The sequence below is a fragment of the Dendrobates tinctorius genome, unplaced genomic scaffold (assembly GCF_039654945.1).
Source record: "Dendrobates tinctorius isolate UK_male_01 unplaced genomic scaffold, ASM3965494v1 ptg000257l, whole genome shotgun sequence".
Taxonomy (NCBI): Eukaryota; Metazoa; Chordata; class Amphibia; order Anura; family Dendrobatidae; genus Dendrobates; species Dendrobates tinctorius.
In genome coordinates this window covers 2,754,639-2,898,817 of record NW_027361924.1, presented here as the reverse complement: position 1 = coordinate 2,898,817, position 144,179 = coordinate 2,754,639, and the positions used below count along the sequence as shown (strand labels likewise).

The 144,179-nt window shown below is 47.5% G+C and overlaps 1 protein-coding gene across 4 annotated transcripts; it reads left to right on the top strand.

Annotated features, from left to right (window-relative positions):
* The first annotated feature begins 41,804 nt into the window (after positions 1-41,804).
* TEKT4 (tektin 4) lies at positions 41,805-114,800 on the top strand. 4 transcript variants are annotated; one of them, XR_012226518.1, is made up of 8 exons: positions 41,805-42,435; positions 65,581-65,651; positions 69,770-69,913; positions 87,165-87,387; positions 88,871-89,025; positions 94,494-94,733; positions 106,285-106,464; positions 114,049-114,800. XR_012226518.1 is itself a non-coding variant. In XM_073558448.1 (7 exons), the coding sequence occupies exons 1-6, from the start codon at positions 41,902-41,904 to the stop codon at positions 94,708-94,710; spliced, it is 1,344 nt and encodes a 447-aa protein (XP_073414549.1). In that variant the 5' UTR covers positions 41,805-41,901; the 3' UTR covers positions 94,711-94,733; positions 114,049-114,800. The 4 variants fall into 4 exon arrangements, 3 of the variants coding, with proteins under 3 accessions (XP_073414549.1, XP_073414550.1, XP_073414548.1); XM_073558448.1 differs by lacking the exon at positions 106,285-106,464; XM_073558449.1 differs by lacking the exon at positions 114,049-114,800 and having other exon boundaries at positions 106,285-106,873.
* The last annotated feature ends 29,379 nt before the right edge of the window (positions 114,801-144,179 follow it).

The following is a 144,179-nucleotide window of genomic DNA, read 5'->3' as shown; positions in this document are numbered from 1 at the left end:
CGGGGACATTATTACAGGATGAGGCCAGGATAGTGGACATTATTGATGGATGGGGTCAGGGCAGGGGACATCATCACAGGATGAGGCCAGGATAGGACATTATTGAGCGATGGGGTCAGGGCAGGGGATATTATTACAGAATGGGGCCAGGATTGGGGACATTATTGAAAAATTGGGCCTGGACAGAGGACATTACTACAGGTGCGGTCCCTTTAATAGTCGGCTTCATTTCAGTAACTGTGGACTTCTCTTAATGAGAATATTCTGCTGCGGCTATTAGATGCATAGAAATCTCCTAATCACAGTGAAAGCTTCCGCGTCTACTTCTATCCACATTAAGATCACAATCTGTGCCCCTTTTTCTAACCACATCCCCAGCCCCTAATAGCTTGCATCATACATCCCATCCCGAGTGGATCAGGTTTCTTGTCTGCGGCGCCACTTAGGAAGATGGTAAACAAATGAGAGGAATCGGGACAATGAACCCAGAGCGTGACATCACCACAACCTCTCCACATCGTGGATCAAACATCTTGAATCCCTATCTCTTATCTTGGTAGCAATGCCACAACTCTCCATTGACTATATAGGTATGGTCGCACTCATAGACTAGTCCTCACTCACCAAAAATGTCAACATTTTGAGTAAAGGGTTTTAGAATGGCTTTCCAGCAGGAACCTGTTTATTCGGTGTCCTACTGCTTTGATCACCAGCAATTTGCTATGATTTACAAGTATTTGATTTTCCTGCAGTGCCCCCACAGGAGACATGAAGAATTACACTTTTTTGGTCCTCCACAGCTCTGTACTGTACTTGATGCAAAAGGGTCTTAAATTGAGAACCCCTTTCTGCAACCTTGCAATTACTTAATATGATATTCCAGATTTTTTTTTAAAAAATAGATCAAATCCTTAAATATTTTGTATCGGTATCAACTGGTCGTTCCATTCAACCCCTAATGGCCTTTGCGAAACCGGGTGAAAATGGGGGAAACAAATTCTTCATTCCCGTTCTAGCTTCCTATGGTGGTCCTAAAAGTGTGAGTCAAATGGTAAGCTTCTAACAAGGACATTTAAAGTGTGCGGTACTTGGGTGGGAGGCATTGTTTTGGGCGACCATTGGACCTACTGAAAGCCCCTGTTGCTGCCATCTGCCAACTATACGCTGTGATTAATAGGAGATCATCATTTTCACTGTACACTTCCATACTGCTGCCTCGGGGTACATAGAATAAGCCATTATATGATCACAGGTTCAAGTCCCCTAAGGGGACTATAAAAAAAAGTTATAAAAAAATAACAAAATTAAAAAAAAGAAAAAATTAACATATTTGGTATCAACACATCCATAAATGTCCGATCTACATCAAACGATCATAGGTTCAAGTCCCCTAAGGGGACTATAAAAAAAATTAAAAATATAACCAAAAAAATAAAGAAATTAAAAATATGAACATATTTGGGATCGCCACATCTATTAATATTCAATTTATCAAAATATAATGGGTTTTTTAACCTCTACGGTAAATTCTGTAACGAGGAAAGAGATTGAAATGCCAAAATTGCTATTTTTCAGATACCAAAAAATGCAATAAAAACAGATCAAACTATCATACGTACCCCAAAATGGTATCAATAAAAAGTGCAGCTCGCCACGCAGCCAAAGAAGCCTTCACCCAGCTTCATCATTCAAAAAAAAAAATTACAGATCTCAGAAAATGTCACAAACGGAATTTTTTTTTTTAATTCTAAATATTTTTTTAGGCAATAAAATCTGAAAATAAAGTACACAAGTCTGGTATTGTCTTATTTGAATCAACCCGGGAAACAATATTTTACTTCACCTGGAATTATTTTTTAATTTTTTTTTCAGAACATTATATGATAAAATGAATGACGTCATTTAACACAACAACTCGTACTGAGCGGCTCGTCCAGGACCTTCCCCCTAGCGTTCTTGGGTGGAAGAACTTCAGGGGGCGTCTCCCGACAGAGGAACTGGATCGTCAGCAAGACTTGGGACATGAGTCAAAACATCATGGAGAACATTATATGATAAAATGAATGACGTCATTTAACACAACAACCCGTTCTGAGCGGCTTGTCCAGGACCTTCCCCCTAGCGTTCTTGGGTGGAAGAACTTCAGGGGGCGTCTCCCGACAGAGGAACTGGATCGTCAGCAAGACTTGGGACATGGGTCAAAACATCATGGAGAACATTATATGATAAAATGAATGACGTCATTTAACACAACAACTCGTACTGAGTGGCTCGTCCAGGACCTTCCCCCTAGCGTTCTTGGGTGGAAGAGCTTCAGGGGGCGTCTCCCGACAGAGGAACTGGATCGTCAGCAAGACTTGGGACATGAGTCAAAACATCATGGAGAACATTATATGATAAAATGAATGACGTCATTTAACACAACAACCCGTTCTGAGCGGCTTGTCCAGGACCTTCCCCCTAGTGTTCTTGGGTGGAAGAACTTCAGGGGGCGTCTCCCGACAGAGGAACTGGATCGTCAGCAAGACTTGGGACATGGGTCAAAACATCATGGAGAACATTATATGATAAAATGAATGACGTCATTTAACACAACAACTCGTACTGAGTGGCTCGTCCAGGACCTTCCCCCTAGCGTTCTTGGGTGGAAGATCTTCAGGGGGCGTCTCCCGACAGAGGAACTGGATCATCAGCAAGACTTGGGACATGAGTCAAAACATCATGGAGAACATTATATGATAAAATGAATGACGTCATTTAACACAACAACCCGTTCTGAGCGGCTCGTCCAGGACCTTTCCCCTAGCGTTCTTGGGTGGAAGATCTTCAGGGGACGTCTCCCGACAGAGGAACTGGATCGTCAGCAAGACTTGGGACATGAGTCAAAACATCATGGAGAACATTATATGATAAAATGAATAACGTCATTTAACACAACAACCCGTTCTGAGCGGCTCGTCCAGGACCTTCCCCCTAGCGTTCTTGGGTGGAAGAACTTCAGGGGACGTCTCCCGACAGAGGAACTGGATCGTCAGCAAGACTTGGGACATGGGTCAAAACATCATGGAGAACATTATATGATAAAATGAATAACGTCATTTAACACAACAACCCGTTCTGAGCGGCTCGTCCAGGACCTTCCCCCTAGCGTTCTTGGGTGGAAGATCTTCAGGGGGCGTCTCCCGACAGAGGAACTGGATCATCAGCAAGACTTGGGACATGAGTCAAAACATCATGGAGAACATTATATGATAAAATGAATGACGTCATTTAACACAACAACCCGTTCTGAGCGGCTCGTCCAGGACCTTTCCCCTAGCGTTCTTGGGTGGAAGATCTTCAGGGGACGTCTCCCGACAGAGGAACTGGATCGTCAGCAAGACTTGGGACATGAGTCAAAACACCATGGAGAACATTATATGATAAAATGAATAACGTCATTTAACACAACAACCCGTTCTGAGCGGCTCGTCCAGGACCTTCCCCCTAGCGTTCTTGGGTGGAAGAACTTCAGGGGACGTCTCCCGACAGAGGAACTGGATCGTCAGCAAGACTTGGGACATGGGTCAAAACATCATGGAGAACATTATATGATAAAATGAATAACGTCATTTAACACAACAACCCGTTCTGAGCGGCTCGTCCAGGACCTTCCCCCTAGCGTTCTTGGGCGGAAGAACTTCGGGGGACGTCTCCCGACAGAGAAAATGGATCGTCAGTAAGACTTGGGACATGGGTCAAAACATCATGGAGAACATTATATGATAAAATGAATGACGTCATTTAACACAACAACCCGTTCTGAGCGGCTCGTCCAGGACCTTCCCCCTAGCGTTCTTGAGTGGAAGAACTTCAGGGGACGTCTCCCGACAGAGAAACTGGATCGTCAGTAAGACTTGGGACATGGGTCAAAATATCATGGAGAACATTATATGATAAAATGAATGACGTCATTTAACACAACAACCCGTTCTGAGCGGCTCGTCCAGGACCTTCCCCCTAGCGTTCTTGAGTGGAAGAACTTCAGAGGACGTCTCCCGACAGAGAAACTGGATCGTCAGTAAGACTTGGGACATGGGTCAAAATATCATGGAGAACATTATATGATAAAATGAATGACGTCATTTAACACAACAACCCGTTCTGAGCGGCTCGTCCAGGACCTTCCCCCTAGCGTTCTTGAGTGGAAGAACTTCAGGGGACGTCTTCCGACAGAGGAACTGGATCGTCAGTAAGATTTGGGACATGGGTCAAAACATCATGGAGAACATTATATGATAAAATGTATGACGTCATTTAACACAACAACCCGTTCTGAGCGGCTCGTCCAGAACCTTCCCCCTAGCGTTCTTGGGTGGAAGAACTTCAGGGGACGTCTCCCGACAGAGGAACTGGATCGTCAGCAAGACTTGGGACATGGGTCAAAACATCATGGAGAACATTATATGATAAAATGAATAACGTCATTTAACACAACAACCCGTTCTGAGCGGCTCGTCCAGGACCTTCCCCCTAGCGTTCTTGAGTGGAAGAACTTCAGGGGACGTCTCCCGACAGAGAAACTGGATCGTCAGTAAGACTTGGGACATGGGTCAAAATATCATGGAGAACATTATATGATAAAATGAATGACGTCATTTAACACAACAACCCGTTCTGAGCGGCTCGTCCAGGACCTTCCCCCTAGCGTTCTTGAGTGGAAGAACTTCAGGGGACGTCTCCCGACAGAGAAACTGGATCGTCAGTAAGACTTGGGACATGGGTCAAAATATCATGGAGAACATTATATGATAAAATGAATGACGTCATTTAACACAACAACCCGTTCTGAGCGGCTCGTCCAGGACCTTCCCCCTAGCGTTCTTGAGTGGAAGAACTTCAGGGGACGTCTTCCGACAGAGGAACTGGATCGTCAGTAAGATTTGGGACATGGGTCGAAACATCATGGAGAACATTATATGTTAAAATCAATGACGTCATTTAACACAACAACCCGTTCTGAGCGGCTCGTCCAAGACCTTCCCCCTAGCGTTCTTGGGTGGAAGAACTTCAGGGGACGTCTTCCGACAGAGGAACTGGATCGTCAGCAAGACTTGGGATATGGGTCAAAACATCATGGAGAACATTATATGATAAAATGAATGACGTCATTTAACACAACAACCCGTTCTGAGCGGCTCGTCCAGGACCTTCCCCTTAGCGTTCTTGGGTGGAAGAACTCCAGGGGACGTCTCCCGACACAGGAACTGGATCATCAGCAAGTAAGACTTGGGACATGGGTCAAAACGTCATGGAAAAAAAAGACCATAAAAGCGGAATACTCAGAGGAGCAGCGGGAATAAAATTAGAGCAAACACCGGCCATTTTGAAATGATCCCTTTAAGAAATGAATTTCTCCTGGATATTGGGACCTTTTTTAGTGCTCCATGTTGGAGACTCCTTACCATTCTCTGCATGGAGTAGATAATGGGCAGCACCTCCCACGTGTTCAGTTCGCTCCCAGCATGGCTGCCAGGGACATTGTGTCCTGCACAGTCCGTCCCCAGGATTCATAAAATGGTTTTCGGGTCGGAAGCAGCGACATCACCGGTTTGTACTTGGGAAGACGTGAAGGTCTTGGCGTTTGTCATTTTCTCGTCCCTTCCCCCCGCCGCTTCCACTAAAAGCCGTGCGATCAAAATAAATAAAGCATAATATTAATATTCTTAAAAGCTTTCCGGGCCACCATGTCTGACACGTCCGAATTAGTTGACGAGTCTTCTGCATATACGGTGCCTGGCCATTTTAATAAATAAGGTGGTTGTTTTTGTGTCTTTTTTTTGTGTTTTTCCAAAACAAACTAATTTGCATTTTTTTATTTTATAATTTAAGATTTAGGACGGTGGAAGGAGAAGCGGATCTGGGCGGAATTGTAATTGTGATCCAAATTCATTTATTACCACTAAGTACGAGTCCAAGAATACGTTCCGCACCCGTCATCACCGCCGCCGCCCGCCGCACCATGTGCTGTTAATAACTTTCCTTATGTTGCTCTTTGCCCTCTTTGGGAGATACGCTGCGGCAAGTTCCATGGATTAAAGTGGCGGTAATAGATTAGGTAAGAATGGCTGCTTTTTTTCTGTACTTTTCGATGAGTTCGGTCTGATGTTCAAGCTCAAAACCATTGAAATAAATGGAGCTTGGCTGCAATACCAGCCGCAACCTGTGCACAGCTGTGGCACTGTTTCCCTATGAAATAAAGAGTGATCTGGAAATATAATTGTGTTTTTCTTTATTAGTCTCTTCATCTGTTTCTGGGTGAACTTTTTCACGACCCGGTGATTATTTTTTGGGAGAAATTTGCCAATTTTTCTGGAAAGTCTCTATTTCTAGGAAGGATGGAAAGTATGATCTTTGATATATTAACAACTTCTTTTTGAGTAGTGATCTCCAGTCCGTTTATAAAGAAGGAAGGGAAATCCATCTTGTCTTAGGCAACCAGAGGGACGGCTTCTATGGTGCACAAGATATATAAACTATTTGGAATAGTGCGTCATTGAATTCTAGCTTATCTTTCAGCCCCACTCCCCCCAGTGTATAATATCCGGCCCCTCCCTCCCTCAGTGTATAACATCCGGCCCCTCACTCCCCCATTGTATAACATCCGGCCCCTCGCTCCCCCAGTGTATAACATCCGACCCCTCGCACCCCCAGTGTATAACATCCGACCCCTCGCTCCCCCAGTAAATAACATCCGACCCCTCGCTCCCCCAGTGGATAACATCCGGCCCCTCGCTCCCTCAGTGGATAACATCCGGTCCCTCGCTCCTCCGGTGTATAACATCCGTCCCTCTCACCCCAGGGTATAACATCCGCCCCCTCACTCCCCCAGTATATAACATCTGGCCCCTCGCTCCCGCAGTGTATAACATCCGGCCTGTCGCTCCCCCAGTGTATAACATCCGGCCCCTCGCTCCTCCAGTGTATAACATCCGGCCCCTCGCTCCCTCAGTGTATAACATCCGTCCCTCCCCCCGATGTATAACATCCGGCTCCTTGCTGGTGTATAACATCCGGCCCCTCGCTCCCTTGGTGTATAACATCTGGCCCCTCGCTCCCTTGGTGTATAACATCTGGCCCCTCACTCCCTTGGGGTATAACATCTGGCCCCTCGCTCCCCCGGTGATAACAAGTCCGTCCATTACATTTCTCCTCCTGAATCTTCTTCCATCACCTGTGAGTGATATTATTGAGAAGTGGAAGGAACCGCAGCAACTCAGCCACAAAGTGGAGACCCCGTAACGTTACAGAGCAGGGGGCTGCTTGCTGAGGAGCAGAGGGCAGGAAAGTATCCACCGTTGTGCTCACTCCATAACTGCAGGGTCCAGACCTCCTCTGGTATTAACATCAGCACAAACACTGCGCCCGCGCTGGGAGCTTCATGGCCGAGCAGCTGCATGCAGCCGTACATCACCAAGCACAATGCCGAGCGTCGGATGGAGTGGTGTAAAGCTGCCACCACTGGTCTCTGGAGGAGACGTGTTCTGTGCAGTGATGGATCACACTTCTCTATCTGACGTCTGATGGAGGAGTCTGGGTTTGGTGATTCCAGGAGGATGTTACCCCCCGACTGCATTGTGCCCCTGTACAGATGGTGGAGGAGTATAATACTATGCGATGTTATCAGGGGGCGGCCTCGGCCCCAGCACAAGACATTGTGGACAATTGTAGCTTCAACTTTGCGTGAACAGTTTGGGGAAGACCCTTTTCTATTCCTCAGGACGGTGTCCAGTGCACAAGCTCCATACAGATATGGAGGGGGTTTGGTGACCGGACACACAGAGCATAGACCTCAGCCCCGTCCTAAATGGAGATTATGACCCTGACCGTTCCCAAACATCAGGGTCTGACCTCACAAATACTCTTCTGGATGAAGGGGTGAAAATTCCCACAGACGCCTCCGAAATCTTGCAGAAATCCTTTCCAGAAGAGAAGGAGCCGTTATATTTGCAGAGTGACGACTCCATATTACTGTCTATGAAAGCTCCAGCAGGCACACATGGAGGGGGCACATACTATTCTCCGCCATCCCTGTACAGCACTGCAGATTATGTTGCCGCCATATAGTAATATCTCGTAATATGACGATAATGCCGATTACTGAGTGACGGAGCAGGAAGTCTACCATTCTCAGTAATCAGATTATCCGGATTGAATCTGAGTATTGTAGTGCCGGCATCTTCTGTGTTTGTGAACAATGGCAGCGCAATTACCTTAATATTAATCACCAGGTTCCCCGGTGGGAGAACGCAGAAGCGGATGAATCGTCTCTACTCGATAGTCATTGAGTAGACGGCCTGGAGCTCCCGGAGGGGCCGCACTTACACAGTGTACAGCTTAACAAACCTCCATTCTTGCAAAGTAGTTAACTCACGTCATCCTTCCATCGTACGCACATGGGAATCCGATTAAGGAAGTCATTGCTGTTGGCCAGTGAGACCAGAGAGGCCATTACTTCCTGCCTGTGCCATCATGCTTGGTGCATCTGCTGGGTAAAATAGAATTAGACTAGGGATAGTTATTCAGGTCACAGATTTCGGCAGGAGGGGCCGACCATCTCCTGACTCCTGCCCTGAAGTTTGGAAAAAGAAGGCTTGACCATGTTGAACTTCGATTTCAGATCCTTTTGTTCCAAGGGTTGGCTTTCTCCCCATTTCTTGCTGAGAACAGAAGCACACAAAGGTGCATGGAATGTGCAAAAGATTCAGAAAGGGGTTAAAAAAATAGTACCGTACTCAACTTTTCCTGGCCCTCACCTGTCCCTCTTGTAGGTGCCTCTGGTCTTCTTCTTTCTTCACTGGTCTTTGGTGCCTACATCGATGACTAGATCTTGTGATGTCTTGATGTTGCGAGGCAGAGTCAATGCTGGAGGTGCTGAAGACCACAGTGAAGACAGAGAGGACCAAAGGCACCTAGAAGAGGACAAAAAGCACTTAGAGAAGGACAAAAAGCGCCTAGAGGAGGACTAAATAAAGGCACCTAAAAGAGGACTCAATGCACCCAGAAGATTACTGAAGGCACTTAGAAGATGACCAAAGTTACCCAGAAGATGACTGACGGCACTTAGATGAAGACCAAAGTCAACCAGAAGAGGACTATAGGTATCTAAAAGAGGACAAAAGGTATTCAGGCAATTATCAAAGGCATCTAGAAGAGGACCAAAGGCATCTAGAAGAGCACCCAATAAACCCAGAAGATGACTGAAGGCACCTAGAAATTTTCCAGAGGTACCTAGAAGAAGACACCCAGATGATGACTCAAGACCACCTATAATAGGACCAGCAACACTTGAAAGAGGACGAAAAGCACCCAGAAGAGGGCCAAAAACACCCAGAAGATACCTAAAGCATGTAAAAGAGCATCAGAATGACCTAGAAGAGGACCAAATACACCCTCAAAATTACTAAAGGTACATAGAAAAGGACCAGAGGCACTTAGAAGAGGACCAAAGGCACCCAGAAGGTCACTGAATCAACCTAGAAATTGACTGCAGACACCTTGAAGAGGACTGGAGGCACCCAGAAGATGACCAAAGAAACTGAGAAGACTGAAGGCTCTCAGAAGAGTACAGAATGCATCTAGAAGTAGACTTGAAGATACCCACAATAGGACCAAAGGACTAGGTAGGTGGCTGGGTCAGCAGGAGGATGAGGGCCTGAGAAAAGTGAAGAGTAAACTGATATTCCACAAATTCCTCAGGAAGAGATGAAGGCGGGCTATAGCCTGTCCACCCATATCCCACCCTTAAGAGAATAGTCACCCTATGCTTCCTTTTTTGGTGGTCATTAGTGAAAGTCATGGACAGGTTCATCAGATGGGACCAACTGGAGCAACGATCAACCATAGACATGAGATTGGAAATAAAAAATATTTAGGTCAAATTATTTGTTGGTTGGGGCAGAGTGAACACAGATACACTTTAATGTATGGGGATATATATTGTCTACAAGGAGCTCCCCCTAGTGGTGGCAGAAGGCAACCAGAATTTTATCACTTGTCTCCTTAGCTGTATGTAGAAGATTTGGCGCTATGTATCAGAAAATTAAAGTTCCGAAAACTATAAAGAAATATGATGAAATAAAATAGACGGAATGGTTAATCAATTTATATTTATATTTATTTTAATCACATTTTTCCAAGAAAGTCCGCCTCCTCCTGGTGCTGTTTTCATCTCAGGCGTTACTCTTGTGCCAGTACCACCCTCTTCTAATTGGCACCATTGTGTCAGGTAGGTTAATCACCATGGGAATCTGGCATGTAATCTGTTTTCCTGATTGAGCGCCATACCGGAACATCATCATCTGTGTCTATTCCTGCAATTACCCGCGCGGGTTATTGCTATATTGGGCTTATAGGAGGACCAGATCTTGATTAAAAAGTATGGCTTCTTACTGCTCGTCCCTCCCCCTACCATAGCGTCTAACTTTTTCCAACTTCGCTTTTAACCCTTTAATTGACTTTTCCTTGACTTGGAGACCTTCAGGAGGATGCCTGTTGTTCCCCATTTTTTTTTCCATGTTCCAGGCAAAAAAAAAAAAAAAAAGATAAGTCTGGTGGAAATGAAATATAATCCTTAGTAATCACATAATCTAACAAGTCGGGGGGTTTAATAGCCCGGTATGGTATCCTTATAGCCTCGGGAGTCCATAATTTAATTGTGCAGACAGACGCAGGAAGACAAATTCACTCCACCGACTCCGAAAGCCGAAAATCCTCCGCTATTCATAGACTGTACGGGAGCCGAGAAATATGATGAGAATGTCATTTTAATCTGCATAAATTAATATTTGATTTGCATAAATTATGCGTGAAATGGAGGATGCTTAAAAAGTCTCGCTTCTTTTTTTTTTCTTTTGCGGGTGATATAATTACAACCATCGATCGTCTTCATTATTTAAGAATTATTTGTATTTGGTGTTTTTTTTTTTACAAAAATTTCCTTTAATTTTTTTTTATTCCCATCCCCCGCCATCACTTTTTTTTTCTTGATAGCGCTAATTCCCCACCGTATCGCAGCTCGGGAATAAAGTAGTGTAACCCCATTACAATGGAGTTGGGCAGGAATCCGAGAAGACGTTCGAGTTCCTTGTCTTCTCTCGGAATATATAACACTAATGTGTTGGCTGCGAGGGAGGAGGCGGAGGTGGCGGAGGAGGCGGAGGTGGCGGAGCATCGGGGTATATATTTGTATTAGACCATGAAGGGATTTAGTGTTACAGCTGTTCAGCTTGTTAGACAAAAGCCTGGAACTTCTCAGCGAGGAGGTGAATCTTTTTATCGGGCTGCATTCAATTCAAGATTTTCGTGTTTTCAGCTCCTCGGCACACGACTGTGTCGTGCGAAAATCATCCCCGCACCGCCACGCCAGATTTAGGACTTGCACACCACTCCTGGATCAAGGACCTCAACTATATCACGTGAGAAGAAAAAAAAATGATCACATGAGAATATTTTTTTCCCGACCAGTAGACTGGCCCGGTTACGTAAAAATACAAAAAGAGCAAATGTATGCCCCGACAAGGTCAAAATGGGATATGGCACCCGTATCTGATTGGTGGTATGCAGTTATCGGCAAAAGAACTCACCTAATAGACTACAAGTAGAAAGGGGAGCGTTGTAGGTCCTCATAGAGAGAGATGTGGTGTGGGGAAAAAATGCTTCTACTTGTTCTAACCCTAGACCAAATCCCTATGCCAGTACGAAACCTAGACCCTACCCTAACGACAGCACCATTCCAACTACTATCCCTAACCCTAGACCCAACCCAAACACACGACCCAGTCCTACTAATAGCCCTAACCCTAGACCCAACCCAAACACACGGCCCAGTCCTACTAATAGCCTTAACCCTAGATCCAACCCTAACACCAGCCCCAGTCCTACTACTAATCCATATCATAGATCAAATCCTAATGACAGACCAAGTCCTGCTATCAATCCTAAACCTGGATCGAGTCTTGAAATCAACGCTAGTTCTTCTACTAGTCCTAGCCCTAGACCCAACTGTAACACCAGTGCCATTCCTACTATTAGTCCTAACCCTAGACCCAATACTAACATCAGCCCAATTCCTACTACTAGTCCTAATCCTACCCCCAATCCTAATACCAGCCCCAGTTCTACTACTAGTCCTAATCCTAGACCCAACCCTAAAGTCAACCCCAGTCATACTACTAGTCCATACCATAGATCCAGTCCTTATACCAGCCCCAGGCCTACTGCTAGCCCTTACGATAAATCCAGCCCTAACATCAGCCCCAGTCCTACTACTAATCCTAACCCTAAATCTAGCCTTGACATCAACACTAACTCTTCCACTAGTTCTAATCCTATACCCATCTTTAACACCAGTGACAGTCCTACTATTAGTCCTAACCCTAGACCCAACTGTGACGAAAGCGCACCCAGTGCCACCAATATGTCACGATCCCACCGCTGACACCGCTATGTCAGCGGACGGAGGGACGCGACACACTGCTGGCACACGGCTATCACAGGCACAGGGGGGCTTATCTTAGTTATCCCGCCACTGGTACCATGAGACAAAACCACAGCAAGCTAATCTTTCTCTAACAATTTACCGCAGGGGGGTATTTTGGATGCCCCACCACTGCTAACAACCTTCCAAGAACTCCGGGGATTTATGGATATCCCACTTTCTCAGTTCCACTTTGGAACTCGCAGCTCTCCGCCGCCCCCTTACCCTCAGGTCAGTCAGGGAAGTGCACCTAGGATAATTAGTCGCCGGATGGGCTGCTTGCTGTGCATGCGCAATTAGACTACTGCAGTAAAGGAATTATCAATGCTTCGGCCTCAGCCTGACACTCATTCAGCATATGAGACCCTTCCGTACTGCCAACTAGCCCAACCAACCGAACACACCATGCTGCCACCAACCACGATTCACTTAATAAAAGAGTTAATTAAAAGGGTCCGTGGCAAACCCCCAAATTAGTAGTGATTATCTAAAAAAGGCGCTTAGTTCGTTTCTTAGAGCATGAAGACAGACTGATAATTTTATCATTTATTCCCAAAAGGTGGGCAGTGATTACATAGATAAAAGTTGTTACAAAGTTGAGACATTAAATATGTACAAGGCAAGTATAAAACAACAAGGATTAAAAAACAGTAACACATGTGCTTAGTTGGTATTAGGCAGACCATGTGCTAGGGGGAGGGGCAGCCAGCCACACATACCCGGACATCTGCAGGTCTTTCCAGCATGGAATCTGCAGCTTCCACTGAAGAATTGTAAGGGAGGGGTATCTTATAGCCTAGGGTCGGTTACATCACGAAAGGGGCAGTCTGCAGAAGTTCATCCCCCCTTTCTCCAAGTTGCAATTTCACTGTAAAACTTATAATAACTATATCTAAACGAGGGAAGCTCGTATAAACACACCGATGGCCTCATTTTTCTCAATTTATCGAATCCAATAAGACAACACCAAGCAAGCCATAATTAAGACACTCTATTTGGGAGAAATCCATATCTCAGTTTCTGGAGGGTTTAGAACCGTTAAAATTAGGGGTTAGAAAGCTGGCTTCGTTGCCTACGCAGAGATGTGATTATTATATCTCTGCGGTGTATGGTTCTTGCGATATGACTTGTTTTAATACTTCCCATAGCTGAATTCAAGCCCCTGGTTTTAAACAATGACATGCTCTCCACTCAGCTTAATTAACATTCCTAGCTTCACAGGAAATGGCCGGTGTCTGGTTTCAGATGCAGGCAGACCAGCACACACACACAGCTGCTAAGAAGGGAGAAACAAAAGGAGGGGGCTGCAGCTGTATGGCAAGCAGCTTTCCCATAAAATGGAAAATTCTGGAAGGTTCCAGCAGAATCATGCCTTACAGTACATTACACCAACCCAACATGAACCTCAGTCCTGCTACTAGTCCTACCTATAACCCATCAGTTAACATCAGCTCTAACACCAGCCCCAGTCCTAATAGCCTCCCGTCATAACCCTAGACTCAGTCCTAACAGCATCCTCAGTTCTCCACTAGTTAACACCAGTTCCAACACCATCTCCAGTCATAATACTTGTTCTAACCCTAGACCCAGCCCTAACACTAGCCTTAGCCCTACTAGTAGTCCTAACCTTAGATCCAGCCTTAACACTAGCCCCGGTAATACTACTAGTCTGAACCCTAGACCCAGCTCTAACACCAGCCTCAGTCCTACTAGTAGTCCTAACCTTAGATCAAGCCTTGGCACTAGCCCCGGTAATACTACTCGTCTGAATGCTAGACCCAGCCCTAACACTAGCCTCAGTCCTACTAGTAGTCCTAACCTTAGATCCTGCCTTAACACTAGCACCAGTAATACTACTAGTCTGAACCCTAGACCAGGCCTAACACTAGCCTCAGTCCTACTAGTAATCCTAACCTGAGATCCTGCCTTAACACTAGCCCTGGTAACACTACTAATCTGAACCCTAGACCCAGCCCTAACACCAGCCTCAGTCCTACTAGTAGTCCTAACCTTAGACCCAGCATTAACACTAGCCCCGGTAATACTACTTGTCTAACCCTAGAACCAGCACTAACACCAGCCCCTGACTGACTACAAGTCCTAACCCTAGCCCCAGTTGTAGACTCAACTCTAGCCTTAAACCTAACGCAAGCCCCAAAGCATAGCCTTAATCCCAAACTTAGCCATAACCTCATCCCTAACCTGAAACATAGCCTGTACCCCAACCATAGCCCTAGGTATAGCCTCATCTCTAGACCCAACCCTAAACCTAGCATCAACTTTAGCCTAAACTTAAACCCCACCCTAACCGCAGCCTGAAACGTAGCCCCATACCCAACCATAGACTCGGACATAATTGTAGCCCCAGCCTTAACCTAAAGTCTTACCCCATCCCAAGTCTACAATATAAACCCCTTTCTGGTCTTTATTTCATCTGAACCTCCAAAATACCAAAGAACAGTCATCACTCGTTTGCACATAGAAGACTCCGAGATTTTCCAGTGAAGTTCTCTCCTCTGACATTTATCAGAACCGCAGGCATTTCATCATTCATGCAAAAATAATAACAGCACATCCACTGTGATATGAGGCAATTAACAGCAATAAATATTAGAGGATCCATAATCAGCGCCGGCGCATTGTACAAGCACGGCTTGTAATGTTGTATTTTATTGACTTTCATGCCGGTGATGTAATCTGCCAGTCTATTACAGAGCGCTGGATGAAGGGATTGATTGGAGCAGGCGGCAGGAGATAAAAGCCTGTGTCAATCATTAGTTCTGCTAATTTACAGACAGGACCCGAAACACAAAACAAATTATTCCGCTCTAGAAGAAATCAAGGAACGTGATAATGGAAAGAGGAACAAATGGATACGTTCGGTTAAGTAACGTGGTCTAGTTCATATTTCATGGTCATCCATTAGCGAATATTATTTTCCCGTATGTGTCATCTTCTCTGTTTACTTAGCAACTGGATCTAATCTGTTGCTCCCAGTTGTCAGCCCATTTCAGGTTTAATGGCCAACACCGAGCATGGAGGTGAGGAGTATATGTGTCACAATAGTTTTGGTGGCGGGTGGCAAGACTATGGGCTAAAACTAAGTCTTTCCACCATCTACAATCAGGCTCATCTTCCAGTCCAACACCTACAACGGTGCTTCCACGCTGTGCCAGTCATCGAGCCAGATGCCAATCTGCTATAGAATTCTATGTAAACTTATCACTTTCACTCATAAAGTTCTCCAAAGTGCTGCGCCACCCTGTTTCACCTCCCTCACCTAATTTTCTGTCTCAGTGCCTGCGTTCTGACAATAATCTGTGTGCAGCCACCACTAGGGGGAGCGCCCTGTATACAGAGATATATGATAAGATCCTGTATGCAGCCACCACTAGGGGAGCTCCCTGTATACAGAGATACATGATAAGATTCTGTCTGCAGCCACCACTAGAGGGAGCTCCCTGTATACAGAGATACATGATAAGATCCTGTCTGCAGCCACCACTAGGGGGAGCTCCCTGTATACAGAGATACATGATAAGATCCTGTCTGTAGCCACCACTAGGGGGAGCTCCCTGTATACAGAGATACATGATAAGATTCTGTCTGCAGCCACCACTAGGGGGAACTCCCTGTATACAGAAATACATGATAAGATTCTGTCTGCAGCCACCACTAGAGGGAACTCCCTGTTTACAGAGATACATGATAAGATCCTGTCTGCAGCCACCACTAGGGGGAGCTCCCTGTTTACAGAGATACATGATAAGATCCTGTCTGCAGCCACCATTAGGGGGAGCTCCCTATATACTGAGATACATGATAAGATCCTGTCTGCAACCACCACTAGGGGGAGCTCCCTGTATGCAGAGATACATGATAAGATCCTGTCTGCAGCCACCACTAGGGGGAACTCCCTGTATACAGAGATACATAAGATCCTGGTGATTGCCAGGGGGTCAAGTTGATCCCAAAATGCACAGAATCTTTACTTTAATCAGTAACTGTAGGGTTAATATTACTTTGTGGATCATAATCTAATGTGTTAATCAGACTAAAACTTTTTTGTCTAGGTGCTGTAAAAAATAACAAGTCATGGCGCAGCTGGACTGCAAAATATAATTAAATGTGTTGCAAATGACAGGTTAAGCAATCAAAGGCTTCTCTGGGAAGGAAGCGGCTCTGAAAGCTAAAAAGAATGAAATAAAGAATAGCGAGTTTTCTCCCATGTTGCTATGAAGCCAATGAGTCACAACAAAGAACTTATTAATTATATGGAGAAGGGGAAATATTTACTGTGCTAATAGTTTTACTGTGGACGATGAATGAAAACAAGTGCGAAACATCGGGGAGCCGGCGAGGTGGAAGCCTGCGCCTTAATTGAATTTCTATAACAAAAATTTGGGAAAGGAACAAAATACTGAGTACAAATATCATATTACACCACCATTAGTGCCCCCTATAACAGCAGTCTGGATGAGTAGTCTGGAGCTCCCCTATATCAGCAGTCTGGAGCTCCCCTATATCAGCAGTCTGGAGCTCCCCTATATCAGCAGTCTGGCTGTGTGGTCTGGAGCCCCCTTATATCAGCAGTCTGGAGCTCCCCTATATCAGCAGTCTGGCTGTGTGGTCTGGAGCCCCCTTATATCAGCAGTCTGGAGCTCCCCTATATCAGCAATCTGGCTGTGTGGTCTGGAGCCCCCTTATATCAGCAGTCTGGAGCTCCCCTATATCAGCAGTCTGGCTGTGTGGTCTGGAGCCCCCTTATATCAGCAGTCTGGAGCTCCCCTATATCAGCAGTCTGGCTGTGTGGTCTGGAGCCCCCTTATATCAGCAGTCTGGAGCTCCCCTATATCAGCAATCTGGCTGTGTGGTCTGGAGCCCCCTTATATCAGCAGTCTGGAGCTCCCCTATATCAGCAGTCTGGCTGTGTGGTCTGGAGCCCCCTTATATCAGCAGTCTGGAGCTCCCCTATATCAGCAGTCTGGCTGTGTGGTCTGGAGCCCCCTTATATCAGCAGTCTGGAGCTCCCCTATATCAGCAGTCTGGCTGTGTGGTCTGGAGCCCCCTCAGTTATTCAAAACTTTTAGCTCCCTCCTCAGCCCACCACTGTCCCCTCCAACCTCCCTCATCTCTGCTGAGGACTGTGCCACACACTTCAAAAATAAGATCGACCAAACAAGGCAAGTCTTCATCACTCAACCACCACAACCCCTTTGAATACCAGACCAATGCCCAAACCCCATAACCTCACTCTCCAACATGAAGGGGAGCTTAATTGTCTCCCCTCCAAATCGCACCTCACCACCTGTGCATTCGACCCCATCCCACCTCCTCCCCAACCTCACCACCACACTTATCCCACCCACCTCTTCAACCTATCACTAACTTCCAGTACCTTCCCTGCTTTCAAACATGCCACAATCACGCCTATCCTTAAAAAGCCAACCCTCGACCCAACCGCTATGTCCAGCTATCGCCCAATATCGCTGCTCCCATTTGCTTCCAAACTCCTGGAGCAGCACGTCCACACTGAACTTTCCTCCCACCTCTCTTCTAACTTGCTCTTTGACAATCTACAATCTGGTTTCCGCCCCCATCACTCCACTGAGACAGCCCTGACCAAAATTACCAACGACCTACTTACAGCCAAAGCAAACGGACAATACTCTATACTCCTCCTGCTTCTAGACCTGTCCTCTGCATTCGACACAGTTGACCACTGCCTCCTACTACAGATTCTCTCTTCCTTTGGCATCAAAGACCTTGCCATTTCCTAGATCTCCTCATACCTTTCCAACCGCACATTCAGCGTCTCCCACTCCCACACCACCTCCTCTTCCCACCCTCTCTCTGTTGGAGTCCCCCAAGGCTCTGTTCTAGGACCCCTACTCTTCTCAATTTATACACTTGGCCTGGGGTGACTCATAAAGTCCCATAGATTCCAATACCACCTTTATGCTGACGACACTAAGATCTACCTCTCTCGCCCAGACATCACCTCTCTGTTGTCCAGAATCCCAGAGTGTCTATCAGCCATATCCTCCTTCTTCTCCTCTCGCTTCCTCAAACTCAATGTGGAAAAATCTGAACTCATCATTTTTCCTCCATCTCACAGATCTTCCTTACCCGACCTATCTATAACAATTGACGACATCATGCTTTCCCCCGTAAAGGAAGTTCACTGCCTCGGAGTAACCTTTGACTCGCCCTGTTCTTCAAACCGCACATCCAAGCTCTTGCTACCTCCTGTCGCCTCCAGCTCAAAAATATCTCCAGAATCCGTCCTTTCCTCAACCCTCAATCTACTAAAATGCTTGTGCATGCCCTCATCATCTCCCGCCTCGACTACTGCAACATCCTTTTCTGTGGTCTCCCTGCTAACACCCTCGCACCTCTCCAGTCCATCCTTAACTCTGCTGCCCGACTAATTCATCTCTCTCCTCGCTACTCCTCCACTTCTCCCCTCTGCAAATCTCTTCACTGGCTCCCATTCCCTCAGCGTTTCCAGTTCAAATTACTAATACTGACCTACAAGGCCATCTACAACCTGTCTCCCCCATATGTCTCTGAACTAATCTCCCAATATCTTCCCTCACGTAATCTCCGGTCCTCCCAAGACCTCCTTCTTTACACCACACTTATTCGCTCCTCACCCAACCGTCTCCAAGACTTCTCCCGAATAGCCCCCATCCTCTGGAATTCTTTGCCCCAACACGTCCGACTATCAACCACATTTGGATCCTTCAGACAGAACCTGAAAACCCATCTCTTCAGGAAAGCCTACAGCCTGTAATGACCCCGTTACCTCCTCACCACTACCAAGGCTACCACCTCATTATCACCAGAGCTGCCGCAACCCCCCAACCTACTGTCTCCTTCCCCACCATCCTGTAGAATGTAAGCCCTAAAGGGCAGGGTCCTCTCCCCTCTATATCAGTCTGTGATTGTTAGTTTGTTTACTGTAAGTGATACCTGTAATTTGTATGTAACCCCTTCTCATGTACAGCACCATGGAACCAATGGTGCTATATAAATAAATAATAATATATCAGCAGTCTGGCTGTGTGGCCTGGAGCCGCCTATATCAGCAGTCTGGATATGTGGTCTGGAGCCCTCATATCAGCAGTCTGGAGCCCCCTATATCAGCAGTCTGGCTGTGTGGTCTGGAGCCCCCCTATATCAGCAGTCTGGCTGTGTGGTCTGGAGCCCCCTATATCAGCAGTCTGAATGTGTGGTCTGGAGCCCCCTATATCAGCAGTCTGGATGTGTGGTCTGGAGCCCCCTATATCAGCAGTCTGGAGCCCCCCTATATCAGCAGTCTGGCTGTGTGGTCTGGAGCCCCCTATATCAGCAGTCTGGCTGTGTGGTCTGGAGCCCCTATATCAGCAGTCTGGAGCCCCTCTATATCAGCAGTCTGGCTGTGTGGTATGGAGCCCCCTATATCAGCAGTCTGGATATGTGGTCTGGAGCCCCTATATCAGCAGTCTGGAGCCCCTCTATATCAGCAGTCTGGCTGTGTGGCCTGGAGCCGCCTATATCAGCAGTCTGGATATGTGGTCTGGAGCCCTCATATCAGCAGTCTGGAGCCCCCTATATCAGCAGTCTGGCTGTGTGGTCTGGAGCCCCCCTATATCAGCAGTCTGGCTGTGTGGTCTGGAGCCCCCTATATCAGCAGTCTGAATGTGTGGTCTGGAGCCCCCTATATCAGCAGTCTGGATGTGTGGTCTGGAGCCCCCTATATCAGCAGTCTGGAGCCCCCCTATATCAGCAGTCTGGCTGTGTGGTCTGGAGCCCCCTATATCAGCAGTCTGGCTGTGTGGTCTGGAGCCCCTATATCAGCAGTCTGGAGCCCCTCTATATCAGCAGTCTGGCTGTGTGGTATGGAGCCCCCTATATCAGCAGTGTGGAGCCCCTCTATATCAGCAGTCTGGCTGTGTGGTCTGGAGCCCCCCTATATCAGCAGTCTGGCTGTGTGGTCTGGAGCCCCCTTATATCAGCAGTCTGGAGCCCCCCCATATCAGCAGTCTGGCTGTGTGGTCTAGAGCCTCCCAATATCAGCAGTCTGGCTGTGTGGTCTGGAGCCCCCTTATATCAGCAGTCTGGCTGTGTGGTCTGGAGCCCCCTTATATCAGCAGTCTGGATCCCCTCTATATCAGCAGTCTGGCTGTGTGGTCTAGAGCCTCCCTATATCAGCAGTCTGGCTGTGTGGTCTGGAGCCCCCTTATATCAGCAGTCTGGAGCCCCTCTATATCAGCAGTCTGGCTGTGTGGTCTTGAGTCCCCTATATCAGCAGTCTGGCTGTGTGGTCTGGAGCCCCCTATATCAGCAGTCTGACTGTGTGGTCTGGAGCCCCCCATATCAGCAGTCTGGCTGTGTGGTCTGGAGCCTCCCTATATCAGGAGTCTGGCTGTGTGGTCTGGATCCCCCCTATATCAGCAGTCTGGCTGTGTGGTCTTGAGACCCCTATATCAGTAGTCTCGCTGTGTGTTCTGGAGCCCACCTATATCAGCAATCTGGCTGTGTGGTCTGGAGCCCCCTATATCAGCAGTCTGGCTGTGTGGTCTGGAGCCCCCTATATCAGCAGTCTCGCTGTGTGGTCTGGAGCACCCCTATATCAGCAGTCTGGCTGTGTGGTCTGGAGCCCCCCTATATCAGCAGTCTGGCTGTGTGGTCTGGAGCCTCCTATATCAGCAGTCTGGCTGTGTGGTCTTGACCCCCTTATATAAGCAGTCTGGCTGTGTGGTCTGGAGCCCCCTATATCAGCAGTCTGGCTGTGTGGTCTGGAGCCCCCTATATCAGCAGTCTGGCTGTGTGGTCTGAAGCCCCCCTATATCAACAGTCTGGCTGTGTGGTCTGGAGCCCCCTATATCAGCAGTCTGGAGCCCCTCTATATCAGCAGTCTGGCTGTGTGGTCTGGTGCCCCCTATATCAGCAGTCTGGCTGTGTGGTCTGGAGCCACCCTGTATCATCAGTCTGGCAGTGTGGTCTGGAGCCCCCCTATATCAGCAGTCTGGCTGTGTGGTCTTGAGCCCCCTATATCAGCAGTCTGGCTGTGTGGTCTGGAGCCCCCTATATCAGCAGTCTGGATGTGTGGTCTGGAGCCCCCTATATCAGCAGTCTGGCTGTGTGGTCTGGAGCCCCCCTATATCAGCAGTCTGGCTGTGTGGTCTGGAGCCCCCCTATATCAGCAGTCTGGATGTGTGGTCTGGAGCCCCCTATATCAGCAGTCTGGCTGTGTGGTCTGGAGCCCCCCTATATCAGCAGTCTGGAGCCCCTCTATATCAGCAGTCTGACTGTGTGGTCTTGAGCCCCCTATATCAGCAGTCTGGAGCCCCCTATATCAGCAGTCTGGCTGTGTGGTCTGGAGCCCCCCTATAACAGCAGTCTGACTGTGTGGTCTTGAGCCCCCTATATCAGCAGTCTGGAGCCCCTCTATATCAGTAGTCTGGCTGTGTGGTCTGGAGCCCCCCTATATCAGCAGTCTGGCTGTGTGGTCTGGAGCCCCCTATATCAGCAGTCTGAAGCCCCTCTATATCAGCAGTCTGGCTGTGTGGTCTGGAGCCCCTCCTTTATCAGCAGTCTGGCTGTGTGGTCTGGAGCCCCCTATATCAGCAGTCTGAAGCCCCTCTATATCAGCAGTCTGGCTGTGTGGTCTGGAGCCCCCTATATCAGCAGTCTGGCTGTGTGGTCTGGAGCCCCCTATATCAGCAGTCTGAAGCCCCTCTATATCAGCAGTCTGGCTGTGTGGTCTGGAGCCCCCCTATATCAGCAGTCTGGCTGTGTGGTCTGGAGCCCCCCTATAACAGCAGTCTGGCTGTGTGGTCTTGAGCCCCCTATATCAGCAGTCTGGAGCCCCTCTATATCAGCAGTCTGGCTGTGTGGTCTGGAGCCCCCATATATCAGCAGTCTGGCTGTGTGGCCTGGAGCCCCCTATATCAGCAGTCTGAAGCCCCTCTATATCAGCAGTCTGGCTGTGTGGTCTGGAGCCCCCCTATATCAGCAGTCTGGCTGTGTTGTCTGGAGCCCCCTATATCAGCAGTCTGAAGCCCCTCTATATCAGCAGTCTGACTTTGTGGTCTGGAGCCCCCATATATCAGCAGTCTGGCTGTGTGGTCTGGAGCCCCCATATATCAGCAGTCTGGCTGTGTTGTCTGGAGCCCCCTATATCAGCAGTCTGAAGCCCCTCTATATCAGCAGTCTGACTTTGTGGTCTGGAGCCCCCATATATCAGCAGTCTGGCTGTGTGGTCTGGAGCCCCCTATATCAGCAGTCTGAAGCCCCTCTATATCAGCAGACTGACTTTGTGGTCTGGAGCCCCCATATATCAGCAGTCTGGCTGTGTGGTCTGGAGCCCCCTATATCAGCAGTCTGAAGCCCCTCTATATCAGCAGTCTGGCTGTGTGGTCTGGAGCCCCCTATATCAGCAGTCTGAAGCCCCTCTATATCAGCAGTCTGGCTGTGTGGTCTGGAGCCCCCCTATATCAGCAGTCTGGCTGTGTGGTCTGGAGCCCCCCTATATCAGCAGTCTGGCTGTGTGGTCTGGAGCCCCCCTATATCAGCAGTCTGGCTGTGTGGTCTGGAGCCCCCCTATATCAGCAGTCTGGCTGTGTGGTCTGGCGGCTGCTGATGTACGGACGTTACATCATTATCTTAGACTCACAGGTATTTAGGAATTAATGATGGGAGTGAGATATTTCCCAGATGAGGACACTGAATAATCCTCTCATTGTGCAGATTGGGAATTAATGAGTGAATTATGGATGTGTCCAACAATAATTATATCTAAAGGTTACTCCCCCTCCCCTTGACCTTTCATTCTCGCTCTTCTCTATGTATTGGATTTTCTATTAATATGGCAAAAGAAGGAAGGATTCCCCAGAACATTTTCTGAACCATTGCGCAGTTGAATACTGTGAAAACAAATCAGATTGGCGCAATCAGAATCTGACAAAATTTCAACCTGGCAGTACCATGAATAGAGGTAGCTGTCTATATTGTGAGCGGACCACCTCCAGCCTATAGCCTGCATCCTGAATGGGCCCTAAATTAAGAGAGCAGAGGTGGTGACCGAGCCAACAACCTAAGCACTGAAACTCTTTGAATTAGGTTCTGGACTACGCCAAGAGAATGCTCCTGATATTAATGGTGACCCCCAAGTGATTTGCCTCAACTCTGATCAGTAACCATAAAGCTCATTGCCTCAGCTCTGATGTGTAACCACCAAGCTCTGAGCTTTTACTCGATGTGTTATCATCACAGTCTGGGCCTTAACTCTTATGTGTAACCACCAAGCTCTGAGCTTTTACTCGATGTATTACCATCACAATCTGGGCCTTAACTCTGATGTGTAACCAACAAGTTCTGAGCTTTTACTCGATGTGTTATCATCACAGTCTGGGCCTTAACTCTGATGTGTAACCAACAAGTTCTGAGCTTTTACTCGATGTGTTATCATCACAGTCTGGGCCTTAACTCTGATGTGTAACCAACAAGTTCTGAGCTTTTACTCGATGTGTTATCATCACAGTCTGGGCCTTAACTCTGATGTGTAACCACCAAGCTCTGAGCTTTTACTCGATGTGTTATCATCACAGTCTGGGCCTTAACTCTGATGTGTAACCACCAAGCTCTGAGCTTTTACTCAATGACTTACCATCACAGTCTGGGCCTTAACTCTCTCTGATGTGTAACCACCAAGCTTTGAGCCTAAACGGTGAAAAGTAACGATCACGCTCTGCATCTCAGTTCTATTTTGTTTCTGCCATGCTCTGTGCCTCAATTCTGACACGTAACCACCAAGTTAAAGAGAACAGAGATAGTGACTGACCCAGTAACCTACATACGGAGAATCTTTCAGTGAGATTCTGAACAATGCCAAAAGATTACCCCTGTCATTAATAATGAGCTTCAACTCTGATCAGTAACTGTCAAGCTCATTGCCTCAGTTCTGTACATTTATTTTAATGTGTTACCGCCACTGCCTGGGTCTTAACTTGGTCAGTGTAACCACCAAGCTTAACGCCTCAAATGATGGGCAAATTGATGCCATAGGAGCCCTGACCAAGTACTGAGTGCATTTACTGAACATACATTTCAGTAGGTCAACATTTTGGATTTTACAATAATTTTTCAAGCTGGTGTTATAAAGTATTCTAATTTACTGAAATAATGACTTTTGGGTTTTCATTGGTTGTATGTCATAATCATCAGGTTACTCACAAATCGTCACTTGGATTCAGGACTGGGTTCGGGCAGGGTCATTATAAAACTGGGATCTTCTTCTGTAGAAGCCATTCTTTTGCTGATTTGGAGGTATGCTTAGGGTTGCTGTCATACTGAGAGGTGAAAGTCATCTTCAGGTTTATAGCAGAGGCCTGAAGATATTGTTGCAAAATTGACTAATATTTGGAACTGTTCATAATTCCTTCTACCTTGACTAAAGCACCAGTTCCAGCTGCCAAAAAGCATAACCAAAACACAATGCTGCCTCCACCATGCCTCACTGTGGGCATGGTGATCTTCGTGGTATTTGTTTTGGAATTATGGCCAAAAAGTTCACCCTTTGTCTCATATAACACATTCACCACATGTTTTTTACAGACTTTTGGCAAAACATAGAATGGCTTGGACTTTTTTTTGTAAAAGGCTTCCGTCTGGCCTTTCTAGCCCACAGGTTGGACATATGAAGAATATGGGAGGTTGTTGTCACATGCAGGACACAACCAATACTAGGCAACAATTCCTGCAGCTCCTTTAATGTTGCTGTCGGTCTTCAGGACTAATTTTCTTTTTGTCTTTTCAATTTTTGAGGGACGTCCAGTTTTAGGTCATATCACTGTTGTATGAAATTTAAGTCACTTCTTGATGACGTCTTCGCAGTGATCCATAGTAGATCTAATGCCTTGGACATTTTTTGTACCTTTCCCTGACTGATAACTTTCCACATTGAAATCCCTTTGTTGTGTTGTCAGCTGTTTAAGGACCATGGATTTTGCTGGAAAATCCAACTAAGAAAATGTCAGGAAAATGTATGTTTCTCAATGGATTTGTGCAGATTATGGGAACATTAAAAGTGGAAAGAAATCTGAAATGATCCTTTTTGGTAGAATTAATTTTACTCAGGGTAATAGAATATAAAAAATATTTCCTAAAATAATTAAATGCTGTGGTGTCACTGAAGTAGCACCAATGAAAGGAAGGGGACTTGGCTCTTATGCCAGAACCTCAAGTGTCTCTGTCTGCACAAAAGGCGGGAACAGAAGGATCCTCTCCTGTAAATGTCACATGCACCATAAAAGTACCGACCCCATAAGTAACAGCACTGACATGAGCGCATCTCCAAAGGATACAATTCACTTCATCTACATTTCTTCTTGATTTAAACTCATTTTTCTAATCCTTGTGTTTTAATTTAAAGGGATCTGTCACCCTTTTTATCCCCTATTAGCTGCTGGCATAGACATCGGGGGCTTATCTACAGCATTCTGTGGCGACACCCATCGGACCGGACCGCCCACCTCGGTGGGTATAATATAACGTGTTTTTCTTCTCTTTCAGGTTACATCGGGGGCTTATCTACAGCATTACAGAATGCTGTAGATAAGCCCCAGATGTCTATGCCGGCAGCTGCAAAGCCAAAAAAAGGGTGACAGATTCCCTTTAATCTCCTGAAATAAATTATGCTAATTCTGTTTACTGAACAAAACATACAAGAAAAACAAAGAGGGAGAGCGGCAAATCTGACATAAAGGAAAGACTGCAAACAAGCTGACTCACAAAAAAGAGGAGATGTATGCAGTGATTAGAATGTGAGATGGAACAGAATCATGTCTGCAGCAGACAGCAAACGGTGGTTATATTCCTGTGCATAGGGGCAGTATTATAAAAGTTATATTCTTGTATATAGGGGGCAGTATTATAGTAGTTATATTCTTGTATATAGGGGGCAGTATTATAGTAGTTATATTCTTGTATATAGGGGGCAGTAATATAGTAGTTACATTCTTGTATATAGGAGCAGTATTATAGTAGTTATATTCCTGTGCATAGGGGCAGTAATATAGTAGTTATATTCTTGTATATAGGGGGCAGTATTATAGTAGTTATATTCTTGTACATAGGGGCAGTATTATAGTAGTTATATTCTTGTACATAGGGGCAGTATTATAGTAGTTATATTCTTGTACATAGGGGGCAGTATTATAGTAGTTATATTCCTGTGCATAGGGGCAGTAATATAGTAGTTATATTCTTGTATATAGGGGGCAGTATTATAGTAGTTATATTCTTGTACATAGGAGCAGTATTATAGTAGTTATATTCTTGTATATAGGGGGCAGTATTATAGTAGTTATATTCTTGTACATAGGGGCAGTATTATAGTAGTTATATTCTTGTACATAGGGGCAGTATTATAGTAGTTATATTCTTGTACATAGGGGGCAGTATTATAGTAGTTATATTCCTGTGCATAGGGGCAGTATTATAGTAGTTATATTCTTGTATATAGGGGGCAGTATTATAGTAGTTATATTCTTGTATATAGGGGGCAGTATTATAGTAGTTATATTCTTGTATATAGGGGGCAGTAATATAGTAGTTACATTCTTGTATATAGGAGCAGTATTATAGTAGTTATATTCCTGTGCATAGGGGCAGTAATATAGTAGTTATATTCTTGTATATAGGGGGCAGTATTATAGTAGTTATATTCTTGTACATAGGGGCAGTATTATAGTAGTTATATTCTTGTACATAGGGGCAGTATTATAGTAGTTATATTCTTGTACATAGGGGGCAGTATTATAGTACTTATATTCCTGTGCATAGGGGCAGTAATATAGTAGTTATATTCTTGTATATAGGGGGCAGTATTATAGTAGTTATATTCTTGTACATAGGAGCAGTATTATAGTAGTTATATTCTTGTATATAGGGGGCAGTATTATAGTAGTTATATTCTTGTACATAGGGGCAGTATTATAGTAGTTATATTCTTGTACATAGGGGCAGTATTATAGTAGTTATATTCTTGTACATAGGGGGCAGTATTATAGTAGTTATATTCCTGTGCATAGGGGCAGTAATATAGTAGTTATATTCTTGTATATAGGGGGCAGTATTATAGTAGTTATATTCTTGTACATAGGAGCAGTATTATAGTAGTTATATTCTTGTATATAGGGGGCAGTATTATTGTAGTTATATTCTTCTACATAGGGGCAGTATTATAGTAGTTATATTCTTGTACATAGGGGGCAGTATTATAGTAGTTATATTCCTGTGCATAGGGGCAGTAATATAGTAGTTATATTCTTGTATATAGGGGGCAGTATTATAGTAGTTATATTCTTGTACATAGGAGCAGTATTATAGTAGTTATATTCTTCTACATAGGGGGCAGTATTATAGTAGTTATATTCCTGTGCATAGGGGCAGTAATATAGTAGTTATATTCTTGTATATAGGGGGCAGTATTATAGTAGTTATATTCTTGTATATAGGGGCAGTATTATAGTAGTTATATTCTTGTTCCTAGGGGCAGTATTATAGTAGTTATATTCTTGTACATAGGGGCAGTATTATAGTAGATATATTCTTGTACATAGGGGGCAGTATTATAGTAGTTATATTCTTGTACATAGGGGGCAGTATTATAGTAGTTATATTCCTGTGCATAGGGGCAGTAATATAGTAGTTATATTCTTGTATATAGGGGCAGTATTATAGTAGTTATATTCTTGTACATAGGGGCAGTATTATAGTAGTTATATTCTTGTACATAGGGGGCAGTATTATAGTAGTTATATTCCTGTGCATAGGGGCAGTATTATAGTAGTTATATTCTTGTACATAGGGGAAGTAATATAGTAGTTATATTCTTGTATATAGGGGGCAGTATTATAGTAGTTATATTCCTGTGCATAGGGGCAGTAATATAGTAGTTATATTCTTGTATATAGGGGGCAGTATTATAGTAGTTATATTCTTGTACATAGGGGCAGTATTATAGTAGTTATATTCTTGTACATAGGGGGCAGTATTATAGTAGTTATATTCCTGTGCATACGGGCAGTATTATAGTAGTTATATTCTTGTACATAGGGGCAGTAATATAGTAGTTATATTCTTGTATATAGGGGGCAGTATTATAGTAGTTATATTCCTGTGCATAGGGGCAGTAATATAGTAGTTATATTCTTGTATATAGGGGGCAGTATTATAGTAGTTATATTCTTGTACATAGGAGCAGTATTATAGTAGTTATATTCTTGTATATAGGGGGCAGTATTATAGTAGTTATATTCTTGTACATAGGGGCAGTATTATAGTAGTTATATTCTTGTACATAGGGGGCAGTATTATAGTATTTATATTCCTGTGCATAGGGGCAGTAATATAGTAGTTATATTCTTGTATATAGGGGGCAGTATTATAGTAGTTATATTCTTGTACATAGGGGCAGTATTATAGTAGTTATATTCTTGTACATAGGGGCAGTATTATAGTAGTTATATTCTTGTACATAGGGGGCAGTATTATAGTAGTTATATTCCTGTGCATAGGGGCAGTAATATAGTACTTATATTCTTGTATATAGGGGGCAGTATTATAGTAGTTATATTCTTGTACATAGGAGCAGTATTATAGTAATTATATTCTTGTATATAGGGGGCAGTATTATAGTAGTTATATTCTTGTACATAGGGGCAGTATTATAGTAGTTATATTCTTGTACATAGGGGGCAGTATTATAGTAGTTATATTCCTGTGCATAGGGGCAGTAATATAGTAGTTATATTCTTGTATATAGGGGGCAGTATTATAGTAGTTATATTCTTGTACATAGGAGCAGTATTATAGTAGTTATATTCTTGTACATAGGGGGCAGTATTATAGTAGTTATATTCCTGTGCATAGGGGCAGTAATATAGTAGTTATATTCTTGTATATAGGGGCAGTATTATAGTAGTTATATTCTTGTACATAGAGGCAGTATTATAGTAGTTATATTCTTGTACATAGGGGCAGTATTATAGTAGTTATATTCTTGTACATAGGGGGCAGTATTATAGTAGTTATATTCTTGTACATAGGGGGCAGTATTATAGTAGTTATATTCCTGTGCATAGAGGCAGTAATATAGTAGTTATATTCTTGTATATAGGGGCAGTATTTTAGTAATATTCTTGTACATAGGGGGCAGTATTATAGTAGTTATATTCCTGTGCATAGAGGCAGTAATATAGTAGTTATATTCTTGTATATAGGGGCAGTATTTTAGTAGTTATATTCTTGTACATAGGGGCAGTATTATAGTAGTTATATTCTTGTACATAGGGGGCAGTATTATAGTAGTTATATTACTGTGCATAGGGGCAGTATTATAGTAGTTATATTCTTGTACATAGGGGCAGTATTATAGTAATATTCTTGTACATAGGGGGCAGTATTATAGTAGTTATATTCCTGTGCATAGGGGCAGTAATATAGTAGTTATATTCTTGTATATAGGGGGCAGTATTATAGTAGTTATATTCTTGTACATAGGAGCAGTATTATAGTAGTTATATTCTTGTACATAGGGGGCAGTATTATAGTAGCTATATTCCTGTGCATAGGGGCAGTAATATAGTAGTTATATTCTTGTATATAGGGGGCAGTATTATAGTAGTTATATTCTTGTATATAGGGGCAGTATTATAGTAGTTATATTCTTGTACATAGGGGCAGTATTATAGTAGTTATATTCTTGTACATAGGGGCAGTATTATAGTAGATATATTCTTGTACATAGGGGGCAGTATTATAGTAGTTATATTCTTGTACATAGGGGGCAGTATTATAGTAGTTATATTCCTGTGCATAGAGGCAGTAATATAGTAGTTATATTCTTGTATATAGGGGCAGTATTTTAGTAGTTATATTCTTGTACATAGGGGCAGTATTATAGTAGTTATATTCTTGTACATAGGGGGCAGTATTATAGTAGTTATATTCTTGTACATAGGGGCAGTAATATAGTAGTTATATTCTTGTATATAGGGGGCAGTATTATAGTAGTTATATTCTTGTACATAGGGGCAGTATTATAGTAGTTATATTCTTGTACATAGGGGCAGTATTATAGTAGTTATATTCTTGTACATAGGGGCAGTATTATACTAGTTATATTCTTGTACATAGAGGGCAGTATTATAGCAGTTATATTCTTGTACATAGGGGCAGTATTATAGTAGATATATTCTTGTACATAGGGGGCAGTATTATAGTAGTTATATTCTTGTACATAGGGGCAGTATTATAGTAGATATATTCTTGTACATAGGGGGCAGTATTATAGTAGTTATATTCTTGTACATAGGAGCAGTATTATAGTAGTTATATTCTTGTACATAGGGGGCAGTATTATAGTAGTTATATTCTTGTACATAGGAGCAGTATTATAGTAGTTATATTCTTGTACATAGGGGGCAGTATTATAGTAGTTATATTCTTGTACATAGGAGCAGTATTATAGTAGTTATATTCTTGTACATAGGGGCAGTATTATAGTAGTTATATTCTTGTACATAGGAGCAGTATTATAGTAGTTATATTCTTGTACATAGGAGCAGTATTATAGTAGTTATATTCTTGTACATTGGGGCAGTATTATAGTAGTTATATTCTTGTACATAGGAGCAGTATTATAGTAGTTATATTCTTGTACATAGGAGCAGTATTATAGTAGTTATATTCTTGTACATAGGAGCAGTATTATAGTAGTTATATTCTTGTACATAGGGGCAGTATTATAGTAGTTATATTCTTGTACATAGCAGTATTATAGTAGTTATATTCTTGTACATAGGGGCAGTATTATAGTAGTTATATTCTTGTACATAGGGGCAGTATTATAGTAGTTATATTCTTGTACATAGGGAGCAGTATTATAGTAGTTATATTCTTGTACATAGGGGCAGTATTGTAGTAGTTATATTCTTGTACATAGGAGCAGTATTATAGTAGTTATATTCTTGTACATAGGGGCAGTATTATAGTAGTTATATTCTTGCACATAGCAGTATTATAGTAGTTATATTCTTGTACATAGGAGCAGTATTATAGTAGTTATATTCTTGTACATAGGGGCAGTATTATAGTAGTTATATTCTTGTACATAGGGGCAGTATTATAGTAGTTATATTCTTGTACATAGGGGGCAGTATTATAGTAGTTATATTCTTGTACATAGGGGCAGTATTATAGTAGTTATATTCTTGTACATAGGGGAAGTATTATAGTAGATATAATATTGTATGTAGAAACAGTATTATAGCAGTAGTTATACATGGGGGCCAGTATTACAGTAGTATTTTTTCTGTATAGCTATACCATCCTGATTTATTTTGTAGTCTTGATTTGCAGTAATTTCAGTTTTCAGCCTCTTTAGCGTCTTCTTTTTAATCTCCACTAGCAACTGACAAGGTCTTTTGGGGATAAACACTAAAAGGTGATGTTTGTTGTGGAAATATGGAAAACCCCTTTAAGTCAGTATTTTCCTGCGTTCTGAGCGTGTCTTTAGACTTGATCACTGTGACTAAAATGAAGTCACTGAGAGAAGATCCAGCCGCCGAGTCTGAGCTCCTTTCCCCCTGTTCCATTAGGTGCCTTTGATGCTTCTCTTACAGGGGGATTCTGCATTTCGCCGCCGCCCGCAGTGAAGTGCGCACCTAATTGCAATCACGCAACGCCTGGAGAAGAAAACCATTAATAATTCATTGGTGAAATCACACAGACTCGGCTTTTTGAACATGACTTCTCTTTGTTGTCGGTTTGTTTTAGATCGAGGGGTTTGAGGGATATGGAACTATATGGCGGATTTCAGTCTTTCGGGGTTTTTTTGGCAAAGGGGGACACTGATGAAATTTGGCCAACCAATCACAAGTGTTTGCTGAGACGCCGCATACTGCGCATACATAAAGGCGGATCCCCTTCAGCATAGCCTTGTGTGATTGGACGAGATCCAACCCTTGTGATTCCGGCGATCATCAGAAGACTGATCTTTAAAGCTTCAGCAATGTCATTTTTTGTCATAGCACCAACTATGTATCTGAATGTGGGTGAATGGTCGCCTACTTTTCACAAAATTCCCTTTTTTGAGGGGTTAGAATTGAAAAAAAAAATCTGTCTACCATTAGCCGTCACTAGGGGGAGCTCAGTGTATTTGGGCCTATGTAATATTACAGTAAAACTGTCTGCGCTGAGCTCCCTCTAGTGGTGGCTAAAGGCAGCCACAGCCTTATGGGTCGCCCTCACACCCAGGGCTGTGGGGTACTCGGTACCGGGCCCGATGAGCTTCAATGGAAGATGTCACAGCAGCTGGGACCCGGCCCGTGGCCCTGGGTGCCCATTGTAAAAGGGGAATGTTTCAGTGTGCTTATGGTGGTGAAAGTTTATAAGTGATTCGTGACGCCACCTGTGGTGTTCGGCAATAGAGATGTAAGCCGACGCTGCAGACAGATCCTCTGGGACAGATGGTGTGGTGCAGCAGTGATGTTATAGCCCTCCACAGGCAGGGCTGTAGTCCCAGGGCAGAGTAGGTGAAGTGACACTTAGATGGTGTAGTGTCAGGCGCAAGGGATGTAGCAGTGATGGGCAGGTTGACGCAGGAATAAGTGGAGGACACCAGGGCATGTAGTTCCAAAGCTTTACTCACAGTCTGTTGTGCATACAGGTGCCCGCATCCGTGCCATGTCCTCCGGGTCAGGAGCTCAGCCAACTTCCAGGCAAGATGAAGTCCTACTTTCAAACACTCCGCCAACATATGTGCCTTTTATGAACGTCTCCTCTTATAGCGCCTTTGAATGAAGTACTCCCAGTACTGAGTTACACTGGAGTTCCTCCTGTCCGATGTTCTTATGAACTCTACTTGTACGGCAGACAGCTGTAGCCTGCTTCGGGGACTCCTTGCTACTAAGTCCCGGCTCACTAATATGTTGCTGTTGTGCCCCCAAGTCTTGTGTGGGAATAAAGTGGTCACTACTTCTATTCCTCCGGTGTCTGCTGCAGGACCATTAGTATCCGTACAACCTCGGGGACCGGGCCCCGGCCTTGCGCTTAGAACTTGAAAAGGGTTATCCTCTAACCTTGGTCCTTGTTCTCTTATTCTCCTCACGTTCCGTGCTAATCCTTCTTTCCAATGGAGAATCAAGCTTCCTTTCGCTGTCTCTTTCCTGTGCCAGCAGACCCAGATCACTGTGGCCTGCTGCAGCACTTCCTTCTTCCATCCCTCTCCCGGGGATCTTCTCTTTCTCACACTCTGTTCTTCTACATCCTCACTCATTGACTGAATGAAAGACTGACTGACTCAACTCTTCCCGCTCTTTTGGTGTGAACTAAACTCCACCCACCTCCCAGCACGTTTCGTGTTCCAAGCAGGGAGCCACCAAGGGGTGCTATGCTATACTCCAAGCACGGAGCCGCCGAAGGTGCTTTGCTACACTACTTTGTGGTGTGGGGTGCAGGTGTTGGAGTGTGTTCAGGTGTCTCCACCTTACCTGGATAGTGGGGTACCACACCTCAGGAAGAGGTGCAGTACCTCTGTGGCGACTGAACCCTCAGGGGCACCACATACCCCCCGTTAAACACAGCACGTCTGTGGGCTGCAAGAAAACAGAAGTTGACAAACACAGGAACATACAAAAATTTTTTGTAATGCAAAACAAACAGTTCTTATCTAATCTTCTCAATATGAGAGGCATTGTCTCTTGAACGTTGCAATCAATTTTAACTAACTATCTTTAAAGTTATGCTACCTAATTTAAAGTGCTATTTCAAGCATTATCACTTCTCCTTACACATTTTCTACTTTCTTTTATTAACCCTAAGTGACAACCGTGGATACCTGGTTGGTTACCTGCATTTCTCAAATCTTCATCTTTATTCACATCTCTTTATTAAAACATTCCTATCAGTCATTGATACTAGCTAGAGTCTACATAAAAGCTATTCTCTATTAATACTGTCATAAGACACATTATAAAATACTTCACATCAAAACTTCAATAATTCTTGTAAGTGCTGGACACCGCTCCCAGACGGGATCTCTTGCAGTGTCCTTAAGATAGGAGCCATGCTCCAAGGTTGAGGTAGTTCTTACTTATAAAAGATGCTATGTAAAACCAAGAAAGGGCACCTAAAGAGGTGCAAACTATTTACAAACACAGTTCTGTATCACTCAGTGTTCATGATCTCCTCAGTTCAATGAAAAATATGCTGCCAACGCAAGTAGGCAAAAACTTGTAAAACCAAAGAAAACATGATAACAAAAGAAGGCACAACAGTGCAAATGGCCTCCTGGGTAACAAAGTTAATGGAATGTTTCTTTATTGGGGGTCCTCTCCTGGGGTACTGGAAGCTGGTTTTCTTTGCTGCTGCTTCCATGGAAGAATTTCTTGGCATCCTCTTCCTGCAGACAGATTTACATAAGACAAGGTGGTGACAGCTGGGTGGATTGCTGCCTGAGGTTCTTTGGCAGGGGTGATCACCACTGCAGGGGGTATTCCTGCTGGGGGTACATACGCCTTCTTTTTATATACCACAATAAATTCCTCAGGGATGCGGCGAATGTTCATGGCGTACCATCCTCTTTGCCCCTCATGCCGGGTGACGGTTGCGTACTCCCCCGGTTGCAGATCTCTAGCAGGGTGTCCCTTCTTCAGGTGTGACTCGACATCCCTCCTGCTGAAGAACAAGTCACTGATCCTCTTGGGGTCTGCAATAAACCCGAATCCTCTCTCTTGATTTACATTGAGGACCTGGGGACCGTAGTGACCAGCACGGACCTTCTCCTTCCGGTCCAGATCAGGGCCTAGCACCTCCAGTTTCCGCTGCTCCCTCTCCCTCTGTTCCGCTGCCAGCTTGCGGAGGGTCTGTTGGTAGTAAGGTTCTTCCTGCTCCCGGGACCTGCTTTTACCCACTACGGATAAGGGTACCACCGCTAGGGGTTCAGGCGTTCCCCCCCAGGTATCAGAGTCCTGGTCCCATACAAGGTCCAAAACGACCTCTCCTGACGCTGCCACGGGCGTACACCCCAGGGCCTTCCCAGGTGCAAGGACAGCAGACGTACCTGGGGCCTCCTGGCGGTGTTCCAGCTACGGTGCAAGCTGGAAGGTGGTGAGCAGCTGCAGGGATGTCCACTGGGGTAGTCGGTCCGGATGTCGGTGGTGGTGGAGCAGATGGCGGCTCCAGGTCAGCAGGAGTCTTCAGTGGGACCTGCGCGGCCGCGTCAGGTCCAGGCAGGAGTTCAGCTTCTCCCTGCTCAGCTCCCGGGCCCTCCGGTAACTCCTTCGGGCAAGCAGTGCTCAGTGGTGGTTGCAGCGAGGAGATGGTGACAGGCGCTGCTGATGGAATCGCAGGGGCTGCAGGTTCCACAGATGCTGCCCGAGGGAGAACCAGGGCATCGACGGTGGGCACTGGTGGTGAAGGTACCGCGGGCATAGGCCTCTCCTGGGCGCACTGCCAGTTCAGAGTCCAGAGAGCCTCCTGTCTCAGCCGCAGGCGGTGTGTCAGCTGGGCAATCTCATCCTCCAGCTGCCGGCGGTTCATGCCGGAAGCCAGATCGGAGCCTTCAGCCATGGCGCCGGGGAGATTCAGCTCAACCTCCCCTCGCTCTTCAGGCCTCCTCTCTCCTTCCATCATGGCGTCTTCTCCTTCTTCCTGTCTCTGCTCTTTTCCCGCCACTGGCTTCCGCTCCTCCTTCTGGGGACGGCGTCTTCTTTTAACTCCTCCATACCAAGCCAGTATACGAACCCCTCGGCGGGTGGGCCATGTTGCTGTTGCATAGAAATTCAGACAGGGGAGGCCCAGGACAGTTCGCGCTCTTTTCTTAGGACCACCCATGTTGTCACGCCCTTCTTCGCCGCGCTGGCGGCCATTTTTAGCATTCATTTCACAGTCTATCAAATTGGGTCTTTTGCACATTTCCACAAACTTTTAAGTCCAATAAATCGTAGGCACACAGAACCCGATGGCATCGGGTCTCATCATCCTGTTCGTGACGCCAAAATGGATCGCCCGCCAGGGCAGTGGGGTACTCGGTACCGGGCCGGAATTTCACTGGGAAGTGTCACAGTAGCGGTGACCCGGTCCGTGGCCCTGTAAGGGAGTGAAGTGATGGAATAAAGTTTATGAAGAGATGATTCGTGACGCCACCTGTGGTGTTCGGCAATAGAGATGTAAGCCGACGCTGCAGACAGATCCTCTGGGACAGATGGTGCGATGCAGCAGTGATGTTATAGCCCTCCACAGGCAGGGCTGTAGTCCCAGGGCAGAGTAGGTGAAGTGACACTTAGATAGTGTAGTGTCAGGCGCAAGGGATGTAGCAGTGCTGGGTAGGTTGGCGCAGGAATAAGTGGAGGACACCAGGGCATGTAGTTCCAAAGCTTTACTCACAGTCTGTTGCAGGTACAGGTGCCCGCATCCGTGCCATGTCCTCCGGGTCAGAAGCTCAGCCAACTCCCAGGCAAGATGAAGTACTCCCCTCCAACACTCCGCCAACATATGTGCCTTTTCTGAACGTCTCCTCTTATAGCGCCTTTGAATGAAGTACTCCTAGTACTGAGTTACACTGGAGTTCCTCCTGTCAGATGTTCCTATGAACTCTACTTGTACGGCAGACAGCTGTAGCCTGCTTCGGGGACTCCTTACTACCAAGTCCCGGCTCTCTAATATGTTGCTGTTGTGCCCCCAAGTCTTGTGTGGGAATAAAGTGGTCACTACTTCTATTCCTTCGGTGTCTGCTGCAGGACCATTAGTATCCATACAACCTCAGAGACCGGGCCCCGGCCTTGCGCTTAGAACTTGAAAAGGGTTCTCCTCTAACCCTGGTCCTTAGTTCTCCTCTTCTCCTCACGTTCCGTGCTAATCCTTCTTCCCAATGGAGAATCAGGCTTCCATTCTCTGTCTCTATCCTGTGCCAGCAGACCCAGATCACTGTGGCCTGCTGCAGCACTTCCTTCTTCCATCCCTCTCCCGGGGATCTTCTCTTTCTCACACTCTGTCCTTCTACATCCTCACTCATTGACTGAATGAAAGACTGACTGCCTGACTCAACTCTTCCCGCTCTTTTGTGCAAACTAAACTCCACCCACCTCCCAGCACGTTTCGTGTTCCAAGCAGGGAGCCACCAAGGGGTGCTATGCTACACTCCAAGCAGGGAGCCACCAAAGGTGCTTTGCTACACTACTTTGTGGTGTGGGGTGCAGGTGTTGGAGTGTGTTCAGGTGTCTCCACCTTACCTGGATAGTGGGGTACCACACCTCAGGAAGAGGTGCAGTACCTCTGTGGCGACTGAACCCTCAGGGGCGCCACACTTATCATTTAGGCTCTGTTCACACCACATTTTAAGCCTTCTGTAAGAGGTATACATAGAGGATACTCTTGATATTTACCCATGGCTCCCCAAGTGTGATGCCTCCCACAGGGAGCATGACGCCAACATGATGCCCCAGTCCCCTCAACATACAGAATGATACCTCTAAGCCATACACATTATGATTTACCCACAGTGCCCCCCATATACAGAGTATGATGCCCCCACATTTATTCCCCAGAGTGCTCCCCACATACATCGTATGTTGCCCCTGTTTTACATCCCCCTATAGTAGGATTACACTGTAGATCCCGGAGATTTCAGATACAGTTCAATTCGGGACAAGACCCAACCTAGCCGAGACAGCGGGACAGATCCCCAAATCCAGAAATGTCCTATTGGATCTGGAGGACAGATGACTGCCTCGCCATATGGTCCCTCCAACTCTCCGCAGCAATGCCCCGAGACACTGCCGCTCAGGGGGCTCTGGTGGAGGTGTCCAGGGGTCCTCCAGGCCCTGCAGGAAGGGGCAGGGGGCAATAATGGCCCCTATAATGCTGTTTAGTTTGCATTAGGTCTGACCCCGATGCGACCTAAGTTTCTGAAAAACAAAGTCCAACTTTTTGGGTGACAAATATTTGTTAGAGCCGGAGTGGGACACACAAGCGCTGCTGATTACCGCCGGTGATAGGTGCTCGGTCAGATGGGTCCGGTGTTCCTAGGGTAATCGCACCGTCTCTTCTGTGTTATTTCCCGGCCTGCTGATTTATACACAGGGAAATGTAAAGTGAAAAGCATAAAACAAGATGATCCGATGCCAAATAATCCAGCGCCACAAGGAGTGGAGCGATACGGATGAAAGGACGGGCCCCCAGAGCGTATTGTGCAAGAGATGGCGGCACAATTATCAAAGCGGAGAATTGCAATGAGCCGGGGAATCACTCATCACTCACCGACTGGTAGTGACATAACGGACGACGGACTATTGCACAGGCCGCCAGCGCCCCCTTCAGACCAAGGAGGGCCATGAAGGCAGAGATTGTGGGACTAAAAAGAAGTGACGCGTTTCGTCCGTTTCGTTTTACCATTCACTTTACTGGAAAACGGAGAAGAAATTACAAGTGGGAAGAAATGGTGAAAAAAATTCTGCCATTGTTTTTTTTTTTTTTATTTGGGGGGTGGAGGGTGGGGGCTTTTTCTTGACCTGGAAACGTGATTCTTCAAATCGGGATAATGGCGTAAAAAAAAAATATAGATTTTTATTTTTAAATGAATAAAAAAATAAGTTTTTTGACGCAGTGGTTAAAAAAAGCTGAAATTTATAACATAAAAAGTGTTTTCATTGTCGCTGTTTTCTGAGTCCGTTTTCCCATTGATGGAGCTGGGGGACGGCCTGTTTTTTGCATGGTGAGATGATGCGTCATGGATACCTGTATTAGGGTACATACAATGTTTAGATGGTTTTTCTTTGCACTTTTAAGGTGTTGCGGCAACTAAAAATAAAACCGCAATTCTGGTGTTTTGATGTTTGCGTTTTATGGCGTTTACGCCACAGGTTAATTTGATATTCCGATAAATTGGACTTTTTCATATGCATAGATGTTGGGGAACTAATAAGGTAGGACAGAGAGGGTATAATAAGGGAGGACAATGCTGGAGTAATAAGGGAGGACAATGCTGGTGTAGTAAGGGAGGACAATGTGGGACTAATAAGGGAGGGCAGTACGGGTGTAATAAAGGAGAACAATGTGAGTATAATAAGGGAGGACAATGCAGGTGTAATAAATGAGCATAATGTGAGTGTGATAAGGGAGAACAATTTGGAACAAACAAGGAGGACAATGTGGGTGTAATAAGGGAGGACAATGCAGGTGTAATGAAGAAGAACAGTGTGGGTATAATAAGGGAGAACAATGCGGGACTAATAAGGGAGGACAATGCGGGACTAATAAGGGAGGACAATGTGGGACTAATAAGGGAGGACAATGTGGGACTAATAAGGGAGGACAATGCGGGTCTAATAAGGGAGGACAAGGGAGGACAATGCGGGTCAAATAAGGGAGGACAATGTGGGACTAATTAGGGAGGACAATGCGGGTCTAATAAGGGAGGACAATGAAGGTGTAATAAATGAGCATAATGTGAGCGTGATAAGGGAGAACAATTTGGAACAAACAAGGAGGACAATGTGGGTGTAATAAGGGAGGACAATGCAGGTGTAATAAAGGAGAACAGTGTGGGTATAATAAGGGAGAACAATGCGGGACTAATAAGGGAGGACAATGTGGGACTAATAAGGGAGGACAATGCGGGTCTAATAAGGGAGGACAGGGCGGGTCTAATAAGGGAGGACAATGAAGGTGTAATAAATGAGCATAATGTGAGCGTGATAAGGGAGAACAATTTGGAACAAACAAGGAGGACAACGTGGGTGTAATAAGGGAGGACAATGCAGGTGTAATAAAGGAGAACAGTGTGGGTATAATAAGGGAGGACAATGCGGGACTAATAAGGGAGGACAATGCAGGTGTAATAAAGGAGAACAGTGTGGGTATAATAAGGCAGGACAATGTGGGTGTAATAAGGGAGGACAATGCAGGTGTAATAAAGGAGAACAGTGTGGGTATAATAAGGGAGGACAATGCGGGACTAATAAGGGAGGACAATGCAGGTGTAATAAAGGAGAACAGTGTGGGTATAATAAGGGAGAACAATGTGGGTGTAATAAGGGAGGACAACGCAGGTGTAATAAAGGAGAACAATGTGGGTGTAATAAGGGAGGACAACGCAGGTGTAATAAAGGAGAACAGTGTGGGTATAATAAGGGAGGACAATGTGGGTGTAATAAAGAAGGACAATCAGAATTTATTGGTGATTTTCTGATTTTGGTGGGATGCCCTGTAATTCTGATCATGGACTGTACGTGGCGGGGCCTTTATATGTCCGTTCTTCTGTCTGATTTCCATCCCTTAGATTACGGTGGATGATTCAGGAACATTCGCAGTGAAGCTGACAATAAGATGCATTTTCTGCCATCATCACAGCAGATATGGAATGATGCGGTGCTAATAGTGGGGGAGACAGAGGCGCAGGCCGGGGTGTCCGCCCCACCGTCAGCCCCCCTCATTTATCCTGGAGATGATAATATGTAATGACACAATCTACATGAAATATCCTCAATCATACAGAAAGATTAATGGGGGCAGCGTCGGAGGGATCAATATCAGCGAATGGGGGGAGGGCATGCATCCGCTGTCATATTACCTCCAGTCATTATCGACGGACACAAGGAAAGTTCATCGTAGTGCGGACATAGAATCCATGAACCAGGAGGCTCTGGATGAACACTATTTAAAGGATATGTCCTCAGTGTTGCAAACTTGAGCTATAATCCTTGGGAAAAAATGTGTGTGGTACATGGTATATATATATATATATATAATGCCTTGAAAAATTATTCATACCCTGAGAACTTTTTCACGTTACACTGACAAACGTAAATGTAGTTTATTGGTATTTGTGACCCCAGAATGGTACAAAACTCCCCCATAATGGCTCCTGCTGCAAAAAATCGCACATATAGGGGCATCTTTCATCCTTTCATCCTACAACTGGTGGTACCACAACCCCCAGCATGCTACGCCATTTTAGACCTATCTCTATGAGTTTTGTTGTTGCTTAGCAACAGAGGACACAGGAAGTGGGCTGCCTCCGCTTGGCATGCTGGGTAATAATGAGAAGGCAATAGGCTGTTAAATATTCATGAGCTAATCCCAGCCCCTTCTCGTTATTAAATATTCATGAGGACAGTCTGTGATTGGCTGCTTGTCACTAGGAGACTCTTAGCAACAGGATGCAGAAGTTATTGACAGTATCACCATAGTAACGCCTCTCTCTCTGTGATTGGCTGCCTCTCCCTTGGTCACCTGACACAGCCTCGCTTTCAATGTTAATCTCCTAGCGCCAGGATAGCGTACAGCGTTACCATAGCGACAGAGCCTGACAGAAGCGTCCGGTCGCCGCCATGTCCGCCGCTCAGGTGCTCGTCTCCCGCCCGCCGGCCCCGCAGAGCGTCCCCGCGGAGAGCCTGCCCGTGCGCACGGCGGAGCCGGCCTACAACGCCGGGGAGCACTCGTCCTCCGGTCTGGCCACCTCCGGCTTCCGCACCGCCAAGTACCTGCTGGAGGAGTGGACGCAGGGCGGGTACACGGCCTCCTACCGGGCGCGGGCTGACCGGGACAGCTCGGAGCGGCTGCGGCATGAGGCCAAGCAGCTGGCGGCGGAGTGCGAGGCCCGGGCGCAGCGGAGCCAGGCGGACGCCACCCGGGGGCTGGGGGAGCGGCTGCTGGAGCTGCACTACTGGAGGGCGGAGCTGGAGCGGGAGGTCCGGGAGGTGGCGGCCGAGACCGAGCTGCTCCTCCGGGAGAAGAACCGCCTGCAGAGGGCGCTGGACACCACCGAGGTCCCGTACAGCATCGCCCGGGACAACCTGCAGTGCCGGGAACGGAGGACGGGCGCGGAGCTGGTGCGGGACGGGCCGGAGCGGGAGCTGCTGAGGGTAAGAAACGGGAGCGGTGAGAGAAACGGGAGCGGTGAGAGAAACGGGAGCGGTGAGAGAAACGGGAGGTGCCGAGGGTGAGAGAAACGGGAGGTGCCGAGGGTGAGAGAAACGGGAGGGTGAGAGAAACGGGAGGTGCCGAGGGTGAGAGAAACGGGAGGGTGAGAGAAACGGGAGGTGCCGAGGGTGAGAGAAACGGGAGGGTGAGAGAAACGGGAGGTGCCGAGGGTGAGAGAAACGGGAGGTGCCGAGGGTGAGAGAAACGGGAGGTGCCGAGGGTGAGAGAAACGGGAGGTGCCGAGGGTGAGAGAAACGGGAGGGTGAGAGAAACGGGAGGGTGAGAGAAACGGGAGGGTGAGAGAAACGGGAGGGTGAGAGAAACGGGAGGGTGAGAGAAACGGGAGGGTGAGAGAAACGGGAGGGTGAGAGAAACGGGAGGTGCCGAGGGTGAGAGAAACGGGAGGTGCCGAGGGTGAGAGAAACGGGAGGTGCCGAGGGTGAGAGAAACGGGAGGGTGAGAGAAACGGGAGCGGCCGAGGGTGAGAGAAACGGGAGGTGCCGAGGGTGAGAGAAACGGGAGGGTGAGAGAAACGGGAGGTGCCGAGGGTGAGAGAAACGGGAGGGTGAGAGAAACGGGAGGGTGAGAGAAACGGGAGGTGCCGAGGGTGAGAGAAACGGGAGCGGCCGAGGGTGAGAGAAACGGGAGGGTGAGAGAAACGGGAGGTGCCGAGGGTGAGAGAAACGGGAGCTGCCGAGGGTGAGAGAAACGGGAGGTGCCGAGGGTGAGAGAAACGGGAGGTGCCGAGGGTGAGAGAAACGGGAGGTGCCGAGGGTGAGAGAAACGGGAGGTGCCGAGGGTGAGAGAAACGGGAGGGTGAGAGAAACGGGAGGTGCCGAGGGTGAGAGAAACGGGAGGGTGAGAGAAACGGGAGGGTGAGAGAAACGGGAGGTGCCGAGGGTGAGAGAAACGGGAGGTGCCGAGGGTGAGAGAAACGGGAGGTGCCGAGGGTGAGAGAAACGGGAGGTGCCGAGGGTGAGAGAAACGGGAGGGTGAGAGAAACGGGAGGTGCCGAGGGTGAGAGAAACGGGAGGGTGAGAGAAACGGGAGGTGCCGAGGGTGAGAGAAACGGGAGGTGCCGAGGGTGAGAGAAACGGGAGCTGCCGAGGGTGAGAGAAACGGGAGGTGCCGAGGGTGAGAGAAACGGGAGGGTGAGAGAAACGGGAGGTGCCGAGGGTGAGAGAAACGGGAGGGTGAGAGAAACGGGAGGGTGAGAGAAACGGGAGGGTGAGAGAAACGGGAGCGGCCGAGGGTGAGAGAAACGGGAGGTGCCGAGGGTGAGAGAAACGGGAGGGTGAGAGAAACGGGAGGTGCCGAGGGTGAGAGAAACGGGAGCTGCCGAGGGTGAGAGAAACGGGAGGTGAGAGAAATGGGAGGGTGAGAGAAACGGGAGGTGCCGAGGGTGAGAGAAATGGGAGGTGCCGAGGGTGAGAGAAACGGGAGGGTGAGAGAAACGGGAGCGGCCGAGGGTGAGAGAAACGGGAGGTGCCGAGGGTGAGAGAAACGGGAGGGTGAGAGAAACGGGAGGGTGAGAGAAACGGGAGGGTGAGAGAAACGGGAGGTGCCGAGGGTGAGAGAAACGGGAGGTGCCGAGGGTGAGAGAAACGGGAGGTGCCGAGGGTGAGAGAAACGGGAGGTGCCGAGGGTGAGAGAAACGGGAGGGTGAGAGAAACGGGAGGTGCGGAGGGTGAGAGAAACGGGAGGGTGAGAGAAACGGGAGGGTGAGAGAAACGGGAGGGTGAGAGAAACGGGAGGGTGAGAGAAACGGGAGGGTGAGAGAAACGGGAGGTGCCGAGGGTGAGAGAAACGGGAGGTGCCGAGGGTGAGAGAAACGGGAGGTGCCAAGGGTGAGAGAAACGGGAGGTGCCGAGGGTGAGAGAAACGGGAGGTGCCGAGGGTGAGAGAAACGGGAGGTGCCGAGGGTGAGAGAAACGGGAGGGTGAGAGAAACGGGAGGTGCCGAGGGTGAGAGAAACGGGAGGTGCCGAGGGTGAGAGAAACGGGAGGGTGAGAGAAACGGGAGGTGCCGAGGGTGAGAGAAACGGGAGGGTGAGAGAAACGGGAGGGTGAGAGAAACGGGAGGGTGAGAGAAACGGGAGCGGCCGAGGGTGAGAGAAACGGGAGGTGCCGAGGGTGAGAGAAACGGGAGGGTGAGAGAAACGGGAGGTGCCGAGGGTGAGAGAAACGGGAGGTGCCGAGGGTGAGAGAAACGGGAGGTGCCGAGGGTGAGAGAAACGGGAGGGTGAGAGAAACGGGAGGTGCCGAGGGTGAGAGAAACGGGAGGGTGAGAGAAACGGGAGGTGCCGAGGGTGAGAGAAACGGGAGGTGCCGAGGGTGAGAGAAACGGGAGGTGCCGAGGGTGAGAGAAACGGGAGCTGCCGAGGGTGAGAGAAACGGGAGGTGCCGAGGGTGAGAGAAACGGGAGGGTGAGAGAAACGGGAGGTGCCGAGGGTGAGAGAAACGGGAGGGTGAGAGAAACGGGAGGGTGAGAGAAACGGGAGGGTGAGAGAAACGGGAGGGTGAGAGAAACGGGAGCGGCCGAGGGTGAGAGAAACGGGAGGTGCCGAGGGTGAGAGAAACGGGAGGGTGAGAGAAACGGGAGGTGCCGAGGGTGAGAGAAACGGGAGCTGCCGAGGGTGAGAGAAACGGGAGGTGCCGAGGGTGAGAGAAACGGGAGGGTGAGAGAAACGGGAGGTGCCGAGGGTGAGAGAAACGGGAGGTGCCGAGGGTGAGAGAAACGGGAGGGTGAGAGAAACGGGAGCTGCCGAGGGTGAGAGAAACGGGAGGTGCCGAGGGTGAGAGAAACGGGAGGGTGAGAGAAACGGGAGGTGCCGAGGGTGAGAGAAACGGGAGGTGCCGAGGGTGAGAGAAACGGGAGGGTGAGAGAAACGGGAGGGTGAGAGAAACGGGAGGGTGAGAGAAACGGGAGCGGCCGAGGGTGAGAGAAACGGGAGGTGCCGAGGGTGAGAGAAACGGGAGGGTGAGAGAAACGGGAGGTGCCGAGGGTGAGAGAAACGGGAGGTGCCGAGGGTGAGAGAAACGGGAGGTGCCGAGGGTGAGAGAAACGGGAGGGTGAGAGAAACGGGAGGTGCCGAGGGTGAGAGAAACGGGAGGGTGAGAGAAACGGGAGGGTGAGAGAAACGGGAGCGGCCGAGGGTGAGAGAAACGGGAGGTGCCGAGGGTGAGAGAAACGGGAGGGTGAGAGAAACGGGAGGTGCCGAGGGTGAGAGAAACGGGAGGTGCCGAGGGTGAGAGAAACGGGAGGTGAGAGAAATGGGAGGGTGAGAGAAACGGGAGCGGCCGAGGGTGAGAGAAACGGGAGGTGCCGAGGGTGAGAGAAACGGGAGGGTGAGAGAAACGGGAGCGGCCGAGGGTGAGAGAAACGGGAGGTGCCGAGGGTGAGAGAAACGGGAGGGTGAGAGAAACGGGAGGGTGAGAGAAACGGGAGGGTGAGAGAAACGGGAGGGTGAGAGAAACGGGAGGGTGAGAGAAACGGGAGGTGCCGAGGGTGAGAGAAACGGGAGCTGCCGAGGGTGAGAGAAACGGGAGCTGCCGAGGGTGAGAGAAACGGGAGGTGCCGAGGGTGAGAGAAACGGGAGGGTGAGAGAAACGGGAGCTGCCGAGGGTGAGAGAAACGGGAGCTGCCGAGGGTGAGAGAAACGGGAGCTGCCGAGGGTGAGAGAAACGGGAGGTGCCGAGGGTGAGAGAAACGGGAGGTGCCGAGGGTGAGAGAAACGGGAGGTGCCGAGGGTGAGAGAAACGGGAGCTGCCGAGGGTGAGAGAAACGGGAGCTGCCGAGGGTGAGAGAAACGGGAGGGTAAGAGAAACGGGAGGTGCCGAGGGTGAGAGAAACGGGAGGGTGAGAGAAACGGGAGGGTGAGAGAAACGGGAGGGTGAGAGAAACGGGAGGTGCCGAGGGTGAGAGAAACGGGAGGTGCCGAGGGTGAGAGAAACGGGAGGGTGAGAGAAACGGGAGGTGCCGAGGGTGAGAGAAACGGGAGGTGAGAGAAACGGGAGGGTGAGAGAAACGGGAGCGGCCGAGGGTGAGAGAAACGGGAGGTGCCGAGGGTGAGAGAAACGGGAGGGTGAGAGAAACGGGAGGTGCCGAGGGTGAGAGAAACGGGAGGTGCCGAGGGTGAGAGAAACGGGAGGGTGAGAGAAACGGGAGGGTGAGAGAAACGGGAGGGTGAGAGAAACGGGAGCGGCCGAGGGTGAGAGAAACGGGAGGTGCCGAGGGTGAGAGAAACGGGAGGGTGAGAGAAACGGGAGCTGCCGAGGGTGAGAGAAACGGGAGCTGCCGAGGGTGAGAGAAACGGGAGCGGCCGAGGGTGAGAGAAACGGGAGCGGCCGAGGGTGAGAGAAACGGGAGCGGCCGAGGGTGAGAGAAACGGGAGGTGCCGAGGGTGAGAGAAACGGGAGGGTGAGAGAAACGGGAGGGTGAGAGAAACGGGAGGTGCCGAGGGTGAGAGAAACGGGTGCGGCCGAGGGTGAGAGAAACGGGAGGTGCCGAGGGTGAGAGAAACGGGAGGGTGAGAGAAACGAGAGCTGCCGAGGGTGAGAGAAACGGGAGGGTGAGAGAAACGGGAGGTGCCGAGGGTGAGAGAAACGGGAGGGTGAGAGAAACGGGAGGGTGTGAGAAACGGGAGGGTGAGAGAAACGGGAGGTGCCGAGGGTGAGAGAAACGGGAGGGTGAGAGAAACGGGTGCGGCCGAGGGTGAGAGAAACGGGAGGGTGAGAGAAACGGGAGGTGCCGAGGGTGAGAGAAACGGGAGGGTGAGAGAAACGGGAGGTGCCGAGGGTGAGAGAAACGGGAGGGTGAGAGAAACGGGAGCGGCCGAGGGTGAGAGAAACGGGAGGTGCCGAGGGTGAGAGAAACGGGAGGTGCCGAGGGTGAGAGAAACGGGAGGGTGAGAGAAACGGGAGGTGCCGAGGGTGAGAGAAACGGGAGGTGCCGAGGGTGAGAGAAACGGGAGGGTGAGAGAAACGGGAGGTGCCGAGGGTGAGAGAAACGGGAGGTGCCGAGGGTGAGAGAAACGGGAGGGTGAGAGAAACGGGAGGTGCCGAGGGTGAGAGAAACGGGAGGTGCCGAGGGTGAGAGAAACGGGAGGTGCCGAGGGTGAGAGAAATGGGAGGGTGAGAGAAACGGGAGGTGCCGAGGGTGAGAGAAACGGGAGGTGCCGAGGGTGAGAGAAACGGGAGGGTGAGAGAAACGGGAGGTGCCGAGGGTGAGAGAAACGGGAGGTGCCGAGGGTGAGAGAAACGGGAGGTGCCGAGGGTGAGAGAAACGGGAGGTGCCGAGGGTGAGAGAAACGGGAGGGTGAGAGAAACGGGCGCTGCCGAGGGTGAGAGAAACGGGCGCTGCCGAGGGTGAGAGAAACAGGAGGTGCCGAGGGTGAGAGAAACGGGAGGGTGAGAGAAACGGGAGCTGCCGAGGGTGAGAGAAACGGGAGGGTGAGAGAAACGGGCGCTGCCGAGGGTGAGAGAAACGGGAGCTGCTGAGGGTGAGAGAAACGGGAGCTGCTGAGGGTGAGAGAAACGGGAGCTGCTGAGGGTAAGAGAAACGGGAGGTGCCGAGTGTGAGAGAAACGGGACGGTGAGTGAAACGGGAGGTGCCGAGGGTGAGAGAAACGGGAGGGTGAGAGAAACGGGCGCTGCCGAGGGTGAGAGAAACGGGAGGTGCCGAGGGTGAGAGAAACGGGAGGTGCCGAGGGTGAGAGAAACGGGAGGTGCCGAGGGTAAGAGAAACGGGAGGTGCCGAGGGTAAGAGAAACGGGAGGTGCCGAGGGTAAGAGAAACGGGAGGTGCCGAGGGTAAGAGAAACGGGAGGGTGAGAGAAACGGGAGCTGCCGAGGGTGAGAGAAACGGGAGCTGCCGAGGGTGAGAGAAACGGGAGCTGCCGAGGGTGAGAGAAACGGGAGCTGCCGAGGGTGAGAGAAACGGGAGCTGCCGAGGGTGAGAGAAACGGGAGCTGCCGAGGGTGAGAGAAACGGGAGCTGCCGAGGGTGAGAGAAACGGGAGCTGCCGAGGGTGAGAGAAACGGGAGGTGCCGAGGGTGAGAGAAACGGGAGGTGCCGAGGGTGAGAGAAACGGGAGGTGCCGAGGGTGAGAGAAACGGGAGGTGCCGAGGGTGAGAGAAACGGGAGGTGCCGAGGGTGAGAGAAACGGGAGGTGCCGAGGGTGAGAGAAACGGGAGGTGCCGAGGGTGAGAGAAACGGGAGCTGCTGAGGGTGAGAGAAACGGGAGCTGTTGAGGGTAAGAGAAACGTGAGGTGCCGAGGGTGAGAGCAACAGGAGGGTGAGAGAAACGGGAGGTGCCGAGGGTGAGAGAAACGGGAGGGTGAGAGAAACGGGAGCGGCCGAGGGTGAGAGAAACGGGAGCTGCCGAGGGTGAGAGAAACGGGAGCTGCCGAGGGTGAGAGAAACGGGAGCTGCCGAGGGTGAGAGAAACGGGAGCTGCCGAGGGTGAGAGAAACGGGAGCGGCCGAGGGTGAGAGAAACGGGAGGGTGAGAGAAACGGGAGCTGCCGAGGGTGAGAGAAACGGGAGGGTGAGTGAAACGGGCGCTGCCGAGGGTGAGAGAAACGGGAGGTGCCGAGGGTGAGAGAAACGAGAGGTGCCGAGGGTGAGAGAAACGGGAGGTGCCGAGGGTGAGAGAAACGGGAGGTGCCGAGGGTGAGAGAAACGGGAGGTGCCGAGGGTGAGAGAAACGGGAGGTGCCGAGGGTGAGAGAAACGGGAGGTGCCGAGGGTGAGAGAAACGGGAGGTGCCGAGGGTGAGAGAAACGGGAGCTGCCGAGGGTGAGAGAAACGGGAGCTGCCGAGGGTGAGAGAAACTGGAGGGTGAGAGAAACGGGAGGTGCCGAGGGTGAAAGAAACGGGAGGGTGAGAGAAACGGGAGGTGCCGAGGGTGAGAGAAACGGGAGGTGCCGAGGGTGAGAGAAACGGGAGCTGCCGAGGGTGAGAGAAACGGGAGCTGCTGAGGGTGAGAGAAACGGGAGCTGCTGAGGGTAAGAGAAACGGGAGGTGCCGAGGGTGAGAGAAACGGGACGGTGAGTGAAACGGGAGGTGCCGAGGGTGAGAGAAACGGGAGGGTGAGAGAAACGGGCGCTGCCGAGGGTGAGAGAAACGGGAGGGTAAGAGAAACGGGAGGTGCCGAGGGTGAGAGAAACGGGAGGTGCCGAGGGTGAGAGAAACGGGAGGTGCCGAGGGTGAGAGAAACGGGAGGTGCCGAGGGTGAGAGAAACGGGAGGGTGAGAGAAACGGGAGCTGCCGAGGGTGAGAGAAACGGGAGGGTGAGAGAAACGGGAGGTGCCGAGGGTAAGAGAAACGGGAGGGTGAGAGAAACGGGAGGTGCCGAGGGTGAGAGAAACGGGAGGTGCCGAGGGTGAGAGAAACGGGAGGTGCCGAGGGTAAGAGAAACGGGAGGTGCCGAGGGTAAGAGAAACGGGAGGTGCCGAGGGTAAGAGAAACGGGAGGTGCCGAGGGTAAGAGAAACGGGAGGTGCCGAGGGTGAGAGAAACGGGAGCTGCCGAGGGTGAGAGAAACGGGTGCTGCTGAGGGTGAGAGAAACGGGTGCTGCTGAGGGTGAGAGAAACGGGTGCTGCTGAGGGTGAGAGAAACGGGTGCTGCTGAGGGTGAGAGAAACGGGAGCGGCCGAGGGTGAGAGAAACGGGAGGGTGAGAGAAACGGGAGTTGCCGAGGGTGAGAGAAACGGGAGTTGCCGAGGGTGAGAGAAACGGGAGTTGCCGAGGGTGAGAGAAACGGGAGTTGCCGAGGGTGAGAGAAACGGGAGTTGCCGAGGGTGAGAGAAACGGGAGTTGCCGAGGGTGAGAGAAACGGGAGTTGCCGAGGGTGAGAGAAACGGGAGCTGCCGAGGGTGAGAGAAACGGGAGCTGTTGAGGGTGAGAGCAACAGGAGGGTGAGAGAAACGGGAGGTGCCGAGGGTGAGAGAAACGGGAGGTGCCGAGGGTAAGAGAAACGGGAGGGTGAGAGAAACGGGAGCTGCTGAGGGTGAGAGAAACGGGAGCGGCCGAGGGTGAGAGAAACGGGAGGGTGAGAGAAACGGGAGGTGCCGAGGGTGAGAGAAACGGGAGGTGCCGAGGGTGAGAGAAACGGGAGGTGCCGAGGGTGAGAGAAACGGGAGGTGCCGAGGGTGAGAGAAACGGGAGGTGCCGAGGGTGAGAGAAACGGGAGCTGCCGAGGGTGAGAGAAACGGGAGCGGCCGAGGGTGAGAGAAACGGGAGGGTGAGAGAAACGGGAGGTGCCGAGGGTGAGAGAAACGGGAGGTGCCGAGGGTGAGAGAAACGGGAGGTGCCGAGGGTGAGAGAAACGGGAGGTGCCGAGGGTAAGAGAAACGGGAGGTGCCGAGGGTAAGAGAAACGGGAGGGTGAGAGAAACGGGAGCTGCTGAGGGTGAGAGAAACGGGAGCTGCTGAGGGTGAGAGAAACGGGAGCTGCCGAGGGTGAGAGAAACGGGAGGTGCCGAGGGTGAGGGAAACGGGAGGTGCCGAGGGTGAGAGAAACGGGAGGTGCCGAGGGTGAGGGAAACGGGAGGTGCCGAGGGTGAGAGAAACGGGAGGTGCCGAGGGTAAGAGAAAAGGGAGGTGCCGAGGGTAAGAGAAACGGGAGGTGCCGAGGGTAAGAGAAGGGTAAGAGAAACGGGAGGGTGAGAGAAACGGGAGCTGCTGAGTGTGAGAGAAACGGGAGTTGCCGAGGGTGAGAGAAACAGGAGTTGCCGAGGGTGAGAGAAACGGGAGTTGCCGAGGGTGAGAGAAACGGGAGGTGCCGAGGGTGAGAGAAACGGGAGGTGCCGAGGGTGAGAGGAAACGGGAGGTGCCGAGGGTGAGAGAAACGGGAGGTGCCGAGGGTAAGAGAAACGGGAGGGTGAGAGAAACGGGAGGGTGAGAGAAACGGGAGGTGCCGAGGGTGAGAGAAACGGGAGGTGCCGAGGGTGAGAGAAACGGGAGGTGCCGAGGGTGAGAGAAACGGGAGGTGCCGAGGGTGAGAGAAACGGGAGGTGCCGAGGGTGAGAGAAACGGGAGGTGCCGAGGGTGAGAGAAACGGGAGGTGCCGAGGGTGAAACGGGAGGTGCCGAGGGTGAGAGAAACGGGAGGTGCCGAGGGTGAGAGAAACGGGAGCTGCCGAGGGTGAGAGAAACGGGAGCTGCTGAGGGTGAGAGAAACGGGAGCTGTTGAGGGTAAGAGAAACGTGAGGTGCCGAGGGTGAGAGCAACAGGAGGGTGAGAGAAACGGGAGGTGCCGAGGGTGAGAGAAACGGGAGGGTGAGAGAAACGGGAGCGGCCGAGGGTGAGAGAAACGGGAGCGGCCGAGGGTGAGAGAAACGGGAGCGGCCGAGGGTGAGAGAAACGGGAGCGGCCGAGGGTGAGAGAAACGGGAGCGGCCGAGGGTGAGAGAAACGGGAGCGGCCGAGGGTGAGAGAAACGGGAGGGTGAGAGAAACGGGAGCTGCCGAGGGTGAGAGAAACGGGAGGGTGAGTGAAACGGGCGCAGCCGAGGGTGAGAGAAACGGGAGCTGCCGAGGGTAAGAGAAACGGGAGGGTAAGAGAAACGGGAGGTGCCGAGGGTGAGAGAAACGGGAGGTGCCGAGGGTGAGAGAAACGGGAGGTGCCGAGGGTGAGAGAAACGGGAGGTGCCGAGGGTGAGAGAAACGGGAGGTGCCGAGGGTGAGAGAAACGGGAGGGTGAGAGAAACGGGAGGTGCCGAGGGTGAAAGAAACGGGAGGGTGAGAGAAACGGGAGGTGCCGAGGGTGAGAGAAACGGGAGGTGCCGAGGGTGAGAGAAACGGGAGGTGCCGAGGGTGAGAGAAACGGGAGCTGCTGAGGGTGAGAGAAACGGGAGCTGCTGAGGGTAAGAGAAACGGGAGGTGCCGAGGGTGAGAGAAACGGGACGGTGAGTGAAACGGGAGGTGCCGAGGGTGAGAGAAACGGGAGGGTGAGAGAAACGGGCGCTGCCGAGGGTGAGAGAAACGGGAGGGTAAGAGAAACGGGAGGTGCCGAGGGTGAGAGAAACGGGAGGTGCCGAGGGTGAGAGAAACGGGAGGTGCCGAGGGTGAGAGAAACGGGAGGGTGAGAGAAACGGGAGCTGCTGAGGGTGAGAGAAACGGGAGGGTGAGAGAAACGGGAGGTGCCGAGGGTAAGAGAAACGGGAGGGTGAGAGAAACGGGAGTTGCCGAGGGTGAGAGAAACGGGAGGGTGAGAGAAACGGGAGTTGCCGAGGGTGAGAGAAACGGGAGTTGCCGAGGGTGAGAGAAACGGGAGTTGCCGAGGGTGAGAGAAACGGGAGTTGCCGAGGGTGAGAGAAACGGGAGCTGTCGAGGGTGAGAGAAACGGGAGCTGTCGAGGGTGAGAGAAACGGGAGCTGCCGAGGGTGAGAGAAACGGGAGCTGCCGAGGGTGAGAGAAACGGGAGCTGTTGAGGGTGAGAGCAACAGGAGGGTGAGAGAAACGGGAGGTGCCGAGGGTGAGAGAAACGGGAGGTGCCGAGGGTAAGAGAAACGGGAGGGTGAGAGAAACGGGAGCTGCTGAGGGTGAGAGAAACGGGAGCGGCCGAGGGTGAGAGAAACGGGAGGATGAGAGAAACGGGAGGTGCCGAGGGTGAGAGAAACGGGAGGTGCCGAGGGTGAGAGAAACGGGAGGTGCCGAGGGTGAGAGAAACGGGAGGTGCCGAGGGTGAGAGAAACGGGAGGTGCCGAGGGTGAGAGAAACGGGAGGTGCCGAGGGTGAGAGAAACGGGAGCGGCCGAGGGTGAGAGAAACGGGAGGGTGAGAGAAACGGGAGGTGCCGAGGGTGAGAGAAACGGGAGGTGCCGAGGGTGAGAGAAACGGGAGGTGCCGAGGGTGAGAGAAACGGGAGGTGCCGAGGGTGAGAGAAACGGGAGGTGCCGAGGGTGAGAGAAACGGGAGGTGCCGAGGGTGAGAGAAACGGGAGGTGCCGAGGGTGAGAGAAACGGGAGGTGCCGAGGGTGAGAGAAACGGGAGGTGCCGAGGGTAAGAGAAACGGGAGGTGCCGAGGGTGAGAGAAACGGGAGCTGCTGAGGGTGAGAGAAACGGGAGCTGCTGAGGGTGAGAGAAACGGGTGCTGCTGAGGGTGAGAGAAACGGGTGCTGCTGAGGGTGAGAGAAACGGGAGCGGCCGAGGGTGAGAGAAACGGGAGGGTGAGAGAAACGGGAGTTGCCGAGGGTGAGAGAAACGGGAGTTGCCGAGGGTGAGAGAAACGGGAGTTGCCGAGGGTGAGAGAAACGGGAGTTGCCGAGGGTGAGAGAAACGGGAGTTGCCGAGGGTGAGAGAAACGGGAGTTGCCGAGGGTGAGAGAAACGGGAGCTGCCGAGGGTGAGAGAAACGGGAGCTGTTGAGGGTGAGAGCAACAGGAGGGTGAGAGAAACGGGAGGTGCCGAGGGTGAGAGAAACGGGAGGTGCCGAGGGTAAGAGAAACGGGAGGGTGAGAGAAACGGGAGCTGCTGAGGGTGAGAGAAACGGGAGCGGCCGAGGGTGAGAGAAACGGGAGGGTGAGAGAAACGGGAGGTGCCGAGGGTGAGAGAAACGGGAGGTGCCGAGGGTGAGAGAAACGGGAGGTGCCGAGGGTGAGAGAAACGGGAGGTGCCGAGGGTGAGAGAAACGGGAGGTGCCGAGGGTGAGAGAAACGGGAGGTGCCGAGGGTGAGAGAAACGGGAGCGGCCGAGGGTGAGAGAAACGGGAGGGTGAGAGAAACGGGAGGTGCCGAGGGTGAGAGAAACGGGAGGTGCCGAGGGTGAGAGAAACGGGAGGTGCCGAGGGTGAGAGAAACGGGAGGTGCCGAGGGTAAGAGAAACGGGAGGTGCCGAGGGTAAGAGAAACGGGAGGGTGAGAGAAACGGGAGCTGCTGAGGGTGAGAGAAACGGGAGCTGCTGAGGGTGAGAGAAACGGGAGCTGCCGAGGGTGAGAGAAACGGGAGGTGCCGAGGGTGAGGGAAACGGGAGGTGCCGAGGGTGAGAGAAACGGGAGGTGCCGAGGGTAAGAGAAACGGGAGGTGCCGAGGGTAAGAGAAACGGGAGGTGCCGAGGGTAAGAGAAGGGTAAGAGAAACGGGAGGGTGAGAGAAACGGGAGCTGCTGAGTGTGAGAGAAACGGGAGTTGCCGAGGGTGAGAGAAACAGGAGTTGCCGAGGGTGAGAGAAACGGGAGTTGCCGAGGGTGAGAGAAACGGGAGTTGCCGAGGGTGAGAGAAACGGGAGTTGCCGAGGGTGAGAGAAACGGGAGGTGCCGAGGGTGAGAGGAAACGGGAGGTGCCGAGGGTGAGAGAAACGGGAGGTGCCGAGGGTAAGAGAAACGGGAGGGTGAGAGAAACGGGAGGGTGAGAGAAACGGGAGGTGCCGAGGGTGAGAGAAACGGGAGGTGCCGAGGGTGAGAGAAACGGGAGGTGCCGAGGGTGAGAGAAACGGGAGGTGCCGAGGGTGAGAGAAACGGGAGGTGCCGAGGGTGAGAGAAACGGGAGGTGCCGAGGGTGAGAGAAACGGGAGGTGCCGAGGGTGAGAGAAACGGGAGGTGCCGAGGGTGAGAGAAACGGGAGCTGCCGAGGGTGAGAGAAACGGGAGCTGCTGAGGGTGAGAGAAACGGGAGCTGTTGAGGGTAAGAGAAACGTGAGGTGCCGAGGGTGAGAGCAACAGGAGGGTGAGAGAAACGGGAGGTGCCGAGGGTGAGAGAAACGGGAGGGTGAGAGAAACGGGAGCGGCCGAGGGTGAGAGAAACGGGAGCGGCCGAGGGTGAGAGAAACGGGAGCGGCCGAGGGTGAGAGAAACGGGAGCGGCCGAGGGTGAGAGAAACGGGAGGGTGAGAGAAACGGGAGCTGCCGAGGGTGAGAGAAACGGGAGGGTGAGTGAAACGGGCGCAGCCGAGGGTGAGAGAAACGGGAGCTGCCGAGGGTAAGAGAAACGGGAGGGTAAGAGAAACGGGAGGTGCCGAGGGTGAGAGAAACGGGAGGTGCCGAGGGTGAGAGAAACGGGAGGTGCCGAGGGTGAGAGAAACGGGAGGTGCCGAGGGTGAGAGAAACGGGAGGTGCCGAGGGTGAGAGAAACGGGAGGGTGAGAGAAACGGGAGGTGCCGAGGGTGAAAGAAACGGGAGGGTGAGAGAAACGGGAGGTGCCGAGGGTGAGAGAAACGGGAGGTGCCGAGGGTGAGAGAAACGGGAGGTGCCGAGGGTGAGAGAAACGGGAGCTGCCGAGGGTGAGAGAAACGGGAGCTGCTGAGGGTAAGAGAAACGGGAGGTGCCGAGGGTGAGAGAAACGGGACGGTGAGTGAAACGGGAGGTGCCGAGGGTGAGAGAAACGGGAGGGTGAGAGAAACGGGCGCTGCCGAGGGTGAGAGAAACGGGAGGGTAAGAGAAACGGGAGGTGCCGAGGGTGAGAGAAACGGGAGGTGCCGAGGGTGAGAGAAACGGGAGGTGCCGAGGGTGAGAGAAACGGGAGGTGCCGAGGGTGAGAGAAACGGGAGGGTGAGAGAAACGGGAGCTGCTGAGGGTGAGAGAAACGGGAGGGTGAGAGAAACGGGAGGTGCCGAGGGTAAGAGAAACGGGAGGGTGAGAGAAACGGGAGTTGCCGAGGGTGAGAGAAACGGGAGGGTGAGAGAAACGGGAGTTGCCGAGGGTGAGAGAAACGGGAGTTGCCGAGGGTGAGAGAAACGGGAGTTGCCGAGGGTGAGAGAAACGGGAGTTGCCGAGGGTGAGAGAAACGGGAGTTGCCGAGGGTGAGAGAAACGGGAGCTGTCGAGGGTGAGAGAAACGGGAGCTGCCGAGGGTGAGAGAAACGGGAGCTGCCGAGGGTGAGAGAAACGGGAGCTGTTGAGGGTGAGAGCAACAGGAGGGTGAGAGAAACGGGAGGTGCCGAGGGTGAGAGAAACGGGAGGTGCCGAGGGTAAGAGAAACGGGAGGGTGAGAGAAACGGGAGCTGCTGAGGGTGAGAGAAACGGGAGCGGCCGAGGGTGAGAGAAACGGGAGGATGAGAGAAACGGGAGGTGCCGAGGGTGAGAGAAACGGGAGGTGCCGAGGGTGAGAGAAACGGGAGGTGCCGAGGGTGAGAGAAACGGGAGGTGCCGAGGGTGAGAGAAACGGGAGGTGCCGAGGGTGAGAGAAACGGGAGCTGCCGAGGGTGAGAGAAACGGGAGCGGCCGAGGGTGAGAGAAACGGGAGGGTGAGAGAAACGGGAGGTGCCGAGGGTGAGAGAAACGGGAGGTGCCGAGGGTGAGAGAAACGGGAGGTGCCGAGGGTGAGAGAAACGGGAGGTGCCGAGGGTGAGAGAAACGGGAGGTGCCGAGGGTAAGAGAAACGGGACGGTGAGAGAAACGGGAGCTGCTGAGGGTGAGAGAAACGGGAGCTGCTGAGGGTGAGAGAAACGGGAGGTGCCGAGGGTGAGAGAAACGGGAGGTGCCGAGGGTGAGAGAAACGGGAGGTGCCGAGGGTAAGAGAAACGGGAGGTGCCGAGGGTAAGAGAAACGGGAGGTGCCGAGGGTAAGAGAAACGGGAGGTGCCGAGGGTAAGAGAAACGGGAGGTGCCGAGGGTAAGAGAAGGGTAAGAGAAACGGGAGGGTGAGAGAAACGGGAGCTGCTGAGTGTGAGAGAAACGGGAGCGGCCGAGGGTGAGAGAAACGGGAGGGTGAGAGAAACGGGAGTTGCCGAGGGTGAGAGAAACGGGAGTTGCCGAGGGTGAGAGAAACGGGAGGTGCCGAGGGTGAGAGGAAACGGGAGGTGCCGAGGGTGAGAGGAAACGGGAGGTGCCGAGGGTGAGAGGAAACGGGAGGTGCCGAGGGTGAGAGAAACGGGAGGGTGAGAGAAACGGGAGGGTGAGAGAAACGGGAGGGTGAGAGAAACGGGAGCGGCCGAGGGTGAGAGAAACGGGAGGGTGAGAGAAACGGGAGGTGCCGAGGGTGAGAGAAACGGGAGGTGCCGAGGGTAAGAGAAGCGGGAGGTGCCGAGGGTAAGAGAAACGGGAGGGTCAGAGAAACGGGAGCTGCTGAGGGTGAGAGAAACGGGAGGTGCCGAGGGTGAGAGAAACGGGAGATGCCGAGGGTGAGAGAAACGGGAGGTGCCGAGGGTGAGAGAAACGGGAGGTGCCGAGGGTGAGAGAAACGGGAGGTGCCGAGGGTGAGAGAAACGGGAGGTGCCGAGGGTGAGAGAAACGGGAGGTGCCGAGGGTAAGAGAAACGGGAGGGTGAGAGAAACGGGAGGTGCCGAGGGTGAGAGAAACGGGAGGTGCCGAGGGTGAGAGAAACGGGAGGTGCCGAGGGTGAGAGAAACGGGAGGTGCCGAGGGTGAGAGAAACGGGAGGTGCCGAGGGTGAGAGAAACGGGAGGGTGAGAGAAACGGGAGCTGCTGAGGGTGAGAGAAACGGGAGCGGCCGACGGTGAGAGAAACGGGAGGGTGAGAGAAACGGGAGCTGCCGAGGGTGAGAGAAACGGGAGCTGCCGAGGGTGAGAGAAACGGGAGCTGCCGAGGGTGAGAGAAACGGGAGCTGCCGAGGGTGAGAGAAACGGGAGCTGCCTAGGGTGAGAGAAACGTGAGGTGCCGAGGGTGAGAGCAACAGGAGGGTGAGAGAAACGGGAGGGTGAGAGAAACGGGAGGTGTCGAGGGTGAGAGAAACGGGAGGGTGAGAGAAACGGGAGGGTGAGAGAAACGGGAGGGTGAGAGAAACGGGAGGGTGAGAGAAACGGGAGGGTGAGAGAAACGGGAGCGGCCGAGGGTGAGAGAAACGGGAGCGGCCGAGGGTGAGAGAAACGGGAGGTGCCGAGGGTGAGAGAAACGGGAGGGTGAGAGAAACGGGAGGGTGAGAGAAACGGGAGGTGACGAGGGTGAGAGAAACGGGAGGTGCCGAGGGTGAGAGAAACGGGAGGTGCCGAGGGTGAGAGAAACGGGAGCTGCCGAGGGTGAGAGAAACGGGAGGGTGAGAGAAACGGGAGCTGCCGAGGGTGAGAGAAACGGGAGGGTGAGAGAAACGGGAGGGTGAGAGAAACGGGAGCGGCCGACGGTGAGAGAAACGGGAGGTGCCGAGGGTGAGAGAAACGGGAGGGTGAGAGAAACGGGAGGTGCCGAGGGTGAGAGAAACGGGAGGGTGAGAGAAACGGGAGGTGCCGAGGGTGAGAGAAACGGGAGGTGCCGAGGGTGAGAGAAACGGGAGGTGCCGAGGGTGAGAGAAACGGGAGCTGCCGAGGGTGAGAGAAACGGGAGGGTGACAGAAACGGGAGGTGCCGAGGGTGAGAGAAACGGGAGGGTGAGAGAAACGGGTGCGGCCGAGGGTGAGAGAAACGGGAGGGTGAGAGAAACGGGAGGTGCCGAGGGTGAGAGAAACGGGAGCGGCCGAGGGTGAGAGAAACGGGAGGGTGAGAGAAACGGGAGCGGCCGAGGGTGAGAGAAACGGGAGCGGCCGAGGGCGAGAGAAACGGGAGGGTGAGAGAAACGGGAGCGGCCGAGGGCGAGAGAAGCGGGAGGGTGAGAGAAACGGGAGCGGCCGAGGGTGAGAGAAACGGGAGCGGCCGAGGGTGAGAGAAACGGGAGGGTGAGAGAAACGGGAGCGGCCGAGGGTGAGAGAAACGGGAGGGTGAGAGAAACGGGAGCGGCCGAGGGCGAGAGAAGCGGGAGGGTGAGAGAAACGGGAGCGGCCGAGGGTGAGAGAAACGGGAGCGGCGAGAGAAACGGGAGCTGCCGAGGGTGAGAGAAACGGGAGCGGCGAGAGAAACGGGAGGTGCCGAGGGTGAGAGAAACGGGAGGGTGAGAGAAACGGGAGGTGCCGAGGGTGAGAGAAACAGGAGGTGCCGAGGGTGAGAGAAACGGGAGCGGCCGAGGGTGAGAGAAACGGGAGGGTGAGAGAAACGGGAGGTGCCGAGGGTGAGAGAAACGGGAGGTGCCGAGGGCGAGAGAAGCGGGAGGGTGAGAGAAGCGGGAGCGGCCAAGGGTGAGAGAAACGGGAGCGGCCGAGGGTGAGAGAAACGGGAGGGTGAGAGAAACGGGAGGTGCCGAGGGTGAGAGAAACGGGAGGTGCCGAGGGTGAGAGAAACGGGAGGGTGAGAGAAACGGGAGGGTGAGAGAAACGGGAGGGTGAGAGAAACGGGAGGTGCCGAGGGTGAGAGAAACGGGAGGTGCCGAGGGTGAGAGAAACGGGAGATGCCGAGGGTGAGAGAAACGGGAGGTGCCGAGGGTGAGAGAAACGGGAGGGTGAGAGAAACGGGAGGTGCCGAGGGTGAGAGGAACGGGAGGTGCCGAGGGTGAGAGAAATGGGAGCGGCCGAGGGTGAGAGAAACGGGAGGGTGAGAGAAACGGGAGGTGCCGAGGGTGAGAGAAACGGGAGGTGCCGAGGGTGAGAGAAACGGGAGGGTGAGAGAAACGGGAGCGGCCGAGGGTGAGAGAAACGGGAGCGGCCGAGGGTGAGAGAAGCGGGAGCTGCCGAGGGTGAGAGAAGCGGGAGCTGCCGAGGGTGAGAGAAGCGGGAGCTGCCGAGGGTGAGAGAAGCTGGAGCTGCCGAGGGTGAGAGAAGCGGGAGCTGCCGAGGGTGAGAGAAGCGGGAGCTGCCGAGGGTGAGAGAAGCGGGAGGGTAAGAGAAACGGAAGCTGGTGAGGGTGAGAGAAACGGGAGCTGCCGAGGGTAAGAGAAACGGGAGGGTAAGAGAAACGGGAGCTGGTGAGGGTGAGAGAAACGGGAGCTGCCGAGGGTAAGAGAAACGGGAGGGTGAGAGAAACGGGAGCTGGTGAGGGTGAGAGAAACGGGAGCTGGTGAGGGTGAGAGAAACGGGAGCTGCCGAGGGTAAGAGAAACGGAAGGGTGAGAGAAACGGGCGCTGCCGAGGGTGAGAGAAACGGGCGCTGCCGAGGGTGAGAGAAACGGGCGCTGCCGAGGGTGAGAGAAACGGGCGCTGCCGAGGGTGAGAGAAACGGGCGCTGCCGAGGGTGAGAGAAACGGGAGGTGCCGAGGGTGAGAGAAACGGGAGGTGCCGAGGGTGAGAGAAACGGGAGGTGCCGAGGGTGAGAGAAACGGGAGGTGCCGAGGGTAAGAGAAACGGGAGGTGCCGAGGGTGAGAGAAACGGGAGGGTGAGAGAAACGGGAGCTGCTGAGGGTGAGAGAAACGGGCGCTGCCGAGGGTGAGAGAAACGGGAGGTGCCGAGGGTGAGAGAAACGGGAGGTGCCGAGGGTGAGAGAAACGGGAGGTGCCGAGGGTGAGAGAAACGGGAGGTGCCGAGGGTGAGAGAAACGGGAGGTGCCGAGGGTGAGAGAAACGGGAGGTGCCGAGGGTGAGAGCAACGGGTGGGTGAGAAACGGGAGGTGCCGAGGGTGAGAGAAACGGGAGGGTGAGAGAAACGGGAGCGGCCGAGGGTGAGAGAAACGGGAGCGGCCGAGGGTGAGAGAAACGGGAGCGGCCGAGGGTGAGAGAAACGGGAGGGTGAGAGAAACGGGAGCTGCCGAGGGTGAGAGAAACGGGAGGGTGAGTGAAACGGGCGCTGCCGAGGGTGAGAGAAACGGGAGGTGCCGAGGGTGAGAGAAACGGGAGGTGCCGAGGGTGAGAGAAACGGGAGGTGCCGAGGGTGAGAGAAACGGGAGGTGCCGAGGGTGAGAGAAACGGGAGGTGCCGAGGGTAAGAGAAACGGGAGGTGCCGAGGGTAAGAGAAACGGGAGGTGCCGAGGGTGAGAGAAACGGGAGCTGCTGAGGGTGAGAGAAACGGGAGCTGTTGAGGGTAAGAGAAACGTGAGGTGCCGAGGGTGAGAGCAACAGGAGGGTGAGAGAAACGGGAGGTGCCGAGGGTGAGAGAAACGGGAGGGTGAGAGAAACGGGAGCGGCCGAGGGTGAGAGAAACGGGAGGGTGAGAGAAACGGGAGCTGCCGAGGGTGAGAGAAACGGGAGGGTGAGTGAAACGGGCGCTGCCGAGGGTGAGAGAAACGGGAGCTGCCGAGGGTAAGAGAAACGGGAGGGTGAGAGAAACGGGAGGTGCCGAGGGTGAGAGAAACGGGAGGTGCCGAGGGTGAGAGAAACGGGAGGTGCCGAGGGTGAGAGAAACGGGAGGTGCCGAGGGTGAGAGAAACGGGAGGTGCCGAGGGTGAGAGAAACGGGAGGTGCCGAGGGTGAGAGAAACGGGAGGTGCCGAGGGTGAGAGAAACGGGAGGTGCCGAGGGTGAGAGAAACGGGAGGTGCCGAGGGTGAGAGAAACGGGAGGGTGAGAGAAACGGGAGGTGCCGAGGGTGAGAGAAACGGGAGGTGCCGAGGGTGAAAGAAACGGGAGGGTGAGAGAAACGGGAGGTGCCGAGGGTGAGAGAAACGGGAGCTGCTGAGGGTGAGAGAAACGGGAGCTGCTGAGGGTGAGAGAAACGGGAGCTGCTGAGGGTAAGAGAAACGGGAGGTGCCGAGGGTGAGAGAAACGGGACGGTGAGTGAAACGGGAGGTGCCGAGGGTGAGAGAAACGGGAGGGTGAGAGAAACGGGCGCTGCCGAGGGTGAGAGAAACAGGAGGGTGAGAGAAACGGGAGGTGCCGAGGGTGAGAGAAACGGGAGGTGCCGAGGGTAAGAGAAACGGGAGGTGCCGAGGGTAAGAGAAACGGGAGGTGCCGAGGGTAAGAGAAACGGGAGGTGCCGAGGGTGAGAGAAACGGGAGTTGCCGAGGGTGAGAGAAACGGGAGTTGCCGAGGGTGAGAGAAACGGGAGGGTGAGAGAAACGGGAGCTGCTGAGGGTGAGAGAAACGGGAGCGGCCGAGGGTGAGAGAAACGGGAGCGGCCGAGGGTGAGAGAAACGGGAGCGGCCGAGGGTGAGAGAAACGGGAGCAGCCGAGGGTGAGAGAAACGGGAGGTGCCGAGGGTGAGAGCAACAGGAGGGTGAGAGAAACGGGAGCTGCTGAGGGTGAGAGAAACGGGAGGGTGAGAGAAACGGGAGGTGCCGAGGGTAAGAGAAACGGGAGGGTGAGAGAAACGGGAGGTGCCGAGGGTGAGAGAAACGGGAGGTGCCGAGGATGAGAGAAACGGGAGGTGCCGAGGGTAAGAGAAACGGGAGGTGCCGAGGGTGAGAGAAACGGGAGGTGCCGAGGGTGAGAGAAACGGGAGCTGCCGAGGGTGAGAGAAACGGGAGCTGCCGAGGGTGAGAGAAACGGGAGCTGTTGAGGGTGAGAGAAACGTGAGGTGCCGAGGGTGAGAGCAACAGGAGGGTGAGAGAAACGGGAGGTGCCGAGGGTGAGAGAAACGGGAGGGTGAGAGAAACGGGAGCGGCCGAGGGTGAGAGAAACGGGAGCGGCCGAGGGTGAGAGAAACGGGAGCGGCCGAGGGTGAGAGAAACGGGAGGGTGAGAGAAACGGGAGCTGCCGAGGTTGAGAGAAACGGGAGGGTGAGTGAAACGGGCGCTGCCGAGGGTGAGAGAAACGGGAGGGTAAGAGAAACGGGAGGTGCCGAGGGTGAGAGAAACGGGAGGTGCCGAGGGTGAGAGAAATGGGAGGTGCCGAGGGTGAGAGAAACGGGAGGTGCCGAGGGTGAGAGAAACGGGAGGTGCCGAGGGTGAGAGAAACGGGAGGTGCCGAGGGTGAGAGAAACGGGAGGTGCCGAGGGTGAGAGAAACGGTGGTGCCGAGGGTGAGAGAAACGGGAGCTGCCGAGGGTGAGAGAAACGGGAGCTGCCGAGGGTGAGAGAAACGGGAGCTGCCGAGGGTGAGAGAAACGGGAGGGTGAGAGAAACGGGAGGTGCCGAGGGTGAGAGAAACGGGAGGTGCCGAGGGTGAGAGAAACGGGAGGTGCCGAGGGTGAAAGAAACGGGAGGGTGAGAGAAACGGGAGGTGCCGAGGGTGAGAGAAACGGGAGCTGCTGAGGGTGAGAGAAACGGGAGCTGCTGAGGGTAAGAGAAACGGGAGGTGCCGAGGGTGAGAGAAACGGGACGGTGAGTGAAACGGGAGGTGCCGAGGGTGAGAGAAACGGGAGGGTGAGAGAAACGGGCGCTGCCAAGGGTGAGAGAAACGGGAGAGAAACGGGAGGTGCCGAGGGTGAGAGAAACGGGAGGTGCCGAGGGTGAGAGAAACGGGAGGTGCCGAGGGTGAGAGAAACGGGAGGTGCCGAGGGTGAGAGAAACGGGAGGGTGAGAGAAACGGGAGGGTGAGAGAAACGGGAGGTGCCGAGGGTGAGAGAAACGGGAGGGTGAGAGAAACGGGAGCTGCTGAGGGTGAGAGAAACGGGAGGGTGAGAGAAACGGGAGGTGCCGAGGGTAAGAGAAACGGGAGGGTGAGAGAAACGGGAGGTGCCGAGGGTGAGAGAAACGGGAGGTGCCGAGGGTGAGAGAAACGGGAGGTGCCGAGGGTAAGAGAAACGGGAGGTGCCCAGGGTAAGAGAAACGGGAGGTGCCGAGGGTAAGAGAAACGGGAGGTGCCGAGGGTAAGAGAAACGGGAGGGTGAGAGAAACGGGAGCTGCTGAGGGTGAGAGAAACGGGAGCGGCCGAGGGTGAGAGAAACGGGAGGGTGAGAGAAACGGGAGGTGCCGAGGGTGAGAGAAACGGGAGGTGCCGAGGGTAAGAGAAACGGGAGGTGCCGAGGGTAAGAGAAACGGGAGGGTGAGAGAAACGGGAGCTGCTGAGGGTGAGAGAAACGGGAGCGGCCGAGGGTGAGAGAAACGGGAGGTGCCGAGGGTGAGAGAAACGGGAGGTGCCGAGGGTGAGAGAAACGGGAGGTGCCGAGGGTGAGAGAAACGGGAGGTGCCGAGGGTAAGAGAAACGGGAGGTGCCGAGGGTACGAGAAATGGGAGCTGCCGAGGGTGAGAGAAACGGGAGGTGCCGAGGGTGAGAGAAACGGGAGGTGCCGAGGGTGAGAGAAACGGGAGGTGCCGAGGGTGAGAGAAACGGGAGGTGCCGAGGGTGAGAGAAACGGGAGGTGCCGAGGGTGAGAGAAACGGGAGGTGCCGAGGGTAAGAGAAACGGGAGGTGCCGAGGGTAAGAGAAACGGGAGGGAGAGAAACGGGAGGTGCCGAGGGTGAGAGAAACGGGAGGTGCCGAGGGTAAGAGAAACGGGAGGTGCCGAGGGTAAGAGAAACGGGAGGGTGAGAGAAACGGGAGCTGCTGAGGGTGAGAGAAACGGGAGCGGCCGAGGGTGAGAGAAACGGGAGGGTGAGAGAAACGGGAGTTGCCGAGGGTGAGAGAAACGGGAGTTGCCGAGGGTGAGAGAAACGGGAGTTGCCGAGGGTGAGAGAAACGGAAGCTGCCGAGGGTGAAAGAAACGGGAGCTGCCGAGGGTGAGAGAAACGGGAGCTGCCGAGGGTGAGAGAAACGGGAGCTGCCGAGGGTGAGAGAAACGGGAGCTGCCGAGGGTGAGAGAAACGGGAGCTGCCGAGGGTGAGAGAAACGTGAGGTGCCGAGGGTGAGAGAAACGGGAGGTGCCGAGGGTGAGAGAAACGGGAGGGTGAGAGAAACGGGAGGGTGAGAGAAACGGGAGCGGCCGAGGGTGAGAGAAACGGGAGCGGCCGAGGGTGAGAGAAACGGGAGCGGCCGAGGGTGAGAGAAACGGGAGCAGCCGAGGGTGAGAGAAACGGGAGCGGCCGAGGGTAATGGGGCCGGCGGCAACTCCAGCAGCATCATCATCATCACCCCCATCTTCCCCAGTACCATCACCCCTATCATCACCTTCACCCCATCATCATCATCCTCATCACGAGTACTACTATCACCTCCATCATCACCCTCATAGTAGTTATCACCTGCATCATACTCCATTATCAACTCATTCATCTCTTCCGTAATCATCATCCTCTACTGTCACCATCGCCTCCATCATCATTTTAACAACCACCATCATCAATCCCTTCATCACCTATACCATCATCATCACCTCCATCATCATTATCATCTCCACATGTTCCATTAATCATCACCCCCATCATCATCCATAATATCAGTGACGTATCTTGAGGCTTGTGGGCTTTCGTGCAAAATATGACCCCGGGTCCCCAGTATTGGAGGTGTTTAATAGTGACAGTCTTTTCATCAGAGCCCCCCAGTCTCCAGGGCCCCCCGGGTGCTATTGCAGCCCCTGCGCCTCTTGTAGTTACGCCCCGGCCGCCATCATCCCCTTGATCTGCTGATGCCATTTCTGATGATGATGTATGTTATTTCCATGTAGGAGGTAGAACTGATTAGAAACGTCCAAGATCTCCTGCGCAGGACCCTGGAGCAGAGCGTGCAGCAGATCAGGTAATAGTGGGGTGCGGGGTCTGCGGCTGTCGCCCGCTCTCTGTATACAGTATATACTATATGCTCCGCTGCTGTAAGGTCTTGTCCTGCGCTGCCACCTGCTGGCCCCATCTTGTATGACATCAACCCTTCACTACTGACTTACGTTGGTATTTTCCATCTGTTCTTGTTTATTGTAACATTTACTATTACTTTATTAAGTGAAGGCCCTCACAGCCGTCGTCCCTGTGACTGGGCAGCGCTCTGGTGTCAGACCCTCACCTTGGCCCCCTGAATAGTGACCGTACCCCTATAACAAGCTATTCATTGCACATATACAGTAACTGTAGGCTATGACAGTGGGTATAGGGGCTCCGTACAGATCTATATTTGTACAAGGTGGTCTCGCAGGCAGCAGACTGCCCCCAAATAGGCAGATTATCAGCGCGCTATCCCTTTAAGCAGCCTGCAAGCACATAATAGAGCCTCAGAGTGGTTTTAAAATATCCTGCATTAAAATGAATGGCGCTGATAACCCTCAGGATCATAAACCCTATCCATACAGCCGAGAGGTGGAAACACAGGATCTGGCGACTGATAAGCATCGCAGTCCATCTCTTCTGTCCATTTCACCATCTGGTTTCTTAAGACTCTGCTTAATCATTAACTGTAATAGGTTAGACTCATTGATAAGTAATGATGTGATTGATGCGTCCCTGGTGGCTGCATGTACAAACGGGTCACAGCGTGAGCGCAGAGGTCTGGGTGTCACATACTTTGTCAAAAGTAATAATGGAAGAATTTTAAAAAATGCAGTACTGCTCATCACCAGCAGATGGCGATAGATGCAGACATGATCTAATGCTGCAATCTGTCTCCACCTGCTGGTTGAAGACATTACTGCAGGTGCAGCATCACTTTCATGGTTTACAATATACTTTCCTAGTTAGAGGAGAAATTTACCTGACTATTGTCACTGTGCAGGATATACTTAGAGCCAGCAGTGACCAGTCACATAATCACTGGGACCAACGGGGACAGCTGTCACTGTCTCTACCTCACACACAGAACACAGGTGAAAACCGCTTCTTTTCTCCTGTGTCCCTGGCAGCCTCTATCTGCCAGTCCCCCGACATCAAGTTGTCCTAGTAGTTAGAGAGCAGCCCAAAACCTGAGTCCTGTGTATAAGATGTTCAGTTTTTAAGGATCTGGATCACCTACCATTATTTTGTCTCTAAAGGAGAGTCACAAGTTTCTCCTCTTTCCTACCCTCTCACAGTGCACAGTCTCTTAGATCGAGAAACTGCAGCTGCATCCCCTTTCTCCTTATCTATGCTGTAGAATCTACAGCTGCATCCTCCTCCTCCCTCTCTATGCTCCAGAATCTGCAGCTGCATACTACTCTTCCCTCTCTATGCTCCAGAAACTGCAGCTGCATCCTCCTCCTCCCTCTCTATGCTCCACAAACTGCAGCTGCATCCTCCTCCTCCCTCTCTATGCTCCACAAACTGCAGCTGCATCCTCCTCCTCCCTCTATGCGCCATAAACTGCAGATGCATCCTCCTCCTCCCTCTCTATGCTCCACAAACTGCAGCTGCATCCTCCTCCTCCCTCTCTATGCTCCACAAACTGCAGCTGCATCCTCCTCCTCCCTCTCTATGCTCCACAAACTGCAGCTGCATCCTCCTCCTCCCTCTCTATGCTCCACAAACTGCAGCTGCATCCTCCTCCTCCCTCTCTATGCTCCACAAACTGCAGCTGCATCCTCCTCCTCCCTCTCTATGCTCCACAAACTGCAGCTGCATCCTCCTCCTCCCTCTCTATGCTCCACAAACTGCAGCTGCATCCTCCTCCTCCCTCTCTATGCTCCACAAACTGCAGCTGCATCCTCCTTCTCCCTCTCTATGCTCCACAAACTGCAGCTGCATCCTCCTTCTCCCTCTCTATGCTCCACAAACTGCAGCTGCATCCTCCTCCTCTCTCTATGCTCCAGAAACTGCAGCTGCATCCTCCTCCTCCCTCTCTATGCTTGAGGATCTGCAGCTGTATCCCCCTCCTCCCTCTCTATGCTTGAGGATCTGCAGCTGTATCCCCCTCCTCCCTCTCTATGCTTGAGGATCTGCAGCTGTATCCCCCTCCTCCCTCTCTATGCTCGAGAATATGCAGCTGCGTCCCCCTCTTCCCTCGCTACTCTTGAGAAACTGCAAGCTGCTTTCCCCCTCCCTCTCTACGCTGGAGAATCTGCAGCTGCATCCCCCTGCTCCCCCACTACTCTTATTCTAGAAGTTTTCATGCTGATAGAGGCGGCTTCTTATCTACAGACAGGACACGGGGAGTGACAGGTGTGGAAGAGGCTGTTTTCCCCCTGACTGGAGCTATTACAAGGCTTCACATGGGCGCTCTGCTCTTTATCAGCAGAATGGAGCTTGGTTTTGGTGCAGTCACTGAAGGCGTCTAGAGAAGAGCGGACGGCGCTGGTTTGATCGTGTGTGACGAGAAGGGAGAAGACGTCCTGGAGAAAAGAGAGGTTGGAGGTTACAGGAGAGGAGCTGTGCCTGATGGAAGGAGTAACAGCTCCGCTCTCCTGGAGGCGACTGACCAGATAGGAACGAGCACAACATCTGACACGACTTTGAAGCCTGAAGATGGATCTCGGTATTACCTTCCAGGTCATGGAGGAATATGCCAAAGCAGAGGGAGAAAGTGACGGGGAAACAAGCGATGCGGCTCCTCTTCATGGCGGACAAAATACGGACTAGCACAAGAGATTGACAACTAAGGTCGGAGAAGTCGCGGCATCCGATCTCCTGTTACCTAGAGAGCCCTTCCCATGTTATTCCTGGGGACCTGCTGGAGTCTGGTTATCCAGGGTCATGTCTGTCGGCTTCTCCTGACTCTGCCTCAGTGGCCGATATTCAGGGAATCCACCGAAGAATAAAGTCACCAGCAGAGGAGTCACTTCCCTCTTCCGAATAGAAATACACATCGACGCTCGACTGGGTCCCTCACTGTGACAGTTCGGGGTCCGTGTAATGTACAGTCCCTCTCTGTGACAGTCCGGAGACCCTTTAATGTACAGTCCCTCTCTGTGACAGTCCGGAGACCCTTTAATGTACAGTCCCTCTCTGTGACAGACCGGAGACCCGGTAATGTACAGTCCTTCTCTGTGACAGTCCGGGGTCCCTGTAATGTACAGTCCCTCACTGTGACAGTCCGGGGTCCCTGTAATGTACAGTCCCTCACTGTGACAGTCCGGGGTCCCTGTATTGTACAGTCCCTCACTGTGACAGTCCGGGGTCCCTGTATTGTACAGTCCCTCACTGTGACAGTCCGGGGTCCCTGTATTGTACAGTCCCTCACTGTGACAGTCCGGGGTCCCTGTATTGTGCAGTCCCTCACTGTGACAGTCCGGGGTCCCTGTATTGTGCAGTCCCTCTCTGTGACACTCCGGGGTCCCTGTAATGTGCAGTCCCTCTCTGTGACACTCCGGGGTCCCTGTAATGTACAGTCCCTCTCTGTGACAGTCCGGGGTCCCTGTATTGTACAGTCCCTCACTGTGACAGTCCGGGGTCCCTGTAATGTACAGTCCCTCACTGTGACAGACCGGGGTCCCTGTAATGTACAGTCCAGCACTGTTTCATCTCCTTTTACATCCAATCAGAGTCCACTTTTCAGCTAAAGATGATTTTTAATTTGTTGCTGAAGACATCAGTGACTCTGATTCTCCCCCAGTTTTAATACACAAATAAAATTATACTTTTATTTCAAGCTCCTCCCCTGCGGAGCCCTGACATCACACCACCCCTGCGGAGCCCTGACATCACACCACCCCTGAGGAGCACTGACATTACACCACCCCTGAGGAGCACTGACATTACCCCCTCCCCTGAGGAGCTCTAACATTTACCTAAGATTTCTTACATTTCTCCAGCGAACTGGAGCCATGGAAGGGGAAAAGAGCCCGCCTGGTAGTCAGGACCGAATTCTTTTTAACTTCCCTTTGCCCTCTGTAAACTGGTTTATATTGTATACAGTTGAAGCATTTTTAACAAGAGCCCCGATGGGAACCTCTCTGTTATTTACGTATGGACGGACCCTTTAAAAATGGATTCATAGCCTTTTTCTTTCTTTCCCTTCAGGCAGAACAGGGACGCGAAAGAGAAGCTGGAGCTGGACTGGTCCGACAAAGTGGAGGCGTACGACATCGACAACCAGTGCGGGAGATACAACAATCAAAGCACCGACGTCCAGTTCCATCACAGCTCATCCAAATATGAGGACAAGTAAGTCCACAAATAATGACCGTTCCCCCCCGGAATCACACTAACCAGGACCTAGGAAGCTGAGGTACGAGGCGCTTGTCTGTCAGGGGCCTCACATTATAAGTTTATGTATCCGTCCAATATTTAGGGAAAGACCATCCCCAGCGCTGATGTTTATCTGTAGAAGCGTCTGATGGACTAATGCCTTATCTTTAATGAGTCCCTCCAGGGCGCGGATCGTCATTTCACCCTCTGCGGGTCTACGAGGTGCAAATATTAAACCAGCGCTGCTAATACAGAATCAATTATATCCCAGCATTGAAGCATCGCAGTCCTATTACATCTGTCCTCTCATCCGGAAAAGACTTCACTAAATAAATCTCTGAATATTCATAAACTGCTGCAATAAGAAATGTCATCCTACAAATATAACTCCATATGTGTCTGATAGTAGTTAAATTCTTGTACATAGGGGGCAGTATTATAGTAGTTATATTCTTGTACATAGGGGGCAGTATTATAGTAGTTATATTCTTGTACATTGGAGCACTATTATAGTAGTTATATTCTTGTACATAGGGGGCAGTATTATAGTAGTTAAATTCTTGTACATAGGGGCAGTATTATAGTAGTTATATTCTTGTACATAGGGACAGTATTATAGTAGTTATATTCTTGTACATCGGAGCAGTATTATAGTAGTTATATTCTTGTACATAGGAGTAGTATTATAGTAGTTATATTCTTGTACATAGGGGCAGTATTATAGTAGTTATATTCTTGTACATAGGGGCAGTATTATAGTAGTTATATTCTTGTACATAGGGGCAGTATTATAGTAGTTATATTCTTGTACATAGGGGCAGTATTATAGTAGTTATATTCTTGTACATAGGGGCAGTATTATAGTAGTTATATTCGTGTACATAGGGGCTGTATTATAGTAGTTATATTCTTGTACATAGGGGCAGTATTATAGTAGTTATATTCTTGTACATAGGAGCAATATTATAGTAGTTATATTCTTGTATATAGGGGCAGTATTATAGTAGTTATATTCTTGTACATAGGAGTAGTATTATAGTAGTTATATTCTTGTATATAGGAGCAGTATTATGGTAGTTATATTCTTGTACATAGGAGCAGTATTATAGTAGTTATATTCTTGTACATAGGGGGCAGTATTATAGTAGTTATATTCTTGTATATAGGTAGCAGTATTATAGTAGTTATATTAGTTATATTCTTGTACATAGGAGCAGTATTGTAGTTATATTCTTGTACATAGGGGCAGTATTATAGTAGTTATATTCTTCTACATAGGGGCAGTATTATAGTAGTTATATTCTTGGACATAGGGGCAGTATTATAGTAGCTATGTTCTTGTATATAGGAGCAGTATTATAGTAGTTATATTCCTGTATATAGGGGCAGTTGTTGTGAGTTCATTTTCCCCTTCACCATTGAGGTCTGATGAACTCCCTCTTCTGGTGAAGGAAGGTAGTGAGGCTGATTACCAAGCACCTGAGCAGGATGATGATGACTGGGTGACTGGAATTGCTGACTGGATATAAGGGATTCTAGGAGACCAGTCTGATTCCTGCTCCTCAAAAGCTAAGTTTTCTGCTCTGCTTTTTGCATTTGTGTTTTGGTTTTGTTTTGCCTTGTTTTTCTGGATTTCTGCCATCCCCTGCTGGGGTGAGCTGAATTCCTTTTTGCTCTGTCTTCAGAAAATACCTGAGTACTGATATAGTCTTTTTGAAGCCTAGCGTCTTCAGGGCTTTTTTCCCTATCAGTCTGTTGGCTCTTGTTTTGATAGGGTTTTGGCGGATTGCAGAGAGCAGCTTTTCTATCCTGTCCTATTTAGTTAGCTTGGGCCCCATCTTTTTCTCAGCCTATCTTTCTATATGTGTGAGTGTTTTTTCATCTTGCTTCACCGTCATTATATGTTGGGGGCTGCCTATTGCTTTGGGGTCTGCTCTGGGGCAGTGTAGATTTCCCTTTCTGTCTTTAGGCTATTTAGTTCTCCGGCTGTGATCGAGGGGTCTAGGGCACCGTAGGAACCCCCCCCACGGCTACTGCTAGTTGTTGTTGATAGGTTCAGGGGTCTGCAATCCGATAGCTGCCAACTTCTCTGGTTTTCTGGACTTAGCTAGTATTTCTGTTTTTGCCTCCTACGGTGACTCATTCATAACAGAATCACCAGCCATACCGCAGATCCTAGGGTACTCAATAGCAGGAAAGAATTGTAAAAAAAAAAAAAAAAAGTGTATATTCTTTCCTCTATATCTCTGAGGCCGTAGGGGGAATTTATTTTTTTCTCTCAATGGAGATCAACCAATTGTCTGATCGGATGGAGCAGCTCGCTGCGGAAGTGCGCGGGGAATTTCCGCCTACCTTGCTCATTCACATGCTGCTGAACCAAAGATCCCTACTCCTGATGTGTTTTTTGGGGATCGGTCTAAATTTTTGAATTTCAAAAATAATTGTAAATTATTTTTTGCCTTAAAGCCTAACTCGTCAGGGAGCTCCGCGCAGCAGGTTAAAATTGTCATCTCTTTGCTGCGCGGCGATCCCCAGGATTGGGCGTTTTCTTTGAAACTAGATGATCCTATTCTGACTAATGTGAATGCATTTTTTCAAGCCTTGGGGTTGTTGTATGACGAACCTAATGCTATTGATCAGGCTGAAAAGACCCTGTTGGCATTGAGCCAGGGTCGAGATTCTGCAGAATTGTACTGTCAAAAACTCCGAAAGTGGGCGGTCCTTACTACCTGGAATGATAATGCCTTGGCAGCTCTCTTTCGGAAGGGTTTGTCAGAAGCCGTAAAAGATACTATGGTGGAATTTCCTGTTCCCTCTGGTCTTGACGATTCTATGTCATTAGCCATTCAGGTTGATCGGCGTTGACGTGAACGCAGGACTGCACGAGAGGTGTTGCCACCTGTTGAACAAGTGTCTGAACCTATGCAATGTGATAGAGTTTTGTCCAGGGAGCAACGTCAGGAGTTTAGAAGGCGTAATAAGCTGTGTTTTTTCTGTGGAGATGCCTCGCATATTATTTCTGTCTGTCCTAAACGAGAGAAACGCTTTGCACACACGTTTTCTGTTGGTGGTGTTCAACCTAAGTTTCTTCTGGCAATTACTCTGATCTGCTCCCTGTCCACATTTTCCGCCAAGGCTTTTGTGGATTCGGGAGCAGCCCTGAACCTAATGGACTTGGATTTTGCTAAACGTTGTGGATTTCCTATGACACCTCTGCGGACGTCTATCCCTTTGAGGGGTATTGATGCTACTCCTTTGGCGAAGAATAAACCTCAGTTTTGGACCCAGGTGGTAATGCGGGTCGCCCCAGACCATCAAGAAAATTGCAGATTTTTGGTGTTGCATAATTTACATAATACCATTGTTCTGGGGTTTCCCTGGTTGCAAATCCATAATCCAGTTTTGGATTGGAAATCTGTGTCTGTGGTGAGTTGGTGTTGTCGGTGTGCCCTTAGTGAGGCTCCGTTTTTTTCCACCTCTCCTCAGTCGCATGATGTTCCTGACTATTTGGCGGACTTTTATGATGTATTTAGTGAGAATGAGTCTGCGTCTTTGCCTCCTCATAGGAGTTATGACTGTGCAATTGAACTGAGCCCGGGGTGTAAATTTCCCAAGGGTCGGCTCTAAAATTTTTCTGTACCCGAGCACGAGACTATGCGATCCTATATTAAGGAGGCGTTGGAGAAGGGTCATATTAGACCATCCTGTTCACCCTTAGGTGCCGTTTTTTTTTTCGTGGCCAAAAAGGATGGTTCATTAAGGCCTTGTGTTATGAATGAGTCACTGTAGGAGGCAAAAGCAGAAATACAAGCTAAGTCCAGAAAACCAGAGAAGTTGGCAACTATCAGATTGCAGACCCCTGAACCTATCAACACAACTAGCAGAAGCCGTGGGGGGTTCCTACGATGCCCTAGACCCCTCGATCACAGCCGGAGAATTAAATAGGCCTAAAGAAAGAAAGGGGAAATCTAAACTGCCCCAGAGCAGACCCCAAAGCAATAGGCAGCCCCCAACATATAATGACGGTGAAGCAAGATGAAAACACTAACACAGACAGAAAGATACTGAGCAAAGACGGGGCCCAAACTACCTAGATAGGAAAGGACAGGAAGGCTGCTGTCTGCAATCTGCCAAAACCCTATCAAAGACATAAGCCAACAAGCTGATATGAAAAAGGGCCTGAAGCAGCTAGGCTTCAAAAACTAAATCAGCACTCAGGTAATTTCAGAAGACAGAGCTAAAGGAATTCAGCACACCCCCAGCAGGGAATGGCAGAAATCCAGAAAAACAAAGCAAAACAAAGACAAAGCACCAATGCAAAAGGCCGAGCAGCAAACTTAGCTTTAGAGGAGCAGGAATTCAGACTGGTCTCCAAGGAACCCACAGAGAAATCACCCGCAGGGCAGAAGGGCGTCGGCAGCCTTATATCCGGTCAGTAACTCCACTCAGCCAGTCATCATCATCAGCCTCAGGTGTTTGATAATCAGGCTCACTACCTTTCTTTACCAGAAGAGGGAGTTCCTCGGGCCTCAGTAATGAAGGGGAAAATGAACTCACAACAGCCTTGTATTGATTATCGTGCCCTCAACAAAATTACTATTAAATATCAATATCCGTTACCCCTGATTTCGGATCTATTCTCTAGAGTTAAAGGTGCTTGCTGGTTTACCAAGCTTGACCTCAGGGGGGCGTATAATCTTATCCGCATTAAGCATGGGGATGAATGGAAGACGGCGTTTAATACTCCGGAGGGACATTTTGAGTACCTGGTGATGCCTTTTGGGCTCACTAATGCCCCTTCTGTCTTCCAGTGCTTCATGAACGACATTTTCCGGGATTTGTGGATACATTTTTGATTATGTATCTGGATAATATTTTGATCTTCTCCAAGGATTGGGATTCTCATGTGGAACATGTTCGGACTGTGTTCCGGATCTTGAGGGAGAATTCCCTGTATGTCAAAGGATCGAAATTCCTTTTTGGGGTACAGAGGATTTCATTTTTGGGATTTATTTTGTCTCCGTCAACTATTGAAATGGACCCGGCCAAGGTACAGGCCATTTATGATTGGGTTCAGCCCACTTCTTTGAAGGCCCTCCAGAAGTTTTTGGGTTTTGCTAATTTTTATCGGAAATTTATAGCAAAATTTTCTAGTATTGCCAAGCCATTGACTGATCTGACTAAGAAGGGTGCTGATGTTTTGAATTGGTCTCCGGAGGCTGTTTCTTCCTTTCAGGAGCTGAAGCGAAGATTCACTTCTGCCCCGGTTTTGCGGCAACCTGATGTCTCACTCCCGTTCCAGGTAGAGGTGGATGCTTCTGAGATTGGTGCAGGAGCTGTTTTGTCCCAAAAGGATCCTGTAACATCTAAAATGAATCCCTGTGCTTTCTTTTCCCAAAAGTTCTCTCCATCTGAACGTAACTATGATGTGGGGAATCGGGAACTGTTAGCCATGAAATGGACACTTGAGGAGTGGAGACATTGGTTGGAGGGAGCTAAACATCAAGTCGTGGTCCTCACTGACCACAAGAATTTGATTTACCTGGAGTCGGCCAAACGCTTGAACCCTAGACAGGCTAGGTGGGCCTTGTTTTTTACACGTTTTGATTTTGTGGTCTCTTTTCTTCCTGGCACTAAGAATGTCAAGGCTGACGCTCTCTCTAGGAGCTTCTTTGCTGATTCTCCTGTGGTGACCAAGCCTGCTACCATCTTAGGCGAAGGGGTAGTTCTTTCTGCCATCTCGCCCGATTTGAGATGTGCTCTGGAAGAGTTCCAGGAGGACAAACCTGAGCGTTGTCCCAGTGGAAAGTTGTATGTTCCTGACCAGTGGAAGAAGAGAGTGATGTCTGAAGTTCATTGCTCTGCATTGGCTGGTCATCCAGGTATTTTTGGTACTAGAGATCTGGTGAGTCGGTCTTTTTGGTGGCCCGCCTTGTCTCGTGATGTCAGGAATTTTGTGCAGTCCTGTGGGACTTGCTCCCGGTCTAAACCTTGTTCTCACTCTAGTGGGTTGTTGATGCCTTTGCCGGTCCCCAGGAGGCCATGGACCCATATTTCAATGGATTTCATCTCTGACATGCCGGTCTCTCAAAGAATGACTGTTATTTTGATGATTTGTGATAGGTTCTCTAAGATGGTTCATCTTGTACCACTCCCTAAGTTGCCATCTTCCTCTGAGTTGGTGCCCCTGTTTTTGCAACAGGTGGTTCGCTTGCACGGGATTCCTGAGAACATTGTATCTGACAGAGGAGTTCAGTTTGTGTCTAGATTTTGGAGGACTTTCTGTTCCAAGCTGGGAATTCAGTTGTCCTTCTCCTCTGCTTTTCACCCTCAGACCAATGGGCAGACGGAGAGAACAAACCAGACCTTGGAGTCGTATTTGAGATGTTTTATTTCCGCTGATCAGGATGATTGGGTTTCATTTTTGCCCTTGGCCGAATTTGCTTTAAATAATAGAGCTAGTTCTGCCACTTTGATGTCACCTTTTTTTGTAATTTTGGGTTTCATCCTCGATTTTCTTCAGGGCAGGTGGAGCCTTCTGCCTGCCCAGGTGTTGACACTGTGGTGGAGAGAATGCACCAGATCTGGGACCAAGTGGTGGATAAGTTATCTCTCTCCCAGGAAAAGGCCCAGCGGTTTTCCAACCTACTTAGGACCATTGGTCCCCAGTTTAAGGTTGGTGATATGGTTTGGTTATCATCAAAAAATATCGCTATGAAGGTCTTTTCTCCTAAGTTTAAGCCTAGATTTATTGGACCTTACAAGATTTTGGAGATTATTAATCCGGTCTCTTTTCGTTTGGCTCTTCCTGTCACATTTAAAATCCATAATGTGTTTCATAAGTCCTTGTTGAAGAGGTTTGTTGAACCAGTTGTTCCTGGGGTGGTACCTCCGGACCCTGTATTGGTTGAAGGTAACATGGAATATGAGGTAGAGAAGATACTGGATTCCCGTCTGGCTAGACGGAGACTCCAGTATTTGGTTAAGTGGAAGGGTTATGGTCAGGAGGATAATTCCTGGGTCTCTGCCTCTGATAGTCATGCCAAAAGATTGGTGCGTGCCTTTCATCGGGCTCACCCTGATCGCCCTGGTGGCGTGGATGAGGGTTCGGTGACCCCTCCTCAAGGGGGAGGTACTGTTGTGAGTTCATTTTCCCCTTCACCATTGAGGTCTGATGAACTCCCTCTTCTGGTGAAGGAAGGTAGTGAGGCTGATTACCAAGCACCTGAGCAGGATGATGATGACTGGGTGACTGGAATTGCTGACTGGATATAAGGCAGCCGACGCCCTTCTGCCTTGCTGGTGATTTCTCAGAGGGATTCTAGGAGACCAGTCTGATTCCTGCTCCTCAAAAGCTAACTTTTCTGCTCTGCTTTTTGCATTTGTGTTTTGGTTTTGTTTTGCCTTGTTTTTCTGGATTTCTGCCATCCCCTGCTGGGGTGAGCTGAATTCCTTTTTGCTCTGTCTTCAGAAAATACCTGAGTACTGATATAGTCTTTTTGAAGCCTAGCGTCTTCAGGGCTTTTTTCCCTATCAGTCTGTTGGCTCTTGTTTTGATAGGGTTTTGGCGGATTGCAGACAGCAGCTTTTCTATCCTGTCCTATTTAGTTAGCTTGGGCCCCATCTTTTGCTCAGCCTATCTTTCTATATGTGTGAGTGTTTTTTCATCTTGCTTCACCGTCATTATATGTTGGGGGCTGCTTATTTCTTTGGGGGTCTGCTCTGGGGCAGTTTAGATTTCCCTTTCTGTCTTTAGGCTAATTAGTTCTCCGGCTGTGATCGAGGGATCTAGGGCACCGTAGGAACCCCCCCCCACGGCTACTGCTAGTTGTTGTTGATAGGTTCAGGGGTCTGCAGTCCGATAGCTGCCAACTTCTCTGGTTTTCTGGACTTAGCTAGTATTTCTGTTTTTGCCTCCTACGGTGACTCATTCATAACAGGCAGTATTATGGTTGTTATATTCTTGTACATAGGGGCAGTATTATAGTAGTTATATTCTTGTACATAGGAGCTGTATTATAGTAGTTATATTCTTGTATATAGGGAGCAGTATTATAGTAGTTATATTCTTGTATATAGGGAGCAGTATTATAGTAGTTATATTCTTGTACATAGGAGCAGTATTATAGTAGTTATATTCTTGTACATAGGGGGCAGTATTATAGTAGTTATATTCTTGTACATAGGAGCAGTATTATAGTAGTTATATTCTTGTACTTAGCAGCAGTATTATAGTAGTTATATTCTTGTACATAGGGGTAGTATTATAGTAGTTATATTCTTGTACATAGGGAGCAGTATTATAGTAGTTATATTCCTGTACATAGGAGCAGTATTATAGTAGTTATATTCTTGTACATAGGAGCAGTATTATAGTAGTTATATTCTTGTACTTAGGAGCAGTATTATAGTAGTTATATTCCTGTACATAGGAGCAGTATTATAGTAGTTATATTCCTGTACATAGGAGCAGTATTATAGTAGTTACATTCTTGTACATAGGAGGCAGTATTATAGTAGTTATATTCTTGTACATAGGGGCAGTATTATAGTAGTTATATTCTTGTACATAGGGAGCAGTATTATAGTAGTTATATTCCTGTACATAGGAGCAGTATTATAGTAGTTATATTCTTGTACATAGGAGCAGTATTATAGTAGTTATATTCTTGTACTTAGGAGCAGTATTATAGTAGTTATATTCCTGTACATAGGAGCAGTATTATAGTAGTTATATTCCTGTACATAGGAGCAGTATTATAGTAGTTACATTCTTGTACATAGGAGGCAGTATTATAGTAGTTATATTCTTGTACATAGGGAGCAGTATTATAGTAGTTATATTCTTGTATATAGGGAGCAGTATTATAGTAGTTATATTCTTGTACATAGGGGGCAGTATTATAGTAGTTATATTCTTGTACATAGGAGCAGTATTATAGTAGTTATATTCTTGTACTTAGCAGCAGTATTATAGTAGTTATATTCTTGTACATAGGGGTAGTATTATAGTAGTTATATTCTTGTACATAGGGCGCAGTATTATAGTAGTTATATTCCTGTACATAGGAGCAGTATTATAGTAGTTATATTCTTGTACATAGGAGCAGTATTATAGTAGTTATATTCTTGTACTTAGGAGCAGTATTATAGTAGTTATATTCCTGTACATAGGAGCAGTATTATAGTAGTTATATTCCTGTACATAGGAGCAGTATTATAGTAGTTACATTCTTGTACATAGGAGGCAGTATTATAGTAGTTATATTCTTGTACATAGGGGCAGTATTATAGTAGTTATATTCTTGTACATAGGGAGCAGTATTATAGTAGTTATATTCCTGTACATAGGAGCAGTATTATAGTAGTTATATTCTTGTATATAGGGGCAGTATTATAGTAGTTATATTCTTGTACATAGGAGCAGTATTATAGTAGTTATATTCTTGTACATAGGGGGCAGTATTATAGTAGTTATATTCTTGTACATAGGGGCAGTATTATAGTAGTTACTGTATATTCTTGTACATAGGGGCAGTATTATAGTAGTTATATTCTTGTACATAGGGGGCAGTATTATAGTAGTTATATTCCTGTACATAGGAGCAGTATTATAGTAGTTATATTCTTGTACATAGGGGGCAGTATTGTAGTAGTTATATTCTTGTACATAGGGGCAGTATTATAGTAGTTATATTCTTGTACATAGGGGCAGTATTATAGTAGTTATATTCTTGTACATAGGGGGCAGTATTATAGTAGTTATATTCTTGTACATAGGAGCAGTATTATAGTAGTTATATTCTTGTATATAGGGGCAGTATTATAGTAGTTATATTCTTGTATATAGCAGTATTATAGTAGTTATATTCTTGTACATAGGAGCAGTATTATAGTAGTTATATTCTTGTACATAGGGGGCAGTATTATAGTAGTTATATTCTTGTACATAGGAGCAGTATTATAGTAGTTATATTCTTGTATATAGGGGCAGTATTATAGTAGTTATATTCTTGTATATAGCAGTATTATAGTAGTTATATTCTTGTACATAGGGGCAGTATTATAGTAGTTATATTCCTGTACATAGGGGCAGTATTATAGTAGTTATATTCTTGTACATAGGGGGCAGTATTATAGTAGTTATATTCTTGTACATAGGGGCAGTATTATAGTAGTTATATTCTTGTACATAGGGGCAGTATTATAGTAGTTATATTCCTGTACATAGGAGCAGTATTATAGTAGTTATATTCTTGTACATAGGGGGGGCAGTATTCTAGTAGGGAGTGGGACCGGTGTGACGTTCCCTTATTTACTCCTCTTCATCCTGTGGTCCATGTAATGTCTCCAGATTCATAGAATGGCGCCTAGTGATCCATCCTGTACTTTAGGTGACATTATTAGATATCAGATGAGAGGCATAAGGCGTCTTCAGCCATTGCCACAGGTCAACGAAAAAAATTTTTTTTTCTGGTGTCCAAAATATTTTAATGAATTTGGGGTATTTTTGGGGTGCTGATTCTGAATATGTCATCAGTTTTGCCAGATTGGCTCAAGTTTTTGAGATTTTTGGTATCTTATTTATAGCACTTGTTGGTAAATGCGACGCATCATCTCATTAATTTCTTTGGATTAGTACTTGAACTGAGCAGTTCTCAATATAGTTTTGTGTTAATTAGTGTTCTAAAAGTTTGTTCATAGCTTGATTTTTGCACTAACTTTATGTTGTTGTCTGTTTTCCAGTGAAAAGCATGAACTCATCATGAAGAAGTTGTCTTAACGATCCAGACTCATTCTGTTACATTTGTGGTGAATATACACTGCCAAAACATAGAAGAAACATAACACACTTCGTAAAAAAAGTGTATTTTGCCTATTTTGGGGTTATGCTTGGGGACCAAGACAAGTTTTGGGCACCACACATAGTGTGCAAAGCATGTATCGAATTATTACGAAAATGGAGCAAAGGACAAAGAAAAAGCTTCAAATTTGGTGTTCCAATGGTGTGGAGAGAGCCAAAAAATCATCATGATGACTGTTATTTCTGTGCAGTGCAAGTGCAAGGATTCAATAAGCATAAGAAACGAAAATGGGAGTAACATGGAATCTGCAAGAAGGCCTGTCCCTCATTGTGAAGATGTGCCTGTACCTGTGTTTACCATAAATAACAGTCATCATGATGATTTTTTGGCTCTCTCCACACCATTGGAACACCAAATTTGAAGCTTTTTCTTTGTCCTTTGCTCCATTTTCGTAATAATTCGATACATGCTTTGCACACTATGTGTGGTGCCCAAAACTTGTCTTGGTCCCCAAGCATAACCCCAAAATAGGCAAAATACACTTTTTTTACGAAGTCTGTTATGTTTCTTCTATGTTTTGGCAGTGTGTATTCACCACAAATGTAACAGAATGAGTCTGGATCGTTAAGACAACTTCTTCATGATGAGTTCATGCTTTTCACTGGAAAACAGACAACAACATAAAGTTAGTGCAAAAATCAAGCTATGAACAAACTTTTAGAACACTAATTAACACAAAACTATATTGAGAACTGCTCAGTTCAAGTACTAATCCAAAGAAATTAATGAGATGATGCGTCGCATTTACCAACAAGTGCTATAAATAAGATACCAAAAATCTCAAAAACTTGAGCCAATCTGGCAAAACTGATGACATATTCAGAATCAGCACCCCAAAAATACCCTAAATTCGATGAAATATCTTTGGCACCAAAAATGCTGTTGACCAGTGTAATCAAATCCTTTGAAATCCCATGTCAACGGCTTTGCAGAATTGTCACCACTGATTTGCAGGAATGGAGGTCTGTCCTCCTCAGCGATGAGTGTCGCTTTTTTCTTGGACGCAACTTTACCCTTAGACCATCAGATGCTTCAAGTTTTCAAAACCAATTCCTGCTGATGGAAGCTAATTTTCTACTATGCACATCCCTGATGGTCCAGTGCAGCGGAGCGGAGAATGTCTGCGGCTCCGAGTGTCCTGTGCAGCATAGCAGTGAATATCTGTCGCCCTACTGATCCATTGCATTGAAGCAGAGAAAGTCTGCGGTCCTGATGTGTAGTGAGTTTCAGCAGTAAATGCGGTCCCCGATCGTCCAGTGCAGTGAAGCAGAGAATATCTGCTGCCCTCATGTTCCAGTGCAGCAGAGTGGAGAATGTCTGCAAACCTGATGGTTCAGTTCATCGGTGTGGTGAATGTCTGTGGCCGTGATGGTCCAGTGCAGTGGAGCAGTAAATGTCTGCGGCCCTACTGATCCAGTGCTTTGAATCAGGGAATGTCAGCGATGGTCCAGTGGAGCGGCGAATGTCTGCAGTCCTGATGGTGCAGTGCAGCAGAACGGAGAATTTCTGCCTCCCTGATGCTCCAGTGCATTGGAGCGGTGATGGTCCAGTGCAGCGGAGAAGTGAATGTCTGTGGTCCTGCTAGTCCAGTGCACTGCAGCTGAGAATGTCTGCGGTCCTGATGGTGCAGATCAGCGGAGTGGTAAATGCAGCCCTGATGGTCCAGTACAGTGATGCAGAGAATGTCTGCGGTCCTGATGGTGCAGCGGAGTGGAGAATGTTTGCCTCCCTGATGGTCCAGTGCAGCGGAGCGGTGAACATATGCGGCCCTACTGATCCAGTGCATTGAAGCAGAGAATGTCTGCGCCCCCCCCGATGGTGCAGTGCAGCGGAGCGGAGAATGTCTGCGGCCCCGATGGTCCAGTACAGCAAATCCTCTATGCTACTAGCAGGTTGATTTTTTTTGCTGTTGGTCCTTAGAAGTGCACAGAGTTACTGTCGCCTTCCCTGCAGTTTGTGGTCATGTGTATGTTGTGTCATCTACTCTGCAGTGAGGGCCAGACAATGCACTTTGGTGACCCTAGAAGATTTCGCAAATAGCCGAGCTGTATTTGTCAGAGACTTAAAGCTGTGGTTGTGTGATGTAGCAGTGCTGTGTTTGTAAGAGGCGTAAAGCAGTGCTTATGTGATGTAGCAGAGCTGTGTTTGTAAGAGGCGTAAAGTTTGTAAGAGGCGTAAAGCAATGCTTGTGTGATGTAGCAGAGCTGTGTTTGTAAGAGGCGTAAAGCAGTGCTTATGTGATGTAGTAGAGCTGTGTTTGTAAGAGGCGTAAAGCAGTGCTTATGTGATGTAGTAGAGCTGTGTTTGTAAGAGGCGTAAAGCAATGCTTATGTGATGTAGCAGAGCTGTGTTTGTAAGAGGCGTAAAGCAGTGCTTGTGTGATGTAGCAGACTATATTCGTGAGAGCTGTAAAGCAATGCTTGCCTGATGTTGGAGAGCTGTGTTTGTCGGAGGCATAAAACAGTGCTTGTCTGATGTAGCAGACTGTGTTTGTCAGAGGCGTAAAGCAATGATTGTCTGATGTAGCAGGGCTGTGTTTGTCGGAGGTGTAAAGCAGTGCTTGTCTGATGTAGCAAAGCTGTGTTTGTCGGAGGTGTAAAGCAGTGCTTGTCTGATGTAGAGAGCTGTGTTTGTCGGAGGTGTAAAGCAATGCTTATGTAATGTAGCAGAGCTGTGTTTGTCGGAGGCGTAAAGCAGTGCTTGTGTGATGTACAGAGCTGTGTTTGTCAGAGGCAGTATAGCAAACCACCAGGCCAAGCTCGGAGATGACACTTATAGGAACCTACTTGGGGCCGGGGTCTATCGCACATCGTTTTTTTTTTTTTTATCCCGCTCCTTCATTTCCCATCACTGCAGCTCTGTAAAGTGGGAAGGAGACAACATGAATCCATGAACAGTATCAGACCAGAATCGTCTCCGCTGCCTTCACTTTTTACGTCTTGCGTCGCATTTTGACAATTTTTTACCTTTTGTGAAGTGACCACTAGATGGCGGCAGACCCCCATGAGTTTCAGCACTTGCTGAGGATCGGACTCCTTTTATGGATTTTTCGGGGGCAAATAGTACGTGGCTAAATGACATCTTGGGGGGTCTTAGATTATCCCATGTAGGACCCCGCAAGGAATCTCAGCGCTGTCTTCACACATCGGATCTTCACATACTCAGATGGGACTTTCTCTGTTTCTCCGCTCGGCTCCTTCCTTTTCGGGACTATTAGCCATCGGCGGTGATGAGTTCGCCCCAATGTATTATGTGTTTATGGCACTTTAGTATTAGTCCGGCCGAATCCGACTTTAGGGGACGCAGGACTCCGCTCTATTAAATGACAAGCCGTCAGGCGGATGTAATAAACGCTCGTTCATCACCTAGAGCGGTAATTAAACTATTATTTACAGGCGCCGTCCTTCCAAGATTTAATTAGGTCGTTTATTATTCTTTCCTGTCCCGTATCAGACTCAGCAATTTAATAAATGGAATTAACCCTAAGTGGGAAATCTGTAAAAAAAAAAAAAAAAAAATCCTGAAATATATTTATGGCCACTAGTGGCCGCCATATAAAATCTCAGCGATCTCAAACGCTGAGTGATGATCGAGGCTGGTTTCCTGTAATGGTGGCGATCGGGGGGATCTATACTTTTGGTTCCAGTGTGTATGGACTGAAGACGCAGGATGTCCCCGTTGTCCTTGCTTGTCGAGTTTGGACATTCCAAGAGGCTTAGAAAAGCCGACCGACATCCCAGATCTCCCAGGCCCCATTGGAAAATGGAGCAATTCCCAATATTTTTTTTTTTATTGTGCCCCATCTCAGGGATTCAGGGGCAAAAGCGCGGACTGGCAAGGAATAGCTATGGAAGGGTTTGGCCCTTTTGGAAGCTGCTTAAAGGGGTCATACACCTTTTGGGATTTTTTTTATTTAGGCTAAAAAAATTATTTCTGCAATTGGGTTTCTTGTAAGCGTCTTGCATCCTGTGGCGTTTAAAGCCTCTTTGTGTCCTGCACACACAGCTTTCATGTGTTCTGTGGTCATAAATCAGCGGAGAGGAGCTCAGAAGAAAAAGACAAAAGATCTAAAAACTCCCATAAGACCGTCAGGAGGCGCTCACTGATGGATCCTCAGTTAACTCATTCCGCAGCCTGCTATAAACAACGCAGCGTGAAGGATATAGAAAGCAAACGGTGCAAACTTTTTAATGAAACCAAATTGCAAAAATTAATTTTAGTCCCAAATACATTTATTTATGTAAAAAAAAAAATACGTGGAGACCCCCCCCATCCATCTCTAGTAGTAGTCATCCAAAGTCAGCAAGTTGTCTTAAACAGATATTGCCATCTCCAAGATCTTATCTCAATATGTAGTAGGTGTAATAATATTAGCAGATACCTTCAATCAGAAATGTAGTATAGTTCTTCTGATTAGCTGTGTCGCTTACCCCATGTGCAGGTCAGTGCAGTAGCTTAGATCCATGGTTACAACTACTCATATAGTGACAGTTGGTGGTCGTAACCATGGATACCTAAGCTCCTGCAATGCCCTGCACATGGGATAAGAGACATAGTTATTCAGAAGAACTAACTGGAGGTACAGTTGTGGCCAAAAGTATTGACACCCCTGCAATTCTGTCAGATAATACTCAGTTTCTTCCTGAAAATGATTGCAAACACAAATTCTTTGGTATTATTATCTTCATTTACTTTGTCTTAAATTAAAAAAACACAAAAAGAATTGTCCTAAAGCCAAATTGGATATAATTCCACACCAAACATAAAAAAGAGGGTGGACAAAAGTATTGGCACTGTTCGAAAAATCATGTGATGCTTCTCTAATTTGTGTAATTAGCAGCACCTGTGACTTACCTGTGGCACCTAACAGGTGCTGGCAATAACTAAATCACACTTGCAGCCAGTTGACATGGATTAAAGTTGACTCAACCTCTGTCCTGTGTCCTTGTGTGTACCACATTGAGCATGGAGAAAAGAAAGAAGACCAAAGAACTGTCTGAGGACTTGAGAAACCAAATTGTGAGGAAGCATGAGCAATCTCAAGGCTACAAGTCCATCTCCAAAGACCTGAATGCTCCTGTGTCTACCGTGCGCAGTGTCATCAAGAAGTTTAAAGCCCATGGCACTGTGGCTAACCTCCCTAGATGTGGACGGAAAAGAAAAATTGACAAGAGATTTCAACGCAAGATTGTGCGGATGTTGGATAAAGAACCTCGACTAACATCCAAACAAGTTCAAGCTGCCCTGCAGTCCGAGGGTACAACAGTGTCAACCCGTACTATCTGTCGGCGTTTGAATGAAAAGGGTCTGTATGGTAGGAGACCAAGGAAGACCCCACTTCTTACCCCGAGACACAAAAAAGCCAGGCTGGAGTTTGCCAAAACTTACCTGAAAAAGCCTAAAACGTTTTGGAAGAATGTTCACTGGTCAGATGAGACAAAGGTAGAGCTTTTTGGGCAAAGGCATCAACATAGAGTTTACAGGAGAAAAAAAGAGGCCTTCAAAGAAAAGAACACGGTCCCTACAGTCAAACATGGCAGAGGTTCCCTGATGTTTTGGGGTTGCTTTGCTGCCTCTGGTACTGGACTGCTTGACCGTGTGCATGGCATTATGAAGTCTGAAGACTACCAACAAATTTTGCAGCATAATGTAGGGCCCAGGGTGAGAAAGCTGGGTCTCCCTCAGAGGTCATGGGTCTTCCAGCAGGACAATGACCCAAAACACACTTCAAAAAGCACTAGAAAATGGTTTGAGAGAAAGCACTGGAGACTTCTAAGGTGGCCAGCAATGAGTCCAGACCTGAATCCCATAGAACACCTGTGGAGAGATCTAAAAATGGCAGTTTGGAGAAGGCACCCTTCAAATATCAGGGACCTGGAGCAGTTTGCCAAAGAAGAATGGTCTAAAATTCCAGGAGAGCATTGTAAGAAACTCACTGATGGTTACCGGAAGCAGTTGGTCGCAGTTATTTTGGCTAAAGGTTGTGCAACCAAGTATTAGGCTGAGGGTGCCAATACTTTTGTCTGGCCCATTTTTGGAGTTTTGTGTGAAATTATCAATGTTTTGCTTTTTGCTTCATTCTCTTTTGTGTTTTTTCATTTATGACAAATTAAGTGAAGATAATAATACCAAAGAATTTGTGATTGCAATCATTTTCAGGAAGAAACTGAGTATTATCTGACAGAATTGCAGGGGTGTCAATACTTTTGGCCACAACTCTATTTGCTAATCTTGTTACACCTACTACATATTGGGATAGGATCTTGGAGATGGGGAATTGTGGTGGTCTCCCAGCTCAGGACTGTGGCACAAGGAGCCCTAGTAAGAGACAGCTCTAAAGTCGCCCCCTTTTGTGCTTGCAGCACTTCCACGCCGGAGTCTTGGGCTCAGTACAGCCACGAGAACATCTACAAGGCTGAGCGAGAGAGGATGGCCTCTATCAACCTGCGCTCCCTGATCGACCACATCCTGCAGGACACGGCCGAGGACCTGCGATCCCAGTGCGACACCGTCAACAGCGCCCTCGCCATTCGGTGCCAGGAGGTGGAGGACGTGAAAATGAAGCTGGAGGACCACCTGAAGAAGGTACGTCTGATGCCTCCTCCCCTGCAGCCGTGGTGATAACCACGTGGCTCCACTATAAGTCCCAGCATGCCCTGAGAGCAGCCGGGTGATATCTCCTCCTGAAGAGATGGCTCTGTCATTGTATAGAGACAGATCAGGGGACATTCAACCACAGGACTGTCCAATGTGAACAGTAGAGGGCGCCGCAGCTCCACCAGGAGGCGGCTGTGTCTCATATATGGCAGATGGAGGCCAAACATAAAGAAGAGGCTCAGACTGTGTGTATCCATCCATCCTTCTATCTATCCATCCTTCTAGCCATCATCTATCTACTCATCCTTCTATCCATCTTTCTATCCATCCATCCTTCCTTCTATCCATCTATTATCCATCCATCTATCTATTATCCATCCTTCTATCCATCCTTTTATCCATCCATCTATTTTCCATCCATCCAGCCTTCTATCTATCCATCCTTTTATCCATCCATCCTTCCTTCTATCCATCTATCATCCATCCTTCTATCCATTCATCCATCCTTCTATCTATCCATCCATCCATCTATCTATTTTCCCGTCCATCCAGCCTTCTATCTATCCATCCTTTTATCCATCCATCCTTCCTTCTATCCATCTATCATCCATCCTTCTATCCATTCATCCATCCTTCTATCCATCCATCCATCTATCTATTTTCCCGTCCATCCAGCCTTCTATCTATCATCCTTCTATCCATCTATTATCCATCAATCTATTATCCATCCATCCATCCTTCTATCTGTCCATCCATCCATCCTTCTATTATATCCATCCATCATCTATCTATCCGTCCGTCCATCCGTGTGACCCACTCTCCTCCTTCTGACCCCTCTCTGTGTCGGATCCCCGTCTGTGCTGTGATTTGTGAGCACCATTATTTTGCTCGGGTATTCCCGTCGCCCCTCTCGCCCCGGGTCGCGCTTCCCTTCGGTTTCCATGACAACGTTCCCAGTAAACAGTCATCTGACAGATGATTAAACCCTGAGCGCCGCTGTTTGTTTCAGCTGCTTGTTTTCCGCTGTCTGGTTGCACGGCTCGTCCGGCCGCTGACCCGGCGGAGTCCTGTGCTGCTCGTGGGGCGGCTCCTTTCAGTTCAATAAGAAATGTGTAATACTTCATTTCTCCTTTGGGGGCACTGCTGGAAAACTGAACACTTTTGATCGATGCGAGCAGGATAGCCCTTTGATCAGAGGACAACCTCTGATGAAAAGTAGACTATCCATTTAAGTCCATCCTTTTATCCAGTGTTATGGCGGGACCTTTAGCAGCGGTGATCTTTTTCGCACATGTTCCCTGTATAAATACACTCGGATATTCAGCGCTCAACCTTCTGGCAATACACCATGATATCCTTGATCACCTACGGAGGCTCAGGAGCGCGGGTATTGCGGAGATGAAATCTGTCCAGGTTCTGTGTATGACCAGCGCTTGGTTATGTAGACGTATTGTAATTTCTCTCTGCGCAGACCCTGAAGGAGATCGGAGACCAGGAGAACAACATCGCGGCTCTGAAGCAGGCTATAAAGGATAAGGAGGCGCCCATGAAAGTCGCCCAGACTCGCCTGTACCAGAGAACCTACAGGCCCAACGTGGAGCTCTGCAGGGATTCCGTACAATTCCGGTAAGTGTAGACGGTAGGCAATATCACTCCGACATCTGTTTCTGAGATTCCCTCTAGGGTTGACACCAGATGGAGTCATCATTAGGACCTTCTCCTGGTCATGGCTCCTAATTTGGTGCTGACTGGATGAAGGGTCTGAAAATTTACTATGTAGAGAACGCAATAACTTAGCAGGTGAGTTCCAATAAATGTAGGGAATATCACTCCGACATCTCTGTTTCTAAGATTGACTCTGGGATTGACACTAGATGGAGTCTTCATATTGACCTTCTCCTGGTCATGTCACCAACGTGGGTACTGGTCTGATAATTTATGATGTAGAGAATGCAAAAAAACATAGCAGGTGAGGTCCGATAAGAGTAGAGAATATCAGTCCGAGCTCTGTTTCTGGGAGTCCCTCTGAGATTGACACTACAGTAGATGGAGTCATTAGGATCTTCTCCTGGTGATGGCACCTAATTGGGTACTGACTGGATGTAGGGTCTGATAATTTATTATGTAGAGAACCCAAAAAACTTAGTTGAGTTCCAATAAATGTAGGGGATAAGGAAGATCACTCCGACATCTCTGTTTCTGAGATTCCCTCTGGGATTGACACTAGATGGAGTCTTCATATTGACCTTCTCCTGGTCATGGCTCCTAATTGGTGCCTACTGGATGAAGGATCTAATAATTTACTTTGAAAAAAAGCCCCCAAAAAACTTAAGCAGAAGAATTCCAATAAATGTAGGGGATGCGGACAATCACTCCGAGTTCTCTGTTTCTGAACTGCACTCTGGGATTGACACTAGATGGAGTCATCACGATGATCATGTCCTGGTTATGGTACTCAACTGGGTGGCAATCAAAGTTCTAAAAACTTACTATGGAGAGAACCCAAAAAAGTTCCGATAAGTGTAGGGTATATCATTCCGAGCTCTGTTTCTGAGATTCCCTCTGGGATTGACACTAGATGGAGTCTTCATATTGACCTTCTCCTGGTCATGGCTCCTAATTGGTGCCTACTGGATGAAGGATCTAATAATTTACTTTGAAAAAAAGCCCCCAAAAAACTTCAGCAGAAGAATTCCAATAAATGTAGGGGATGCGGACAATCACTCCGAGTTCTCTGTTTCTGAACTGCACTCTGGGATTGACACTAGATGGAGTCATCACGATGATCATGTCCTGGTTATGGTACTCAACTGGGTGGCAATCAAAGTTCTAAAAACTTACTATGGAGAGAACCCAAAAAAGTTCCGATAAGTGTAGGGTATATCATTCCGAGCTCTGTTTCTGAGATTCCCTCTGGGATTGGCACTAGATGGAGTCATCATCAGGATCTTCTCCAGATCATGGCACCTACTTGGGTACTGACTAGATGAAGGATCTGATGATTTATGATGCAGACAACGCAAAAAACGTAGCAGGTTATAGACCGATCTATTAAAGGGGGGCGACTCCCCCATAGCAACATGGATCATTGATCGCTGGGGATTTGATCACTGGGACTCCATTATTTCCATCAGTCCCATTTAGACAGTGAGTGGAGCAGTGCTACTCCCTTAGGGACCATAGCCCCATTCAATAGGGGCAATGCCGTGCCGCCATCTCGGGATCGGTGGTCCCAATTGTCTCCCAATGGTATGGTGTGACAATCTTTTTTTAACCCCTCCAAGTAGATGCTAACTACTGAACAACCCCTTCCTAAAATGATTAAAAAAAGCAATAAACTTCCATCCGGGACCGGCATTGCTCCTCTGATGTTGGCGCTGTCACCACTGCAGCCGATCAGCAAGCATTGATCGTCTGCAGCCTTTTAGTATTCCATCACCGCATAATTTGACAGCTGACATCTCCGTAAAAGGCTTTATATTATGTGCTCTGTCATCGTCAGGTTGCTATAAGGATGGAGATCACTCCCGGTCCTCCAGCACAGTGCCACCCTTGTCCACGGGTTGTGTCTGGTATTGCAGCTAAGCCTCATTGAGGTGAATGGCAGGTCTATGACTTCTGTAAATAGCGCCATTTCTTTTTGAGTTGATGCGGCACGCTTGGACCTGTAGTACCTTGAGTTGTTAGCCAAGGTCTGGCCAGCAGAGCTGCCTGTGCCAGGGCCGTGACTTCCTACGTTTTGTGGGCAGTCGCTGATCCTTCGGTGATCATCCAACCATTTCATTGTTCTTGACCGAGTGTTTAGAGTGATGAGGCCTCTCTTAATAATTCGCCTCGGCCCATTCAGATCAGACCCCACTTCTGAGGCTCGGAGGAACCATGAGTCACATGTTGGCGCCGGCATCGTGCCCACCGAGATCACTTCATGAAGCTGCGTCCTTTGATCACAGAGAAACATGTGGAGGGAAAAAATGAAGTCTCGTCCCTCGTATAAGAACGGGCCGGAGAACGCATCAGTATGACGGCAAAACGCTAAATCATCCGACACGAGGAAGCCGCTAATAAGGGGAATGTAAACATGAAAGCTGCCTGACGGCCGCCACGTAGGTGAGGATTATGGTCAGTCCGTTCCCATCTGAGCATCAGAGAAAAGCACGTACCTGGAGGGCAGAGAAGCCGGATATCTCTGAATATCGGAGGGCGAGAGCCCGCCGGAAAAGTCATACTCCCAACGGAGAAGGAGAGGCAATAAACAGTCCCAGAAATAACAGGGTTAATGCACAGAAAGTGAAGGCAAAGTCACGGTGGATAACAATTATCCGTTTTCTGTGACTAATAACGACGCATGGGTTGTATTCTTTTAATGCTTTGAAGGGATTAATAAGTGTTCATGGTGGGCTAGGGAAGTAAAGGGTTTATTTCCAATATCCATATGGGTCTATTATATAGTAGGACACAGTACAATGAAGGGGTAGATGCCGGTATGCCTGGTGGTCTACAGTGATGAAGACGTAGATGCCGGTATCCCTGGTGGTCTACAGTGATGAAGGGGTTGATATCAGTATCCCTGGTGGTCTACAGTGATGAAGATGTAGATGCTGGTATCCCTGGTGGGTCTACAGTGATGAAGGGGTTGATATCAGTATCCCTGGTGGTCTACAGTGATGAAGATGTAGATGCTGGTATCCCTGGTGGTCTACAGTGATGAAGGGGTAGATGCTGGTATCCCTGGTGGTCTACAGTGATGAAGGGGTAGATGCCGGTATCCCTGGTGGTCTACAGTGATGAAGGGGTAGATGCCGGTATCCCTGGTGGTCTACAGTGATGAAGACGTAGATGCTGATATCCCTGGTGGTCTACAGTGATGAAGGGGTTGATATCAGTATCCCTGGTGGTCTACAGTGATGAAGACGTAGATGCCGGTTTCCCTGGTGGTCTACAGTGATGAAGGGGTTGATATCAGTATCCCTGGTGGTCTGCAGTGATGAAGAGGTAGATGCCGGTTTCCCTGTTGGTCTACAGTGATGAAGACATAGATGCCGGTATCCCTGGTGGTCTACAGTGATGAAGACGTAGATGCCGGTATCCCTGGTGGTCTACAGTGATGAAGACGTAGATTCCGGTTTCCCTGGTGGTCTACAGTGATGAAGGGGTTGATATCAGTATCCCTGGTGGTGTACAGTGATGAAGACGTAGATGCCGGTATCCCTGGTGGTCTACAGTGATGAAGACGTAGATGCCGGTATCCCTGGTGGTCTACAGTGATGAAGACGTAGATGCCGGTTTCCCTGGTGGTCTACAGTGATGAAGGGGTTGATATCAGTATCCCTGGTGGTCTACAGTGATGAAGATGTAGATGCTGGTATCCCTGGTGGTCTACAGTGATGAAGACGTAGATGCCGGTATCCCTGGTGGTCTACAGTGATGAAGACGTAGATGCCGGTATCCCTGGTGGTCTACAGTGATGAAGACGTAGATGCCGGTTTCCCTGGTGGTCTACAGTGATGAAGGGGTTGATATCAGTATCCCTGGTGGTCTACAGTGATGAAGACGTAGATGCCGGTATCCCTGGTGGTCTACAGTGATGAAGACGTAGATGCCGGTTTCCCTGGTGGTCTACAGTGATGAAGGGGTTGATATCAGTATCCCTGGTGGTCTACAGTGATGAAGACGTAGATGCCGGTTTCCCTGGTGGTCTACAGTGATGAAGGGGTTGATATCAGTATCCCTGGTGGTCTACAGTGATGAAGAGGTAGATGCCGGTATCCCTGGTTGTCTACAGTGATGAAGACGTAGATGCCGGTTTCCCTGGTGGTCTACAGTGATGAAGGGATAGATGCCGGTATCCCTGGTGGTCTACAGTGATGAAGGGGTTGATATCAGTATACCTGGTGGTCTACAGTGATGTAGACCAAGGATACTGGCATCCACCCCTTCATTACTGTAGACCACCAGTGGTGTCGTACCCCCAGAGATCATACATTTATTCTGTTGGTCGGTGATAAATGTTGGTTGCGGGACCGTCCCTTTAATGCTGGCTTAAGGCAATTCATAAGTTAAGCCTTGTAAACAATCGGCCAGTAGCACCAGTGATGCGAATGTCTGTAGTTGCCGATTAGAAGTCGCAGACCGTCTCCTCCTCCGTTCTCAGCCGTAGATTTTTTCTTCTTTGTGTTCAGTGATGAGAAGCAGAAAAAGAAAATGGCGGCAACATCATCCGATGCCTGAAAAGCTATTGTGAGAGATGGGAGTTCACCGGGAACACCCCACTAGACCCGCCATATACAGGGAACACCCCACTAAACCCGCCATATACAGGGAACACCCCACTAGACCCGCCGTATAGCGGGAACACCCCACTAGATCCGCCGTATAGCGGGAACACCCCACTAGACCCGCCGTATAGCGGGAACACCCCACAAGACCCGCCGTATAGCGGGAACACCCCACTAGACCCGCCGTATAGCGGGAACACCCCACTAGACCCGCCGTATAGCGGGAACACCCCGCTAGACCCGCCGTATAGTGGGAACACCCCGCTAGACCCGCCGTATAGCGGGAACACCCCACTAGACCCGCCGTATAGCGGGAACACCCCACTAGACCCGCCGTATAGCGGGAACACCCCACTAGACCCGCCGTATAGCGGGAACACCCCACAAGACCCGCCGTATAGCGGGAACACCCCACAAGACCCGCCGTATAGCGGGAACACCCCACAAGACCCGCCGTATAGCGGGAACACCCCACAAGACCCGCCGTATAGCGGGAACACCCCACTAGATCCGCCGTATAGCGGGAACACCCCACAAGACCCGCCGTATACCGGGATCACCCCGCAGTACATGGTACTTACTTACAAGAGGGGTCATGTTATCCTAATTTTTTTTTTTTTATCTAGTCACAGCCAATTTTCAATGTCTGGGGACATAGAGGGGCGGGGCATATGTAATGTCCACCCATTGTTGGTCATTCCATTGAAGGTTGTGGTGTTCCTCGGAAGTGGGACTTGTACATTCCTTTCCCCAGCACAGGTGTTGGGGAGCCTGTATCTGTGGAGCATGTAGTAATCCTCTGGCCGCTTCTTCCTCCAGGTTGGTCAGTGAGGTCGGGGAGCTGGCGGAGTCGGTGGAGTTCCTGAAGCAGAAGCTGGAGGAGGCAGAGCAGTCTCTGAGGAACCTGGAGGACACCAGGATGTCTCTGGAGAAGGACATCGCCAACAAGGCCAACACTCTCTTCATTGATCGGGAGAAGTGCATGACCCACCGCACCCGTTACCCCGTGGTCATGAAGCTCTCCGGCTATCAGTAGAGTCAGCGGAGAAGACAGTTTCTGTGAGTTAATAAAGAGTGCGGTATAAGTCTTCACATTTGGCAGCGTCTCTGTCTTACGGTAAATATTCATGGGTGGTTCAAAAAGCCATATAAAAGTCAGCGTCTATGCAGAATGTAGGCGGTCTGAGATCAGCTGTCTCATAGCCGTGTAATAACTGGCCTGTATGGCAGTATTTCAAGGGCACCATATGGCGGTAAATTATCTGTACTGAATGGCAGTATTTGAAAGGTGCCATATATTGTGATGATATGTGCACTGTATGGTAGAATTTTAAGGACAATGAATGGTGGAACATAATCTTGCCTATATGACAGTGTGTTTAAGTGCCCCAAATTGTGTTATAATAGCTGTACTGTATGGCAGTATGTTATGGGCACCATATGGTGATGTTATATCTTCAGTGTATGGCAGTAAGTTATTGGCATCATATGGCAGTATTATATCTGCACTTTATGGCAGTATTTTGGGGGCACCATATGGCGGTATTATATCTGCACTGTATGGCAGTATTTTATGGGCACCATATGGCGGTATTATACTTGCACTGTATGGCAGTATTTTATGGGCACGATATGGCAGCTATAATACCGCCATATGGTGCCCATAAAATACTACCATATAGTGCAGATATAATACCGCCATATGGTGCCCCTAACATACTGCCATACAGTGCATATATAATACCGCCATATGGTGCCCCTAACATACTGCCATACAGTGCAGATATAATACCGCCATATGGTGCCCCTAACATACTGCCATACAGTGCATATATAATACCGCCATATGGTGCCCCTAACATACTGCCATACAGTGCAGATTATATTATATATCTGCACTGTATGGCAGTATGTTAGGGGCACCATATGGCGGTATTATATATGCACTGTATGGCAGTATGTTAGGGGCACCATATGGCGGTATTATATCTGCACTATATGGTAGTATTTTATGGGCACCATATGGCGGTATTATAGCTGCACTGTATGGCAGTATGTTAGGGGCACCATATATCTGCATTATATGGTAGTATTTTATGGGCTCCATATGGCGGTATTATAGCTGCACTGTATGGCAGTATGATGGAGGCACCATATGGCAGTATTATATATGCACTGTATGGCAGTATTTTATGGGCACCATATGGTGGTATTATAGCTGCACTGTATGGCAGTATGTTGGGGGTACCATATGGCGGTATTATATATGCACTGTATGGCAGTATGTTAGGGGCACCATATGACGGTATTATATCTGCACTGTATGGCAGTATGTTAGGGGCACCATATGGCGGTATTATATATGCACTGTATGGCAGTATGTTAGGGACATCATATGGCGGTATTATATCTGCACTGTATGGCAGTATTTTATGGGCACCATATGGCGGTGTTATATCTTCTCTGCATGTTGTGATTCGTGCACTGTAAGGACCCCCACAGATATTGCATACCGTACAGAATACTTTAGGATTGACAGAACAGAAGGTCTCGGGATGATGAGTAAAGCTTGTATCATTGACTTTCTTTCCTCTGGAGAAGATAAGATGAAGGAGAATAATCGTCCGTTCTCCGCATGAGCTCTGATGTCTGTGGATGAAGCTCTGACAACCTCCTAGGTTTGAGAATAAGAGAAGCTGTAGATCCAGTAACGGGAAGGTCACAGTCACTGACACTGGGGTGAAGGCTGCGGTTTGCCCAAAATTTCACATACGGGATGTGGGAAATGTGACTATTTATCGTGTCAGACATCTTTCTGTCAGTAGGGGGCAGACTGCACCATTGCTGGGTGGCCGGGAAGTAAATTAAAAAGGGATTGTACATGTTCAGGAAAGTGGAGGGCTAACATTGTAAAATACCTGTAAGAACAAATACAAGGACCCCCCTCCCTGGGTCCGCCCCCCCCCCCCCCCCCGACAGCTGCTCAAGGATCAGGGTTTTGGCTGAGCGGTGATGTCACGTTGATAGATGACGTCATCGCTGCCGCTAAACACCAATCTCAGCAGATTCCAACTGTTTCCTTTGGTAAAGCTGCCGAGCTCAGTGATTGGCTGCAGCGGTGACGTGAGCTGTCCACGTGACATCACTGCTGCATCCAAAACACTGAAAGTTTAATCCTGTGGGTCCAGGCATGTAAAATTCTAAACTCTGCAGACACTGACACTTGGGGTACAGGATGATGACACTGACACTTGGGGTACAGGATGATGACGCTGACACTTGGGGTACAGGATGATGACGCTGACACTTGGGGTACAGGATGATGACGCTGACACTTGGGGTACAGGATAATGACGCTGACACTTGGGGTACAGGAACATGACACTGACACTTGGGGTACAGGATAATGACACTGACACTTGGGGTACAGGATGATGATACTCGGGGTGCAGAATAATCACACTGACACTTGGGGTGCAGGATGATGACACTGACACTCGGGGTACAGGAAGATGACACTGACACTCAGGGTACAGGATAATGACACTGACACTTGGGGTACAGGATGATGACACTGACACTCGGGGTGCAGGATAATGACGCTGACACTCGGGGTACAGGAAGATGACACTGACACTCGGGGTACAGGAAGATGACACTGACACTCGGGGTACAGGATGATGACGCTGACACTCGGGGTACAGGATGATGACGCTGACACTCGGGGTACAGGATGATGACGCTGACACTTGGGGTACAGGATGATGACGCTGACACTTGGGGTACAGGATGATGACGCTGACACTTGGGGTACAGGATGATGACACTGACACTTGGGGTACAGGATAATGACGCTGACACTTGGGGTACAGGATGATGACGCTGACACTTGGGGTACAGGATAATGACACTCGGGGTGCAGGGTGATGAGATGCCATAGAACAGATGTTTCCAGCAGCTCTCGTTTGTGAAGCTCGTCCGAGTCGCACCAAACCCTGGATATTGTGACTGCTGAGCTGTGCGGTTCCAGAGTCAGCAGCGCTTATACAGTAGATCTGCCGCCTGCCCCGGCTCCACCGCAGCCACTAATCCTGTTACTTGCTTTATATCGGCAGCTCTCATATACGCTGATGACCGAGAACTGAGGATATTTACATTCCTCCTCCTAAGCAGATTGTTATTGTAGGATTTCCAATGGTTCTAGAATCTAGATGATAATTAGGTGTAATGTGCTGAGGATCCGAATATTATATCTACTAACGGGAAAACTTGCTGCATGGTCATCATGGAACTGATCTAAGGAGCTGCATTCCTCAAGAATATGAGGGTGAATCTACATAAAAGTGCAGTCACTGTGTACACACATTACATTACTGATCCTGAGTTACCTCCTGTATTATACCCCAGAGCTGCACTCACTATTCTGCTGGTGCAGTCACTGTGTACATACATTACATTACTGATCCTGCGTTACATCCTGTATTATACCCCAGAGCTGCACTCACTATTCTGCTGGTGCAGTCACTGTGTATATACATTACATTACTGATCCTGAGTTACCTCCTGTATTATACCCCAGAGCTGCACTCACTATTCTGCTGGTGCAGTCACTGTGTACATACATTACATTACTGATCCTGAGTTACATCCTGTATTATACTCCAGAGCTGCACTCACTATTCTGCTGGTGGAGTCACTGTGTACATACATTACATTACTGATCCTGAGTTACATCCTGTATTATACCCCAGAGCTGCACTCACTATTCTGCTGGTGCAGTCACTGTGTATATACATTACATTACTGATCCTGAGTTACCTCCTGTATTATACCCCAGAGCTGCACTCACTATTCTGCTGGTGCAGTCACTGTGTACATACATTACTGATCCTGAGTTACCTCCTGTATTATACCCCAGAGCTGCACTCACTATTCTGCTGGTGCAGTCACTGTGTATATACATTACATTACTGATCCTGAGTTACATCCTGTATTATACTCCAGAGCTGCACTCACTATTCTGCTGGTGCAGTCACTGTGTACATACATTACATTACTGATCCTGAGTTACATCCTGTATTTTACTCCAGAGCTGCACTCACTATTCTGCTGGTGCAGTCACTGTGTACATACATTACATTACTGATCTTGAGTTACATCCTGTATTATACCCCAGAGCTGCACTCACTATTCTGCTGGTGCAGTCACTGTGTACATACATTACATTACTGATCCTGAGTTACATCCTGTATTTTACTCCAGAGCTGCACTCACTGTTCTGCTGGTGCAGTCACTGTGTACATACATTACATTACTGATCCTGATCCTGTATTATACCCCAGAGCTGCACTCACTATTCTGCTGGTGCAGTCACTGTGTACATACAGCTGCATCTCACAAAATTAGAATATCATCAGAAAGTGAATTTATTTCAGTTCTTCAATACAATATATATTCTATAGAGTCATTACACACAGAGTGATCTATGTCACGGGTTTATTCCTGTTAATGTTGATGATTATGGCTTACAGCCAATGAAAACCCAAAAGTCATTATCTCAGTAAATTAGAATGTATAAATGCCCTAAGCAACTTCCGGTTGTAACAACTTCCGTCCAGTTGTAACCGGTGACGTCACCGCACACCTCTTTCCATGTTAACCCTCAACACACCACTCCTCCTCAACACACACACTCCTCTCACCATCTCCACTCACTCTTTCACTCCACATACGACCCCTTCTCTCACTCCGTCTCTCATACTCACGCCGTCATCGCCGCTGATCCACGATCCCCGACATCTTCTTCCGCCGGCGCCATCCTGGATCCAGACGTCCTCCACGCCGGCGACATGTTCTTGCGGCGACGCCATTTTGGATCGGCGAAATCCCGCGATACTCCAGATGGCGTTGCCGCAAGAACATGTCGCTGGCGTGGAGGACATCGGGATCCAAAATGGCGTCGGCGAAATCTCGCGAGATTTCACCGACGCCATTTTGGATCCCGACGTCGTCCACACCTGCGACATGTTCTTCCGGCGACGCCATCTTGAGTATCGCGGGATTTCACGATACTCAAGATGGCGTCACCACAAGAACATGTCGCCGGTGTGGAGGACGTCTGGATCCAGGATGGCGCCGGCGGAAGAAGATGTCGGGGATCGTGGATCAGCGGCGATGACGGCGTGAGTATGAGAGACGGAGTGAGAGAAGGGGTCGTATGTGGAGTGAAAGAGTGAGTGGAGATGGTGAAAGGTGAGAGGAGTGTGTGTTGAGTGTGTGTGTTGAGGGTTAACATGGCAAAAGGTGTGATGCTATCGCATCCTCCCGATGCGATAGCATCGGGCCATAATCTAGTACTTTATAACACCAGCTTGAAAAATGATTGTAAAATCCTAAATGTTGTCCTACTGCAATGTATGATCAGTAAATGCACTCAGTACTTGGTCGGGCTTCTTTTGCATCAGTTACTGCATCAATGCGGCGTGGCATAGAGGCGATCAGCCTGTGGCACTGCTGAGGGGTTATGGAAGCCCAGGTTGCTTTGATAGCAGCCTTCAGCTCGTCTGCATTGTGGGGTCTGGTGTCTCTCAACTTCCTCCTGACAATACTCCATAGATTCTCTATGGGGTTAAAGTCAGACGAGTTTGCTGCCAATCAAGCCCAGTGATACTGTTGTTTGTAAACCAGGTATTGGTACTTTTGGCAGTGTGGACAGGGGCCAAGTCCTGCTGGAGAATGACATTTCCATCTCCATAAAGCTTGTCGGCAGAGGGAGCATCAAGAGCTCTAACATGTCCTGGTAGACGGCTGCGCTGACTTTGGTCTTGATAAAACACAGTGGACCTACACCAGCAGATGACACGGCTCCCCAACCATCACTGATGGTGGAAACTTCACACTAGAGCTTGGAAATCGCGGTCCCAGAGTCTGGAGGAAGAGTGGAGAGGCCACAATCCAAGCTGCTGGAGGCCTAGTGTGAAGTCTCCACAATCAGTGATGGTTTGGGAAGCCATGTCATCTGCTGGTGTAGGTCCAAAGTCAGCAAATGTCGGTATTATAGGAGCGGCGGTATTATGGGCGCGGCGCTAATATGTGAGCTGCGGTATTATGGGAGCAGTGATGTTATGTGAGCGGCGGTATTATGTGAGTGGCGATAATATGGGCACGGTGGTATTATGGGAGCAGCGATGTTGTGAGCGGCGGTATTATGTGAGTGCCGGTCTAATGGGAGCAGCGATGTTATGTGAGCGGCGGTATTATGTGAGTGGCGATATTATGGGCACAGTGGTATTATGGGAGCAGCGATATTATGTGAGCGGCGATATTATGTGAGTGGCGATATTATGGGCATGGTGGTATTATGGGAGCAGCGATATTATGTGAGTGGTGATATTATGGGCACAGTGGTATTATGTAAGTGCCGGTATTATGGGAGCAGCGATGTTATGTGAGCGGCGGTATTATGTGAGTGCCGGTCTAATGGGAGCAGCGATGTTATGTGAGCGGCGGTATTATGTGAGTGGCGATATTATGGGCACAGTGGTATTATGTGAGCGGCGATATTATGTGAGTGGCGATATTATGGGCATGGTGGTATTATGGGAGTGGCGATATTATGTGAGTGGTGATATTATGGGCACAGTGGTATTATGTGAGCTGCGGTATTATGGGAGCAGTGATGTTATGTGAGCGGCGGTATTATGGGGGTGATGGTATTATGTGAGCTGCGGTATTATGGGAGCAGCGATGTTATGTGAGCGGCGATATTATGTGAGTGGCGATATTATGGGCACAGTGGTATTATGGGAGCAGCGATGTTATGTGAGCGGCGATATTATGTGAGTGGCGATATTATGGGCACGGTGGTATTATGGGAGCGGCGATATGTGAGTGGCGATATTATGGGCACAGTGGTATTATGGGAGCGGCGATATTATGTGAGTGGCGATATTATGGGCACAGTGGTATTATGGGAGCAGCGATGTTATGTGAGCGGCGATATTATGTGAGTGGCGATATTATGGGCACGGTGGTATTATGGGAGCGGCGATATTATGTGAGTGGCGATATTATGGGCACGGTGGTATTATGGGAGCGGCGATATTATGTGAGTGGCGATATTATGGGCACAGTGGTATTATGTGAGCTGCGGTATTATGGGAGCAGTGATGTTACGTGAGCGGCGGTATTATGGGGGTGATGGTATTATGTGAGCTGCGGTATTATGGGAGCAGCGATGTTATGTGAGCGGCGGTATTATGGGGGTGATGGTATTAGGTGAGCGGCGGTATTATGAGAGTGCCGGTATTAGGTGAGCGGCGGTATTAGGTGAGCGGCGGTATTAGGTGAGCGGCGGTATTAGGTGAGCGGCGGTATTATGAGAGTGCCGGTATTATGTGAGCGGCGGTAACATTCACCATGGGGAATACATTTCTGGGACATTATTCACTCTGACAAAGCGCTGATGAAAATTTAGCACCTGTGTGTGTCTGCACAGTAGATAAGGGGTTAATAAAATGATTAATTGTGAAAGGCCACCATTAGTTAGCAGCGTTGGGCCTGAGGCTGCGCCCGGATCTGTCATTTACGTTCACAGTGACGATTACCGTAGTTTAGCAGGAATCAGACTCTGGAGACTAGTGATGAGTGAGCGGCAGGGATGAGGTGTTGTCTGAGCATGCTCGGGTGCTACCCAGTGACTTCGGCGTGCTGAAATAATATGTTTCGGTATACAGCTGCTCCCGGCTCAGTATACAGCTCCCCTGCCATTCCATGGTCTCTGAGGACCTCGACCTGATAACGTCCTGGATTCTGGTCCATCGATGCCGACAATAAATTCCTCCTTTTCCGTCGCCCCAAAAACAATATAGAAAATAACAAAATCGTCAGAACTTTCTGGAATTGATGAGACTGAGATCAGAAGCGTGAATGTCTGTAACCGGCCGTGATCCGGCCTCGGCCTGTAGGGAACAGCACGGATTGTCTCGTTTATTAGATAGAAGCAGCGACGGATCGTCCCCTTTCACTGACGGTGTGATAATGGAGGGTTGGGAACAAGGATGGCCGAAGCCGCGGAGACTACTGGCCTCATATCGAGGAAGCCATCCCAGTGATTACACAGCACACGAGTGATGACCGGGCCGAGCGTCGAGACTGATGTATTACTAGAAACTATCCGAATCACCCAGGGCCCAATGGCTGCCGCGTCCCACTGGGGGCAATTTACTAATAGGGAACAGTCAGTCAACTGAGCGAGGCAATAATCTGTCTGCAAGGGCGTCTGGGAGTCGGCGCCAGATATATAGGAAAGCCAAAATCCCAGTCACTCCTAATATTCCCATCACTGCAGCACTAAACCTGCAAAAAAAGACCCTTCTCTCTGTACAAGAAAAGCACAGTGAGGGTCATGGATGGGAGCCCCCCATTGCCTAAGCTTGGGGAGAAACCATCCTCCTGGGCTGACACCCCAGGAGACCAGGGAGCTTAGTGCAGATCTGCTCTCCTCCCTGAGAAGTCACTGGGTGCTGGGTGACTCCATTAAGGTACTCTACCTTCGCCATGGTGTTTATGTTTTGGGGGTGCCATTTCTCTTTTCGATAGCTGCCAGATACATTTTATGCCAGTCTCTGGGAAGAAAAACAAAAAAATTTGTATTTTTTTCCTAGTTTATTGGCTCACTATTCACATCAAGGTGACACCAAAGGGCTTCTCCTTTTCTCCTTGAAGAAGAGGCGATCATTTACAGGATATTTAAATGCGGTGGAGAGTAGCAAGATCAATCCTTGCACCTGGATGAACGATGTTAGCATTCTTCAAGGGGTTGTCCAACTTTGGAAACAATTTTTTGTTTTACCTAAATTGATATATTTTTCACAAAAAATCATTTTTGCATTCGGGTTTCAATACAAATTTTGCACAGTTTTCCTTCTACAACCACAGTGTTGCTGGCTGCAGATTGAGTTAACCGTGAATCAGTCAGTGAGCAAGTTCCAAAAGTTTGGAACTCTTTTATCTGTTCTTCTTTTTTTAGCTCCTTTCTGATCATTATTATCATCATTATTCATGCCAAAAGGACCACATGAAATATATATCTACCGGGAAATAAAGTGCCAATAAAAGCCAAAGGGTGCAATTATTTTTATTGAAACCCAAATGCAAAAATAATTTTAAGCCCTGAAGACATTCATTTAAGTGAAAAATAATGTACTCTGAGATGAACAACCGCTTTAAGGTAGATTGAGAGAAAATACTTCTGTAAGGAGATCCACTTTGGAAAGGAAAGAGGCCATAGGATAGAAGTCCCTTTGAAGGTATAGAAGGCCATCAGAGCACCTCCACAGCCCTAAAAGGGTTAAGCCCTCCATTATGGTGATGGATGAACGCGGGCTTCACATAGGGTAATCAGCCCCCCGGAGAGAAGCAATGGCGCTGTTTATGTATTTTATGCATTGTGTGCTTTCTGGATAATGATATTTCTAGGACGATGTAGAATGCAACGTATCCTGGCTCAATAGCAATTCATCCCCCTCTAATTACCAGGGAGGTAGATGGGGCGAGGGACGGATCGTAAAGTCGCCATCAAGGCCCATCTTCTGTTCTTAGATAAGCATAGACGGGCGAACCCGAATAGTAAAGTTTGGCATCCGTACGGAACGCCTGCTGTTCGGGCACGGACACCAAAAACGGACTTCACCAAGAAGTCCGTGTTACTGTTCAGGTTTGGCCCCCCGAACACTGGGTGTTTGTCGCGCTGTCATGTGTATGACAGCGCGGCAAACACTGCTTCTTATTGGCGGTAAAATCATTACCTACCACCTTTTAGACATCTGGTGTTCCCACGCTGTAATTGGAAGTAAAAAGTTTATCTTCAGTCACTGGGGTCGGCTTATGGGACTACTGCTCCCATCAGCCTACCCCTGCTGCCACTAATAACAGAGAGAGCAGGCGGCGTCTTATGGGCGTATTAGTCAGCCGGCCGCCTGCGCGCTAAATAAATAATAAAAAACGGCATTGGTTTCCCTGTATTTTTGATAACCAGCCAGGCAAAACTGACAGCTGGGGGCTGCAACCCTCATCTGTCAGCTTCAGCAATGCTGGTTATCAAACATAGAGGGAACCCCATGCTGTTTTTTAAATTATTTAAATACATAATTTAAAAAATTGGAGGCCCCCATCTTTGATAACCAGCCTTGCTAAAGCTGACAGCTGGGGGCTGGTATTCTCAGGCTGGTAAAGGACCATATATATTGGCCCCCCTCAGCTGAAAAATAGCAGCCCGCAAAAACCCAGAAAAGGTGCATTTATTACATACACCAATTCTGACGCTTTGCCCAGCTCTTCCCACTTGCCCTGTAGCGGTGGCAAGTGGGGTTCGTATTTGTGGGGTTGATGTCACCTTTGTATTGTCCGGTGACATCAAGCCCACAGATTGTTGTTGAAAGGCTGTGTGGCACTCTTATAGGGTACCACCCCATAAACAGGTAAAAGAATTTGGCACTCCAATGTTCAATGATGAGATAATATGTTTTTTGCACATAGAAAAAAAAGTAGGAAGGATCCACTAAAACAGTTTGACGTTTTGGCCTAAAATTGCTCTGGCCCTTTTTTTTTTTTAGCTCAGGCTATACAAGCAAAATGAGAACTTTTGACAAATAGACTATTCCGAAACAAGCCGCCCCTGAGCTGAAGCTTTGACTGGCCACATACAGGGGTCCTAGAAGGGCTTCTAGACAGGGTTCATCTTCATGGAACATCCCCTTCGCAGATCTTGGGGCTCTGGGCTTCTGCACCCATACTATAACCTGGCCCTAGGAGACATAGCATAGCCAAATATTTTTGTGCCTGATTTGTGAAGAATTATTCCTCTTTGGTGTCTGAGCTGCAGCAGGCTGAGCAGAATGTAGATTTCACACTCTAGGTTCCTCGTTTTCATTTTACACATTGTTGTTGTACGTTTCTCTTCCCATCTAGTTGTATTTCCCCTCGGATGGTAATTATTGAGCCGTAATTGGTTTGCCAAACAAATCAGAACAGAGGATGGTGTGTGGCGGGAAGCGCGGAGTCACACTGGGAAGACTGACACATTGGGAATTTTTCATTATCAGACGTTGTCCTTGTCTCCACGGTGGGAGGAGACATTGTGGTGTGGAGTTGTGGGGCTTTCATCCTGCGCCTGATAAGTGGGTCTCCACCATTCAGACACGCGAGCGGAGATTGAACGCTTCTGTCACCCGCACTCTGGGGATAAAGTAATAAATACTGCAAGAAAAAAACAAAGTCACAGCCGCCCATTTCTCATACTCGTATCCTGCCCCCAACTTCTCCATGATACAGAAGATACAATCCACGAGAAGAAGGAAATCCAGCATCGCGGATAATAATTCCCTAGAGGGGCTGTAATGGGGGCACACGCCATATGTGCACTGACTTCTCACATTCGTAGGATTATTGTTATAGAATGAAGTGTCTCCCCATAGACCAAACTAATATCTGTCTATATCCTGTATATAATATCTACTGTATCTATCCTACCTATCGTATCTAGTCATCTGTCTTATCTATTATTTATCTATCATCTGTTATCTATCTATTATATTATCTATCCTTCCAGTCATCCATGGTATCTATCCATCTATATCGTACCTACAACCCAAACTCTGACGTCTGTGTATAATGTAAAATACACGCCCCCCTGAGGAAGACAATATGAAACGTGCGTCGGGGTGTAGGGAAGCACCGCAAGACCCTGCAGCAACAAGTTAGCTCTTTGCTTGGACCCTCACTGGAATAGGTAAACTAACTCTCCATTCTTGTCAATGAGTATGACATTTGTAGGTAGCACTTAAATATAAGGCCCTTTTTTGGCTTATACTATGAACTCACATATTGAGGTTTATTGAGGCACTTGTACCCCTTTTTCATAGCGATGTTTTTTACAAAAGAGAGACTATGTGAGCACACCAACATAAGTTTGGGCTTTTTTCTTACTTAATATACAAGAATATTGATGGGTGAATGGGAATCTTTTTAACATGATCCCCCTTTTTTTGACACTTATGCTGAAAACAAAATAAATGCGGCCTCTTTCTGTCCGTTCTTCCCTCACACAAGAGGTGTCTTGTTAATACTATTTCCTAATTGAGTTCATAAATTATAAATTGCTTTAATTAAATTTGTTAATAAAATAATGGTTCAGCGTCCATGTGCAGTCTTTTTGCTGTAGGGTTAAAGATGAGCAATCACGGTGCGTCCTCACTGTTTCCAGGAACCATAAATATCAGCCGGAGATATTAATTCGTCCCCAGAGTTCCGCGGATCTCGTTTTACTTTCCTTGCAAATAGTGCATTAGATTAGGATCTGCGGCGGGAGCTGACGAGCGGCTGAGTCATCAAAACTGATCGCAAGATTCATCAAAACTGCAGGGGTGCATGGCGTCCGAGTGAGGGGTATGACAAAAGCACTAATTACCCAGAAGCCTCCGCGCCGGGCCAAGTAACTGGTAAACTATGTGCAGTGGAGTCAGTGATGTGTCCATTGTATGGTGCGAGGAGGAGGCATTGGGTAATTTATGGATTTGTGGTTGGATCTACGACCACAGAGGAAGCAGCAAAGGCTCTTATCCTGAAAGCCGGATCCTTCACCATTCACGGAGATGGTCCCATCCTCAGCACCTCCTCGCACAACTATTTTATTATTTTACCTTAAATTTAACCATAACAAAATCTCAACCTTAACCCTAGCTCTAACCTAAACCCTAGCTCTAACCCTAGCTCTAACCTTAACCCTAGCTCTAACCTTAACCCCAGCTCTAACCCTAGCTCTAACCTTAACCCCAGCTCTAACCTTAACCGCAGCTCTAACCATAACCCTAGCTCTAACCCCAGCTCTAACCTTAACCCTAGCTCTAACCCCAGCTCTAACCTTAACCCCAGCTCTAACCTTAACCCCAGCTCTAACCTTAACCCCAGCTCTAACCTTAACCCTAGCTCTAACCGCAGTTCTAACCTTAACCGCAGCTCTAACCATAACCCTAGCTCTAACATTAACCGTAGCTCTAAACTTAACCGTAGCTCTAAACTTATCCGTAGCTCTAACCTTAACCCTAGCACGAACCTTATCCCTAGCTCTTAGCCTAACCCTAGCTCTAACCTTAAGCCTAGCTCTAACCTTAGTTAATGCTTGGGACTACCCCATAGTGGGAGGCGCTTATTGTTAGGGCAAGTGACTACTTCCTGTAGTTAGTTACATAGGGTTTGAAGAGTGCAGGGATAGCGTTATCCTGAGGACAAGTGACTGACTTGTCATATTGGCCTACTGGTGAACAGTCTGTGAATAGGACACCGAGTCATGAAACTCCAGAACTTGCAATGCCCAAAGTAACGTGCCCAAATAGAACTGAGTTTTAAGGGACTAGTGGGGGTCATAAGCAGTAAATCCAGTAGAGAAAGAAATAGGGCGAGGAACCATTAAGCGAGTAGAGAGACTCCATGGTCAGGACTGTGGCGTGGAAGCTTGGTTGTGGTGTAGTAGAAAGAAACCGTGACCTTCACCAACCTTAGAGTAAACTACAGGGGAAGGAGGAAGGATTGTGTGTGAAAGAGAATGCTGTATGCTTTAGACGAAACAAGCATAAGACTTTGTACCCGCTATCACTTATACAAAACCAATGTAAAATTATCGTTCAGTAAAGACAATGTTGGAAGGATGGTCTCCTTATTGAACTGTGGAACCTACGGTCCTGGCCGGCCCACACTACCGGCTACCCGCAGCCTGCATGGGCGTAAGGTCCTCACAGTACAAGCGCACACTCCACCAGGATCCACACGTCCATGTAGTGTTCCGGGGCATAAAGGCAGTCTAGTGCCTCACCCGCGGCTATCACCAAGCTACACTTGATGCTTCGGCAGAATCGAGTGGCGACCGTTGAGTGGTGTAAGTTGGTGCCAAGCAAGGACTGCAAGATGGCGGTAAGTGGCCCAAAACAGACTGACCCGCCCATTGTAGTTGTGACAGAGGCAAAATGGTGCAAGTGGAATCTAGCCCTTCATCAGGTATGCTTACAGAGGGGAATGCCACAACCAATAGTTCCGGCCCACAGCTGGGAGTGACCGTCGTCACAGAGTAAAGTGGAAGGAGAAAACCCGCCCAGCACACTATTTAGTGGGCAGTAATACACAATTTGTGCAGTAATATAATGTAAACTATTGTGGCATAATTATGCAAAATTCACTTGTAGCAGCCAACAGTATCTTATAATGTCTTCTTTGTTTTTGTGGTGTCCTACCATGGGCTGTCTCCTTGACGTTTCTCATGGCTGAATACACCAGTGAAGAACCTTTGTTGTAGGATCTTGGCGGTTAGTCGTTCACACTTCCAGAGCCAGGACAGTCCTGCTTCCCGAGGATTCATTCAGCCAGAGGTGGCATGTTCTAGTGAACACAGAAATAAAGCTTCCCCGTCTCCGTACTCATTCTGGTGGATTTTGTGCTCTTCTAGGAGGTATCGGAGCTCACCGGCCGCTCCACATCAGCACTGTGAGGCTTCGCCACAAGGATACGACCAAAAATAGTTGCTAGATTTTTGTAATTCGATGAAAAGGCAAAATATTTCACTTTTTCAGCAAGTGTATTGGCGTTGAGTGCCTATATTTTGCAAACCCTTAAGATCTCGATACTCAAGGTCTATATCTGATAGATCGAGATCACTGCCAATGGTATTAAACACAACCTTTATATCGGCATCCTTGGACGGATCGCAAAATGGCTTCACAATATCATTCATCTTTTCATCTAGATCGAAACGGTCGCTTTAGAAAGTTGTGTGGCCCTCCTTCACCTCCATGAATATGGTGGTTAAGTCCCTCATCAGTAACAGAGATTGTTTCCCTTTCTTGTTTTTGGTCGTGATGATTCGGAGCCACAACCAGATCTGGGAGTCAAATCAACACTCTTCAGTTGTCTCAAACCACATGGGACTACAGTAATGCTTTCTGCGAGTGTCAATGTCCAACCTCCCAAGGTGGGATCCTCAAGCAAAGATATTTTTTACTTCATAGATTGTCAATCTAGCCATGTGAACAATATTGGTAAGAGGTGGAAAAGGCAACGCTATTCCAAGGAAGTAAGTGAGCGAGAAAACAGCTTTAGAGCAAGGATCGTGGAGTCATGGGAAGCGTTTGAGGATATGTTGGAAGACACGGAATGATTAGAGCAGGTTGGCTCATTGGCAAATAGAGTTGAGGCCTGCGGTCCTGCATCGAGCAGTTACACTGGGCAACCAAGGCTCGAAGGAAGGATACAGCCTTAACCTCGTGATGACTTGGCTGGATGGAAGAGATGGGCCAAAGATGTGGTGGGTCTAGTAATCGTGAAGTACCGAGGACTGACTTCCCAGGGAAAGGTCATCAGCTATGACAAGCTGTGTTGATAAGGGTTCATAGAGGAATTTGGGACCCGCCACAATATTCTTTTCAACCAGAGGACAGTCGAGACTGAGCATCTTCCCCAAAGGCTGCAGGAACTTAACAGCCAGTACAAAGGTTGTCTTCCTAAAAATGAAGGGACAATATCGGTGGTATGCTGTTAAGGCAGAGAGCAAGATAAGCCCTTCTTGCAGAACAAGAAGGCCTGGGAGATGGTCATAGAGGTGACCCGAATCTGGGCTATCTCCTCCAAAGTATCAGAAAGTCCCCGGGGACCCATTCTTCCCGCACGAGAACCGGTAGTGGTTCTGGTGATGGAGGGGGCGGTGGCTCACTTCTATATGACAGGATCTCTGACACTGTCCGAGACCAGTCTACCTGCAGCGCAGATGCCTGGGAACCAACCTCTGAGGATTAGGTGGAGGCAGTTCCCAAGTTCCCCTGAGGAAGAGGAAAACACAATCACGTGAGAGAAAAGAGAAGTCAGAAAATCGAGCAGGTCTAGTTGTGCTGGTTGCACGCAAGTACGTTGACACAGTGCTCGAGCGGGTTGAGGACCCACATAATTCAGGACTGTTATTGGTGTTATGTGATTTATGTGCATTGTATCGCCTAGGTGTCCGTATGGTTGTGGACGACCATCATTAAAGAGAGGAGGAATGTAAAGGTGGTAGACTTTACTGCAGTGTTTTTACCCCTGAAGATACCAATGGTGTCATGTGAATTGTGCTGTAATGTGCAGTATGTAGTGTGAAAATGTAAGGAATAGAGTATAAGATAGGATAGTTAATGCTTGTGACTAACTTGTAGTGGGAAGGGCTTAATGTTACAGAAAGTGACTGCTTCCACAACCTCTATATACGGCACCACACGGGACACAACCTCTATATACTACACCACATGGGACACATCCTCTATACTACACCACACGGGACACATCCTCTATATATTACACCACACAAGACACGTCCTCTATATACTACACCACACGGGACACACCCTCTATATACTACACCACACGGGACACACCCTGTATATACAACACCACACGGGACACACCCTGTATATACTACACCACACGGGACACATCCTCTATATACTATACCACACGACACAACCTCTATACTACACCACACGGGACACAATCTCTATATACTACACCACACTGGACATATCCTCTATATACTACACCACACGGAACACATCCTCTATATACTACACCACACTGGACACAACCTCTATATACTACACCACACGGGACACAATCTATATACTACACCACACTGGGCACATCCTCTATATACTACACCACACTGGGCACATCCTCTATATACTACACCACACTGGACACATCCTCTATATACTACACCACACTGGACACATCCTCTATATACTACACCACACTGGGCACAACCTCTATATACTACACCACACTGGGCACAACCTCTATATACTACACCGCACGGGACACATCCTCTATATACTACACCGCACGGGACACCTCCTCTATATACTACACCATACATCCTCTATATACTACACCGCACGGGACACATCCTCTATATACTACACCATACATCCTCTATATACTACACCGCACGGGACACATCCTCTATATACTACACCATACATCCTCTATATACTACACCGCACGGGACACAATCTCTATATACTACACCACACGGGACACAATATATACTACACCACACGGGACACATCCTCTATATACTACACCATACATCCTCTATATACTACACCGCACGGGACACAATCTCTATATTCTACACCACACGGGACACGTCCTCTATATACTACACCACACGGGACACCTCCTCTATATACTACACCGCACGGGACACACCCTCTATATACTACACCACACTGGACATATCCTCTATATACTACACCACACAGGACACATCCTCTATATACTACACCACACTGGACATATCCTCTATATACTACACCACACAGGACACATCCTCTATATACTACACCACACAGGACACATCCTCTATATACTACACCACACTGGACATATCCTCTATGTACTACACCACACTGGACACAACCTCTATATACTACACCACACGGGACACAATCTATATACTACACCACACTGGACATATCCTCTATATACTACACCACACTGGGCACATCCTCTATATACTACACCACACTGGGCACATCCTCTATATACTACACCACACTGGGCACATCCTCTATATACTACACCGCACTGGACACATCCTCTATATACTACACCGCACGGGACACCTCCTCTATATACTACACCGCACGGGACACACCCTCTATATACTACACCACACGGGACACATCCTCTATATACTACACCACACTGGACACATCCTCTATATACTACACCACACTGGACATATCCTCTATATACTACACCACACAGGACACATCCTCTATATACTACACCACACATTACACATCCTCTATATACTACACCACACTGGACATATCCTCTATATACTACACCACACTGGACACCTCCTCTATATACTACACCGCACGGGACACCTCCTCTATATACTACACCGCACGGGACACATCCTCTATATACTACACCGCACGGGACACATCCTCTATATACTACACCGCACGGGACACATCCTCTATATACTACACCACACTGGACACATCCTCTATATACTACACCACACTGGACATATCCTCTATATACTACACCACACAGGACACATCCTCTATATACTACACCACACATTACACATCCTCTATATACTACACCACACTGGGCACATCCTCTATATACTACACCGCACGGGACACATCCTCTATATACTACACCGCACGGGACACATCCTCTATATACTACACCGCACGGGACACATCCTCTATATACTACACCATACATCCTCTATATACTACACCGCACGGGACACATCCTCTATATACTACACCATACATCCTCTATATACTACACCGCACGGGACACAATCTCTATATACTACACCACACGGGACACAATATATACTACACCACACGGGACACATCCTCTATATACTACACCATACATCCTCTATATACTACACCGCATGGGACACAATCTCTATATTCTACACCACACGGGACACGTCCTCTATATGCTACACCACACGGGACACGTCCTCTATATGCTACACCACACAGGACACATCCTCTATATACTACACCACACGGGACACACACTCTATATACTACACCGCACGGGACACAATCTCTATATACTACACCACACGGGACACATCCTCTATATACTACACCATACATCCTCTATATACTACACCACACGGGACACGTCCTCTATATGCTACACCACACGGGACACGTCCTCTATATGCTACACCACACGGGACACATCCTCTATATACTACACCACACGGGACACCTCCTCTATATACTACACCATACATCCTCTATATACTACACCGCACGGGACACATCCTCTATATACTACACCATACATCCTCTATATACTACACCGCACGGGACACAATCTCTATATACTACACCACACGGGACACGTCCTCTATATGCTACACCACACAGGACACATCCTCTATATACTACACCACACGGGACACACCCTCTATATACTACACCACACGGGACAGCTGACAGATACTATACAGATCAGCAACACTTAACTTATTTATTAACTTTTTTTATTAACTTTTGTATAAAGGTCCTTAAGTCCCTGTACCGAGATCTCTTTTGCATACATGGTGGAGCGGGCGGTGACTTCAGAGTTTCTATAAATCTTTCCTCCTCATCTGCTTCCTGCAGGGATTAAAAGTATAAATTAGGAGAATACGTTGCTGGGTTTCAGGCATCGTTATTTTTTCTTCGCCTCTCGGGACATTTTGTGGGCATCACATGTTGAATTCTAACCTGAAAAATAGATTTTTCCTTTCTCCTCCTGTTAGGTGATGTGCAGCGGTGCCGTGATCCAGCTGTTTCTGCCTCGGGGCCTGCAGGTTTAATTGGTGACTCTCCAGTGTGTGCAAAAGAAAAGTACACAACCATCTGAAGATCGAGTGCAGAAGACATTTCTGATTTACTCACCAGCCATGGGGGAAGTTCGGAGTTTGTTATATTTCTGTTGTCATGGATTCTCCAAGAGTCTCATGACATAGGGAAGATTTATTTTAATCGGGGTCTTAAAACGACCAATCCAGGGTGGTTCAATGGTGGACAACTCCTTTAAGGGTTCATCTAAGATGATTATAGCAATCTACAGTATATATAAGAGGTGAAGAACAACACACAAGGAGCTGACCAAGGAACTTGGTGACCTCATTTTGGACTACTACTAAAGCAGTGCCAGCTGAGCATATTGCCAGAATTATGAGTCTTTGGTTCTGACGAGAAACATCTGGAGAAGAGACAATGTGGTATGGGTTGTGAGATATTTCAACCTTGGAAAAGGCTACAGCGACGTATGGGAGGGCTGAGTTGAGTTTTGGAGGGGATAGGCTCTATCGTGTGGCCTGGAAAGTTCGATTTTGTAATGGGGTGGTGCGAACCATCAAGAATAACCGGAAGTGTAATTGTAGAATTTATGGCCAACTAGATTGTACTGCAACCAACAAGCCTGCTATGCCTCATGTGGACTGGAACCACCAAGCATTTTATGCCACTGTCATGTGAAGAATGAACAATAAAATCTGGGACTTAATCAGTGTTTCAATGGGGAACCTTTAATGAACGTCTTATACTTCTCCATAACAGTAAAAACCACCTCCACATCAAGAACAGTTCCTTTATTGCAACAGGGTCACCATGATAATAACACACATATATACATAAGTAACGAGGGATGCATTCATAAATAATCCATCAAACATCTTGAGAATGTCTGAAAAGCATCCGGTTGGGAAAGACTTGATAATCGAGAACATCCAAACCTTCAAAGCCAGAATCTCCAATAATTGCAGGACATTCGAAAAGATGAGATTGGATGACGTCCAAAAGTAGGATGCAAAACATGCAAAACACATCCACAGCTTCCATATACAGTGGGGCAAAAAAGTATTTAGTCAGTCAGCAATAGTGCAAGTTCCACCACTTAAAAAGATGAGAGGCGTCTGTAATTTACATCATAGGTAGACCTCAACTATGGGAGACAAACTGAGAAAAAAAAATCCAGAAAATCACATTGTCTGTTTTTTTTCCATTTTATTTGCATATTATGGTGGAAAATAAGTATTTGGTCAGAAACAAAATTTCATCTCAATACTTTGTGATATATCCTTTGTTGGCAATGACAGAGGCCAAACGTTTTCTGTAAGTCTTCACAAGGTTGCCACACACTGTTGTTGGTATGTTGGCCCATTCCTCCATGCAGATCACCTCCAGAGCAGTGATGTTTTTGGCTTTTCGCTTGGCAACACGGACTTTCAACTCCCTCCAAAGGTTTTCTATAGGGTTGAGATCTGGAGACTGGCTAGGCCACTCCAGGACCTTGAAATGCTTCTTACGAAGCCACTCCTTCGTTGCCCTGGCGGTGTGCTTTGGATCATTGTCATGTTGAAAGACCCAGCCACGTTTCATCTGCAATGCCCTTGCTGATGGAAGGAGGTTTGCACTCAAAATCTCACGATACATGGCCCCATTCATTCTTTCATGTACCCGGATCAGTCGTCCTGGCCCCTTTGCAGAGAAACAGCCCCAAAGCATGATGTTTCCACCACCATGCTTTACAGTAGGTATGGTGTTTGATGGATGCAACTCAGTATTCTTTTTCCTCCAAACACAACAAGTTGTGTTTCTACCAAACAGTTCCAGTTTGGTTTCATCAGACCATAGGACATTCTCCCAAAACTCCTCTGGATCATCCAAATGCTCTCTAGCAAACTTCAGACGGGCCCGGACATGTACAGGCTTAAGCAGTGGGACACGTCTGGCAGTGCAGGATCTGAGTCCATGGTGGCGTAGTGTGTTACTTATGGTAGGCCTTGTTACATTGGTCCCAGCTCTCTGCAGTTCATTCACTAGGTCCCCCCGTGTGGTTCTGGGATTTTTGCTCACCGTTCTTGTGATCATTCTGACCCCACGGGGTGGGATTTTGCGTGGAGCACCAGATCGAGGGAGATTATCAGTGGTCTTGTATGTCTTCCATTTTCTAATTATTGCTCCCACAGTTGATTTCTTCACTCCAAGCTGGTTGGCTATTGCAGATTCAGTCTTCCCAGCCTGGTGCAGGGCTACAATTTTGTTTCTGGTGTCCTTTGACAGCTCTTTGGTCTTCACCATAGTGGAGTTTGGAGTCAGACTGTTTGAGGGTGTGCACAGGTGTCTTTTTATACTGATAACAAGTTTAAACAGGTGCCATTACTACAGGTAATGAGTGGAGGAAAGAGGAGACTCTTAAAGAAGAAGTTACAGGTCTGTGAGAGCCAGAAATCTTGTTTGCTTGTTTCTGACCAAATACTTATTTTCCACCATAATATGCAAATAAAGTGAAAAAAAAACAGACAATGTGATTTTCTGGATTTTTTTTTCTCAGTTTGTCTCCCATAGTTGAGGTCTACCTATGATGTAAATTACAGACGCCTCTCATCTTTTTAAGTGGTGGAACTTGCACTATTGCTGACTGACTAAATACTTTTTTGCCCCACTGTATATCTGGTTTGTCAGCTATTTGCATCGTCTCCCTAGGGGTCTATTAAGAGGAACCGCAAACCCCTGAACAGAAGGTGAAGGACGTGAAATATTCTCATCATGTACCAGGATGATAGAATCGAAGGACGTCTGTTCCCAACTGGGACATTTCCATGGATGAAATATGTATTAATATGTTAGGCAAGAAAACGTTATGAAATAGCAAACTCCACTGGATCGTCGTGAGATAATTTCTAAAGCAAAAGCAATTTTTTGGGTTGGTGGTTTTCCCATCCGGACAACGTCTTCTACTGTGGCGACCATGTCCATCTCCGCCAGAGAGAAGGATTTCTGGCTAGAACTTTTCCTGACTTTTGTAACAGATTTGTCTTGGCTCTGCTCTTGGTCTTGACTTGTAAGCAGTCATTACTTTGGGAAAACGTAACTACATCATAGACTCAAAAACAGGTATCTATTGTCCTCTCATGTAGACCGAATCTTGGTGTGGAGGAAAAAGAGGAAACCTTTGCCTTCTCAATTAGATCATTTCTTTCGGAGAATCTAGGAGTCGTCTATCTTCTGACTCGTGTCATCGATGCTCGAGAAAAGAGCCAAAAGTGAATGGATGACCATTTGCCCAAGTTGAGAGCCTGTGATAGATACATGGCAGCCAATTCTTCATCAGATCGCTAAGGACTTTGGCTATCGGACCCATTACAGTCAGATGATCACAATCAGGTCTACTAGGGTGGTGTGGACCTTCCTCAGATATTGCCCTATATTTCATACATAAAAGACCACAGACCTGCTCCAAAAGACCTCAACTCTTTGAAGGCCACAAGACCTTGAAGCCTTTAAATCCCAATTTGTAGGATTTTTTTTTTAAGTCCATGCTCCTGATCCTCCTAAGATCATTACAGAAATGACCACATTGGGACACATTTACATAGACTATGTCGACTTTTTAGGAGGTCCATGATCCATCCAGTCAGCACATTGGCCCGTCAGCAAGAAGACGACTGACTATAGATACCTGGATTGGGGATTATGAAGAAGTGAATATTCATAAACTGGTAGAGATTAGAGGATTGTCCCACATGGAACTAGGGGATATAGATTATTGCAATTTACAAATATATATATATATGCCCATAATGGCATCATCACGTAAAAACACGAAATTTAACAAAACAAACCCCGACTTTGTTGTTTTTATTATTCTTCACAGTGGAAAAATTGTCACATTACTTTGTCCGCTCGTAAGATGAAAATTCAATTTTAGTGGGGGGATGTTGTGGGCTTTTATAGATTAAGAAACAAGAAACATCATATGTGAATTTCCCAAATTATGTATTTCCATTTCTTTTTTTTTTTTTTTTTTTTTAAATTGCAAAAAGAAAACCAATGTTTTCTAAAATTGTGCTTCAATTGCAGTTTTCTCCTGAAATGAATAGAAATCTTAGTCCAGGATTGCAAAATAATTGCTGCTTTTTTACTAGGAGCAGAGTAACAGAGAGGGACATATACACAGAGTTGCTACTGTTTTGTGGTAAGACATTTAATTTACCTCAGAACTGGATTCACAACTACACTGCTCAGTACTGCTGTATAATATCTTCTCTGCTGCAACTTTCGTGAAAATTGGTCTCACCCTAGAACTGGCTACAAGACTACACTGCTAAATGTTGCGTTATAATCCCTACCATGCTGCTGTTTTTTAGCAAATATTTATCTCACGCCAGAGCTGAATTCACAGCTACACTGCTCAATACTACTGTATAATATCTTTCATGCTGCTGCTAGCTGGCAAATGATTCTCTCACCCCAGAGCTAGATTCACAACTACACTGCTCGGTACTGCAGGAAAATATCTTCCATGCTGTTACTCTTTAGCAAATATTTTTCTGAACCCAGAGCTGGATTCACAGCTACACTGCCCTGTACTGCTGACTGCTGTGCAATAAATGTTATACTGCTGCTAGCTAGAAAATGTTTAAATCACCCTAGAACTGGATACATAAGTACAGTGTACTTATAAGTACTGCTGTATAATATCTCCCCTGCTGATTTTTAGAATCATAGAATCGTAGAGTTGGAAGGGACCTCCTGGGCCATCTGGTCCAACCCCCTGCTCAAAGCAGGATTCGCTAAATCATCCCAGTCAGATGTCTGTCCAGCCTCTGTTTGAAGACATCCATTGAAGGAGAACTCACCACTTCTCGTGGCAGCTTGTTCCACTCATTGATCACTCTAACTGTCAAAAAGTTTTTTCTAATATCTAATCTGTGTCTCCTCCCATTCAGTTTCATCCCATTGCTTCTAGTCTTTCCTTGTGCAAATGAGAATAAAGTTGATCCTTCTACAATGTGACAGCCCTTTAGATATTTGTAGACAGCTATTAAGTCTCCTCTCAGCCTTCTCTTTTGCAAACTAAACAATCCCAAATCCTGCAACCTTTCCTCATAAGACAGGGTTTGCAGACCGGTCACCATTCTGGTTGCTCTTTTCTGAACTTGCTCCAGTTTGTTGATGTCTTTTTTAAAATGTGGTGCCCAAAACTGGACACAATATTCCAGATGAGGTCTGACCAAAGAGGAGTAGAGGGAAATAATGACTTCACGTGATCTAGACTGTATGCTTCTGTTAATACATCCTAGAATTGCATTTGCTTTTTTTGCTGCTGCATCACACTGTTGACTCATATTCAGTCTGTGATCTATTAGTATACCTAAGTCTTTTTCACATGTGCTGTCACTTAGCCCTATTCCTCCCATTCTATATATGCTTTTTTCATTTTTATTGCCCAGATGTAGTACTTTGCATTTTTCCCTGTTAAAAACCATTCTGTTAGTTGCTGCCCACTTCTCCAGTTTATTTATATCTTTTTGAATCCTCTCTCTCTCTTCTCTAGTATTAGCTATCCCTCCTAGCTTTGTGTCATCAGCAAATTTAATCAGTTTACCCTCAATTCCTTCATCTAAATCGTTGATAAAGATGTTGAACAATAAAGGGCCCAGGACAGAGCCTTGCGGTACCCCACTTGAGACATTCTTCCAACTGGATGTCCAGCCATTTACGACCACTCTTTGGGTCCGATCACTAAGCCAGTTATGAATCCACCTAACAGTTGCCTTGTCCATTCCATACTTAGTCATTTTTTCAATAAGGATAGTATGAGATACTTTGTCAAATGCTTTGCTGAAGTCAAGATATACTATATCTACAGCATTTCCTTGATCCACCCAATCAGTGATTCCGTCATAGAAGGAAATTAAGTTAGTCTGACATGACTTATTAGTTACAAACCCATGCTGACTCTGTTTAATCACTTCATTCTTATCCAGGTACTGACATACATGTTGTTTAATAATTTGTTCAAAGATCTTTCCTGGTATAGAAGTCAGACTCACCGGCCTATAGTTGCCTGGGTCCACCTTCTTCCCCTTTTTGAAGATAGGCACAACATTTGCTCTTCTCCAGTCTTCTGGGACTTCTCCTGTTCTCCAAGAATTTTCAAATATTATGGAGAGGGGTTCAAAAATTTCTTCTGCTAACTCCTTCAGTACTCTGGGGTGTAATTCATCTGGACCTGGAGACTTGAATTCATTTAGGTTAGCTAAGTGTTTCCTCACTATCTTTCTGTTTATAGATATCCTGGATTCTTCTATTCCCTTAATAGGACAGTGAACATGTTTTTCTCACCCCAGACCTGGATTCACAGCTACACTGCTCAATACTGCTGTATAATATCTTTCAGGCAGTTACATAGCAAATGTTTCACCCCAGAGCTGGATACAGCACTGCGCAGTACTGCTATATAATATTGGCTATGCTGTTGATTATTAGCAAATGTTTACCTTAATCCAGAGATGGATTCACAGCTCACTGCTCAGTACTGCTGTATAACATCTGCCATACTTCTGATTTCTTGCAAATGTTTATCTCACCACAGAGATTCTCAGATATAATGCTCTGAACTGCTATGTAATATCTTCTCTGCTGCTATTTTCTAGCAAATGTTTATCTCACCCCAGAGCTGGAATTTCAGATACACTGCTCAATCTTGCTGTATAATATCATTCCTGCTGCTACTGTCTAGCAAATATTTATCTCACACCACACATGCATACATGAGTACACTGCTCAATAATGGTGTATAATATCTTCCCTTCTGCTGCTTTTACAAGACATTTAACTCATAGCAGAGCTAGATCCTCAGCTATACTGCTTCTTAGCTGCTGCATAACATCTTCCCTGCTGCTATTTTCTAGCAAATGTTTATCTGACCCAGAGATAGATTCACAACTACACTGCTCTGTATTGCTGTATAATACCTTCCCTGCTGCAGCTTTCGAGCAAGTCTTTATCTTATCCAGAGATGGATGTATAGCATGCTCTGTACTGCTGCTACTTCTAAACTTGTGCTATATAGAGAAAGATTAGTAATTCCTTGTGTCTGTTGGTGCTGTGATATGTATGGGAGACATCATAGTAACTTCTTTCTACCCACTAGCTCAGAGACAACGGAGAATAAGACATAGAGCCTGCAGAGGGGAAAACTTGAGAAATGCAGGATACAAGTCATATAATGGTCAGATATGGTATTATTCTTCATGTAGATGCACAGGAGAGATCATTCTAAAAAGTCACCCAAAATGACAGGTACATATTACTGTCAACTACCTGACTATTAACAATGGTAAACTAAAAAAATGTTGACCTTTTGGCATGTTTTTCCAGGTGTAGGTCCAGCAGGGATGACAAAGTATTCACCCCCCTCCCAAGTTTTCCATTGAGTAGCTTACATTATTTAAACACTGTTGTATTAGACTAAGAAAACCAGAATAAACACAGGCCACGGGTCATTATAGTGGAGCCACGCGCAGAACTCAGCTCTGCTGCATCTGTCAGGGTTTTTGAAAAAAGTTACAGCCACTTTTTATTGTCACCGAAACTTTCCCAAAAAGGTTTAACTGGGACATCGCGCTCCAGATATCAGGCAATAAATATGGATGAGGACGGACAGATATTTATTCACATAAAATCTCCTGGAATAACTGAGATCCATAACCATGAAACCCGCCGCTCACTGACACGTAATACCGCTGATAGGCATCAGAATGGGGGATTTACTTCTGGTGGTTGGCACATTGTGATCCGTGAGCAAAGCCTGATACCTCGCCTTATACGGCTCCAGGAAAAACCGTCAGCAGCGCACATTCATCACCGAGGCCTGTATCCTCACAATCCCGGGATGCACTCACAAAACCTGCTGCACTTATCCGAGGGGGGATTATCTGTAGGACATAAAGCTGCAAACCCTGACTCAGGTTCACATCTTCAAATTGTCTATCACATTAGTCAGAATGTAAATATCTGACAGCAGCTATTGTGCAACGGGCTGTAAATGGCAAAATGTCTGCAAATGTTATACAACAATATAACTACTATAATACTGCCCCCTGTGTACAACAATATAACTTCTATAATACTGCTCCTATGTACAAGAATATAACTACTATAATACTGCTCCTATGTACAAGAATATAACTACTATAATACTGCCCCCTATGTGCAACAATATAACTACTATAATACTGCCCCCTATGTGCAACAATATAACTACTATAATACCGCCCCCTATGTACAAGAATATAACTACTATAATACCGCCCCCTATGTACAAGAATATAACTACTATAATACTGCCCCCTATGTGCAACAATATAACTACTATAATACTGCCCCCTATGTGCAACAATATAACTACTATAATACTGCCCCCTATGTACAAGAATATAACTACTATAATACTGCCCCTATGTACAAGAATATAACTACTATAATACTGCCCCCTATGTGCAACAATATAACTACTATAATACTGCCCCCTATGTACAAGAATATAACTACTATAATACTGCCCCCTATGTACAAGAATATAACTACTATAATACTGCTCCTATGTACAAGAATATAACTACTATAATACTGCCCCCTATGTGCAACAATATAACTACTATAATACCGCCCCCTATGTACAAGAATATAACTACTATAATACCGCCCCCTATGTACAAGAATATAACTACTATAATACTGCCCCCTATGTGCAACAATATAACTACTATAATACTGCCCCCTATGTGCAACAATATAACTACTATAATACTGCCCCCTATGTACAAGAATATAACTACTATAATACTGCCCCTATGTACAAGAATATAACTACTATAATACTGCCCCCTATGTGCAACAATATAACTACTATAATACTGCCCCTATGTACAAGAATATAACTACTATAATACTGCCCCCTATGTGCAACAATATAACTACTATAATACTGCCCCTATGTACAAGAATATAACTACTATAATACTGCTTCTATGTACAAGAATATAACTACTATAATACTGCTCCTATGTACAAGAATATAACTGCTATAATACTGCCCCTATATACAAGAATATAACTACTATAATACTGCCCCCAATGTACAAGACTATAACTACTATAATACTGCTTCTATGTACAAGAATATAACTACTATAATACTGCTTCTATGTACAAGAATATAACTACTATAATACTGCCCCTATGTACAAGAATTTAACTGCTATAATACTGCCCCATGTACAAGAATATAAATGCTATAATACTGCTCCTATGTACAAGAATATAACTACTATAATACTGCCCCTATGTACAAGAATATAACTACTATAATACTGCTCCTATGTACAAGAAAATAACAACCAGAATACTGCTCCTATGTACAAGAATATAACAACCATAATACTGCCCCTATGTACAAGAATAGAACTGCTATAATACTGCCCCTATGTACAAGAATATAACTGCTATAATACTGCCCCTATGTACAAGAATATAACTACTATAATACTGCCCCTATGTACAGGAATAGAACTGCTATAATACTGCCCCTATGTACAAGAATATAACTACTATAATACTGCCCCTATGTACAAGAATATAACTACTATAATACTGCCCCTATGTACAGGAATATAACTGCTATAATACTGCTCCCTATGTACAGGAATATAACTACTATAATACCCTATGTATAAGAATATAACAACCATAATACTGCTCCTATATACAAGAATATAACTACTATAATACTGCTCCTATGTACAAGAATATAACTACTATAATACTGCCCCTATGTACAAGAATATAACTGCTATAATACTGCTCCCTATGTACAGGAATATAACTACTATAATACTGCTCCTATGTACAAGAATATAACAACCATAATACTGCCCCTATGTAGAGGAATATAACTACTATAATACTGCTCCTATGTACAAGAATATAACTACTATAATACTGCCCCTATATACAAGAATATAACTACTATAATACTGCCCCCAATGTACAAGACTATAACTACTATAATACTGCTTCTATGTACAAGAATATAACTACTATAATACTGCTTCTATGTACAAGAATATAACTACTATAATACTGCCCCTATGTACAAGAATATAACTACTATAATACTGCCCCTATGTACAAGAATATAACTGCTATAATACTGCTCACTATGTACAGGAATATAACTACTATAATACTGCCCCTATGTACAAGAATATAACTATAATAATACTGCCCCTATGTACAAGAATATAACTACTATAATACTGCCCCTATGTACAGGAATATAACTACTATAATACTGCCCCTATGTACAAGAATATAACTACTATAATACTGCCCCTATGTACAAGAATATAACTGCTATAATACTGCTCACTATGTACAGGAATATAACTACTATAATACTGCTCCTATGTACAAGAATATAACAACCATAATTCTGCCCCTATGTAGAGGAATATAACTACTATAATACTGCTCCTATGTACAAGAATATAACTACTATAATACTGCTCCTATATACAAGAATATAACTACTATAATACTGCTCCTATGTACAAGAATATAACTACTATAATACTGCTCCTATGTACAAGAATATAACTACTATAATACTGCCCCTATATACAAGAATATAACTGCTATAATACTGCCCCTATGTACAAGAATATAACTACTATAATATTGCCCCTATATACAAGAATATAACTACTATAATACTGCTCCCTATGTACAAGAATATAACTACTATAATACTGCTCCTATGTACAAGAATATAACTACTATAATACTGCTCCTATGTACAAGACTATAACTACTATAATACTGCCCCTATATACAAGAATATAACTGCTATAATACTGCCCCTATGTACAAGAATATAACTACTATAATATTGCCCCTATATACAAGAATATAACTACTATAATACTGCTCCCTATGTACAGGAATATAACTACTATAATACTGCCCCTATATACAAGAATATAACTACTATAATACTGCTCCTATATACAAGAATATAACTACTATAATACTGCTCCTATGTACAAGAATATAACTACTATAATACTGCCCCTATATACAAGAATATAACTACTATAATACTGCTCCCTATGTACAGGAATATAACTACTATAATACTGCCCCTATATACAAGAATATAACTACTATAATACTGCTCCTATATACAAGAATATAACTACTATAATACTGCTCCTATGTACAAGAATATAACAACCATAATACTGCCCCTATGTAGAGGAATATAACTACTATAATACTGCCCCTATATACAAGAATATAACTACTATAATACTGCTCCTATATACAAGAATATAACTACTATAATACTGCTCCTATGTACAAGAATATAACTACTATAATACTGCTCCTATGTACAAGAATATAACTACTATAATACTGCTCCTATATACAAGAATATAACTACTATAATACTGCTCCTATGTACAAGAATATAACTACTATAATACTGCTCCTATATACAAGAATATAACTACTATAATACTATACCCTACTTCACAGGATGTATCTTAGGATCAGTACAGGATCAGTAATGTAATGTATGTACACAGTGACTGCGCCAGCAGAAGAAGTGAGTGCAGCTCTGGAGTATAATACAGGTTGTAACTCAGGATCAATAATGTAATGTATGTACACAGTGATTGCACCAGCAGAATAGTGAATGCAGCTCTGGGGTATAACACAGGATGTAACTCAGGATCAGTAATGTAATGTATGTACACAGTGACTGCACCAGCAGAATAGTGAGTGCAGCTCTGGAGTATAATACAGGATGTAACTCAGGATCAGTAATGTAATGTATGTACACAGTGACTGTACCAGCAGAACAGTGAGTGCAGCTCTGGGGTATAATACAGGATGTAACTCAGGATCAGTAATGTATGTACACAGTGACTGCACCAGCAGAATAGTGAGTGCAGCTCTGGAGTATAATACAGGATGTAACTCGGGATCAGTAATGTAATGTATGTACACAGTGAGTACACCAGCAGAATAGTGAGTGCAGCTCCGGGGTATAATACAGGATGTAACTCAGGATCAGTAATCTAATGTATGTACACAGTGACTCCACCAGCAGAATAGTGAGTGCAGCTCCGGGGTATAATACAGGATGTAACTCAGGATCAGTAATGTATGTACACAGTGACTGCACCAGCAGAATAGTGAGTGCAGCTCTGGAGTATAATACAGGATGTAACTCGGGATCAGTAATGTAATGTATGTACACAGTGAGTACACCAGCAGAATAGTGAGTGCAGCTCCGGGGTATAATACAGGATGTAACTCCGGATCAGTAATCTAATGTATGTACACAGTGACTCCACCAGCAGAATAGTGAGTGCAGCTCCGGGGTATAATACAGGATGTAACTCGGGATCAGTAATGTATGTACACAGTGACTGCACCAGCAGAATAGTGAGTGCAGCTCTGGAGTATAATACAGGATGTAACTCGGGATCAGTAATGTAATGTATGTACACAGTGAGTACACCAGCAGAATAGTGAGTGCAGCTCCGGGGTATAATACAGGATGTAACTCAGGATCAGTAATCTAATGTATGTACACAGTGACTCCACCAGCAGAATAGTGAGTGCAGCTCTGGAGTATAATACAGGATGTAACTCAGGATCAGTAATCTAATGTATGTACACAGTGACTCCACCAGCAGAATAGTGAGTGCAGCTCCGGGGTATAATACAGGATGTAACTCGGGATCAGTAATGTAATGTATGTACACAGTGAGTACACCAACAGAATAGTGAATGCAGCTCTGGAGTAGTTTCCCACGTTTAAATGCCTCTGTAGCAATTTTTGTAATAATATTTCATTCTATATTGGAAATTATTATTAACTAAGTTTTTCTTGTTTCCCGTCTTAATGGAATAATATATAATGTAAAGTCTCAGGTCATGTAATATCCATAAGTAGATGAATCATTTACAAGTAATGGTGTGATCGCGGCACAGAAGTGACTGACGTCATTGCAGATCAAGTTTCTCTTTTCCTTTTGTCTGTCTGTAGTTAGAGATCTTGCTGTGCAGAGGCAGAAAGTGTGGTGTAAACAGGCACTGGATCCTCTCGCTGGTGACGGTGCGGGGTTCGGGGCCGTGATAGATGTTGCTATTGTTACTTCTATGTGATGAGTCTTTTTCTGTCATTATGTTGGTTACAAGTCTCTCATCATATTTTAAGCTTAGTACTGAGCTGTACAGACATAATGACGAGTCAAAAAATATCTACCAGCTGTCTGACAATGGCTGTAAAAATATAATCTTCGCGCTGCCTGCAGACACCACTAGAGGGTGCTCACTGAGGGATCAGATTACAGCTGCCTTTTGATATCTATGGAGAAGAGAGGGAGATGTAAAAAGCTTCTGCTTTCTTTCAAATGTCTTATTTCACCCAGTGCAGGATTCATTGCTACCCTGCTCGGGTACTGATGTATATGTCTGTATGTCCACCATGATGCATAAATAAAAAAATAAATGGTTCTTTCTATGAAAGTGTTTCATTTCACCACCGTACTGATAAAATGTCTCTGTTCTCCATACTGAATCTGTCTAGTAAGTTTTATATGAACCCTGGATTCACAGGTACACTGCTCAGTGCTGCTGCAGAATGTCTTTGCTTATTCTTTCTACTAAATGTTTTATTTCACTCCAGTGTTGTATTCACAGCCACACTGCTTAAAACTGCTGTAGAATGTCCCCCTTTCTTCTTCTGACTACCAAGTGTTTTATCTCACCTGAGTACCGAATTCACAGCTGCACTTCTCATTACTGCTGTATAATGTCCTCCACATCGCTGCTTTCTAGTAAGTGTAACCCAGCACTGGATTCACAAATACATTGTTTAGTACTGCCATATAATGTTCTTCATGCTGCGTCTGACTAGCAAGTGTTTTATCCAAGAACTGGATTCACAACTACACTGTTCAGTAATGCGACATAATGACCTCCATGCTGCTTATTTATAGTAAGCGTTATATCTCATCTCAGCACTGGTTTCACAACTACACTGTTCAGTACTGCTACATAATGCCCTCAACACTGCTGATTTATAGTGTTATAACTCACTCTAGAACTGGATTCACAGCTTGCCTTCTCGATACTTCTAAATAATTTCATCCATGAAATGTTTGAGCTCACTAAGAGATGGATTCACAATTACACCTCTCAGTAGTGCAGCCTAATGACCTCCATGTTGCTGATTTACAGTAAGTGTTTTATTTCATCCCTTTGCTGGATTCACAGCTACACTGATCAGTTTTGCTGTAAAATTTCCTTTTTGACAGTGCTGATCATTCTGAACATGTGCTACGTATTTATGTGTGTACGTGATCTGCATGGGAGACATTTTTGTAGTTAGTTTCTACTCACTAACTCAGAGACAACTGCAAATTTTTGAGGCTCCTAGGAAGGGAGAATTTTCATCTAGTGGTGGCAGCATGCAGGAGATAAGGAGCACTATAGCTTAGAGATGAGTTAGTGCAGAATTCTGGGTCTTGGACTTTGTTCCTGGCTTTACATTGAGCGGTGAAGCGGTTAACAGACGTCACTCCACAACATCTGTCCTCCACCACTTTTCTCATAAGCCATTTGCACGTTTTTTTTGTATGAAATCTCCGCTCCGGGGACGTAGGTCTCTGCTTTTCATTTGATTCTCTCAGCGGAAATGTTTTATGATGGAATTACTGGCAGCGCGCTGGAGTGACGGCATTGTCAGGGAGCCAAATCCAACAGGCAGCGAGCACAGAATGAGAGGAGGGAGGCTCCCAAAAAAGACGACTACCTCCACCAGTACCGGAAAGGGGACAATAACGACACGCGGACCCCCAAAATACCTTCTAAAAAATCACCCTAGGAGGTTGCGCTCTCGTCTTCTCCCTCTATAGGTTGCATCTGGGTATTGCAGCTCAGTCCAATTCATTTAGATACAGCTAAGTTGCAGTACCAGACATGACCTATGAACAAGGAGGGGCGCTGTTTCTTGGGAAAAAAAAACAAGTAATAGGTACTTTTGAGCTATCTTTAGAAAAATAAAACAAAAACCTTCTATATTATTGGTCTCTGACATAGGAAACCTCAACAACCATCATGCTCTGAGGGTATGATGGGTATTTTAGCTTCACTATAGCTACAGATTTATAGGATGCAGAACGCTGCTCTACACAGTCCCCTAATCCTTCCTTCATGACCTAGAAAATGAATAAGATTAAAAGCCAAGTTTAAGAAAATTTCCCTATGACAACACTTCCTGTCCTGGAAGTTTACAGTCATAATATGAACTCTGGGGTTTATAGTTACCAGAATCCAGTTTAAAATTAGTTAATTATACTTACTGGAGATTGTAATTGTTCCTATTAGGATCTACGCTGGTTCTGAGCTTCCGGGGAACATGACAAGAAGTGTTGTCATGGGGACACAAATTGGAAAAAAAATTGATTTTTTTTTTCTTTCTTGAAATAGAAGGTGTGTTCTTATATCTGGTGGTTAGGTGTTGCCTAAATATAGCGTGGCGCCCCCAGGAGTATGGTCGCCGCAATGGCATTGCCTTCCTCCAGGGACGGTCATGTCATGCTTTCATGCAACACAGTTCCCACTCCAGGCCAGCAGAGGGAGCTCTGAACCAGGATTGGGGGAGGAGCGCGCTCTGAGGGCCAGGAAGGGAAATAGTTAGTGTGAGGAGGATCACGTGTGTAGACGTGTGGAGAGAAGCTGGGGATTGAGCTGAGGATAGAGAGCTCCCTCCCAGTGAAAGCGCATGATCTGGAGCCTGGTCTCCACGGTTGTATGGATACTGAAGGTCCTGCAACAGAAACCAGAGGAGTAGGAGGCTGTAAATGCTCTATTCCCAACTAAGACTCGGAGGCACACAACAGCGACGGGTGAGCCAAGAGAAATAGAGGGCTACAGCTGTCTGCCATACAAGGTAGTTCTAAGAGATGATAAGAAGGAGGAACTTCAGTGTAACAGTACTGGATGTGCCTCAAGCCAGCGCTAGGAAGGAGACTACACAACCCGTCTAATAGAGCGATCCCTGAGCTGCTTCCAGGCTAGCCTGCTGATGTGCCATCTGTAACCAGGACCCTGGACTGCGTTTGCCAAGTAAAGGTAAAGAAACTGCACCCTGTTGTGTCCTTGCCTCCTTCCTGCAACATCCTCAGCACTGCTACATCTCTGTGCCAAACACTGCACCCTCCTTCCTAAACATTCCGCTACACTGCCCTGGGACTACAGCCCTACCTGTGGAGAGCTACAACATCATAGCTGCACTACACCATCTGTCCCAGAGGGTCTGCTTGCAGCTCCGGCTTAACACCACAGGTGGCGTCACGAATCACTTATAAACTTTATTCCCAACTCAACCCCTTTTACTTGGGCGCCCAGGGCCACGGACCGGGTCACCACTGCTGTGACAATTCCCTCTGAGACCGGCCCGGTACCGAGTACCCCACAGCCCTGGGAGGGCGACCCAATCGCATTGTGCATGGAGCTTCATACTAATTACTCAGTAGGGGGCGACAATGAGCACAGAATCAAAATCTGAAATCCCTACATGATGGAAGCGATGTTCCCTATGAAACCTATGCTCCGGTGTTAAGGTTGGGGCAAATGGAGGCAGACAAAGCAAGGAACAGACATCACCTTTAAAAGAGCCAAATGGTTACGCTGCATGTATTGAAAATTCCTGGCAGCGCTTGTTCACACTCGTCTTTCTGTATCAGTCTGATCTGGAGCTGACCCGCGTACTGACAGGTGGAGGTAGGTGCACCATAGGCTTAATCATGTGAGCAGTGACACTTTCTGGCCATTGTATGACTTGTATCCTGCTTTTTCCTCTAGTTTTTCCCTCTTCAGGCTCTTTTGCTAATGGTTTCTGAGCTACTGGGTGGAGACCAGCTTATAGAATGTCTCCTATATAGAGGTCACATATACATGATGGATTCCTGCTCTCCTGTCTCTATGTCTGTTCTGAAGCAGCAGCATGAGGGACATTACACAGCAGTACTAAGTGTTGTAATTTTGAATTTGGCACTGAGATGAGATAAATACTTACTAGAAAGCAGTATCTTGAAAGACATTATATAACAGTACAGAGCGGCGCAGCTGCAAATCCAGCACTGGAGGGAGTCAAACACCAGAGAGCAGCAGCACAAAGGACAGTATACAACAGTAAAGAACATTGTAGCTCTGAATCCATCCCTTGGTTGAGATACACACTTACTAGAAAGCAGCAGCATGGAAGATATTATACAACAGTAGTGAGCAATGTAGCAGTGAGTCCTGGGGTAATATAATCCAAGAAATAGTGGCACAAAGATCATTTTAAAGCAGTACAGAGCAGTATAGCTATGAATACAGCAAAGGGATATGATAAATACGTCTCAGAAAGATGCGGCTCCAAGGACAGTATACAGTAGTAACAAGCAGGATAGCTCTGAATCCAGCCCTTTGGTAAGATAAACACCTACTAGAGAGCATCAACATGGAAGACATTATACAGAAGTAGTGAACGATGTAGCTGTGAATCCAGCACCTGGGCAATATGGTCACTTTCCAGAAAGCAGCAGCACAAAGGATAGTATACAGCAGTACCGAGCAATGTAGCTGTGAATTCACCACTGGGGTGAGATAAACACTTACTACACTTACTAGAAAGCAACTGCTTGGGAGATATTACACATCAGTACTGAGCCGTGTGCCTGCAAATCCAGCACTTGGGTAATATAAATGCTTACCAGAAAACAGCTACATATAAGACATTATACAATAACACCTAGCAGTGTAGCTGTGAATACAGCACTGGGGGAGAGAAACACTCAGCCGAAAGCAGCAGCATGAAAGACGTTATGCAACAGTACTGGGTAGTGTTGATGTGAATCCTTCTCTAGGCAAAATAAAACACTAAAAAGATGCAAGAACATTTACTTGTACTTGCGTGTTTGTCCTTCTCTTTCTTTTCTCAGCTCCTACTCACCTTACTCTGTCCCGTCTTCTTCCTCCCACTTCCATAAACATCAGTAGGAAGCTGTAACCTGATCACTCAGTGACATGACAATCCATGTTGTCTTGATCACAACACATTTTAGCAGTTTTCACAGTGAATAATGAGTTCAAGAAGCAAAGGGAGGGAACAGGGGGAGACGTGGCTCATACCGTAAGTGGAGAAAGAAGCATACAGTTGTGGCCAAAAGTATTGACACCCCTGCAATGTTGTCAGATAATACTCAGTTTCTTCCTGAAAATGATTGCAAACACAAATTCTTTGGTATTATTATCGTCATTTAATTTGTCTTAAATGAAAAAACACAAAAAGAATTGTCCTAAAGCCAAATTGGATATAATTCCACCCCAAACATAAAAAAGAGGGTGGACAAAAGTATTGGCACTGTTCGAAAAATCATGTGATCTTCTCTAATTTGTGTAATTAACAGCACCTGTAACTTACCTGTGGCACCTAACAGGTGTTGGCAATAACTAAATCACACTTGCAGCCAGTTGACATGGATTAAAGTTGACTCAACCTCTGTCCTGTGTCCTTGTGTGTACCACATTGAGCATGGAGAAAAGAAAGAAGACCAAAGAACTGTCTGAGGACTTGAGAAACCAAATTGTGAGGAAGCATGAGCAATCTCAAGGCTACAAGTCCATCTCCAAAGACCGGAATGTTCCTGTGTCTACCGTGCGCAGTGTCATCAAGAAGTGTAAAGCCCATGGCACTGTGGCTAACCTCCCTAGATGTGGACGGAAAAGAAAAATTGACAAGAGATTTCAACGCAAGATTGTGCGGATGTTGGATAAAGAACCTCGACTAACATCCAAACAAGTTCAGGCTGCCCTGCAGTCCGAGGGTACGACAGTGTCAACCCGTACTATCCGTCGGCGTCTGAATGAAAAGGGACTGTATGGTAGGAGACCCAGGAAGACCCCACTTCTTACCCCGAGACATAAAAAAGCCAGGCTGGAGTTTGCCAAAACTTACCTGAAAAAGCCTAAAACATTTTGGAAGAATGTTCTCTGGTCAGATGAGACAAAAGTAGAGCTTTTTGGGCAAAGGCATCAACATAGAGTTTACAGGGGAAAAAAAGAGGCATTCAAAGAAAAGTACACGGTCCCTACAGTCAAACATGGCGGAGGTTCCCTGATGTTTTGGGGTTGCTTTGCTGCCTCTGGCACTGGACTGCTTGACCGTGTGCATGGCATTATGAAGTCTGAAGACTACCAACAAATTTGCAGCATAATGTAGGGCCCAGTGTGAGAAAGCTGGGTCTCCCTCAGAGGTCATAGGTCTTCCAGCAGGACAATGATCCAAATCACACTTCAAAAAGCACTAGAAAATGGTTTGAGAGAAAGCACTGGAGACTTCTAAGGTGGCCAGCAATGAGTCCAGACCTGAATCCCATAGAACACCTGTGGAGAGATCTAAAAATGGCAGTTTGGAGAAGGCACCCTTCAAATATCAGGGACCTGGAGCAGTTTGCCAAAGAAGAATGGTCTAAAATTCCAGCAGAGCATTGTAAGAAACTCATTGATGGTTACCGGAAGCGGTTGGTCGCAGTTATTTTGGCTAAAGGTTGTGCAACCAAGTATTAGGCTGAGGGTGCCAATACTTTTGTCCGGCCCATTTTTGGAGCTTTGTGTGAAATGATCAATGTTTTGCTTTTTGCTTCATTCTCTTTTGTGTTTTTTCATTTAAGACAAATTAAATGAAGATAATACCAAAGAATTTGTGTTTGCAATCATTTTCAGGAAGAAACTGAGTATTTAATCTGACAGAATTGCAGGGGTGTCAATACTTTTGGCCACAACTGTATTTCTCTGATGAGACATATTACAAGGTTTCTTACATTTGTTTGCACTTTTCATTCGTGCAAAGTTTGTTTAAAGGGAATCTGTCACCCCTTTTTTCGAATATGAGCTGGCAGCACCGCCATCGGGGGCTTATCTACAGCATTCTGTAATGCTGTAGATAAACCCCCGATGTAACCCGAAAGATAAGAAAAAAGAGTTAGATTATATATGCAATGTTTTCTCACATAGCACTCGACCCAGTGTTAATCTATGGGGCAGCTCACTTCACCGTATTTTTTTCTCAGGCGTATTCGACGTGCGTGTAAACTCGCACCATTTAGCGATTGGCACAGAGACTCGGATGAGACTCGCCAATGCAAGCCTATGGGAGCGAGAAAAGAATCGCACAGCACTCAGACCATGCCAATGCTGTCTGATTTTTACACGCCGGTCTCCTTTGAAAAGCCGGCAATTCATGTGCCGTGTACAGTAAAATCACAAAGTGACAGGTTAGAATAGAATAGATAGAATAGATATATACACACAGAATACATAGATATATAGATGTCAGTGACGCACACATATATATACAGTGTATATATATATATTACATAGATAGATAGATAGATAGAAGAAAAGCCAGCAATTCATCTGCCGTGTACTGTAAAATCACTGCAGGAGCGAACAGGATAAAAGAGATAGATTAAATACAGTAAATACAATTAGAAGAGATATTTATATATAGATGTCAGTGACAAATACAATTAGTACAGTGTGTGTGCAAATTACTGTACATGTATTTAATTAATAAAGGAATATTTTTCGGAAAGAAATGGTGTGGGCTCCCGCGCAATTTTTGCAACCAGCAGATTGAAAGCTGATGGATAGTGGCTGATGTTTATAGCCTGGGAAGGGGGTAATACCCACGGAGCTTCCAAGGCTATTAATATCAGCTCACAGCTGTATGCTTAGCCTATACTCGCTACTAAAATGGGGGATCCTAAATAAAGTGACCTAGAGTCCCCCTATAATTAATAACCAGCAAAGGTTATGCAGACAGCTGCGGGCTGATATTAATAGTCTAGGAAGGGGCCATGGATACTCCCCCCCCAGGCTAATATCATCAGCTCTCAGCCACCCCAGAAATGGCACATCTCTAAGATGCGCCAATTCTGGCACTTAGCTTCGCTCTTCCCACTTGCACTGTAGTGGTGGCATGTGGGGTCATAGTTGGGGGGGTTGATGTAACCTTTGTATTGTCAGGTGACATCAAGCCCCAAGATTAGTAATGGAGAGGCGTCAATATAATATCCCCATTACTAACCCCATAGTCATATTTTATAGAAACACAGACACCCATTTACTGCCCCCGAGGGCCAGACCACTTCATTACCTGGCTAATTCATTTCCTCTCCACTGACATCCCCACTATCACCATGGGCGACTTCAACATCCCCATTGACACTTCTCTCTCAGCAGTGACTAAACGTCTATCCCTTCGGCCTCTCTCAAAGGTCTTCTTCAGCCACTCACAAAGATAACCACACACTGTACCTCATATTCACCCACCTCTGCTCCCTATGCAACCTCTGTAACTCACTGCTCACTCTCCTCCATCCCCCAGCACCTCCTGCCTCCCCACTCATCTCAGCTGAAGACTTTGCCTCATTCTTCAAACAGAAGATTAATAACATCAGAGACAGTTTTTGTCGACAACCACCAGAGCCCTTCCTCCTAACTGCTCAGCCCTCCTCCTCGTAAAGCAACTTCTCCACCATTGCAGAAGATTCCACTCTACTCTCAAGATCACATCTCACCACCTGTGCACCTGAGCCGATCCCATCCCACTTCATTCTAAACCTCACCACAGTCTTCATCCAAATCCTAACCCATCTCTTCAACCTATCACTAACAACTGGTGTTTTCCCCTCATGCTACAAATATGCCTCAATCACACCAATCCTCAGAAAGGCCTCTCTTGACCCATCCTCTGTATCTAGCTATCGACCCATATCATTTCTCCCCTATACCTCAAAAATACTGAAACAACACGTCCATCTTGAACTGTCCTCCCACCTCTCTTCTTGCTCCCTCTTCAACTGTTTACAATCTGACATCTGACTGCATCACTCCACTGAAACTGCCCTGACTAAAGTCACCAATGACCTACTAACTGCCAAAGCTAAGCGACACTACTCTGTCCTCCTCCCCCTGGACCTGTTCTCTGCCTTTGACATCGTGGACCATTCCCTATTACTACAGACCCTCTCATCTCTTGGTATCACAGACTTGGCCCTATCTTGGATTGCGCCATACCTAACAGACCGGACATTCAGCGTCTCCCACTCGCACACCACCTCCTCACCGCGCCCCTTATCTGTCAGAGTCCTGCAAGGTTCAGTCTCTTCTCTGTCTACACCTTCGGCCTGGGACACCTCATAGAATCTCATGGCTTTCAGTATCGCCTCTATGACACACTGATCTACCTCTCTGGAGCAGATATAACCTGCCTACTAACCAGACACCCACAATGTCTGTCCGCTATTTAATTTTTCTTCTCCGCTAGATTTCTAAAATGTAATATGAACAAAACAGAATTCATCATCTTTGCTTCATCTCACGTGACCCCATAATGGGCCCCATATATTACTTCATACAGTATAATGAGCCCCATATATTACTTCATACAGTATAATGAGCCCCATATATTACTTCGTACAGCATAATGAGCCCCATACATTACTGCATACAGCATAATGGGCACCATATATTACTTCATACAGTATACTGGGCACCATATATTACTTCATACAGTATACTGGGCACCATATATTACTGCATACAGCATAATGGGCACCATATATTACTTCATACAGTATAATGTGCACCATATATTACTTCATACAGTATAATGGGCCCCATATATTACTTCATACAGTATAATGTGCACCATATATTACTTCATACAGTATAACGGGCCCCATATATTACTTCATACAGTATAACGGGCCCCATATATTACTTCATACAGTATAATGGGCACCATATATTACTTCATACAGTATAATGGGCACCATATATTACATCATACAGTATAATGGGCCCCATATATTACTGCATACAGCATAATGGGCACCATATATTACTTCATACAGTATTATGGGCACCATATATTACTTCATACAGTATAATGGGCACCATATATTACTTCATACAGTATAATGGGCACCATATATTACATCATACAGTATAATGGGCCCCATATATTACTGCATACAGCATAATGGGCACCATATATTACTTCATACAGTATTATGGGCACCATATATTACTTCATACAGTATAATGTGCACCATATATTACTTCATACAGTATAACGGGCCCCATATATTATTTCATACAGTATTATGGGCCCCATATATTACTTCATACAGTATAATGGGCACCATATATTACTTCATACAGTATAATGGGCCCCATATATTACTTCATACAGTATAATGGGCACCATATATTACTTCATACAGTATAATGGGCTCCATATATTACTTCATACAGTATAATGGGCACCATATATTACTTCATACAGTATTATGGGCCCCATATATTACTTCATACAGCATAATGGGCACCATACACTCACTGGCCACTTTATTAGGTACACCTGTCCAACTGTGTGTTAAGACTTAATTTCTAATCAGCCAATCACATGGCGGCAACTCAGTGCATTTAGGCATGTAAACATGGTCAAGACAATCTCCTGCAGTTCAAACCGAGCATCAGTATGGGGAAGAAAGGTGATTTGAGTGCCTTTGAACGTGGCATGATTGTTGGTGCCAGAAGGGCTGGTCTGAGAATTTCAGAAACTGCTGATCTACTGGGATTTTCACGCACAACCATCTCTAGGGTTTACAGAGAATGGTCCGAAAAAGAAAAAAAATCCAGTGAGCGGCAGTTCTGTGGCCGGAAATGCCATGTTGATGCCAGAGGTCAGAGGAGAATGGGCAGACTGGTTCGAGCTGATAGAAAGGCAACAGTTACTCAAATTGCCACCCGTTACAACCAAGGTAGGCAGAAGAGCATCTCTGAACGCACAGTGCGTCGAACTTTGAGGCAGATGGGCTACAGCAGCAGAAGACCACACTGGGTACCACTCTTCTCAGCTAAGAACAGGAAACTGAGGCTACAATTTGCACAAGCTCATCGAAATTGGACAGTAGAAGATTGGAAAAACGTTGCCTGGTCTGATGAGTCTCGATTTCTGCTGCGACATTCGGATGGTAGGGTCAGAATTTGGCGCAAACAACATGAAAGCATGGATCCATCCTGCCTTGTATCAACGGTTCAGGCTGGTGGTGGTGGTGTCATGGTGTGGGGAATTTTTTCTGGGCACTCTTTGGGCCCCTTGGTACCAATTGAGCATCGTTGCAACGCCACAGCCTACCTGAGTATTGTTGCTGACCATGTCCATCCCTTTATGACCACAATGTACCCAACATCTGATGGCTACTTTCAGCAGGATAATGCGCCATGTCATAAAGCTCGAATCATCTCAGATTGGTTTCTTGAACATGACAATGAGTTCACTGTACTCAAATGGCCTCCTCAGTCACCAGATCTCAATCCAATAGAGCATCTTTGGGATGTGGTGGAACGGGAGATTCGCATCAGGGATGTGCAGCCGACAAATCTGCGCCAACTGTGTGATGCCATCATGTCAATATGGTCCAAAATCTCTGAGGAATGCTTCCAGCACCTTGTTGAATCTCTGCCACGAAGAATTGAGGCAGTTCTGAAGGCAAAAGGGGGTCCAACCCCTTACTAGCATGGTGTACCTAATAAAGTGGCCAGTGAGTGTATATTACTTCATACAGTATTATGAGCACCATATATTACTGCATACAGTATAATGGGCCCCAAATATTATTTCATACAGCATAATGGGCCCCATATATTACTTCTTGCAGTATAATGGGCACCATATATTACTTCACACAGCATAATGGGCATCATATATTACTTCATACAGTATAATGGGCACCATATATTACTGCATACAGTATAATGGGCACCATATATTACTTCATACAGTATAATGGGCCCCAAATATTATTTCATACAGCATAATGGGCCTCATATATTACTTCTTGCAGTATAATGGGCCCCAAATATTATTTCATACAGCATAATGGGCCCCATATATTTCTTCATCCAGTATTATGGGTACCATATATTACGTCATACAGTATAATGGGCACCATATATTACGTCATACAGTATAATGGGCACCATATATTACTTCATACAGTATAATTGGCCTCATATATGATTTCATACAGTATAATGGGCCCCATATATTACTTCATACAGCATAATGGGCACCATATATTACTTCATACAGTATAATGGGCACCATATATTACTTCATACAGTATAATGGGCACCATATATTACCGTATACAGTATAATGGGCCTCAAATATTATTTCATACAGCATAATGGGCTCCATATATTACTTCTTGCAGTATAAAGGGCCCCATATATTACTTCATACAGTATTATGGGCCCCATATATTACTTCATACAGTATAATGGGCCCCATATATTACTTCATACAGTATTATGAGCACCATATATTACTGCATACGGTATAATGGGCACCATATATTACTTCATACAGCATAATGGGCACCATATATTACTTCATACAGTATTATGGGCCCCATATATTACTTCATACAGTATAATGGGCCCCATATATTACTTCATACAGTATTATGAGCACCATATATTACTGCATACAGTATAATGGGCACCATATATTATTTCATACAGTATAATGTGCACCATATATTACTTCATACAGTATAATGGGCCTCAAATATTATTTCATACAGCATAATGGGCTCCATATATTTCTTCTTGCAGTATAAAGGGCCCCATATATTACTTCATACAGTATTATGGGCCCCATATATTACTTCATACAGTGTAATGGGCCCCATATATTACTTCATACAGTATTATGAGCACCATATATTACTGCATACGGTATAATGGGCACCATATATTACTTCATACAGCATAATGGGCACCATATATTACTTCATACAGTATTATGGGCCCCATATATTACTTCATACAGTATAATGGGCCCCATATATTACTTCATACAGTATTATGAGCACCATATATTACTGCATACAGTATAATGGGCACCATATATTACTTCATACAGTATAATGGGCCCCAAATATTATTTCATACAGCATAATGGGCCCCATATATTACTTCATACAGTATAATGGGCACCATATATTACTTCATACAGCATAATGGGCACCATATATTACTTTGTACAGCATAATGGGCACCATACATTACTGCATACAGTATAATGGGCACCATATATTACTTCATACAGCATAATGGGCACCATATATTACTTCATACAGTGTAATGGGCCCCATATAATTCTTCTACCCAAACCCCGCTGTTCTGGTCTCCTCAGTGTATTCTGATCCTCCGCAGTGCTTGGCACAGGGACATCATGAACTTTACCTATATAATTGTCCACTTGGACTGATAGTAATAGTGATTTGTTTGTACCCTGTTGCTGGCCCACTTTATGGGGGTGCTCAGGGCATATGATTATACACCAGTAAAAAGGATGAGAAGCTCAATGTGACCAGTGCCACCTACAGTAGTTTCCTACCCCTCTTATTCGACTGGTACTGTGGGCACACTGACTTGTACTGAGGAAAAGAAAGAACAGAGAGAAAAAGAAAACAGAGAGAGAAAGAAAGAAAGAAGAGAGAGAGAAAGAAAGAGGGGAAAGAAAGAAGAGAGAGAGAAAGAAAGAGGGGAAAGAAAGAAAGAAGAAGGAAAGAAACAGAGAGAGAAAGAAAGATTTTATAAAGATACTACAGCAGCCCGGCTCCCACTGTTGTGCCCATCTGAGCCTCCCGATGCAGGACATATCATGATCCGCTCACATGGCCAGCATCCCGAGTCCACAGCGATCCTGCTGTCTGCGCTGTTGGGGGAGGATACGGTAATGGATCTGAAGCATTCCCTGAAGTGCCTCCATGGTTCCATCACAATCTCCTCCCGAAATTACCTCATTTCCAGTCAGCTTCTAGAACGTCACTTCCAGTGGAATGTCACGTGCGAATTTTAAAGTGCTCCTCGGGGCTCCGCCGTGTACTCCTGTGTCCGCGGGAAAAGTAAGCTCCCAGCCGGGGCAGTGGGGCAGAATCTCTCTCAAAATCGGGACTGTCCCGCTGGGAGGTATGAATGCTCCCCACCATACACCTTGTACACGTATGGCTCCGCATACATCATACACACACGGTTCTGCTTTTTATGCCTCATACACACACGGCTCCATTCCGTACACCTCGCACACACACGGCTCCACTCAGTACACACATGGCTCCACTCCATAAACTTCGTACACATGTGGCTCTGCTCCGTACACCTTGTACACACATGGCCACGCTCTATAAACCTTGTACACAAATGGCTCCACTCCGTAAACCTTGTACACATGCGGCTTTGCTCCATACACCTCGTACACACGCGGTTCTGCTCCATACACCTCACACACACGCGACTCTGCTCCGTACACCTCGTACACGTGCGGCTCTGCTCCGTACATGTGTGGCTCCGCTCTGTACACCTCGCACATGCGCTGCTCTGCTCTGTACACCTCGCACACGCGCTGCTCCGCTCTGTACACCTCGTACACTCGCTGCTCCGCTCCGTACACACGGCTCCACTCCGTACACACACATGGCTCTGCTCCGTACACATCTCTGCTCCGTACACATGCCGCTCTGCTCCTTACACCTCGAACACACGTGGCTCCGCTCCGTACACCTCACACACACACACAGCTCCGCACACCCCACACACTCGCGGCTCTGCTCCGTACACCTCGTACACACACGGCTCCGCTCCGTGTACACGCACAGCTCCACTCCGTACAGATCTCTGCTCCGTACACCTCGTACACACACACAGCTCCACTCCGTGCACACACACAGCTCCACTCCGTACACATCTCTACAGCGTACATCTCGTACACACGCAGCTCTGCTCCTTACACCTCGCACACACGCGGCTCCGCTCCTTACACCTCGTACACACGCGGCTCCGCTCCTTACACCTCGTACACACGCGGCTCCGCTCCTTACACCTCGTACACACGCGGCTCCGCTTCTTACACCTCGTACACACGCGGCTCCGCTCCTTACACCTCGTACACATGCGGCTCCGCTCCTTACACCTCGTACACATGCGGCTCCGCTCCTTACACCTCGTACACACGCGGCTCCGCTTCTTACACCTCGTACACACGCGGCTCCGCTCCTTACACCTCGTACACACGCGGCTCCACTCCTTACACCTCGAACACATGCGGCTCCGCTCCGTACACCTCGTACACGCGCGGCTCCTCTCCATACACCTCGTACATGCGTGGCTCCGCTCCGTACACCTCGTACACATGCGGCTTTGCTCCTTAAACCTCGTACACACGCGGCTCTGCTCCTTACTCCTCGTACACACGGCTCCGCTCCGTACACCTCTCACACACACAGCTCTGCTCCGTACACCTCACACACTCCCGGCTCTGCTCCGTACACCTCGTACACACACACGGTTCCACTCAGTACACATCTCTGCTCCGTACACCTCATACACATCTCTGCTCCGTACACCTCGTACACTGGCAGCTCTGCTCCGTACACCTCACACACTCGCGGCTCTTCCACATACACCCTGTAAACCCCCCTGACCCCACAAATAAACTTCCCTCATCCAGGACAATGATTGCCAGCACAGACAGCAGAGTCCTGGATAAAACAAGGACTGATGCGCACAGGACCTGTGATGAGGTCACAGGAGGGGAGGAGTCAGGGGTCACATGATCAGGGGGCCCCTGACTCCTTCCCTCCTGTGATCTCATCAATTACAGCCTCTTGCACGACCGCAGCACCAGCGTGCAGAGGATAAATTGTAGGTGCTGCGCGTAGAGGAGCGCATAATGCCGCCCCCTGCTGCCTGCCGCTTCAGCACCTGGCTCAACTTGGCTCATTATAGCTGCGGCCCTGTTCATGCCCTCATCATCTCCCGCCTTGACTACTGCAACCTCCTGCTCTGTGGCCTCCCCTCTATCACTCTCGCACCCCTCCAATCTATTCTCAACTCTTTTGCTCGACTAATCCACCTGTCCCCCCACTATTCCCCGGCCTCTCCCCTCTGTCAATCCCTTCACTGGCTCCCCATTACCCAAAGACTCCAGTTCAAAACCCTAACCATGGCATACAAAGTCATCCACAACCTGAGTCCTCCATATGTGGCGCCCCTGAGGCTCAGTCGCCACAGAGGTACTGCACCTTCTCCTAAGGTGTAGTGCCCCACCAACTAGGTAAATTGGGAACTCCTTTCCACACTCCAACACTCGCACCCCACACAACAGGGTAGTTCTGCACAACCACATTGAGGTGTCTCTCTCCTCCTAGACATTAGGAGTGCCTTGGTGGTTCCCTGCATGGAACACTGGATGTGCTGGGAGGTGGGTGGAGTTGAGATCCATATAAAAGGTTGGGAAGGTTTAGAATTACAGTGCAGTCTGGAGGTCAGTCTGAGGAGAGTCTGGACAGTCAGTCAGGAGAGTCTGAGGACGGTTCCGAGAGGAAGGAGATCCCTAGAAGAGGGAGAGAAGGAGTGCTGCAGCTGCCTCAGTGATCTGAGCCAGCTGGCACGGGAAAGGAACAAGAGAGAGAAAGACGTAGAACTGCAACCTAAGCTTCCATAGGAAAGAGAAGTAGAGAGAACAGAGAGGAGTTGTAGGATGGAAGAGGAACCCTGCCTAGTGGTTCTCAGCGCAAGGCCGGGGCCCGGTCCCCGAGGTTGTATGGACGCTTATGGTTCTGCAGCAGACACTGGTGGAGTAGGTGGCTGTAAATGCACTACTCCCATCTAAGACTTGGGGCACAACAGCAACTGAATAGAGAGCCAGGACTCCGGAGAAGGGAGTCCCCGAGAGAGGCTACAGCTGTCTGCCATACAAGTAGAGTTGTTAGGAACATCTGACAGGAGGAACTCCAGAGTACCACGGTACTGGAGCTCTTCACACCTTAAGGCGCAATAGAGGAGTCGTTCAGGAGAGGTACATGTTGGCGGAGTGTTG

Coding starts and splice junctions, on each gene's coding strand:
- TEKT4 (XM_073558448.1), top strand. CDS start 41,902: ATGTCCGCCGCTCAGGTGCTCGTCTCCCGCCCGCCGGCCCCGCAGAGC. Junction 42,436..65,580: donor CGGAGCGGGAGCTGCTGAGG/GTAAGAAACGGG, acceptor ATTTCCATGTAG/GAGGTAGAACTGATTAGAAA. Junction 69,914..87,164: donor TCATCCAAATATGAGGACAA/GTAAGTCCACAA, acceptor TTGTGCTTGCAG/CACTTCCACGCCGGAGTCTT.